The sequence below is a fragment of the Amblyomma mixtum genome, chromosome 8 (genome assembly GCF_055824585.1).
Source record: "Amblyomma mixtum isolate Tamu chromosome 8, ASM5582458v1, whole genome shotgun sequence".
Lineage (NCBI taxonomy): Eukaryota > Metazoa > Arthropoda > Arachnida > Ixodida > Ixodidae > Amblyomma > Amblyomma mixtum.
The window spans coordinates 86984888-87125751 of record NC_143019.1 but is presented as its reverse complement, the minus strand read 5'-3'; the positions used below and the strand labels follow the sequence as shown (position 1 = coordinate 87125751).

The 140864-nt window shown below is 48.8% G+C and overlaps 1 protein-coding gene, 24 non-coding genes and 4 pseudogenes across 25 annotated transcripts; all 29 read right to left on the bottom strand.

The window, feature by feature from the left end:
- Positions 1-58891: 58891 nt before the first annotated feature.
- On the bottom strand, positions 58892-58964 carry TRNAM-CAU (transfer RNA methionine (anticodon CAU)). The gene has a single exon. It is a non-coding gene; the product is annotated as a tRNA-Met (tRNA).
- An 863-nt stretch (positions 58965-59827) lies between these two features.
- Positions 59828-59900, bottom strand: TRNAM-CAU (transfer RNA methionine (anticodon CAU)). Its single transcript has one exon. It is a non-coding gene; the product is annotated as a tRNA-Met (tRNA).
- A 131-nt stretch (positions 59901-60031) lies between these two features.
- On the bottom strand, positions 60032-60104 carry TRNAM-CAU (transfer RNA methionine (anticodon CAU)). Its single transcript has one exon. It is a non-coding gene; the product is annotated as a tRNA-Met (tRNA).
- Positions 60105-60235: 131 nt separating this feature from the next.
- On the bottom strand, positions 60236-60308 carry TRNAM-CAU (transfer RNA methionine (anticodon CAU)). Its single transcript has one exon. It is a non-coding gene; the product is annotated as a tRNA-Met (tRNA).
- Positions 60309-60439: 131 nt separating this feature from the next.
- Positions 60440-60512, bottom strand: TRNAM-CAU (transfer RNA methionine (anticodon CAU)). The gene has a single exon. It is a non-coding gene; the product is annotated as a tRNA-Met (tRNA).
- Positions 60513-65609: 5097 nt separating this feature from the next.
- On the bottom strand, positions 65610-65682 carry TRNAM-CAU (transfer RNA methionine (anticodon CAU)). The gene has a single exon. It is a non-coding gene; the product is annotated as a tRNA-Met (tRNA).
- A 132-nt stretch (positions 65683-65814) lies between these two features.
- Positions 65815-65887, bottom strand: TRNAM-CAU (transfer RNA methionine (anticodon CAU)). Its single transcript has one exon. It is a non-coding gene; the product is annotated as a tRNA-Met (tRNA).
- Positions 65888-66019: 132 nt separating this feature from the next.
- On the bottom strand, positions 66020-66092 carry TRNAM-CAU (transfer RNA methionine (anticodon CAU)). The gene has a single exon. It is a non-coding gene; the product is annotated as a tRNA-Met (tRNA).
- Positions 66093-71130: 5038 nt separating this feature from the next.
- On the bottom strand, positions 71131-71203 carry TRNAM-CAU (transfer RNA methionine (anticodon CAU)). Its single transcript has one exon. It is a non-coding gene; the product is annotated as a tRNA-Met (tRNA).
- Positions 71204-71335: 132 nt separating this feature from the next.
- On the bottom strand, positions 71336-71408 carry TRNAM-CAU (transfer RNA methionine (anticodon CAU)). The gene has a single exon. It is a non-coding gene; the product is annotated as a tRNA-Met (tRNA).
- A 39-nt stretch (positions 71409-71447) lies between these two features.
- LOC149333366 (uncharacterized) lies at positions 71448-72554 on the bottom strand (annotated as a pseudogene).
- Positions 72555-79155: 6601 nt separating this feature from the next.
- Positions 79156-79228, bottom strand: TRNAM-CAU (transfer RNA methionine (anticodon CAU)). Its single transcript has one exon. It is a non-coding gene; the product is annotated as a tRNA-Met (tRNA).
- A 1437-nt stretch (positions 79229-80665) lies between these two features.
- TRNAM-CAU (transfer RNA methionine (anticodon CAU)) lies at positions 80666-80738 on the bottom strand. The gene has a single exon. It is a non-coding gene; the product is annotated as a tRNA-Met (tRNA).
- Positions 80739-82181: 1443 nt separating this feature from the next.
- On the bottom strand, positions 82182-82254 carry TRNAM-CAU (transfer RNA methionine (anticodon CAU)). Its single transcript has one exon. It is a non-coding gene; the product is annotated as a tRNA-Met (tRNA).
- Positions 82255-82387: 133 nt separating this feature from the next.
- On the bottom strand, positions 82388-82460 carry TRNAM-CAU (transfer RNA methionine (anticodon CAU)). Its single transcript has one exon. It is a non-coding gene; the product is annotated as a tRNA-Met (tRNA).
- A 3607-nt stretch (positions 82461-86067) lies between these two features.
- LOC149333361 (uncharacterized) lies at positions 86068-87252 on the bottom strand (annotated as a pseudogene).
- A 188-nt stretch (positions 87253-87440) lies between these two features.
- TRNAM-CAU (transfer RNA methionine (anticodon CAU)) lies at positions 87441-87513 on the bottom strand. Its single transcript has one exon. It is a non-coding gene; the product is annotated as a tRNA-Met (tRNA).
- Positions 87514-89374: 1861 nt separating this feature from the next.
- LOC149333359 (uncharacterized) lies at positions 89375-90076 on the bottom strand (annotated as a pseudogene).
- Positions 90077-91881, bottom strand: LOC149333358 (uncharacterized; annotated as a pseudogene).
- A 6652-nt stretch (positions 91882-98533) lies between these two features.
- TRNAM-CAU (transfer RNA methionine (anticodon CAU)) lies at positions 98534-98606 on the bottom strand. The gene has a single exon. It is a non-coding gene; the product is annotated as a tRNA-Met (tRNA).
- A 5108-nt stretch (positions 98607-103714) lies between these two features.
- TRNAM-CAU (transfer RNA methionine (anticodon CAU)) lies at positions 103715-103787 on the bottom strand. Its single transcript has one exon. It is a non-coding gene; the product is annotated as a tRNA-Met (tRNA).
- Positions 103788-103936: 149 nt separating this feature from the next.
- On the bottom strand, positions 103937-104009 carry TRNAM-CAU (transfer RNA methionine (anticodon CAU)). Its single transcript has one exon. It is a non-coding gene; the product is annotated as a tRNA-Met (tRNA).
- A 149-nt stretch (positions 104010-104158) lies between these two features.
- Positions 104159-104231, bottom strand: TRNAM-CAU (transfer RNA methionine (anticodon CAU)). Its single transcript has one exon. It is a non-coding gene; the product is annotated as a tRNA-Met (tRNA).
- Positions 104232-104380: 149 nt separating this feature from the next.
- On the bottom strand, positions 104381-104453 carry TRNAM-CAU (transfer RNA methionine (anticodon CAU)). The gene has a single exon. It is a non-coding gene; the product is annotated as a tRNA-Met (tRNA).
- A 149-nt stretch (positions 104454-104602) lies between these two features.
- Positions 104603-104675, bottom strand: TRNAM-CAU (transfer RNA methionine (anticodon CAU)). Its single transcript has one exon. It is a non-coding gene; the product is annotated as a tRNA-Met (tRNA).
- Positions 104676-108402: 3727 nt separating this feature from the next.
- LOC149333351 (uncharacterized) lies at positions 108403-109600 on the bottom strand. Its single transcript, XM_089557711.1, has one exon. The coding sequence runs from the start codon at positions 109591-109593 to the stop codon at positions 108403-108405; it is 1191 nt and encodes a 396-aa protein (XP_089413837.1). The 5' UTR covers positions 109594-109600.
- A 197-nt stretch (positions 109601-109797) lies between these two features.
- TRNAM-CAU (transfer RNA methionine (anticodon CAU)) lies at positions 109798-109870 on the bottom strand. Its single transcript has one exon. It is a non-coding gene; the product is annotated as a tRNA-Met (tRNA).
- Positions 109871-110019: 149 nt separating this feature from the next.
- On the bottom strand, positions 110020-110092 carry TRNAM-CAU (transfer RNA methionine (anticodon CAU)). Its single transcript has one exon. It is a non-coding gene; the product is annotated as a tRNA-Met (tRNA).
- Positions 110093-110241: 149 nt separating this feature from the next.
- On the bottom strand, positions 110242-110314 carry TRNAM-CAU (transfer RNA methionine (anticodon CAU)). The gene has a single exon. It is a non-coding gene; the product is annotated as a tRNA-Met (tRNA).
- Between the last annotated feature and the right edge of the window lie 30550 nt (positions 110315-140864).

The window sequence follows — 140864 nt, the reverse complement described above, 5'->3', positions numbered from 1 at the left end:
TGCAACAAAACGACAAGGCCATTCTCGCCCTCGATCTTAAGGGGGCGTTTGACAATGTTAAACATGCCACCATACTCTCTAACTTGAACACCACTAACTGCGGGGCGAAGGTCTTCGCCTATGTCAGAGACTTCCTCTCTGCGCGTCAGGCACTCCTCCGGATCGAGGACGAGGAGTACGGCCCGTACTCTATGGGTACACGAGGTACACCACAGGGGGCGGTGTTATCACCGCTCCTTTTCAACATCGCCATGATGCACCTGCCCGGCCGACTGGCTCAGGTAGATGGCATAAAACACGCACTCTACGCAGACGACATTACAATCTGGACCACCGAGGGGAGCCTTGGGGAGATAGAGGACCGCCTTCAGCAGGCCGCCACCATAGTCGAAGCATATGCTGCCGACTGTGGTCTCCAATGTGCTCCCGCCAAATCAGAGCTTCTACACGTCAGGACAAACCACAAGGACAACACGTCTCTACACATATCTCTGTCAGGCGGTCCCATCAGAGAAGTGGCGGAGCTCCGGATCCTGGGTCTGTTCATCAATAACAAACTTAGGCCGGACTCTACTATAGCGAAACTCAAGAGCATAGGTGAACAGGTAGGGCGCATGATCCGCCGTGTTTCCAACAAGCGGGGTGGTCTGCGGGGCAGGGACGCGCTACGGCTCGCCTATGCCTTCGTGACCAGCCGGATCCTCTACGCCGTGCCGTACCTACGCACCACCAAACAACAAGACGAGCGCATTGACGCCATCATCAGGAAGGCAACAAAGCGAGCACTGGACCTTCCGGTGGCTACCTCCAACGCCAAACTGAAGGCGTTGGGAGTGGTAAACTCCTATCAGGAGTTGCGGGAGGCCCACCTCTTGAACCAATATACGCGGCTATCGCAGACGGTGCCTGGGCGCCGCCTGCTAAACCGCTTACACATCCAACACACATGCATACCAGAGGGGACGGAGAACATCCCGGTGCTGTGGCGCCACATGCTCTTGGTCGCTCCGCTCCCGCGTAACATGGACATGGCTTCACATGAAGGCAGACGACAAGCGCGGGTTCGCACGCTTGAGAGGCAATATGGGTATAAAGAGGGCGTCTATTACGTGGACATCACAGGGCCGTAGCCCGCAGGATTCTTCACGGCTGCCGTAGTCCACCGGGGAATGAATGTCGATGGGCTATCTTTTCGGGCCCCAAATTCAACACGAGCGGAGGAAGTCGCAATAGCTCTCGCTGCCGCCGATCCAAAATCGAAAACGGTTATTACAGACTCTCGCCGGGCCTGTGAACATTATCTTGCAGGCGAAATATCACCTCTGGCCTCGCAAATTCTAAGACGCGCTCTCGCCGATCCAACTCGCACAAAAGTGATCTGGGCTCCTGGCCACCAGGGTCTACGAGGCAATGAGGCCGCTGATGCGGCCGCCCGAGCGCTCACACACCGGGCTCCTCATCCTAGCTCTCATGGCTCAGAAGCTCATAAACCGCTTGTGCGGTTCCACGAAATCCTAATTTATTATTGCGACAGCCACCGTCTCTACCCGGCACCTGCCAAGGGGCTGAGTAAGGCGGAGGAGCGAACTCTGCGGCGCCTGCAGACAGGAACCCTTCTCTGTCCTGCAATAGCAAAACACTTCGATCCGAACACAGATGGGCGCTGCCCGCACTGTGGAGAGATCTGCGATATCTTTCACATGGTGTGGGCATGTACTCAGAATCCTCACCTTCCCCCCTCTCCCACCCCCACCCGAGAGGCATGGGAGACTGCCCTCCTCAACTGCTCCACACTGGAGTCCCAAAGGGCTCTGGTCAAGCGGGCGCGAGACGGGGCCTCGTCATGCGGTGTCCCGGACTAAGGATACCGACCATGCAGCAGGGTTATTTATTATTATTTTTTTTAACCCTCAAGCTCTCTTGATTAAAGTTTTTCACCACCACCACCAGAAACTACGGCTCGTGAGCGAGCAAGTCGCCAGGATGATCGCCAGGATAACGACGCGCAAATCGGGAATGCGAGAAGACGATACTCTGCGACTGGTGCAGGCTTTCGTTGTAAGCCGCGTCGTCTACGTAGCGCCCTACCTCCACCTTAAGAAGCGTGACATCAAAAACCTCGACATCATAATCAGAACTGCCTACAAGAAGGCCCTGGGACTCCCTCTTGCGACATCGACGGACCGGCTCTTGCGACTGGGTGTGCACAACACGATCGATGAGCTGATAAAGGCACACCTTACGGCGCAGGTGGTGCGGCTCTCCACAACTCGAACTGGCCGACAAGTCCTGAGTGATTTAAACATCAATTGCCCCCGACAGCTAGACACCAAAACCGACATCCCAGCCTCATGGAGAGGACAACTCAAGGCAGCTCCACTACCCAGGAATATGCACCCTGATTTTCACCAGTCAAGACGACAAGCACGAGCCGAAGCCATGAAAAGGCACTACGGCGGGCGCGAGGGCGTGTTCTATGTCGATGCTGCGGGACCCGAGCAGGGAATGACAGCCGTCGCGGTAGTGCACCAAAATACAACAGTCGACGGACTAGTACTGGGTAGCCAGGACATACTGGCGGCGGAAGAAGTGGCGATTGCTCTAGCTGCAACACACACTACCTCAATACACATTCTCACAGATTCACAGACAGCGTATCGCAATTACCTCAGGGGCAGGGTCCAACCGCTAGCAGCTAAAATCCTGCTAGAAAGCTACATCCGTGGCTACCAACCCACACACAAACACTTAATATGGGTACCAGGTCACCAGGGCATCCCAGGGAACGAGAGCGCACATGCCTCAGCCCGAGCATTTCTCCCCCGGGCACCCAGTGCGGATGCCGTGGAACCTCCTACCCCACTACTAACTTACAATGACATACTTCAGCACTTAAGATTATCCCGTCGGGTCTACCCTCCGCCGGCTAAGACACTAGACAAAGGGGAGGAACACCACCTCCGAAAGCTACAGACCAACACTTACAACAACGCACGAAGACTACATGCCATAGACCCGGAGTCATTTGACTCACAATGCAAATTCTGCGGGGAGAAGGCGGACATGTACCATATGGTATGGGCCTGCCAACGAAATCAGGATATCACTGTTAATAACCAGCCAACGCAGGAGGGGTGGGAGGCAGCTCTGTCCAGCTCGGACGAAAAGAGTCAAAAGCAACTCATCGAAAGAGCCCGGACAGCAGCCTACGCCAATGGGGTTCCGGACTGAGAGCTCCAACCACCGCTACAACCTCCTAAACCATGTCATTAAAATATTTTCACCACCACTTCGGAGTGCGAGACGAGCATGCTATCCACTCCGCCATGCCAGCTCGATGGTTTGGAATGAACAAAGGCGCGTCTAGTGAATATGGTGTCTTCGCTCACTGCCACCCTCCTCCCTTCCCTTCCGGCGAGGTTTAGGTGTCCACCGAGATATGAGAGACAGATACATTTCCTTTCCTCAAAAACCAATTTACCGACGAGCGAGGCGTAGAACCGAATGGAACCGAATGGGCGATGGCGGTCTATGGACTCCCTGGCAGCGTTGCAAGACGCTGTCGCGTTCCACTCTTAGAGGCGAAGCTTAACATCTTAACCACACATCAGTGACCGCACTTTATGTCAAAAAAGTGCACCCCCCCCCTGAATTTTGACGGGTGTCCACCGAGATATGTGAGACAGTTACTGCGTAATTTCCTTTCCTCAAATACAATTTCCATTTTCTTCATTACGGGCCATCTTTGTCTTTCTTCTTTTACTCCCACTTCCTCCCTTCCTCTACGGTGTGGTTCAGGTGTCCACCGAGATGACAGAGAATTACTGCGCCATTTCCTTTCCTCAAAAAGCATTGCGTTCAAACGGCAAGGCATCGCGCCGAACGGGTGGTGGCGTTCCGTGGACTCCATGCCAGCGCTACAACACGCTGTCGCGTTCCACTCCTACAGGCGAAGCTTAAGCGTCATTAATTAGCATTTAGTTAGTATTCAGACATTAATGAGTAATTAAACATTAATTAGTGATTTGTCATCACTTAGTGATTAGTACTCAATTACATGTGACGCCACCAGTGCCACAGAAGCAGTCAAAGTGGTGCCGAAAACGCTTTCGCCTCTACGCACTTTAGACAGTCAAAGTGCCCCTGAATTTTTTATTGGTTGTCGTGTGCTCCAAAAGGGGGCGTCAGGCATCCATGGATGACCTCATTACTTCAAATCCGCGCACTCTGACGTCATAACCATTTCGACCATCCGAAAAGCGCGGCACCTCTGCTGACAATCTTCTGTCGACAACGATGAGGCATTAAAGGCTTTCGCCTTAAAATGACCGTAGTGTAAACGTTGCTAATGCCAATGAACCCAATGAACGCCGAAGACATATATATGTTTTAAGCGCCGCGTTTCTGGCACAACGTTGTCAATGCCAACGCATGAGGCGCGCATTTGTCACTACCGCCATGCTACATAGATTAAAGCACTATTGAGGCTACCACTGTTCTAAGAGGGCAGTTATTGGCCTTCCCTCTGGTTCAGGTGTCCATCTAGATTTGTGAGACAGATAATGCTCCATTTTCTTTCCTCAAAAACCAAGTCGCCCATTTTGCCCTCTGCTTTGCAAGCTACCGCTCCATTGGTTTCGCAGCTTAAAGCGCGACTACGGTGTCCACTGCTGGTTACAACGGACAACGGCGACGGCGACGCCCCGAAACGGAGCAACGGGCGCCGAAGAACTGCGCTCTATAAAATTAGGTGCGGTTCAACTACTCTTGAGCCTGGTCATAGAGTGAAAGCTATGGCACATCGGGCAACTATATGCGGCATGGCGTCTGTAACGTTGAGTGCGTTCCGGACACTGGATAGTCAGCGCGCCCACCCTGCCACCCTGGCAGGTGGAAGTTAACGGTTGACCTACGAGATGCTCACCCAAAGAACGCAGCAGTAGGACGCAGCGTTGTTTGGGTGAGTGCCGCGTGTCTGCCACAACGTTGTCAGCGCTAACGTATGCAGCTAACATATCTCTCTCTCTCACCATCCAACGTACCTCAAAGCGTTATTTAGGCGTCCACTCACCCAGGGAGGCAGTTATGCACCTAAAACGTCAACGCGAACGCCAATGAACACAATGAACGCAGACGCCCTATGGTTTGGCTTATTGGGGTTTAACGTCCCGAAGCAACTCAGGCTATGAGGGACGCCGTAGTGAAGGACTCCGGAAATTTCGACCACCTGGGTATCTTTAACGTGCACTGACATCGCACAGTACACGGGCCTCTAGAATATCGCCTTCATCGAAGTTCAGCCGCCGCGGCCGGGATCGAACCCGCGTCTTTCGGGTCAGCAGCCGAGCGCTGTAACCACTGAGCCACCGCGGCGGGGCGCAGACGCCCTATGGCTTCAATGCCGCGTTTCTGCCACACCGTTGTCAGTGCTACCTCATGCAGCGCACATCTGTCACTACCGCCACGCAGCTCAAAGCACAACTAAGTTGTCCACTGTTCCAAGAGGCCAGTTATGCGCCTTTGCTTGCGAAGCTGCCGCTCTTCATCAGTTTTCGTAGCTTAAAGCGCGACTAAGGAGTACACCGTCCCAGGGCCCCTATCGACGAAGCCTGACTTCTGCAGTGCCGCCGACTGTCCATATCTGCCAACGAATCGTTGTTGTGACTGGGAGAAGGATGAAAAGGAAATTGCACGGGCCTGCCTACTGGCTCGAGCCGAGCCACCACCGCTGCCGCGTGCAGATAGAGGAGAATTAAAAGGCCAGAGGAAAGAGAAAAAGGAAAGAAAAGACGCGCGTCGCAGCAACAACCGCGTCCGCCGAAGCGGACGCTGCTGAAAAAAAAATGGCTGAGGCTTAGCTAAGGTTAAGCCTAGTCAGATGCGAAGCATATTGATGGCTAGGCTTGGTAATACATGGCTTTCCTTGGTTGAATACTTGGTCATTTTAAGACAACCACTAGAAGTGTAGCAATGATTGCCGTGGCAGCTATATACGGGATCATCGGTGAATTCAATGCAGAGTGTACAACCGCTGCCCCAGCACCGGCTACAACAGCATTCTTGGCACCCATGGAAAGTACATTGGGAAGCTGTTGTTGTTGTTGTTGTGACTGAGAGAAGGATGAAAAGGAAATTGCACGGGCCTTCCTACTGGCTCGATCCGAGCCACCACCGCTGCCACGTGCAGACAGAGGAGAGTTAAAAGATCAAAGGAAAGAGAAAAAAAAAGAAAAGACGCGCGTCGCAGCAACAACTGCGTCCGCCGGAGCGGACGCTGCTCAAAAAACAGATAAGCGGCCGAAGCCGCGCTCGCCGAAGCGAGAACAGATACTCCATACATTGGAAAGCTGAGGCAAGCTCAGCTTTATACCGCTGCTGTAGCGTCACGTGGTCAGCTGCAGCGCCTCTGATGTGGAGCCTCCACCGCCGCGGCCGACCGCGCGAGCCGGCAGCCCATCTCTCTTCTGCTGTGACGTCATGTTGTCACGTGGTCAGCCGCCGCGCCTCTGATGTGGAGCCTCCACCGCCGCGGCCAGCCGCGCGAGCCGGCAGCCCATCATCATCATCATCAAAACGTTTATTTCCACCGAAATGAGACTCCTTTTTGGACCCCCCGGCACGCAGGCCTAAGGGAGCCCTACTTAGGAGCCTCGCAAACTAAGGTCTGGTGAAGACACATTGTCTCTTCACGGCCTCAGCCGCCAGGCGGATGGCTTGTTGCTGCTTAGCGGGGTCCTCGCTCCGCAGCAAGGTCTCCCAGGCTTCTCTATCTTCTATCTTTTGCTCGGCGCCCGGGCTTCCAGCACATTCCCATATGACATGGTCGAGAGTGCCCCTCTCCCCGCACGTTATACAATATTGGTCTTTCTCCTCTTTGGAGATTGTTATGTATACCCAGAAGGGGCTTATATGATTCCCCCCTTGCAATCTTCTCCACGCAATTGCCTCCTCTTTTGCGAGGGAACGGTCGGGCGGCGGATAGACCCTCCTGCTCAGCTTATAATGTTCCGTGATCTCATGGTATGAAATTAGGCTATCTTTCATGTCTATGCGGGAGGGCTGCTCTGCGGCCGCCCGGTGATAGAGAGCTCGGGCAAGCTCGTGTGCAGCCTCATTTCCTGCAATAGACTCATGCGCTGGGATCCATATTATCTCTATGTTACGTTCTATCGGCCTCGCCTCGAGGACGTGTTTGGCCTCTTCCGAGATTCTTCCTTTCGCGAAGTTTCTTACTGCAGTTTTGCTGTCACTTAAAATCGTCGTGGCCTTGGTACCGACGCAAGCGAGCGCTATCGCCAACTCTTCCGCCGCATTGGCATCTCTCGTGCGGCTCGAAGCCGCTACCGTTGGTACTCCTGCCCCGTCGACCACAGCGGATACAGCCGCCCCGTGCTGTCCGCACGCCGCGTCTACGTACGCCACCTGGTCTGCCGGTCGCTCCTTCATCTTCCTCTCGTAGGCCTTAGCCCTATGTTCTCGCCTTTCCTTGTTATACACGGGGTGCATGTTCCGCGGCATAGGTGGGACGCATATCTTGGCCCTGATTCCTACCGGGATGTTTACCATCTTGTGCGTGCTACTTTCTGGCCGGATTCCTACCCATTCGAGTATTGTCCTGCCCGTTTCAGACTGGCCGAGCCGTTCTAATTGGGATATCCTCACCCCCTCTGCCAGCTCAACCCATCTGTTGTGTACCCCCATTTTTTCAAGCCGCTCCGTCGACGTAGATATCGGAAGTCCCAGAGCTCGCTTGGCGCATTTCCTCAATATTCTGTCTACCTTCTCTATTTCTGCCTTGTTCATGTTTAGGTACGGCGTCGCGTAGCAGATTCGACTTATTACGTACGCCTGCGACATTCTCAGGAGATTCCTTTCTTTTAGTCCTCGCCCTTTTACCGCTACCCTCCTGAATATGCCTACCACTTGGTCTGCATATGTGGCTAATTTCTTTATGGTATTGGTGTTGTTGCCTTTCTTGTTGATAAACATGCCTAGGATCCTCATTTCCTCGACCCTGGGCACTTCCAGGCCTCCCACCACCACTTTAATTTCTACGTCTCTCTTGTTCCTGCTGTTGCTATTGTACACGAAGAGCTCCGACTTCTGCGGTGAGCACGCCAGACCTCTTTTGGCCGCGTACTTCACCACTACGTCTGCTGCCCTTTGAAGACTCCACTCAATTTCCGCGTCGCTTCCGTTATTCATCCACATGTTTTTGTCGTCCGCGTACATGCTGAATTTTAGATCAGGGATCTTGTTCAGCATGGCCGGGAGACCTCTCATCGCTATGTTGAATAAGAACGGGGACAGTACGGCGCCTTGCGGGGTACCTTTGCTGCCCAGCCTTATGCCGGGGGACTCTGCGTCGTGGAATTTAATCGCCGCCTTCCTCCCTTGGAGAAAGTCCTTGATGTAGTCGTATGTTCTCTTGCCCACGTTTACCTCCTCCAGACCTCTGAGCACCGCCTCGTGTCGGACGTTGTCGAAGGCCTTCGTGAGGTCAAGACCTAGGACCACCTTGGCATCTAATCCTTTCTTGTCTACAATGTCATGTTTGAGTCTGAGCATTACATCCTGCGTGCTGAGCTTAGGTCTAAAGCCCACCATCTCGTGCGGCCATAGGTTTCCATCTTCCATGTATCTCGTTAACCTCGTTTGCACTACGTGCTCCATGAGTTTCCCCACGCAAGACGTTAGCGAGATCGGTCTTAGGTTTTCCAATTTTGGTTCTTTTCCCGGCTTGGGGATGAGAACAACCTCTGCCTGCTTCCATTCCTCTGGCAATTTACCTTCCGTCCATACTTTGTTCATGTACCGCGCAATTGCATCTATCGAGTCGTTGTCTAGATTCCTGAGCATGACATTGGATATTTTATCCGGGCCAGGGGCCGAGCGATTTTTTAGCTCAGCGATAGCTGCTCTGATCTCCGCTACCGTAATGTCCGCGTCTAGATCTTCATTTTCTGCTCCTCCATATTCTGCCTGTCGTACTTCTGTCGCGTCCCCTATGTAAATGTCCCTGAGTCTGTCCATCAGCTGTTTGTCCGTCCCCTGGAAAGCGTGTCTCGCTTTCACTTGGTTAGCGCTCGCTGCCTGTTTAGATTTTCCCAGGTCGAGGAGATGCCGCAATATATTCCACGTCTTTGCTAGGCTCATGCCCCTTTCCATTTCGTCGCACCTGGCGTACCAATTTTGCTCGTTTAGTTTAATAGCATACGTTTCGATTTCCTTGTTGTGTCTGGCTAACGAACGCCTTAAATTTCGGTTCCATTTTTGAGACTTGAGTCTCTTCTCGAGCCTTTCCTTCTCCTTCCACATGCTCATTAGCTTGCTATCCATTATCTCCGGTGCATCTTCCCCTTCAGCTACTGCTTCCGCGTGCCTGGCATCTTCCCTCAGCTGTTTTGTCCAGTCTCCTATGTCTCCAATTTCATTAGCTTTGTGGCTTCTGCGAATCTCCCGGAATTTGTCCCATTCCACTATTCTCGCCTGTTTGAGTTTCCGTAGCTTGATTCCTTCTCCCAGCTTCGTAGCTACGATGAAGTGGTCACTACCCAGATTTTCTCTGGTGTTTGCCCATTCTACCCTGCCTGCATTTTTACTGAAGGTGAGGTCCGGCGCGGTGTCTCTACTTACACTGCTACCTACTCTAGTGGGCGCACATGGGTCGGTATGCAAGGTAAGTCCGAGATTTTGGGACTCCTCAAGGAGATGTCTGCCCTTCGGATCTTGCCTCGCGTACCCCCATTCTTGGTGTGCCGCGTTAAAGTCCCCCACGATCACCAACGGGCTCTGGCCGGCCAGTTTGATGGCTTTTCTAAATATCGTTCCGAATTTCATTTTCTTCTGCTTCGGGTTGCTGTAGATGTTAAGCAGAAATATGCTTTTTGCTCTCTTGCGTCCCGTAATCATTTCTAGCATTACCGCTTCTATGTCCCCCGTACTCACTTCGTGCTCTAGGGTTGCTATATTCCTTTTCACCAGCGTGGCCACCCTGCATTTTTCACCCCTATCGCTATAGAAACTTTGGTATCCGGCCAGTTTTACCTGATTTCCCCCAGTTTCCTGCAGCGCTATAGCAATTGGTTTGTCTTCTACATGTTGCACGTGGTGCTGTAATAGCGCTCGCTTCCGTCGGTACCCTCGGCAATTCCATTGCCAAATGGTGGCGTTCTCTTTCTTACTTTGATTCCTGTCCATTGTTGGAAAAAACTACACTCTCCGTATTCGCCATCCTCTCAGTGAGGCCGTTTAATGCCGCTAGGATCTTGTCCATTGAACCCTTAATGTCCCCTAGAGCGTTTAACCTTACATTCACTTCCTGCATCTGGGTTTCCAGCCTATCAATGTTGCTTCCAAATTTACTCGTTAGCTTCCTCTCCAGCGTCACAAGGGGGTCGGTCTCGGGCGCCTTTCGCTTTATCGAAGAGGGTCTAACCGCCTCCGTATCCATTTTCTCGTCTGCTTCTTCTATCTCCGGTTTCGCCTCCGGCAATTTTCGCGCTGCCGCTTGCGTGGGAGGCGCCACCGACCTCGGCTTATTGTTCACTAATTCTGCTATCATTTTCCTCAGCTCCGCAATTTCCGTTCCTTGCCTCTTTAATTCTGCCTCTTGTTTCCCTATCTTCGCCTTCAACTCTGCATTTTCCTTCCTCAGCGCTACTGTTTCTGGGTTAGCCTGGGTGACCTTGCTCGCGAAGCTTACCGTTTCCTCGGGCCCCGTCTTGGGTAGTCTCGGGTCCTCCCTGGACGGCAGGCTCGGGAACTCCTTCTTGTCCGTGAGTCTCGCCCCGGGCTCGGATCTCGAGGGCGTCCCGGATCTGGACCTTCCCTTGGGCCCGTCCTTGGCCTGCGCTGCTCCGTCTTTCCCATCTTCTCGTCTAGTTGCGTCTTTCGTCGCCACAACCGGCTTCCTATACATCTTCCTACACTTGCTGTCGCCCAGCATGTGGGCTCCCCCGCACAGCTGGCATACGGGGATGCACGTGTGTCCCTGCTCCGGATTCTCCTTGCCGCAGCCTCGGCACTTCAATTTTTTCGGGTCTGGGCATACATCAGCTCTGTGTCCCAGCAGGCCGCATGTCACGCACACTTCTAGCTTCTTCTTGTACAACCAGCATTTCTTGAAAGATCCCAGACACTTCACCCGCCAAGGCACCTCGCTTCCCTCGAAGAGAATCAGCAGGGAGCCGGAGTCCCCGAGTCTCCGTACGCCCAATATCGGCGGGTTCGCGTCACAGTCCAATGTTTCCCTGATTAGCTCCATACTCATGGTCATAGGAATTCCGTGTATGACTCCCTTGCCCGCGCCGTCCGGCATCGGTGCATGGTTGTTTACTTTCACAGTCTTCCCTCTGATTGTCAGTTTCTTGGCGTCTTGGTACTTCACAGCCCTGTCCTCGCTTGCTGATGCAACGAAGATGGTTTGTTGTGTCATGTTTATCGAGACCACGTCTTCCTTCATAAGCACCTTCGGATCCACCCCTGCTTCTTGCGCTAGCGCGTTCGCAACTTCAAATTCTTCCACGTTCCCCCACGTCGCCGTTATGCCGCCGCTCGGTCTGAGGAGCAGCTTTATAGCGCCTTTTGGTAGGTCTATTATTTTCTTTTCCACCGCTTTCTCCGCCAGCTTCTTCCCTAGTTTGGGCTTGAATTTTCCTAGGCTAGGTTGCTGCTGCGCATTTCTGTTGCCGCCATCTTCATCCGGTATATACCTTTTGCCTTCTCGTTTAAACCAGCCGGTTTGAAAACCTGACTTTTCTGCTTCATCTTCTGGCGCCGTCATCTCGACGCAATCCTCCTCTCGTTCCTTCTCATCAATTGCCACCTCGGCCAGCTCCGGTATCTTGCGTGCGTCGGGGAGTCCCCGACCACGTTGCGATGGTTGGTCGAACGCTAGGCTTAGCGCTCGGCTCCTACGAGGCCGCACAGAAATGGCGATAAAATCATGAAAACGGGCCTACCATCAAAAACTTGTATCCCTTCGAAGCTCCGTTGCTCCGGCAAACGGCTCTTGAAGTCTCAGAGTCCTCCGCCTTCAATATTTTCCGTTCTCGATCAAGTTCGCGGGAGCTCATGCGGAGCACACCCGCCACACCACCAGACGCCGCGTTTTCCCCCCCGGCAGCCCATCTCTCCTCTGCTGTGACGTCATGTTGTCACGTGGTGTCACGTGGTCACGCTAAAGGTCAATGGTAGCTCCACCGCCGCGCTCGACGGGCTGTAGTGTAGCTCTAGTAATATGCTTCGCATAACAACATAAGCAGCCGAAGCCGCGATTGCACCACCACCACCTCCCTCGCCAACGAATTGGTTGGTTGGTTGCGACTCAGAGAAGGATGGAAAGGAAAAGTGCACGGGCCTGCCAACTGGCTCAAGCCGAGCCACCACCGCTGCCACGTGCAGATAGAAGAGAGTTGAAAGATGAGAGGACAGAGTAAAAGAGAGAGTAAAGACGCGCGTCGCAACAACCGCGTCCGCTGGAGCGGACGCTGGCTGATAAAACAGATACACGGCCGCAGCCCGGAGGCTGCAAACCGAATCGTCAGCACATCCCCAACGAATCCCAGCAGGCCGACCCTTCTATATATGCGATGCAACGCCGGCTCCTCCTCTGTTGCTGCAACGCGGTTTCACCGGCTCCTTCTCTGACATCATGCCAGATGGCGCGGTGAACGACGCTGCAAGCTGCGGTGGTTGCTAGGGAAATGCTCAGCTCGCGGTGTGGCCGCCGGCCACAGCGAAACGGCGAGAATGCGGCCAATGTAGCTCTCCCTACAATACCCCCACGTACCAGAAATTAATTTGGAGAGCTCCACTACGGGTGCGTCTTTCGTTCTTTCGTGTTTCACTACCTCCTTTCCCCTACCCTTATGGCGCGGTTGAGATGTCCATCGAGAAGTGAGCTAGGGCGTCTTGTCTCTGCTTGTGGTTAATAATCTCTATTCATATACGCACTCTATGTGGTTTTCGGGAAACTGATGCTGCTCGGATCTATGAGATTCTTATAATAAACTTCGGCGCACCGCCATGTTGAGCTTTCCAGGCTAACGTTAATTATTAGCGATGTTAAACGTGCTCGAAAGCCATCGCGGATGATGAATTCGACGGCCAGGAGATGCTAGACAGTCTTTGTTAGGACAGCGGTTTTAGAAAACTTCTGCCGTGTTTGAGCATTGCCCAGAGAGGAAGGTTCACAGATTTGTGCAATCAGTGGAAAGAAGAGTTGCTTTCCTGTTCAGGCTTTATTTGCTAAATGCAATGCGCCCATTTACCGATACAATCTAGGATTTCCTAATGCGGGTGCGCCTGTTTTAGAAAGTAATAACCCGGTCGTACAACGCGCTCGCTGATATTTTGTTCAACATTGCAGTTCCAGCTGAAAGGAGTTCTGTTTTTTCTCCCAGTGTTTCAATATCAAATTATTGCCTTTTCATTCTTTTGTGAATGGGTATGCTATCCTGTTTTACATCACCCACGAGCAATTCCTGTTAGTTACTTAGAGATGTTTATGGTACCTCTAATTATCTCGCTTTACATGCTTAGTGTCATGCGTTCTTGTAAATGTCAATGTATCTGGCAACCTTGGCATGTGTACATATGTGAATAAAAAAAAAATTCTGAACAGTTTTCCCCGAACTTGTCTGGGTGTATTTTTGGCAGCCGCGCTAACATTGGTTTGGTATGGTTTTATGGGGTTTAACGTCCCAAAGCGACTAAAGCTATGAGAGACGCCGTAGTGGAGGGCTCCGGAAATTTCGACCACCTGGGGTTCTTTAACGTGCACTGACATCGCACAGTACACGGGCCTCTAGAATTTCTTCTCCAAAGAAATTCAACCGCCGCGGCCGGGATTGAACCCGCGTCTTTCCGGTCAGCAGCCGAGCACCATAACCACTGGTGGTGGTGGTGAAAACATTTACTAATCATAGAGAGAGGTGTTGGGGGTCGTGACCTGAAGGGTCACGCCCTTACAACCACTAGGTGGGATGCTATAGTCAGGCACACCATTGGCGTTTGCCGCAGCCCGGGCGCGCTGCGTTAAGGCCCTTTGGGCCTCGAGGGTGCAGCAACCGGACAGGGTCGCCTCCCAGTCCTCTCGGGTGGGGTTCCGGATAGGGGGTAGGTATGGGTTCTGCTGGCAGGCCCACACCATGTGGTAGGTGTCAGACACCTCCCCACAGTGTGAGCACCGCCCGTCGAATTTAGGATCGAAATGCTGTAGAATTGCCGGGCACAACATCGTGTTGGTGAGCAGGCGCAGGAGTACCCGCTCGTTGACCTTCCCCAGCCCTTTGCATGGGGTGGGAAGAGTTTGGTGCGTGGATTTGTAATAATCGCATATTTCCTTAAAAGTGTAAATCGGATTGAAATGGAAGTCCTGGTCGGCGTCGGGTGCCGTGGGAAATGCCCGGAGAGAGAGCGCGCGGGCGGCGGCGTCGGCTGCCTCATTTCCGTGGACGCCTTGGTGACCTGGAGCCCAAACGATAGATCGGTGCGCGGGATCCGAGTCTCGGCTACAATTTTGGTAAATACGATAAGCTAGGGGAGTAACCCACCCTTGCGTGACGTTTCGACAAGCCCCTCGTGAGTCGGTGATTATGTATTTGGAGGAGGTGTCAGAGGCTGCCAAAGCGATGGCAACCTCTTCTGCGTGAATTGCTGACTGGGCCTTGAAAGTAAGGGCGTCTACTGTTTTACCCTCGTGGACGACCGCAGCCGTGTACCATCCCCTGGAGTCCGGGCCGGACGCGTCCACGTAGAAGACTCCTGGTTTGCTCCGAAAATGGCGATCCAAGACTTCCGCCCGCGCCAGGCGCCTGCCATTATGATCCTCTTTGGACATATTGGTGGGGAGAGGCCGCACGTGGAGGGCGCGTCCCAGGATCCAAGTGCGGGCAATCGAGCGGGCCAACGAGGTCGCCGCTAGCCATGGGCTAGCGGCCATCTAGTACGTGCGTCCGCAACCTGCTCTCGACGCAATAAATGTTTTACAATCTAATCCAATCTCCAGTGTACGGGAAGGCGGCATCTCTCCTCTGTGAATTGAGTGTGCTGGATGTGTAGTCGGGCAAAAAGGCGGCGACCCGACCCTGTCGTTGTGAGACGAGTGTATTGCTTGTTGAGGTGGGCCTCCCGAAGCTCCCTAAAAGTGTTCACCATCCCCAGTGCCATAAGGTGGCTGGTAGAGGTAGAAACTGGGAGGTCCAGCGCTCGTTTCATGATTTTGCGGAGGATGACCTCGAGGGAATCCTCCTCCTGTTTCCGCAGGTGGAGGTAGGGAGTCGAATGCAAGATTCGACTTGTCACGAATGCGTTCGCCAGCCGCAAGGCGTCTTTGCATCGTAACCCACCGCGCTTGTTGGAAACCCGGCGGACCATGCGGCCCACCTGGTCCCCCACCTGCCGGAGCTTGGCGAGTGTTGTGTCGCAGCGTCGCTGGTTGTGTATGAAGAGTCCAAGGACTCTGATTTCCTTGGATTCGCGAATGGGACCGCTTTGCAACGAGAGATTGATTTGGGTCGAGCATGTGCGCGAGGGACGTAAATGCACGAATTCCGATTTCTGCGGGGAGCATTGCAGACCACAGTCTCGAGCATAGCGATCCACTATGCTGGCGGCCGTTTGCAGGCTGGTCTCCATATCCCCCAGCCGTCCTTGCGTAGCCCAGATGGTGATGTCGTCGGCGTACAGCGCGTGCTGGACCCCTTCGACCACACCAAGCAGGGCGGGTAGGCGCATCATGGCAATGTTGAATAGCAGAGGGGACAGCACCGCGCCTTGTGGAGTCCCCCTCGTGCCGAGCAGGAAAGGTCCGTGCTCTTCGTCCTGTATTCGGATGTAGGACAGTCTGTCCGTGAGAAATTGTTTAACGTAATTGAAGGTATTGGTGCCGCAGTGAGTTTGACTCAAATGTGTGAGTATGACCTCGTGAGTTACGTTATCGAACGCTCCTTTCAGGTCGAGCGCAAGGACAATTTTATCGTTTTGGGGGTGTGTAATGGGGTTCAAGATTTCGCGGTCGAGTTGGAGCAGGACATCCTGTGCGCATCTATGTGGGCGAAATCCGAACATGGTGTCCGCGAAGGTGTTGTGTTGTTCGAGGTACTCGGACAGCCGATCCCGCACCATCGTCTCCATCAATTTTCCCACACACGAGGTGAGAGAAATGGGGCGGGGGTTGTCCGTGCCGATCGGTTTCCCGGCCTTCGGGATGAAGGTGACAAGAGCCGTCTTCCCGTCAATGGGGAGCGGGGTTTCCCCCGTCCAGATCGCATTGATGTATTCTAGAAGGCACATGGTACGCTGAATCAGGAAGGTTCGCCAAAAGTTTGACGGTGACCTTGTCCCGGCCCGGCGTGGTGCCCCTCTTCATTTTGGCCAGACCCGCCCGCAGATCGTGAAGCTGGAAAGGCTTGTCCAACTCCGAGTTTTCCCTGCCGGCGTAGGAGTAGGCCGATCTGCGGGCGTCCTGCGTTGTGCACATGTAGCGATCCCGGAGCGCCTGTGCCAACTGCGTTGTATTTCCTTGGAATGCGTGCATGGCTTTGTGTAGTTGCTTCTGCGTTTCTGTGCGGGTATGTGTTGGGTTGATGAGGGCTCGGAAGAGCTGCCACGTGTTGCGGCTCGACATCTGCCTCACCGCCGTGTTGCAGCGATCTACCCAGTTGGAGTCAGCGAGTTGGGCCGCGTACTCTGCTGCCTGCCGGGTGAGGTCCGCAATGCGCGCTTTGAGCTTCTTGTTGTGTTTCTGGCGCTTCCAGCGGCGCGTGAGGCCGCGGCGCGCTTCCCAGAGGTGGAGGAGGTGGTTGTCCGCGTTCGTGACCACCTCTGTAAGCTGTATCTGCTTCTCGTGGGAGAGAAGGTGCGATATGACTGACCGGGACCAGTTTGCGTATCCTTGCTCTGTGATATTCGTGTTGGTGTCGGATGGGAAATTTTTGCGAAAGGTGGTCCAATTGGGGATGCGTGCTAGTGTGGTAGGGCGCTTTAGGGGGCGTGTATAAACAGTGGTGTTGATGATGCAGTGGTCGCTGCCGAGGGTATCCTCGGTGTTGATCCAGTCTGCGTGTCTTATGTTACGAGTGAAGGTGAGGTCCGGGCATGTGTCTCGGGTCACCGAGTTGCCTACGCGGTTATGAAATGCCGGGTCGGTGTGGAGGGTGAGGCCCAGTGTGGACGCCAGCTCCGCCAGCATGCGTCCGCGCACTTCCTCCTTACGATAGCCCCATAGCTGACTAGGGGCGTTGAAGTCGTCCACAATCAGTAGGGGGTCGCGACCCGCCTCTTTAAGTGCACGGCTAAAGAGGTCCGCGAAGGTCACTCGCTTCAGTTTCGGGGAGCAGTATACATTAAGTACGTGCAGGGGAGGATCCGATCGGCGAAGGGGAAGGATCCTTACCATAGCGTACGAGTACGGTATGTTGAGATCGAGGTCGATTTCGGTGGCTGTGTACGACTTGTGTACGAGGAGACACGACGAGGGGTCTCGCTGGAACGTCACGTAGTTAGTCAATTTTGCCGCCGCGACCACGGCGGGTAAAGCCTCGAAAGTTTCTAGGTACAGGCGCAGGTTCGCGCGTTTCTGCCGAGCCTTGAAGCCTCTACAATTCCACTGCGTTACGGTTACCAATGTGTGTGTTTTCGGAGGAGGGGAACGCTTGTTAGGCCGTGCCGCCGTCATTAGGATTAGAGGTGAGAGACGGGGGCTGATTGGACTCTGGCCTAAAGCCAGCACTGGGTGGGGGTGCGGCGTTGGAGTCCTGCGATACCGCGTCTCTGGGATTGCAGATAATTTTCTTGTGCGTATTGAAGGCTCGGATCCCCTCGAACCACCGACTGGTCCGGGTGGTTTTTGATTTCATGCAGCGGCTTATGGCTGCAGGGACCGATGCCGAGCATTTGGACTCCATGCAGTTCATAGCCGTTTCCACCATTTTCTCAAGCTGGGAAGTGAGACGCGCCTCCATCGCGGCCATTGCCGACGCGAACGCGGGCGGCAGTTCGGGCTCACTCTCCATGGCGTCGGAACTCGGGATACCCGTCGCGGCAGCTGACTTTTCTTCTAAATTTTGAATTTTGGCGAGCAGTTGCCCGATCTGTGCTCTAAGCTGCTCATTTTGCCGGCGGCTTTTGACATCTACGCCGTAAGCCGAGGAGGGGGAAGTGGACGAGGGGGAGGGAGGGGAGGAAGCGACCCCTGCCCAGCTGCTCACCTGAGTGTGTTGTTGCTGCGCCGGGGCCCAGGCTCCGGCAGCGCCACTTGGTTTGAGGGTGGGAAAGTTCTTGGCGTAGTCTCCGCTAGAGGGCGGTGGCGGTGCCTGCTTTTTCTTCTTGTTTTTTCTTCTTTCTCTTCTTCTCTCCCGTTGACTTCAGTCCAGGAGATGAGGAAGCCGCGTTGACGTTTTCCTCGAGCGAGCCGGTGGCGTTATTGCCACGTACCGCGCCGCCATTGGCTCCGCCGGTGGTGGGATCTTGTCTGTTTCCAGACTCTGGCTTTTCGAATCCTCCATGTCGAGAGGGCTTGACACCGGCAAGATGAAGTCGGCGGAATTTCGCCGTGCAATCTTTCGAGCCCGTGGGGTGGGCTAGTCCACAGATTGCACATGTTGGGTTGCACTCATGTGGCGCAGGGCCATCCTGCGTCACAGTAACATTTTGGCCGCAAAGGCCACACTTAGATGAATTCGGAGTGGGGCAAGTGTCCGTGCGGTGTCCCACAGTACCACACTTTACACAGGCGGGCATGGTTCGCTTGTATTCACGGACGGGGGTAAGTTCCCCGTTGTAGTGGACGTACCGCGGGACCACATTACCCACAAAGGTGATCACCGCGATGGACGATTTTCCAAGGCGGCGAATGCTGGCAATCTGCCCGCCTCGCCAGGCAATTTGGGCTGTGAGCGTTGCGCTGGTGTCCTCGTCGGCGATGCCTCCGATGACGCCGCGGCATACGTCTCCGGTTTGTTTGAAATGCCCGTGTACGGGCCGGGTGCCTTTGCTCGTGGTCAAACTGATATCGCCGATCAGGCGATCGGCGAGGTGCGGATTCCGTACGCCTACAACGAGCAGATTCTGCTCCCAGGCGGGGACGATGTTGAGAATGTTCTCGGCAACAGAGATGCCGAGGTGCGAGTTCAGAGCTTTGCCCAACTCATCACGTCGGAAGGTGTTCCGTAGGTCGGCGGTGACTGTGGGCTTGAGGATGACAACGTAGTCTTCAGGGTGCATCTGTGGCATAGGACGCGGCTTCCACTGACACGACTGGGCTTGTTTTCTAAGTGATGAGGCAGGCCCGTGCTTGAGGCCTTGCTGCGTAGCTTGGGAGGCCATCGATGTGGCAACCTGCTTGTTGGAGCCGGCTCTGCCCCGCCGGTTGACGAGTTGGAAGAGCTCCTCGTGCTCGAAACGGGCAGGTTCCGCAGGAGCTTCAGGTTGGGTAGCTGGAACAGTCGTCCAGGCCATTTCGGAAGGGTCGTAGCCCCTGAGAGGGGCTTGAGAAGCCATCTTGAGAAGTAGCGAGGGTGTCACCGCCGCGGGAGCGACGCAGCCGTTAGGCTTAGCGCCCACTCCTCGCGGCAAAATGGAAATCTCCCCTCACAATGCGAAAATTGGGCCCATCTGGTGAAATTTGGTGGCTCCAGAGTCCTGGTGATGTTAGGAATCCACTCGTTCAAATTTCAAGAGAGGCCGAATTGATGCGCCGCAAGAAATAGCGACACATGACGGAGCCGATATGGCATGCGTCCCTTCGCGTTCTAGCGTCTCTAGCAAGCCCACCATAACCACTGAGCCACCGCGGCGCTAACGTAATATTAGTTTGCAATGCAGTCTCTCAAAGTGCGCTTATTGTGTGTGCGCGGTCATATACAAGAATAATATTAATGCTTCTGATAACAATAATGTCAAGTGGTTCATGCCTGCTTTCTCTGGGCTTCCTCTGTCGGTGTAATTTTGGAGGCAAAGATAGGTATTATTAAAAGCGTTAGCTCTTACTACTTGCGTTTCTCAATGACGCGTCTGTCTACGCAAAGGTCAAATGGACCAAGACATTAACCACGTGACCACACTACATCACATAAAAATGTGGGCGCGTTGCACATCAACTGATTCCTGTACTTTTGGATCCTTAATATAAGCGCCAGTACAGCGGCCATCGAAGTGGGACACCCCCCACCTCCGGGACCACCACTTGCATAAAATTTGGGGGCGACTCGTTTGGCGCAATATGTTCCAAGTAGCTTAAAATGACTTGGCATCTTCCTGAGGATTAAATTACTAATTGCGATGAAGCCCAAAGTATGTGTGGGATCTGCAACGACCACCTTTCGCCCCTCAACCGTGCATTCACCCGACGTTCAGACGACCATTACGGCCGCACCATTGACTCGTTTCTCGAAGGGGTTACCGAACGGTGAGAGCGAGAGAAAAACTTTATTGTAACAGGAATTCGGGGCACGCCCCAGGGTGCCCGCACGACCCCACTGCACTCAAGTGTTTATTCCAAGCGATAAGTCCTTTGCCACCATAAACAAATCCCCATAAAACATCTAACCCATCTTTGGGACAAACCCCCATAAAACATCTAAGCCCCTATAATAAGGGAGTAATTACTCATTGACATCCACCGGAGCGCAGCTTTACGGCTACAAAGGAAAGCTATACAGCTTTCTCAACCCCTCCATTCTAAACCCCTAAACCCCATTCTAAACCTCTTTCTAATCTAAACCCCTCCATTCGCGGCACGCTTCATGCGTGCAGTGCGGTGAGAGCGCACGTTAAATATCCTCAGGTAGCCGAAATGAATTTTGAGAGCTCCACTAGGGGTTCCTCTTTGGTTTTTCCATCTTTCACTCCCTCCTTCCTCCCTTCACTTCTGGCGCGGTTGAGGTGTCCACCGAGAAATGATTTAAGGACTCTTGTCTCCGCTTGCGGCCTGTAACCTCTACGCATACACGCACTCTGTGTGCTTTCGGCAGAGTGATGCGGCGAGGACGTACGTATAAGATTAATAAACTGCGGTGCACCACCATGTCGACCTTTCCAAGCTAATGTTAACGATGTGAAACTTGTGCTCAAAAGCGGTCGCGGCGACAAATTCGACGTTTGCTTTGGTTTAAGGGGGTTTAACGTCCGAGAGCGACTCAGGCTATGAGAGACACCGCAGTGAAGGGCTCGGAAATTTCGAGCACCTGGGGTTCTTCAACCTCCATCGAAATTCGACCGCCGCGGCAGGGACGCGGTAGGTGCATAAACCTTCGACATTTACTTTAACAAAACGCTGATCATTCGAAATAAACCAGGCGGAGCATTTGCTCCATTCACTTTAGGAATTCGTTTCCTTTGGAAATTTTGTTCGTCCTTTCGGATTCAAAGCAAATTTCCGAAGTGTATTTGCACTCGATAACAGACAGAGGACATTCAAAATGCCGCGCGCTCGACGGACGAAATACACTCCAAGCGCGTCACAAACGCGGTTTTTGCCTTGAAATAGCAATTCAAAAGAAATAGGGCACGCATATGAAGTTACAGTCGGTATGTCACGCTGCATACCATCAAAATACTCCAAACGCGACGATTTTCCAATTGTTTCCAGCATGTTTACAGCAGTCAAAAGCTGCACTGCATGCCGCCATCTTCCCACGGACTACGTTGCCAGGTTCCAACTCCGTTCTTTGACTAGATTTAGCAAGTGTCTATACAGCTGGCAACACACGCAAACCGTTGGATCATGGCGGCGTTCGTGCTTTGCCCGCTGGCTTGTATGGGCTCAATGCGCAGCTTTCCCTCTACAGTCAGGAACTAACTCTATTCCGTGGTAGGAAGAATGCTACTAGCGCCATCTCTCCCCCTCGAGGGCAGTTGCGCTCTGTTGTAATTTGCTAAAAGGCTACGGTGAAATAGAGAGGGCGCTACCATAACTACCTTTGTTATTCTCTCTGTCGCGAGGAGTGGTGGGGAAAGGCAAGCATTGTGTTTTGGCCGCTGGGTTTGACGTGCGAACGGCTGACTGCAGCACAATGCTTGGAATATGCACATGGAACTACAGTCACGACAAAGCAGGCAGCCGTAGCCTTCGTGCAACCTCCTCGTAAACCAGCGTTTTAAGCCGAGCAATGAGCATGTCGTAAACGGAAGCGAGCCAACGCTGTTTTATGGCGGTCCATATAAACTGAGCAGAACATGAAATGGAAGAAACTCAAACAGAACGCTGCAAGCGAATACCCGAGAGAGGAGTCATAACGGTGGCAATAACGGCAAGGATGCGCTGTCAACAGTGCCATCAGCGTTGGAGCTTGGAACAAAACAAGCGTCCTTACTTCTGTGCACACAAGAGTGGCTCAGTATTACTAGTCTGATGACAACAGGTGCCAAGACTGCTTTCATTTACTTTATATATAATGGTTCGCCGGAATGTATGGCCAGGTCAGACGGAGGACTTAGAACAGACTGAACGAGGGACAACTGTCGAGCGGCCTTATGCGCAAACCGTTTCAAATAGATCATTAGCGATCTCTTTTAGGTTTATACGTCTAGGCTGCCAAGCACGGTGCCGAGGGCGACAGAGCTCATCGCAGCTCTTGCAGGGGGCTAAATATTTCGAGGTACATCTGAATTCTTTAACTGCAAATGCGTGAAAAGCAGCATACCCCAATCCTTTGAAGACGTTCTTGGTTTCCTCTGCGTCACTAATGAACAAGGCTCTCAGGCTTGCAGAGGCTGGTCAGAAATTTGACGGACATCTCATCGTCAACGTAGCTGGTGAAGATTCCACCATGCCGCTGTGTGGGTACGCCAAGACATTGCTCGGCGCCGGCAGTTGGGTCTTAAAATATCTTCGAAGTTGTCCTTCAATGCAAACAAGACCGTAAAGCCCTGTTCATGATTTTGCACCAGAGGTTCGGAATGTAGGTCAAGTGATACGTCACGTTGCTCAGCTTCATGACACAGCCGTATTGGGTACGAGCCTATATGCGTTCGTAGGAGAAAGTCAGCCAGGAGTCCACATAGTTGTCCTCGCTGCCGCTGAAGATAGCAGGGTCGCTCTGGCAGAACACGACAGGTTAAACAATGAAGACGGTGCAGAGGAGTGGGGGGAGCGTCGCTAGCCATGGATGTTGTGAGGGTCCGGTTTTGAAGCTCTACGATGCTCTCGGAGAAGTACATTTCCTTCCGCCTGAGCCAAGAGAGCAGTTTTATTTGCAGCGAGGGGGAGGGGGTATTGCCGTAGAGGCAAACATAATTGTCAATATTTACGCTACCAGGTAAAATGTGTGAAAACTAGGTCCACACAGCGCTGGCGCGCAGCGCTCCCTGAAGTCTACGCTGCCTTACATTGCTCCTTTTATTTGTATTTTTGTGTCGCAGGGCTTACATCCGCACCGCCATGTTCATGAAGCGTACACCTGCAGAGCTTGTACACGCACCTATGAAAAGTCGTTTGCCTAACGCAAGGAGCTGAGAAAAAATTTAAAAGGATGTCTGGTCGAACGCAGGAGCCCCTATAACTTTGGGGCGGTCCCTCGTAACTTGCTGAGAAAAGGAGTGGTCGGGTTTGTATGACTGACACGTGCAATGATGACATTTGTTAGCCCTGTTGGCACATCTTTGTTATGCATATTCCGTGTGAGTGAAAATATCGTCGTGTTGTGGAGCTCAGGAATATTAGTCGCTGTTCATCGTATTGTTGGGAATCTGATGTATCGCTGCGGGTGTGCTGGTTCGGAACCGTAAGCCCTCTCCGTCAGCATTGAGTAGAAATTACTCCGACATTCTGGAAAAATTGACGACATGCGCTGACGTAATACCCTTGGCGTCGCGCCGGCGAGCGACGGTGGAGACGGTAGCAATACACAGATGGCTAGGCGCTGTCCGTGGTTTCCCTCTCCCCTGTTCTGACGCAGGCTGGTGAGACCGCGTAGGCGCGGCTCTGGTATATATTTTTTTTTCTAAAATGCGCCGATTATTGTGACACTGCCCCTTCCTATAAGAACATTGTGCAACAATATTCACAAAACAAAAAATTCGCCACCACATGCACGCGCTCAAAGACTCAATGGTGAATCCCAAATTACATATATCAATACAATGATGTTTCCACATGTATAACACAATGCAAAGGTCAAAATCCACTTAAAAACACGCCGCAATTCGGCAGTACATTGGCACAACATTACAAACAGGAAGCACACAAGTAGAAGGCATACTTTCGTCTAGACTACTTCTAAGTTTGGCCTACACAGTGGGCTCGGAACAGGAGTGTTCCTCTCAGGCTTTCAGACGCGCTTTTAATTCTATTTCGCAAGCGACTGCTGGTTTTCTTCCTGTCTCGGGTTCAGCTCTTCTTCCGCCTTTTACTGAGGCTTCTCTTTCGAAGGCTGTTCTAGCCCAGATTCCTACTCGTACTCCTGTCTGATTTGGCGCCCAGACTTCGAGCCCCTCTTTCCTGTGGCCAGCGCGTCTGTTGCGAACAAATTCAACGCCAGTTCCCTCATGACGGTTCTCGTGTCTTCTTTATTCTCGGTGTGCACTCTTCTGTTTGCACTTTCGTCTCCAGATTGCGGGCTTACTGAACGCTGGACTCATTCGTCTCAGCTTCTTCCTCACTTTGCTGCGATGTTGGTGAAGCTCGCTTGCACTCGACTCAGCTGTCTTCAACTCAGTTCGCTTTTGTACCAGTTTCTTCCTGACTATTCTCTGAGGCTCGTCCGGTTCGATTCCAGCTTTAACGGCGGTAGAACAGAAAACTGGGCGAGTTGGTGAACATAATGCTGTACATAATGTTTAACGGCGGTGCTGGATTCGCTTCACTCTTTTTTTTTTACTTTCCTTCGAGCTCTACTTCGGGGAGAGCCCGATTCGTTTTCACGTGCATCTTCTGAGATGGGTTCTCGCGATAGAGCCGCTGGTTCAGTAGTCTCTTGTCGTTTTTCGTAGACTGAACTTTCTCCTTGTTCTGACTTTTTCTTCTTTCTCCTCTTCCTGGCCTTGCTTCGTGCACAGTGCTCGAAGCACGGCTGAGGACTCATTGGAGAATCATTCTCCTCAGCTCTGCTCAGTACTACTTCCTCAATTCCTTGCCTTAGTTCATCACTTTCAGTGCAGTCGTAAAAGGACTTTTCATCAGCCTGCTCATTTCCTCCCACTGCACATGCTCCTTCCTCGTAGGTGAAAATTTCCTGGCTTTCACGAGGGTTCACTCGGAACGGCTTCCGTTTTTTCACTGATTGTACTCTCCTCAGCTGCAGTTGCGTCGGAGATTTCGTTCTTTGTTACATTTCACCGCTCTTCCTCACAGTCCCTACTGCAAATCTAAGGCATTCAGCACTGAGATTTGTCGCTAGAGCTCCAACTTCTTCACTCTTCTTCAGACGACTTCTTTAAGGTGCACTCTGACTGACGCGTCAGAATGGCCTTCTCCTCAGTGTGTGCTATCTGAGCAGCGAGGAAGCGACACGAGGAAGCTTCCTGACGAAATAGCTTCCCGAGGAACCGACACTCCGGTCTGGACTTCATTCGTTATAATCTCACTTGTCGAAACGGGCTGTTCCACAACAAAGCTCTGACCTGTGGAGCTAGCTAGAACCTCGTCTGTGGTTGCCGAGGAATTAATTTCTTCTCTCTTCCACCCAGCCTCTCTGGGGGAAACCTCCACTGGCTCCCTGACGTTCCCCAAACGCCGAAATTCAGCAAGCTTCCTCAGAAGGATTTCTTTCTCTATTTCAAAATACCTTTCGGCCTCTTCGCTATTTTTTCGTTCTCTATTTTCTTTTTAACGCTTCCTCTGCTTTTCTTTCTCACCGGCTTCTCTAGCGCGCTGTCTTTCTTCTTGTTTCCTCTGACATTCTCTCTCCCTTTCTTCTCGAGCCCTCTCTCTTTCTTTTTCAGCCCTGTCTCTCTCCTAGTCCACCCATTTACGCAGTTCGGCTTCGGAAACCCCTTTCAGGATGCCAACCTCTACTAACTCCTTTAAGCTCATATTTGGAGACCGAACTCTTACTAACTCCTTACAGCTCATATTTGGAGACCGAACTCTTCAAGGCAAAGGATGCGTCTACGCGGTAAACTTCACTAAGCGCTTCATTGTGACACCTCAGAATATCGCTATGCTGCTCACACTCGTTTACGACCTCTTCGCAAACACCTTCTGACTCATTCTCCGTTCACTGCGCTTACAAAGCACCAAACGTCCTGTCGTGGACGCCAGAATAATGTCACCACTTCGCGCACTTTAGCCTGCGTTCCCGGACACCCTTAGAGCGTGTGGGCATAGCGGTCTCGGTCGCAAAGGAGATGCCCTCTACCCAGCGTGGCAAGCTCAGCCAGAGACCAGCTACCAGGTGAGAAGAGGTTTGGTCGTTTGGTGCCCAGCTTTGGCCTGTCGCGAAACCAAAGAATGGGTCGGAGCCAAAGGTTCACAAACAAAACAAAGTTTATACAGAAAACAGACGATACAGAGGATTTAACAATCACTCGTACGAGCACATACAAAGTGATTAACAATACATCGCAACTCGTGCAATGTTACAATCGCGAGAGATTACAACACAATAAAGATATTGCCCCTAAAGTGCACTAGCACAAGAGAGAGGCAAAGAAACAAAACACAATTGGGTCACCGGGCACTGCGACAGTCCGACAACCAGGGGTTCACGGTGACGCCGTGCTGCCTCCACAGAGGTTTCAAATCTCTGGATCGCCGCCAGACACCGTGGACGACGGATTTGCTAGTTTGCCTTCATGGCAGCTTATCAACGCAACATTGGATGTCCGTGATCTCCGGCCTCGGCAAAAACAGCTACAGCTGCGCTGGTTCTTTTCAGGTAAACCCATGGCCAGTGTCGCTGCACAGGAGACTAAGGTGTAAAGTGACGAGGGCAAAGAGAGGGCCCTGTGACCTTTCACAGCTGATTACAATGTCTGCGCGTCACTCAGTGGGCTTTTCGGCAGGATTTTAAGAGCTTGAGCTCATATTAGAGCGAGAGTTATATCGCTCATAAGGAGGAAAATCCGGCGTTGTCGTAGTTGTGAACGCCAGATGATCCGAAAACCCACGTGACCCCATGACGTTGTCGGCAGTACCTACATCATGAGGAATGAAAGAAAAATAAAATTTATTTAGTAAAATTCCTCCCGAACTGTGTTTTGAATCCAGGCCAGCCCGAAAAGATCAGCTTGGATGGCCACTGGAGCACTCCGCCACCACTGCATTTTTTTCCAACATGGTATTTACTACAGGAGGTTACGTATGTACAGAAAGGCCTATATACGGAATATTTACGAATCAGTCAGTTAGAGGATGCCCTCCACTAAGCTTGACCAAAAACAACAGGACACCACTCTGCGCTCTTAACTGATGATGATGATGTCTTAATGGCACAATTAATGGCACATATAATAATGGCACATGTAATAATGGCACATAATGGCACATGTCTCGGTGGCACATAATGACACACATTAATGCCACTTAATGGCCCATAATGGCTTAATGGCACATACCCACGGCGGGGGATTGGCCAGGGTGCAGAGCGGATACAAACGCACTCATGTACGAGGAGTGGAGTATTTGGCTAATTTTGGGACTTAACTGCTAGTCTCTCGCACTGGGTTTGGATATCTTCGTCTTCATCAACTTCCATCCGGGCGGCGCGAGCAGATCAGCATCGCTGGCCACTGCATTAGAGTGGTACACCATCGCTACAGCCGGACACCCTGCGTGCATGCTTTCGCATTAACAGCTCGTCACTAGTTTCAAGTGCTCTCCGTAATTTTAACTGATTGCTCAATTTTGGGTCATAGTCATGGATGGATGGATGGATGGATGGATGGATGGATGGATGGATGGATGGATAGGAGCGCCCCCTTTGAAACGGGGCGGTGGAAACCGCCACCATGCTCAGCTTTTTTTTTTTTACTGTGTTGGCGATTCTCATTAAGAATCGCCATCATCTTTACCTACGGTTTCCTACAATTCTAACCTTATGCCACATCTCTGCTTGTCAGCCACCAATCCTCCAATCGCTTTTTGCGAACTTCCACTGCAGATTTATTTACATGACCATTGTTATCTTTAAACCCTAGGGCCTCTGGAAGAGTGACTGTGCCTGCATCGACATCCGGATGGATACCATCACATTTGATTATGAGGTATTCAATTGTTTCCACAGATCTACCACACATGCACATGTGTCATCTTCTTCGTTAAATTTCTTTTTGTAGCTGCGCGTTCTAAGACACCCTGACCTATCTTCAAAAAGTAGGGCACTGCTTCTTGAGTTATCATAGAAAAATTCTTTCCTGATCTGCCTTTTCCAGTATCGATATAGTTCTACACTATGTTTCTTTTCCATTGAATTCATCCAATTTTTAACTTCCGCGTTTTTAACCTGTCGTTTAATGCTCTTTCTTTCTCCGTCTTCATGACCTGCATACTTACTAGTTAGTTTTCTAGTTCTTTTCCGCCACTGTTAGTCAACGCTCTTTCTGTATAGTATTTAAATACCTTAGCTGCCCACCTGTTATCGTCCAATTTCCTCAGGCGTTCTTCATATACTATTTTACTCCTAGCTTCCCGTGCTTCATCAGCGTGTCCGCAGCGCCACCTACCGCGTGCCTTGGTTGGCAGGTGGCCCAGTGGAGAGGAGTAGCCCCTCTCTACATTTAGGGCTCAGGGGAACCAAATCTTTCGCTGTCTCTTGTTTAATTACGTGCGTAAATGCGAAATGGCGCAGGATGTTTACAAACATTTTTTTCCTCAAGGAGAAACGGTGTGGATTGCGACTAATTTTGCGTAAAAGACATTTATGGCAAGATGAAATCTCCGACTACAAAATCTGTTCGCAATCTGATCGGAAAGAATCTGTTCTGAAGGTTTCTATTGATTTATATAACTGTGTTGTCGTATTACTAGGGATTCCTGCGACTTTTTCCTTTTCGCAAGCTGTCACTTTACAGACAGCTTCGTGGCACTAAACTGGAATTTCAAGCTTGGAAAAAGATACTTTATTAGGAATAAATATAGAACAACGCCCTCTATGACACGTCGTGCCCATTCTGAAGCACGGTTAGTTTGCTAAAGGCAACTCTGCTGTCGCCGACAGCAAGATCCAGCCGTTAGTCTGAGACCAGAAATGCCACGGATTGGGGGCTTACTGTGTTCCCAAATTCACAAGAGTGTTTCTAATGCTTCAACAGGTAAGGAAAAAAAAAGTTATGTTGAATACTGAAGCGAGCGCCCATGCAATGTCCTTCCAACAATTTGGCACAGGTCTCCGCCGTACACGTACTTAGAGTCTTTCAAGTCGAGCACTTAACCCTTTGAATTTAGAGGAGTGTCTTCGGTCTTATGCAACTTTAAAATTTGCTAGAGGAGTTTTTTTGTTCGGCATGATATGCTTGGAATGATCTTCCGAAGTGATGCCGGTTTTTCAGTTGAAGTGCGCGTTTAGGGCCTCTTCATCTTTTTGAACACAGAAGAATTAGCGACGGTGGCCTTGCATTTTCCTACTCGGTGGGTGCTTTTCGTGCGCGCTGTTTGAAAATCCACCATCTTTAAAGCATTTTTCTTTGTCATTTTGACGAAGTTGCGAGAAATACATGGGCCCCCATGTAACGTAAACCGTCCTATATCAGACTTCAACGTCGACTTCTCGTTTGCAAAACACTATTCTTTTGTAATACCTAATTTCTTCGCCTCTTTAGTAAAGTCACAGGTCCTGAAAATTCGAGTTTCTTTGAACTGATCATTTACACCTTGAAAAACCAAAATCTATTACCCTGATTTTGTAAGTTTATTTTAGTGCCAACACAATTCATACTCGACAAATGTTTTTTGCCACGATGAAGCTAAGTTCTTTCACATCTTTTAAAATTTGCCTCAAGCAAACACCTCCTCAGGAGGAAGGCAACTGCAGCCGAGCCCTAGTATCATTGCTGATGTGAGTCCGGTTTTCGAATATCGCCACCAGGATAGATTGCGCCATACATATAAAGAGATGTTGCCTAAAGAACTGCCGCAGATGCCGTCCAAACATGCTTTCTCGTGCAGCACAATGCACCATTGTTGCGGAAGAAAGACAGACTCCCTAAACTAACTGTATTGAACGAAAAAAAAAAAGCATGGAATATCATGCACTGTGCGTCATCTGCAATCCTTTCCTTAGCTTCCAATATGAGTGTTTAAAACCTTGTACTGGGATCCTGAACAAGTCTTGACGCATGTTTCTTACAATTCAAAGTTACGGCTCTGCTTACCTCAACGGCAAAAATGTGCGCTGCGCGATACTATTGTTCAGCAAAATCTGGATTAGAGGGTTACCTTGCACACGCGCTCAAAAAGACGTTGTTTCCACACAGCGCTACCGACTATGAACACAAAGACCTGGGAGGAGGTATCCTTGGGAAAGTGGCTCCTGCGGCTACGTGGCTGAGGAGAGTGCTGTAGAGTTCACGCTTGAGGACACAGGGGCAGATAGGGGAATGGCGCTGCTGTCTCTATCACTTTGCCGTGAAGGCGGGTAAGAAATTGTGAGATCGCTGCTTCCTCTTGACCCGAAAGCAAGCACTGCGAACCAGCGATTACGATAGCGGGATATCGCGCAAAATAAAAAAAATATTCCAACTAGCGTTCATCTCCTCATGAACCGAATATGAGCTCTTGCTATTCACGTTATTGAATCATTTTGCCCAGCCAGCTCCTTGGAGACCACAGGCACCTCACTGTTAGCTGTGCTTGCTAGCACGAGCTGCGAAATATTGATGAGGTTGCCGTTTCTGATATGCGATGCGTTCCTGCCTTGCGTACTTTTCACGTTGAAGGCAGGACAGCGACAACGAATAGCCTGGTAACTGACCTCCACACGCAGCGGTTTTCTAGACTGGTGCATGTCGCTTGTATCCGCGTTTCGGACACCGGTGTCAGCACGACGCCGCTGCTCTCTTCCATAGCACTGCTTTCAGCGCGGCTGATCATCCGAGTAGGCACGCCGCACAGCAGCCCCTCTTTCTCCGCCAGCGCCTCACGCCTGTGATTTGTCGTCAACTGTGTTACGTTCGAGGTGTGCTGTGGCGTGCGCCCTGTTATTTTTCATTTTGAGCCGGAACTTAGATCTTCGTTTCATCTTGTATTATGAGAAAAGGACGCGTGGGTATCCGGATTCTGATGCGGGTATCGTCGCTTCTGAGCTGATGGCGGCGGCGCTCGCCTCTTTATGTCGTCAATTCTCTTCTGTATGCGCGAAGCGTGACTATGATCCGTTTAGTGTCAGTCAACCGGTCTGTGCGAATTCCTTTCGTTCCTTCATGCAGACACTACGCAACACACACATACCCACACGCGCTCACACACGCTGCTCCTTTGCTGCTCCCCTCTTCTGCTTCGCCAACCATCATTAGCAGTCACACACGCACCTCCTCTGCAGCTCCCCTCTTCTGCTTCACCAGCCATCATTAGCAGGCACAAACCCACCTCCTCTGCTGCTACCTTCTTCTGCTTCGCCAACGATCATTAGCAGGCACAAACGCACCTCCTCTGCTGCTCCCCTCTTCTGCTTCGCCAATCATCATTAGCAGGCACAAACGCACCTCCTCTTCTGCTCCCCTCTTCTGCTTCGCCAACCATCATTAGCAGGCACAAACGCACCTCCTCTGCTGCTCCCCTCTTCTGCTTCGCCAATCATCATGAGCAGGCACAAACGCACCTCCTCTTCTGCTCCCCTCTTCTGCTTCGCCAACCATCATTAGCAGGCACAAACGCACCTCCTCTCCTGCTCCCCTCTTCTGCTTCGCCAATCATCATTAGCAGGCACAAACGCACCTCCTCTGCTGCTCCCCTCTTCTGCTTCGCCAAGCATCATTAGCAGGCACAAACGCACCTCCTCTCCTGCTCCCCTCTTCTGCTTCGCCAACCATCATTATCAGGCACAAACACACCTCCTCTCCTGCTGCCCTCTTCTGCTTCGCCAAGCATCATTAGCAGGCACAAACGCACCTCCTCTCCTGCTCCCCTCTTCTGCTTCGCCAACCATCATTAGCAGGCACAAACGCACCCCCTCTCCCGCTCCCCTCTTCTGCTTCGCCAACCATCATTAGCAGGCACAAACACACCTCCTCTGCTGCTCCCCTCTTCTGCTTCGCCAAGCATCATTAGCAGGCACAAACGCACCTCCTCTCCTGCTCCCCTCTTCTGCTTCGCCAACCATCATTAGCAGGCACAAACGCACCTCCTCTGCTGCTCCCCTCTTCTGCTTCGCCAACCATCATTAGCAGGCACAAACGCACCTCCTCTGCTGCTCCCCTCTTCTGCTTCGCCAAGCATCATTAGCAGGCACAAACGCACCTCCTCTGCTTCTCCCCTCTTCTGCTTCGCCAAGCATCATTAGCAGGCACAAACGCACCTCCTCTCCTGCTCCCCTCTTCTGCTTCGCCAACCATCATTAGCAGGCACAAACGCACCTCCTCTCCTGCTCACCTCTTCTACTTCGCCAATCATTAGCAGGCACAAACGCACCTCCTCTTCTGCTCCCCTCTTCTGCTTCGCCAACCATCATTAGCAGGCACAAACGCACCTCCTCTCCTGCTCCCCTCTTCTGCTTCGCCAAGCATCATTAGCAGTCACGTGATCACAGACACCACGCAATGGTACTGACGCAGGAGCGGGCTTCGCAAAATAAGGTGCAGTTGCGTAGCACCGCAGTGCTCTAAGAACCTTGGAACTGCACAACTAGTATTATCGCTCCCTACAACAACGAAACTTTATTTTAGAGCGACCACATCGCACCTATCGCTTCCTTTTTAATAATGCAGAAACGCAATGATGGCATGGGCACGATGCTTTCAGCGTATGCGCCGTTCCATTCCAATTATTTTTTTGTGACGCCATTACTTTCCGCCTCCTCCATGCCGTCCTGCTCTTCCTAGGCGGGTTTGCTACCAGTGCCCCGAGCCCTTCTCTTACAGCCGGGTTCACACCAGATTGTCTGTCCCTCCGTCCTACCTTATTTCTCTGCTCCCCGACTTAACTGAATTCGAAATAGTCAGCACTCGCTTGCTGCCTGGCTCCTCTCTGCCTCCAGAATATTTTCACCCTCTACTCCTCGAATGTTTGCCTTGCTTAGGCGTTCTTAGCGGCTGGGCTTGGGAGGAATGGCGTCTTTGGTTTGGTGTATCACAGCTCGTTTTTTGCTGCTGTTTTTTTTCTTGGTGTTGTACTGTATGCATTAACACTCTTTGTCGCCCTATCCTTTTCTGTGCCTCTGTATTGAAGGTATATAATTGAGTAGAAAGTCAGCGTTTCTCGGTGTCTCTCGTTTAGCAGCACAGGAACAAAATATACAGAGGTGGCCAAAGAGAAGAATTGCCTCCGTGGAAAAAGATATAGGCACAGAGCGTTACTATGACGCCTAAATCTTTGTGAGGCATGAAATATTCTAAGTTTCACTCACGCACATATGGTGAAGTTAAACTCTGAACGGCTTTAGATTTTGAATGGCATCGCTTTCAAGCCATTCGCACCGTTTTATAATAACAAAAGGAAGTACACATTTGTAACACTGACTTCGGAAAGATAAGTCAAATATGGCATGTATTTGTGAAAACGCCCATGTGACTGAGCGATGCTAGTGCGTGATAAAAACCCAACGTGCTAGAACTGATCCCGAGGTACCAAGTACAGCGTCTATAATAACCAATTATTGCATTTAATGTTGTGGCATTAGGTAAGTCTCATACGGGAACCACACCGATATTGATACTGAATTGCGCGTCTAATGCCTCACTCCCCGTGACTATTTACATTTGGTGGGAACATAAAGGCAACAGTGAACCACATTTCTGCTATTTATCGCTCGTCAATAAGCACTCTGACTCCGTGAATGATCCGTCCAAACAGTTTCACGCGCATCTCGTCCAGAGCCAGCCTGGTTCATCGCACCGCTCAGAAGGCGGTGACTCCGTGCTCCCACCTGAAGAATCAAAGATTCTGCAAGGATTTGCACATTATTTACTACTTTGTAACACCGTATTAAAGTTTTTGTATTGTGCACCTTGCGGTCTTCTAGCCGAACACAATTGTCTTTTTTTAAGTTGCACAAGCATTTTTTAAGGCGAAAGCCTTTAATGGCTCACACTGTCGTCCGTTAAAGGGCAACTCCGGTGATTTTGCGATGTGCATAGATTGAAATGAAATTTTAAGTATGTATTCTTTATGATAGTCTGATGCCCCATGTAAAATTTCGCACCTGAAACCGGCGTACTTTTTCCGCAAGCGAATTTTGAAGACAAGCGCTCCTCGACGCGAGCTGACGCGAGCGGCACCCACTGATCGAGCAACTTCTACAGGCCACCCTGTTCTGTGACGTCACTGGCGGGGCTGCGTGTCAAGCTGGTTGGGCGCGCGCTGGCGCCGGCAGTGCAGGGGAAAACTGAAAATTGGTTTTGAGGAAAGTAAATGACGCAGCAATGGACACCCGAACCGCGACGTACGGGAGGAGTGAAAGAAGAAAGGAAGGAAGAGGTCCGTAGTGGAGCTCTCCGGAATTATTTCGACCACCTGGGCAACTTCGCGCCATCTCAACGTGCCTGATGTTATGTGTACGCCAGAGTGATGGGTCACGGCAACTTCTGTTGTGCTGTGGGGTGCACAAATTCTTGATCTGTGACAACGGGCGTGATGTAGCGTAGGTTTCCTAGCGATAAGAACCTTCGCGACAAGTTTGTGAGAGCTGTCCTCCGTGTAAACTGGCCTCCGAGGAAGCATTCCCGCTTGTGCTCGGAACATTTCGCGCCAGATTGCTATGAAGACAGCGTGTACTTCAAAGAGAGCTTTTGACTCGCTAAGGCTTCGTTCAACTGGCGGTTGAAGGCATATTCTGTGCCAACGTTATTCTAGTGCAACCGTATATCGCAGCTGCCAGCTGAACGAAGTGCGGCCGTCAAGAGGAATGTTGGATTGTAGAACTGTAGCTGGCGTGAACTGAGTTCCAAAAGCTCGCCGTCGAGATAAAGCTTCGCAGAGAGGACTGTTAGTGATGCATGCCCCTCTATGGACGGTTCTGCACCGCGGCAACGTTCCGGCAGCAGATTCTTTCATCAGGCTGGGTGACGCGTGCCGGCTTTCTGCGCGAGCAGCGTGAGACGTGTGCCGGCTTTTCGTGTCTACCGAGTGAGACGCGTGATGACGCGCCAAGTGACGTCAGCAGTGGCTCTACAAAAGCGAGCGCCTGCATGAGCGCCGCGGGAGAACGCATCTCAGCTGTTGCCCAATAAAGTGCTACGCAGCGTTCTTATCGCTTCTTACTTGCCGGGACCCGCGAACACCACACACTGGGTCGGCCGGCATTGGCCACACGAACAGCTGCCGGCGGGAGCATCTCATTAACTTTTGTTCTGACGACTCTGTCACAAATGCACGCACGAGAAATGACTCAAGTAGTCACTTCTCCGAGTTCAGAACGTCTCCGTGCTGCAGGTGACGCGGCCTGTGGCGTGACTCGGCTGGCTCGCGCGGCGGTGGATCATAACTAAAAGGCGACTCGTCCAGTCCAATATCGTCGAATGAGTCGTCTTCTAAAGACTAGCTGGTCTCGGAAAAGCTGTCCTCCGCGCTTTCAGTGATGTCGACAGCGCGGCTCAGGGTAGTTGTGATATCTTCGGGGACTTCACAGCGCGGCGAACCCGATCGTGACGTCACAGTCAATACCGCACGAAGGCACCTCCCCGGTTTCGGTTTTGCGGTTCCGGTTTCGAGTTTTGCGTTTTTTGCTGTTTAAAAATTAATGTACTGCTTTTGAAAACCTTGCATTTTACACATTACAGGAGGTTCTTAGGAACACAAAACAGCCATTAACTTAAAATGGCTGAAAAATCGCCGGAGTTGCCCTTTAACAAAGCGTGTCACAGGGGTTTAACTCGGGAACTAAAAAAGATAGGAGAAAACCAATGGTTGCTTAAAATAGAGGAGGAAAATATTGACCAAGAAGCAAAGTTTGATGACGGAAGATTAATTAATTAATTAATTTTTGGCGAAAAGGTCCAAAATTGCGTCGAAATAGCGCGGACGTCCATATAGCCACGAGAACACTGTGACGTCACATCCACCGGAAGTCGTCCTAGCATAGTGAAAATTATCACAGATTGGTCGGAAAAACGTCGGATTTGTGTCAAATTAGATGGAAAAATGTGTAATTAGGCGTAATTAGCACTTAAGATCCACTCAAGATTTATAACTTAAGTACCGCTATAGCCACGGGAACGATGTGACGTCACATCCACCGGAAGTCGTCATGGCATAGTGTCCTCAGCTTTCGCCTCTAAACACTTTAGTTGCCAAAGTGTCCTCGCAAATTTTTGTGTGATGCCTGCTGAGCTGCAGGGAATGATCCCATCACTGTTTATGTTAAAAACCTGCACCGGACATTTCACTATGGAAAAAGGTGTAAGGATGTAATGCGCAAAAAACACTAGAGCTGGTAAAACGTAGCAAAATTTTTAGTATTTATTTAGGCATCCTCATCTATCATTACATACCGTTTTATACCCTAAGACAATCAACATCGCATTAAAAAAAACCATAGTGCCATCGTGCGGACAGGTGCAAACATAGTGCCATCGTGCGGGCAGGTGCCAGGTGTTTGTAAAACACTACCCGCTTCGCGTACCTATCTCTTGCGGATAAAAGTGGCTCGGCGTGGAAAGGCCTGGCGAATAGAATTGCCACACTTTCACATCGGTTTTGGTTTTCAACGTCAAGCAGACTTCGCCACAAATGTCGGCGAAATCGTTAAGTGGGGGCCTTTGTGCTAGTGAACTAGAATTGGAGGGTACGGCGCGATGACTTTAAGGCGTTAATGCGCATATATGCGTAAATGGTTGTTATCTACTTTACATTCATATGTCCCTTGTAGTCCCCGTACTACTTCTGACGAAATGGTGGAGCGGTTAGGCGATGCGCCATGGCCCTTGGATGGCCGGTGCTGCCACCGCAGCGTAAACGGTGAGTGCGGACCTTAGTGGTAGCCCACTAAAAAGAACATCTTCTACATTCTTCGCGCAAATGATGATAATTTCGCGAAGGAATTCCATATTTATCAGGTCAGTGCCGCGTGCAGCGTGGAGGTCTCCGGAAATTTCGACCACCTGGGGTTCTTTAACGTGCACATACATCGCACAGCACACGGGCGCCTCTAGAATTTCGCCTCCACCGAAATTCGACCACCGCAGCCGGAAACGAACCCGCGTTTTTCAGGTCAGCAGCCGAGCACCACAACCTCCAATCCACCGCAAAGGCCACCTGCCCGGCAGAGATCTCTATTGCAATCGTAGGTTGAACGTCACTAAAGCTTTTTTTTTTTATCGGCCTTACGAAAGCGTATGAATGCATGATGTATATATTATTTTTTATCGTGTTCTTATCTGCTGTGGAAAATTGTAGAGCTCTTTATTTCTCATTGATTTGAAATATTAAAAAAAGTGTGCAACCACAGCAACTAGTTTATTAACGTGTATTAGTAAGAAAATAGAATAGAATGAAGTGCAAGTCGCAGGTACTCTACGATTTCGAATACCACGTTGGCAGCATCAGTATGAACGCATGTGACTGTTGTATATTGCTAATGCCCACCTATATATCTGGTGAGAAGTTCGATGATGGCTAAAAGGCTTGAACGTAAATTTAGCGGGTTGATCTATCTAGCGCGCTGAAATTCACAAAATCTTCAATGTACCAAGGTCTGCAATGTAGTCCAGTTTGAGCCTAAGAAATGCAGCCAGGCACTGTACTGGATGTTTCGCGAATTTAGTACAACGGAGAGTAAGAGGGAGAAAGGGAAATGCGCCTCAGCATTGACTATTCTTGTAACCAGCGTATACAGAAACCCACCTGCAATGGCAACGACGCAGAAGAGAACAACGGTTCCTTTAGCCGGCGTGCCAGCCTGGGAGCATTTGATCAACTGAGTACGTTCCATCCTAAGCTTAAATCTACAAATTGTTTGACTCATGTATGTAAAAAAAAGAAAAAGGCAACCTTGATTATCTAAAGCAATGTTGATTCGAATAAGGGAGTAATTACTCATTGGCATCCACCCAAGCGCAGCCATACGGCTACAAAGGAAAGCTATAAAGCTTTCTCAGAAACGTCGTAGTTAAGAAAAATTCGTCCTGGTCGGGGATTCGAACCCGGGACCACCGCTTCACCGGAGCAGTCGCTCTACCAATTGAGCTAACCGGGACTTTTTTTCTTCTTTATTGCCTTCAAAGGCGTGGGAATACAGTGCATTACAACATATGTGACTATTTACATGGCTATTTACATGGCTACAGCACTCCTCGCTTCCAGCGACCATTCCAACTTCTTCAGTTGGGATAGACTCTGGAAAAGGGATACAATTTCTTCGTCAAAACCTCGGTCTTTTAACACATCGTCAATTTTCAGGACACTCTCAACAAAATATTGATACACGGGACGGCAAGCTTATGGTAGGGCGAGAGCGAATTGATCAGTAACTCGAAGTGGGAAGTGTGTTGGTCAAATGTTTAGGGGAATCCCCCAAGGTGGGGTAGATTTGTAATAAGGCAGTAATTACTCATTGGCATCCACCCAAGCGCAGCCATACGGCTACAAAGGAAAGCTATACAGCTTTCTCAGAAACTTCGTAGTTAAAGAAAAATTCGTCCTGGTCCGGGGTTCGAACCTGGGACCACCGCTTCACCGGAGCAGTCGCTCTACCAATTGAGCTAACCGGGACGGCAAGCTTCCTACGAAGTTTCTGAGAAAGCTTTGTAGCTTTCCTTTGCAGCCGTATGGCTGCGCTTGGGTGGATGCCAATGAGTAATTACTCCCTTATTACAAATCTACTCCACCTTGGGGGATTCCCCTAAACATTTGACCAATGTTGATTCGAGTTGCATCGTACATGAAGTCCGACTTTAGGTACGCCAGCTTTTAAAGTAAGAGAACTTGCTCAACATTACAAGTTCGTTGCGTATGCCAAAGAGTAACGCTCCCCCTCTCCAGTCCCGGTAAGCTTTAGACGTCGCAATCATATCGGAAATTTTTTTGATGAGTTCCGAGATCGCACCCTTCGGGTGTAACTACCGCTCCATTCTGGAAAGTGGCTATAATGTTCAAATGCAATATTCCAGACACAGCCCCTTTAGTGGTCTCATCAGAGCAACGCGAGGTGGATAGCTACCGTGCAAACACTGGATATTTCTTCCTAGTCCTTGTAACCCCCCTCCACCCCCCCCCCAACCCATGTCCATGCGCCTTCCCTAATAAAAGACTTTCAACTCAACTAAAGGCGTCTTAGTCAGTCGATATGTCCTTGTAGTCAGTATGTCTTTGTGTGAGCAAAAAAAAAAAACCACGCAGCTGTGGACGTCACTGCGTGTGCAGACGTTCTCATACCTGTCTAAAGCGCTCTATTGACGCAGCCAGGAGAATAGTGGCGTGATTTACGAGTGGCCAAGGGCTGGAAACAAGGCAGTACCGCGCACGCACATTGTTATGGATCGTGTATAACTCCCTATGCCTTCTAACGCTATACAATGCCCACCAAGGAGCGGCGACTGAGAAAAATGCATAATAGAGTTCGCCGCCGGAGCGCTCTAGACAGACCACTGTACTGCGGCTGAGCAGGTTATACAATGGGTGAACACCATTTTCGTTTAAGCGATGAGTCATCCAGCCTTGTGCGAAATCGTGACCATGTTTTCTGACTTTACTAAAGCTCCTTTGAGAGTACGGAGTTTGAATTATTCGAAAAGGCTTCTTCTTGTACCTTGGCGAAGAGACGGCGGCCCGCTCAGTACTTCGCTCCAGGGGGGAACACCTCTCTGCAAACTATTACCCATTGTATTACTTTTACATGGCGCGACAGCACAGTACCAGACAGCGAATGACTAAAACGGGTATGTCGACAGGCTTCTGTGGAAAAATCCAGAAGGCAGGAAAGTTGAGATCTTAGAGCTAAGTGGCTGGTATATTTATTTTAATGCCGATTACAGCGCACACACTTCCCCGAAACAATTTACTTGAACAGCCATCGCTCATATTCTCATGCTCATTCATGTGCAAGCAAACATTTTGACTATTAACTACTTTTTTTTTAAACTTCTTTTAGCCACATGAACATTGATCAATGAATAACTAGAGTAATGCCTAGTTCCCTAAATGTTACGATTCCGTGCAAAATTTTAGAAACTAAATGTGTCTGTATAAATGACGCGATATGTTTTCAGCTTTCATGGTCATGCGCTGAAAAGCAACGGCTTAGAATAAGCAGTCGCAAATGCAGTTGCAAGGTATTCAGGTATGATGCAAGCACGTTGCCGCTGTGTGCTTTTTATAAACACCACCGAGCAGCCGTACTGCAAAAAGCATCCATAGGAATGGAGAAAGCCGAGGAGCAAGACGACACGACAATAAATTTCTCTCTTTGAACGGCGCGGAATTCCAGCAGCAAATATCGGCAGCACCTCTTTCGTGCACCTGCGAGCCGGACGGTACGTGCGCACAATAAATGAGAGAGTGTCAGCGGTGCGAGCAGCACGCGTACCAGTCAAGGCGCTGGTGACTCAACCCGCACCGCCGGCGACGTGCCCGGACAAAACTGCCGAAATCACCGCCAGGGGGGAAGCGGCGCTGGTGCAGTGGGGGCAGACTTTAAGTGCGCCGACGCCACTTTATTCGGCGATTACGCCACGATTTCAAATGGCAGCGTAAAACGATTGCGTAGGCTTTACCTGCATGTTTCGCACATTCGGCCCTTTTAAACTCATAGAATTCTGAAACCACTCCAGTTGCCCTTTAAGGAGCTCATGTCGCACAAAATCTGGCCGCGACGTCGGTGTCGTTGACCATGAGGGATAAATCCATCAAAAATCCCAGAGAACAAACACAGAAGGCAGGTGGGACACTGAGGTGGCGTAACCTTGTTCTATCATCGCAACATGCCCGCTGCGCCACTGCGCAAAGATTGGTATCACGATTCCCAAGAAGCTATGAATGCTAAATAGAGAATGACAAATTCTGCATGCATGGGTATTAGCCCATTCATTCTATCGCGTCACACCCTTATGGCGGAGCTTATGTGTCCAGTCCATTTTTATATCCGGAAAATCCGGCATTTTTCCGCAATGTAGGCCTATCAGGGGCGCTTTTCTTGACGTCGTTCTTCGTGCATTCTGAATAGAACCATTTATAACTGCTCTAAACAGGGGGAAAATTTTTTTTAACGCGTGCAAAAAACGCTCAACAATACACAATACCTTTTCGCAGTTTGTTCAAGTTCAAAAGTGTTGAGTGTTCTTTTTTGCTGTTGCTGCCATAACTTCTGAATAAAAATCGTCCGTGAGTCTCAGGAATAGGCACATTGAATAAAGTGGGCATCACATTCTCCAACCAAGACTCCAGACATGAGGACCCTACTCGTCGTCCTCGCCTCGCTTCTCGTTCTTGACGTGGCCCTTGCGTCGAGTAAGTAAACTTCCTCTATCGGTGCTTCTTTACTGTGAAGTCCAGAAGCTAAGGGGGCATTTATTGAGGAAAGGCGCTCAGATACCAGTGCGCTAAAGTATGCAGTTAGAGTACATAAACTGCCGGCACTTATTTTTTGCAGCTACAGCTGATAAGCGACTGTTCCTGGGTTTCGCGTCGTCGTAGTAGTAGTAGTAGTAGTGGTTATAGTCGGCGTAACCGGGCAGTGTGATGCCTTTGAAACCTCTCGCAGGGTGGTTACTTTGGAAGGAGGAGGGCACGGCTAGAGCGCGGGAATGCGTAACAAGTTGGTGGTTAAAACCTACACCATCATGAAAGTGATTAGCTTGGCAAGAAGGAAGAAGTGGCGAGAGCAAATTTCCTCCAGCTGGAGAATTTTGTAGCGAAAGCCATACTACGCTAGCAGAAGCGCATTTTGAGGTGCCTGGCGCAGGCCACTACTGCGCATGCGCCGTTACTATGGCAACCAGTACCATGGCAATCATGGCGCCGCTGGGACTGTCAATCATAAGAAAAGAAAAGAAAGTTGGGGTGTGAGCGAGAATCGGCTTCATGCCGAGGAAAATGTTTTTCGAACAAGCTGTCCCATAATGAAACTCGAGCATCTAAATGTCAGCATCCAATCTAACTGAAAACTCGGCATCTAAAATAACCCTATATGGACTAAATAACATTTAGTGGCTACAAGATAGAGTGTTCTCGATTTTAGCGCAAACTAAGCGGCACAAGAGAAGGGTGCATTTGTTACAAGATGGTATAAAAAAAAATTCGAATTACCGACAGCCAAAGAGGGGATGTGTTCAGAATGCGAGCGCGTAGATACGCGCGCAAATAGGGTACTTTTTATTGACGCATAATGCAAGCGTTGAAAATGCGCTGTTGGGTTAGAGAGCTGTGTCGTAAATGCTCGACGTTCATTGTTTTATAAGTGACGCTAATGAAAAGCTAGCTGCCACTATTGCTAGGGCATAATCTCACTCGTAGCTTCCAGCCACAGACCTGTCACTCTGCTTTGGTTCTTGAACATTGCATTCCAAGTGAATGGCTAATCCATAAAGAGCAGCTCTGGCGGAAAGTTCCTGAACTACTCAGGAGAAAACGTCGAGCGTCAGGCTATATATATGTTGGGATTAGCCAGTAGGGTAAGGGTGCGGGCTAGTTGGTGATCCATAACATATAAATACCAGCGCAAAACAGCAGGACACACGACGAAGAACGAGGACACACATACACTGACTTCCAACTGACTTTTAATGGGTGAAAAAGGGCTTAAATACTGGTTACAAACAACAAAAAGAAAGAGACTATATTTGCTTGTCACTTCTTCAAGAAGCGCAACTCCGCATCCGACAAGGCGATTGAAGGCGCGCTGACACAATTGTCTTGCAGCTCGGCTATCTCAGCAGCCTCCTTGATCTCCCGCACTATCTGGTCCGAGTGCCTGCTGATTACCGAACAGCTGGTCAAGTCCGGACTGCACTGGTCTTCTTTCCCTGTAATTCGGTCTTTGATGATGCATTTCCGCCAGTGCAGCGCCAGATTGCCTGTACCTGTCTCCAATGTCCTGTAGCGATGTTCTTTCAGCCGCTCATTCAGGCAACGACCCGTCTGGCCGACGTAAACCCTGCAGCATGAAAGGGGAATGGAGTACACCACACCCTCCACACATTCGACGAAGGGGTTATGACGTGCCGTGTTACACCACCGACGCTCGCCATCTCCCTTGTTGACACGTGCTCATAGATTGCCTAATTTCATAGGGGCCGAAAAGACGACGTCAACCTCACCATGCCGACCAATCTTCTTGAGGCGATGTGACACATTGTGTATAACGGCACAACGACCACTATTCGTTTCCGCGGCGGTTCTGCGACCCCGTTGCTGGCTCGTGCTTCTTGTTTTACTTCCTTCAGAAGGCATTCACTAACGGAAGTCACAATGCCAGGAGTGTACCAAGCGTCAAGAAGACGGGCCACCTGACCGCTGAAAATTTCTTGCATGGAATGAGCGCAAGATTTTTGGATAGCGTTCTTCAGGCACAGGCCGGCGATCCCTCTCTTAGTCAGCTTGGAGTGGGCCGAACGGAACGGTAGCAGCTTCTTGCAGCTCCGAGGCTCATACTTCCAGCAAGTATGACCTACTGAAAACCTGAGCCTTAAATCTAAAAACCGAAACGAGCCTTCCAACGGGACCTCGTGTGTCACTTGCAACGGCTTCAGGCGTTGCTTAAAGATGTCAAAAACATTCGAGATCGCGGTCTCAGCCTCCGTATCCGTCGTATGGTCGAGGAGGACTAGGTAGTCCTCTACGAAACGAAACACCTTGACCACGGAAGACCCTGGTAAGTGTTCCAGCAAGCTTCTGTACTTCCTGGCAAGAAACAGGTCGCTGAGAACTGGGGCGCTGCAGGACCCGATGCAGATCCCCTGCTTTTGCGTATACAGGTTTCCGTCACACTGCACAATAGTTGATTTGAGGTACACAGTGAGCAACTCAAGGAAGCCGCCCACGGATATGCCTGCAGTGTTCTGCAAGCCAACCGCTCCGTAAGTTTCGATGCTTTCTTCCACGCATGTTAGGAATTCCTCCTGTGGAATCGAGTAGTACAGGTCTTTAACGTCTATGGAACATGCCCACCGTCCTTCATGGGGCCCCTTGAGATACTAGATTACGTCACTGGAACCTCGTACCTGAAAAGGGTCGTCGACAGCGAGCAAGTTGAGCTTTTGCTTGAGGAGTTCCTCACTGTGTACCTCAAATCAACTATTGCGCTGTGGGAAGGAAACCTGTATATGCAAAAGCGGGGTATCTGCATCGGGTCCTGCACCGCCCCAGTTCTCAGCGACCTGTTTCTTGCCAGGAAGGACAGAAGCTTGCTGGAACACTTACCAGGGTCTTCCGTGGTCAAGGTGTTTCGTTTCGTAGACGACTACCTAGTCCTCCTCGACCATACGACGGATACTGAGGCTGAGACCGCGATCTCGGATGTTTTTGACATCTTTAAGCAATGCCTGAAGCCGCTGCAAGTTACACACGAGGTCCCGTTGGAAGGCTCGTTTCGGTTTTTAGATTGAAGGCTCAGGTTTTCAATAGGCCATACTTGCTGGAAATATGAGCCTCGGAGCTGCAAGAAGCTGCTACCGTTCCGTTCGGCCCACTCCAAGCTGACTAAGAGAGGGATCGCCGGCCTGTGCCTGAAGAACGCTATCCAAAAATCTTGCGCTCATTCCATGCAAGAAATTTTCAGCGGTCAGGTGCCCTGTCCTCTTTACGCTTGGTACACTCCTGGCATTGTGACTTCCGTTAGTGAACGCCTTCTGAAGGAACTAAAACAAGAAGCACGAGCCAGCAGCGGGGTCGCAGAACCGCCGCGGAAACGAAGAGTGGTCGTTGTGCCGTATATACACAATGTGTCACATCGCCTCAAGAAGATTTGTCGGCATGGTGAGGTTGACGTCGACTTTTCGGTCCCTATGAAATTAGGCACTCTATGCGCACGTGTCCACAAGGGAGATGGCGAGCGTCGGCGGTGTAACACGGCACATCAGAACCCCTTCGTCGAATGTGTGGAGGGTGTGGTGTACTCCATTCCCCTTCCATGCGTCACGGTTTGCGTCGGCCAGACGGGTCGTTGCCTGAATGAGCGGCTGAAAGAACATCGCTACAGGACATTCGACACAGGTACAGGCAATCTGGCGCTGCACTGGCGGAAATGCATCATCAAAGACCGAATTACAGGGAAAGAAGAGCAGTGCACTCCGGACTTGACCAGCTGTTCGGTAATCAGCAGGCACTCGGACCAGATAGTGCGGGAGATCAAGGAGGCTGCTGAGATAGCCGAGCTGCAAGACAATTGTGTCAGCGCGCCTTCAATCGCCTTGTCGGATGCGGAGTTGCGCTTCTTAAAGAAGTGACAAGCAAAGATATTCTCTTTCTTTTTGTTGTTTGTAACCAGTATTTAAGCCCATTTGCATCCATTAAACGTGAGTTGGAAGTGAGCGCTTGTGTGTCCTCGTTCTTCGTCGTGTGTCCTGCTGTTTTGCGCTGGTATTTATATGTAAGGAATTAGCTAGTTTGAACATAGTTCGTAGAGCATGGCTTCACAATTATACCGAATTTAATATGGTTCTGAGTGATAGGTTATCAATAAAACGCTTAGTCAGGTTCCTTTTCCAAGAGCTGTGAATTTAGACAAACTCCGTCATATATGGGAAGGCTTCTTGCTCACTTATGTAGACTTTTTTTTTTCGCTTTGGTAACAGTATACTAATGGTAGTTCATGATGTGCAGAGAAACTATGCGAAACGCAAAAATAAATTTATCTGCATTTGTATTTGCTGGTGCAATTGCAGCAGCTACTCACATGTTTAGATAATTTTTATACATGTGTTGATGCAGTCGCTGGTAAGCGGCAGTCTAACTCAATTCTTCTACCCTCTAGATTAAAATGCCAATTTCTTCATCTTTTCTTCCTCCCCCCTCCCCACTGATGATCGCCACGCAGGTTATACACCAAAGGCTTGTGAACCATACTGGGGTGCCGCAGAAGGTGAGTTTAGTGTATTTTCGGGCGTTCGCAGTTCGGCCGAAACCAAATTCCTTCACTCAAAAAGGCCAATTCGGAAATCGACAGCTGATTTACTTCCGACAAGGTTGCACCTTTTATCTGGAAAATATGCAAAGAATATCTCTCTGCGAAGAATTACTAATCAGTTTGCAGAATAATTTTGTGCAATTAGTAAGGGTAATATTGCCCACGCGTCCAATTTTCTGTGGTTTACATTGCAAATGCTCTAGCGTTTTCTTGTGCCTGATTTATTGTCTTCAAAGACAGACAGATGTTAAGTCAAGCAGTTACGTTCAAGCAGCCTTCAATCAGCACTCGCATTCAGTCAAGATATACCTTGAGGTCTCCCTACTACTCAGTTACTCGTGACGTATAGACCGGTAAAGACGCCGTGATAATTTTTTTAAAGTGAGTAGTGATTTAACCTACAACAGGGGTCCGCGAAAAATTTGCTCTGACGCACCATAGTTTGCCTGCGAAGTTCGCCAATGATGCCGACATTTCAACTTTATTATTTCGGCTCTCCTCGCTCATAAAAGTGCTGTCTGCAGTGAAAGTGGCATCTTTGTTTCTATAATGCGGTAATCTATTGGGCCAAGTGCAGTTTCTCACCAATATTGATTGAGTACAAATATTTTAGCGGCTCATTTTTGTTGTCAAGAAAAATCAAAATTCGACACTGCGGAAGCCTGTTGCCCTATTTGGATTTGTTAGATTACAGCACATAGTCCAACGAAGCGGTAGTCACGGCTGCTCTAGGTTACCAACTTAGTGAGAATGTTCGCTGCATATCGATGACAAAAGAAACAGGCCGCAGCAAGTATCATTCTTGCAGATGAGAAGTATAGCTATAGTTTAGATTAGGAAGCAAGGTTTTATGCATCTCAGTGGTCACACAGCATGCAGTCTAAGTACAAGCGAACACTGCAGCATTATAACGCTCGCCATTTTCTACCGAACCAGCTAAAAAAAATGGAATAGGTACGGATACTACCAGAAAATCAGAGCCGCAATTTCGTTTGTAAAGAATCTGTATTCTGTGTTATTTGCAGTAAACTGTTCTGCGCCAGAGTTGATTGGGATATACGAGTACAAAAATAAATTATTAACTGCAGACACTTTTTAACTTAATGTTTTTTACACAATTTTGAAAAATATGCAGCAATGCTTTTACTTTCTCAGGTTGTTCTCTATTGAATAGTCAGAGGCAGAGGCTTCTTGTCGACCTTTATATCATTCAGTTGAGCGAAGAGCTTTCCTATTTACCGTAATTAGCTTGCCGAAGTCACCAGAGTTCGCATTTTGGAGGCAAGCATAAAGTATGGAATTCCTGAGTAAAACAGCACATACTATATATACAGTGACGTCCAAATGCTGACAACTATTGTATTCAAAGTGGAAATTAATTTGTAAACAAACAAGGCACATTTATGGAGTCTCCTACATCTGCGCACACAAAAGTATTAGACGAAGCTGTGCACAAGCGTTTTGTAGAATTTTACTTTATACGCCAGATACTTAACAAGTCACAATAGAGATTCATTGAGCACCTCCGAACAGAATTCTCACTGTTAGAGAAGAAGGAATATTTATAAGATGAAATCGACAAGAATAGTATATTCCAAGGAATATTCATTAATTTCACAAAAACATACTGTATTGTATTATAAGATATTTCTCCGGAAGCAACAACGCAGAATAAATGCGCTTATTTTACCTGACAATAATAAACAAGCCACTTTGACAAAACACTAATGTTTTAGATTTTGCCCGCTGGAAACTGTGTAGAGATCAAAACACTCCGCGTTTTGATTAATTCGCAAATTTGCGGGGACAATCCTTTGTCTCACATTATTTCTGAGTTGTGCAAATGGCTGGTCACCTTTATCGCAACCGTGAAATCTTGCCGTCCTGTGTTACGATGCTGGTTTATTTCAATTTATTTCATTTTCACTTTAGCTACTGCTTCGGAACTGCTCCGCGGGAAAATGTGACAAAAGTGCTACTACAATTGAAAGCTGCACATATTTTTTTAAATGTAACTACCAAAGCTACATAGCAAAAGAGAAACGTTTTTACAACATATAATTATTAAAGAAACAAAAATCTAGGGCTATCATCTCAGGCGAACATTTTTAACAGATAGCTTACTCTGTTACGCGAAGAAAACTAAGTGACCTTTATTTTAAAGCCTTCCGTTCCAAGAAAAATCAGGTTAAAATATATTGCAATCAATCACAATGATTTCTATTAAACAAGAATTTCTAAGAATATCAGCTTCTTTGAAGTATGGCATAACTTATGTAATTTTATTCGCAACAGGAAATTTTTAGATAATACTTGAAAAATAAAATGCCAAGATGTCATTGTTTGGAAACGTAAATTGCTTTAAATACGTTTCGGATTACGACAAATGTCTGCCTGTTGAACAGAAAAAAAATGTAAAAAGGATAAAAATACTAGCTCTTTTAGTTTTTTGTCTGTATTCCCTGCAGTTGAGCACACCATTAGGCGAAATAGCTGTGTGAACCCTTCGCGGGGCTGTTGCGGTATCGAATCGAGGAAAACGATGGGGACGCCCTACAAATACTACAAATAAAATCGGGAACGTAAAAACCTGTGCAAAACGGTCGCTGAGTGGAACTAAACTGACCCAAATAAGAAAGTAACAAAGGCACCGCCACCGGTGCTTGGGGCTTGCACTTCATGCATTGGTCAACTCCTCTAAACACAGTTGAATAATGAGGCGGCAGCCTGAAATTCGATGCTACCGTAGATAGAGGACAGAGTCAACCATGGACGCCGCTGACCCACAAGACCTGTCGCATTTCAGGGCGCCGACTACGCTGGCAAAGACTGCCATCATCTACGTCTGCAATCCGCTGTTTTCACAAAGCGGTCGATGAATCGTCGTCACGCTAAAAAAAAAACACTAAAAGCAAACTAAACTGTTTTTATAGCATCATATTAAATGGCGCAGCACGTTCACGAACAGCGTGAAAGCATTTGAATCTGGCGTTCGTCGTCTTCATTAATTGGTTAAAACCGGTCAATGAGCTCCATAGAGAAAGAGGTAATTAGGGCCGGGTGGCACAATGGAGGGCGCCTATGGGGTACACGCGTGAAGGCTAACGAAGAAGGTTCAGCTTAAGTTAAGGACAACGCAGCGAGCTCTGGAAAGAAAAATGATAGATGTAACGTTAAGAGATCGGAAGCGGGCGGAGTGAGTGAGGGAACAAACGCGGGTTAATGACATCCTAGTCGAAATCAAGAGGAAGAAATGGGCTTGGTCAGGGCATGTAATGCGAAGGCGCGATAACCGCTGGTCCTTAAGGGTAACGGAGTGGATTCCAAGAGAAGGCAAACGTAGCAGGGGGGCGCCAGAAAGTGAGATGGGCGGATGAGATTAAGAGGTTTGCGGGGATAGTGTGGCCGCAACTGGCAAAGGACAGGGTTAATTGGAGAGACATGGGAGAGGCCTTTTCCCTACAGTGGGCGTAGTCGGGCTGATGATGATGATGAGTGCCGGGCGATTAGCTTAAGAACTGGTGAGGGAGACCTGTTGTCAAGTGCGATTCAAGAAAAGGATAGCATTATAAAAACAACGAAGAAAATTATTTTCTGGATCCTTTAAACACCGGCGCCAGCTATTCCATGTTGCTCAGTCGGCCTCTGAACGAAAGTCTCCAGCTATTTTTCAGCAGGTGCATCAAAACTGCCTCCTTCGCTTATGTGAAGGGAATTTTCTTAATTCGGGAACATGCTTCAATTCTCTCGAGCATTTATCATGTGGCATAATAGAATATCGAGGTGCATGACTTCTATAGAAATTTGTCATGCTGCGACTCCGCTTTCATTTCCTCAAGAGCCTGTCATTTTTTTCTTCACAGGTGACTAAACTGATCCCATTGCATCTTCTGGAGAAAGAAACTTCATTGCATATTTTCGGGCATGTTTTCAGCAGACGAATGTTTTACATGACAAAAGCCAGCAAAAATGTCTTTAACCAAACAAAAACAAACTTCTCGAATGAGCTAGGAACTGCCGCAAACAGGTGCAAAAATTTTTACTCAGAACAAAATATTACAGTTCCTGTATGTTATCTGTGCTGTTGATAAAAGAGTTCGCATTTTTAGCTATCCTGACTAGTCTCGTCACAGAGTGCCTCCGATACCTCCCATGCAATTTCCAGTAATGATGAAGTTGATCCTTATTTAAATGCAGTTTTAATTTAGGGAGCCTGAAGTTGTCACTCATGTAATTATCCCCGAAACTACATTCGCACCAGGTTAGTGAGTTGCAATGAATAACTGAGCGTGGACAGTGAACCCATGCAGGAAATGTAAAATGCAAGAACGATGGAGGCCTAGTGATGCTTAAGGTGAAAGCCTTTAATAGCTCATATTGTCGTCCGTTAACAAAGCGTGTTACACGCATTTAACTCGGGAACTAAAAAAGACAGAAGAAAACCAATGGTTGCTTCAGAGAGAGGAGGAAAGAATGTAGCTAGAAGCCAAGTTTGATGACTGTACAATGATTAATTAACTATAGGCGAAAATGTCGAATTTGCGGCTAAATAGCGCGGTCGTCGATATAACCACGGGGAAGGTATGACGTCACATCCACCGGAAGTCGTCACGGCATAGTGAAAATTGTCACAGAGTGGTCGGAAAAACCTCGGATTTGTGTGAAATTAGATGGGAAAATATGTAGTTAAACGTAATTAACACTTAAGATCCCCGTAATATATACAATTTGGGTATCGATATAGCCACAGGAACGGTGTGACGTCACATCCACCGGAAGTTGTCACGGCATTGTGTCCTTGGCTTTCGCCCCTCAACAATTTAATTGCCAGTGTTCTCGCAATTTTTTTTGCTCCAAGTGAGACCTCTGATTAAAACTTTTGCATGAAATGGGTGTACTTCGCATATTTTGTGAGCACGGTTACATTCTTGCGACCCTTAACCAACACAGACTGTTTTTTGCATCATTTCTAGCACTTTCCGGCTGCAGAAGGTACGAAAAGTGCAAGCGAGGCAGGACAACCTGCGGCGAAAACACGTGTGCATCCATCGGATCTGAGAAGCCACGGATGTGCACGGCTGACTTTGGTTATAGGTGTTTCTGCAGAGACCATCTTTGGAGAAACCGCTTTGGAAGGTGTGTCCGAAAGGACAGATGCTCTTAATGCTAATGGCATTTTCGCATCAGAAGAGGCTATCTACAAGCCTCTCCGTCCTTGGCCATGAAATAAAGCACTAGTAGTGGTCAATGGGTTCTATGCGGACTTTTTCTTTCTGAATTTGTATTAACTTGCTTGAAATATCTATATCAGCTTGTAGAAGTTCTCAGCCTGAAAATTAAGGAAGCGATGCATGCTTACTCATTTTAATCGGTGTAATCGCCCTTCGTCCCTTTCCGCTGTGTTTTCGAAGATAAAAGGAATACCTACAAGGCGTCCTGCGTAATTCAGAAAGTTGCGCGAATTGGCGATCCAATATTTGAAACTTGGCACCAGTGTAGAAAACAAAGACACAGACGAGGCACACGGGAGAACACGTGGAGAACACGTGGACAACACATAAGTTAAGTAAAATTCCAGTTTGGGCGAGTTGGTTCATGTTGAAAAAAAAAAAAAACTGGTAATGGCGCAAGAAACGGGGACCCCCGTTGTGTCCTCGTTTCTTGCGCCATTACCAGTTCTTCTTTCGACAACACCTAGTTCTATGCTACTCGATACCAGTCGGCAAGTAACCATAGAAAGGCAAAATTAACCGCCACTGTCGCTCAGTGGTCATCATGCCCGGCTGCTGATCCGAAACACGCGGGTTCGATCCCGGTCGCGGTGGTCGCATTTCGATGGAGAGGAAATCTTGGTTCGGTACCTTGGTACCCTACCTATTAGGGGATGGTTGATCCTAGACAAGACGTAGGAGAAAGTCGGAAGTAATTCTTTGGTTGTGTAGTTACTGTAGATGCTATGGAAGTGAACAACCGAGCTAGAATTCCGATATATATAGCATATGCACTCCTATAAGGGCCGCTCATCCCCCCCCTCTCTTTCCTGGCACACCAGCAAATGGAGTAAACAAATGGTTTAAGGTGGAATTGACTTCAACGTTTTTACGACCTTTCTCGCGCGGCACATTCCGCGGGGATCTGTCAAACAACAAAATACTGTTACCGTGCATTAAAATAAAGACAAAATTGATTTCCACATAGCCTTCGCTACTAATCGAGCGAAAAAAGTGGCGATACGATGGCGACCTCCCGCCGACAGTCTGTAGGCTAGCGCACAATCCCTCGATCAGCCACCGTCATTCAGAATATTCGGAATAACTTCTGGCGACGAGGCCTCCACAAGTACAATAATAAAAATCAACTACAAACCAATTTTTTAGCGTGAGCTACATTGCCCACAGTCTCGCCGTTTCGCGTGCTCTCTTGCTCGACCATACTGCGCATGCGCGAGGAGCAAGCGGCGTCACTAGGCACAGCTGGCGTGCCTCGCCGCGCGGGCTCGCCGCTGCGGGCTACTGCACATACGCGAGGAGATTGCGCCGCGTGTATAAATGTGGAGGGATACACAGCTACTGCGCCGTGTTCCATGGAGGAAAACCGCCAACGGCAATGAACACAATGAACGCCGACGGCCTATGGCTTCAGTGCCGCGTTTCTGGCACAACCTTGTCAATGCCTGCAGCCCACGTATCTCTCTTATCACATCACCCCACGTACCTATAAGCACGATTCAGGCGTCCACTGACCCAGGGAGCCATTATGCGCACTGCTTTCCTTAAAATTATAGGAGTGTAAACGGTGTCAACGCCAACGCCAATGAACACAACCAACGCCGACGGCATATGGCTTCACCAACGAGAACAGAAGCCATAAGAAATAAATAAACGCTTCACAACTCGTACTGCACATTATCTCGTCTTTAATTTGGTCATAGTTACACGTACCGGCATTTCAAGGTTTAACATGAGGGAAACCAAGCTAATAACAACAAGCTTAACTAAGGTATACCAATACCTCACGCTACGTATATCCTCGGATAGCAGAGCTCAGCCACGGACAATTAATATTTTTTTTTTGGGGGGGGGGGGGGGGGCGGTCTCCGGCGGTAGTCGCTTTCTCCTTGCCTTCAGTGTGTTAGGTCTAGTAAGGAACCACCAGGTCCCCTCATATTAGTCCTAAAAAATCAGAGGGCACTTTGTTGACCTAAAGTGTGGTGAGGCGAAAGCCTTAAGCGTGGTGTTGCTGCTTGTGTCACTGATGTGTGGTTAAGGTGTTAAGCTTCCCCTCTAAGAGCGGAACGCGACAGCGTCTTGCAACGCTGCCAGGGAGTCCATTGAACGCCATCGCCCGTTCGGCTCTATGCCTTGCTCGTCGGTAAATTGGTTTTTGAGGAAAGGAAATGTATCTGTCTCTCATATCTCGGTGGACACCTAAACCTCGTCGTAACGGGAAGGGAGGAAGATGGGAATGAACGAAGACACCGTATTCACTAGACGCGCCTTTGTTCATTCCAAACCATTGAGCTGGCATGGCGGAGTGGTAGCGTGTTCGTCTCGCACTCCGGAGACCGGGGTTCGATTCCCGAACTCGGCCAATTTCCTACTCGGTTTATTTTCTGGTCTGAGTAGAAAGGTTAATTTGGCTAATTGGGTAAATAAGCAATTAACTAAACTCAGTAGACGATATGCGAAATGCGCAGCGCCATCTCTCGTCGCTCCGAGAACGAAGTCCTCCATGTTGGTACGGTACAGAAAACGAAACCGCTGCCCAGCGTTGCGTTAAAACGGCTGCGCTTCGTTTGAAAAGTAAAATGCCGATGCAGTGTTGCGCTACCCTCTCCACTGTGAAAAGACACTACGGTACGTGCCAGAACTAGGTGCGTTCCAGCTTTTCGCTTTTCTATTTTTTTACTACGTCCCAACGTTTTACTAACACAAAACGCCATGCCAGGTATCATGTGTCAGCACGCGGATCAGTGCGCAGCTTTCGCTTTCTGCGCTGATTTCTGACAAATCTCTCGAGGTGATTTGCGTTTAAATTAAGATAAGGACCACAGCCTATGTTGTCTCTTATCAAAATTAGAAGCCGATTTCGTGCATTTATCAACTCTCCGGTCGGGCGCGAATATATATAGACGCATACTTGAACAACGTAATAGAGAAGGTAATTTTTTTGAGCGGGCCAATCGCTCGTGCCGTGGCGAAATAAGTTCACTCGAAGAACCATATGCCGATTACTGCTCAGTTTGCTACGTGTTCAGTTAAGTTTTTCCGGTGTTCAATTAGTTTTAGAAGGGCGAGAAAACTCTCTGGGTCATACGCATATTTTATGCGTGTTAAGGAGTCTTTGTGAAGCAATACACCCTACGTATAAAAACTGAGGTGCGAATGCTTTATTTCTTGAGGATTTTTATACCTTCGATATCTGCGGCGACGAAAATCTAAAAAAAAGAGGCGAATAATATAGCTACTTTATTATGAAGTAGGGACGCATTTCTAAGCTAGAAAGTATACGTGCAACAGTGTTCTGAAAACACTTCAGGCCATCAGATTTTATTATCGTTGTGGCAAGCTCCAACAGCTTGCTTCGCAACAAAGCCATTTGTCCAAGTTTGGGAGTAAGCTAATTAAGTTTCGGAAGCAACCGAACATGCTAATTTCGCCCCTGCACACACAGCTTGACCAGCGTATCGAGTCCGTGCATGCACCTACCGCTGTAGTATCTTTGTCTAATCAAGCCGCCGCGGTGGCTGAGTGCTTATCTGAAAAAATAGCTACGTCTTTGCTTAAAATATTCTGAATTATATGTGCATGCCTACTTTCCTCTTTTTAATGTCGACTGACTGCGTCTTAAGCAGGACGCGGTTTCAACGAATTGTGGCGAAAATCAACCGACGCCGGGCTCTGAAACGGTGACGCTGAAAACCGCGGTGCGCATTGCACATTACAGTAAAGGAATCGAATTACGCAGCTGGTCGAGGGTCTTGTGTGATTATACTGCAATGAACGAAGCTCCTGGCGTCGGCGCGAACGAAAGTTCGCACTGTCACAGAAGTTTGTCAACACACGTGCGCACTCACCGCAAAATAACCGCTCGCTACCCTACCAGTTGAATTCGCGTCCACCTGGGAATAAAATAGCCATGATAATGCGTGATGCTAGAACTGGTGCTTTAATGCGAGCATTAAAACGACAACAGCACACGGTCACGGTTTGACTTTCCAACCCACTTTCGAGTGCCGATTATTGCGATCATCAGCGCCAGACTTCAGGCGAAGCTGAGGACGCGGTAGGGGTAAGCTGGCGCTTATTGAAAGCACCTACGTTTGGTCAAAGATCAGCTGTGAAAAGAACGCAGCAGCTGAAGCTTGCCTGTTGAAATTCCACTCGCAAGAAGAAAGTACGCATAGCAAACGATGCACCAGCTCGACGAGCTCGACCGAGCCAAGATGGAAACCGGAAGTTGTGGGCGCGGTGTTGCCAGACCGCCAAGCAATTTCGCATATCGTTTATTTGACTTCAATACCCAAAACACGGAACCCATGGATGTTACTGTTACGCAAAACACTCAAACAAAGCGGTTCCAGGTAAAGAGCAAAAAGCAGAGGAGACATCGGACAGCCTTGCTTCACGGAAGAGCGGATTGGCACAGGGTTCGAGAGCTGACCATTAGCGATTAATCGTGTTGAACAGTTGCTGTAGCAAAGTTGCACCCCTTTAAGTAAAGTAGAACCCACGTTTGCTCGCTCTAGAAATGAAAAGAGAAATGAATGGCGAACGCAGTCAAATGCTTTCTCAAGGTCAGTCTGAAGCAGAGCAAGCTGCTCATGACAGCTGGAGGAATATTCATGAATGGTACGCGAACATTGCTTTGAATGGAGCGGCCTCTCAAATTGCACGTCTGGTGAGATCCAATGGGTACCAACATTGAAAATTGCAGGCGATTTGAAAAGACTTCAGAAAAATTTTGCAATCCACATTTGCCAATGTAATGGGCCTGTAACCTTCTACGGAGCGCAGTTTTCCTTCATCAGTAGTTTTTAGGATTAGCACTGCGTGGCTTTTTGTAAAAGACTGAGGAAGGGCTCCAATATCGAGCCCCACCGTGAAGACCCGCAGCAGGACAGGAGTGAGAATAGGCGGCCGCAAGGTGCAACGATGCGGCAGTAAATCGCGAAAAAAAACGAGCTATCCGCCTTTTTTCGCTAAAATGCTTGTCGCACTAATCAATTTCAGCAACCAAGCTCTTGTTTACATGTAAAAGAGCAGCTCCAAAAGTTTGGTGCAGTATCCCTTTAAGCTTTCTCTTAAGGGCATGGCACGATAGTGTATTGGGGTAATTCCTATATTTGCAGAAGGTCATTATCTATTTTATAGATTCATAGATCCCTGGGAGTCCTCATACCCTTTCTGGCGCAGTGGTGCAGCGGTTAAGCGATGCGCCACTGCCCTGGGATAGATTTAAAAGCCTTCGCTTTAATTCGCTTCGATTTAAAAAAAAATCGCTTGAATTCCATCAGGACCAGGCGTTTTTGAGACAGGTAACTGATCAATTGCATGTTCCACCTGTTCCTGCGTGAAAGAGCCACTAATAACGGAACAATCGTCTTCTGTAATGGGCTCACTAAGGTGCTGAAATACGCCAAAACTTCCGAATCACGCGCATCAGATGAAGCACCAAACAAGTCTGTGTAATGATCCACAAATACGGTCATCACCTCATTAGTACTGGGCACTAGTTTGGCATTGGGCAACATCGTCGAAATAAACTTTGCAGTCGCATGACGGCGCTCATCAAGCAAAGGCTGTCGTATCGGGTGCTCACATTCCAGATCACGCTTGGCACGAGATCGAACACGGGTTCTCCTGTAGCGTTCTGCATAAAATCTTTGTAACTCACTTTTGATACTAGCAAATTCATGCGTATATAAACCAAGTGGTTCGCATTCTATTCCATACAGGTTGTACAAATTTTTGCCTAGTGCCTGCTCCTGATGTTTCCTGTAAAAGGACCTCACGGAACCAATTCGTGTAGCTGTAGCACGGACGTCCTGCTAAAACATTTCCCAAGCGGCGAACAACGGCATCTTGCCCGAGAGACAGGATTCCAGTTGCGAGCGGACACAAATGACAAACTCTTCATCGTTAATTACTGAAGAGTTCAGCTTCCAAAGTGCCCATTTCGGCCTAAATTTTGAACAAACACTGCCTCCGAGGCGAGCAACCACCATGCAGTGATCAGAGAACGAAATTGGTACAGTCTCACAGACCAATCCGCGGGAGACAAGTGCGAAAGATGCATAAATTCAATCTAGGCGATCGTGAGAATGGCCCTGAATGCGCGTGAATAAGCGGGAACTAGGACATGAACTTCCGGTATCAATGAGCCCTGCATCTTCCGTAACAAATTACAAAATTTCACCGCTCCTATCCCTGGGTGTATCGGAACCGGCACGATCAGCTGGGTCGCACACACAATTAAAGTCACCCATTAGCACAACGTGCCGGTCACAGTCCAGTACGCTGGCTATGCTTTCAAAAAGACTGATGCGCTCCGGTACAGGATTAAATGCAGAGACATTAATTAGTCGCCATGGCTTTCCATATACCCTAGTAGCACAAAATATCGCCAGAACGTTATGGCAATGTCGCCAATGTTTTATAATGTTGTGCAACATACTCCAACGTTACAGCAACATGTCCATAAGTTGGTCAGGATGACACTCTCTGCTAACATTGCAGCCAAATGCTCAGAAATTCGTTAGGACAAAATACCACCTGCCATCTTTGGAACAACATCGAGAAGCAACGTTGTGGCAATACAGCCTGATGAACCTTATTATAATGCTTGAATCATAACAATAAAGCAACATTACAAATATATTTCAACCACAGAGTTCCAGAAGTTTTCTGACTGTTGCTACAGTAAACATTTTTTTCAACTAGCAGTACTTTGCAACTAAACCTCTTCTGTTGCGCCTGCTATAAATTGCATGCACAGCTCGAATAATATGTCGCAAAGCTTTGTTTATTACCTATTCGCCACTGTCACTCTTGGGACACCCTTCAGGATTGGCTATATAAGCTTGACTCTATGTTATTCGCTCGGAGGTGAGTGTATGAGTTACATGTTGTACTGTATTGTGGAGCTCAAGTGTCGGTCGCTCTTGTTGATCCTCGAAAAGCGTTATGATATGTTGTGAAGCTTACCAATTGGCAGGCCTGCATGCTTGTACAGGGTTGCTAAAATTTTCAAGAATGTTACATTGATGTTTTGAAACATTGTGGCAACGTTGCAGCAATGTTGTACATATGTGGACACAACATCGTGGGAAATGTAGCAGCAATGTTTTTCACGTATGTTGTCTTGATATTGCCAAAGGAGGACACTAGACACGTTAATGCAGCCTAAATAGGTAACATTGCTGCAATGTTCCAGCAGCAATCTGTGCTACTAGGGTAGTAGAAAATCGCAGCATATCAACCGGCCCTCATTATCGACAATATAGGCCAAGCCCGAACAGGGAAGCGTCTTGCGCAGAAACGAACAGCAACCCGCCGACAAGCCCACAGCATGCGTCACGAGGACATTATATTGTGATAAAAAGGGCTGCAGGGCCACCTCGGTATCCTCCTCACTTGCAATTGAAAGTGAGGACTGCGCTACCGAGGCGGACAAAGTGCTGTCGCAAACGGTTCAGGCCTAGGATGGGAGCCTACTTCGTAACGCCCAATATAGTACGCGCAGTCCCCAAGCGTTACCAACGGTCGGTGGTGTGCGAAGGAAAAAAACGCACTCCGCCTTGCCCCGGGTGAGGATCGAACTCACGACCTTCAGATTATGAGACTGACGCGCTGCCTACTGCGCTACCGAGGCTTTTTTTTTTCTTTATTACCGACTTGGCCGGAAAAACGAAACACAAAAATACAATGACATGACAATACAAGCACTGGTCAGTTTCTAGCTAGTGCACGATGATAAAATGGGTTAAATGATTTTAGTTGGTCGAGGACAGGCAACCACTCAAGTTGTGGAGCTCGCTGTCCGAAAACTTCCTGTGTGTACATGATGCTTTCAATGAAATACTGATGTGCAGGATGCACAACAGCATGTTCATGCCTGACATCCATTCGCGTGCGCCATAGGCTATGCATGCAGAGCAACATTAGCAGGTCGCAAGACACTTCACCTGGTTCTGCACATGGTAGGAAGCGTATTCCAAAAGGCGTCAAGGGTAACTCTTTTTTCAGGGTGCGCTTCAAGACATCCCAAAGAAAGACAGCCTCATGACAATCGAGAAGGATATGCTCTGTAGTTTCCACTTTTTTGCAAATTAGACATTCCACTGACCAAGGTACAAAAACGCCTTTGCTCTGCAACCATGGCTTCACTGGGAGGGTTCCAGTATGGAATTGAAAAAAGAAAGAACGCACTGAAGGCTTCACCGGCATTCTTTTGACCCTTTTTAGCACATAGCGTTCGCGACCCAAAAGATATGCACTGCGATAAACAGGCACTGGCAGAAACACATCGAGCAGGTCCTTGTACATCTTTTTCCTTGTTACAATGGCTAGATACTCATCGGAAAATTACTGCTCTACCGAGGCGGTTGAAGTGTTGGCGCAAAGGGTTCAGGTCTAGGGTGGGAACCTACTTAGTAACGCCCCAATACACGCGCTCTCCCCAAGCGTTACCAACGGTCGGTGATGTGCGAAGGAAATAAAAAATGCACTCCGCCTTGCCCCGGGTGAGGATCGAACTCACGACCTTCAGATTATGAGACTGACGCGCTGCCTACTGCGCTACCGAGGCGGATGAAGTGCAGCCGGAAAGGGTTCAGGCCTAGGGTGGGAACCTACTTAGTAACGCCCAATACACGCGCTCTCCCCAAGCGTTACCAACGGTCGGTGATGTGCGAAGGAAATAAAAAATGCACTCCGCCTTGCCCCGGGTGAGGATCGAACTCACGACCTTCAGATTATGAGACTGACGCGCTGCCTACTGCGCTACCGAGGCGGATGAAGTGCAGCCGGAAAGGGTTCAGGCCTAGGGTGGGAACCTACTTAGTAACGCCCAATACACGCGCTCTCCCCAAGCGTTACCAACGGTCGGTGATGTGCGAAGGAAATAAAAAATGCACTCCGCCTTGCCCCGGGTGAGGATCGAACTCACGACCTTCAGATTATGAGACTGACGCGCTGCCTACTGCGCTACCGAGGCGGATGAAGTGCAGCCGGAAAGGGTTCAGGCCTAGGGTGGGAACCTACTTAGTAACGCCCAATACACGCGCTCTCCCCAAGCGTTACCAACGGTCGGTGATGTGCGAAGGAAATAAAAAATGCACTCCGCCTTGCCCCGGGTGAGGATCGAACTCACGACCTTCAGATTATGAGACTGACGCGCTGCCTACTGCGCTACCGAGGCTTTTTTTTTTCTTTATTGCCGATTTTGACGTACAAATCAAGAGGTTACAAGAAATAAAACATGGCGGCCACACTTCGGCCGACACGACTTTAAAATTTTTTGAGCGACATTAATCCATCTAGTACAGTTATCCATTGTGGTGGATCAGGCAGTGCGTTGTACACATTTCTTAAGCGCACAACGCTCTCAATGAAATGTTCGCGAACCGGGCGAACAACCAAGTCCGCGTGTTCAAACTGCATTCGTGTTTTCCACACCGCGTGGAGGCCCAGGACCATAATGAGGTCATAAGGTATTTCCTCTGAGGTATTCACAGGCAAGAAACGTATGCCGTACGGATCCAGGGGTAACTGTTTTTTTAAAGTGCTTTGGAGTACATCCCAATGAAAGATCGGGTCCCAGCAGTCTAGGAGTATATGTTTTATTGTTTTGGGTTTCTTGCATAAAAAGCAGTCAGTGTTCCAGGGAATGAAGAGTCCTTTATCCTGAAGCCAGGTCTTAACTGGGAGGGTGTTTGTACGTAACTTGAAAAAGAACGATTTGGCGGAGGGTAGTATAGGCATTTTCTTCACTCTTTTTAGGACGTCCTGTCCTGGGCCACCGCGATGTGGAGAACGGTACAAAGGTACAGGGAGCATGACATCTACAAGGTCACTGTAGAGTTTTTTCTTTGTAACGGTTGACAGGTACTGCTGGTAAAAACGTACATTCAACAGCCTATACGATAAGACAACTTCATGCAGGTATCCAGTCACCCTTCCGCGCATATTTTGAACAGACGAGACTACGAATCCAGGGAGAAGTCTACACAGTCTTACTTGTATAACGGTGCGCAGAAAGATATCATTCTGATCCCGTAAAAAAACAAAGCGTGCCACAATTTGTCGCAGAAACAAGTGAGCCAGGCCAAGACCTCCTTTCTTTACAGGCAAAAACAAATTCGTTCGACTGGACCGCTCCCAAGTCGAGGCCCAAATAAAAATAGCAAAAACCCGGTGCATTTTTTGAATGCCCATCCTCGCCGCACACAACGCGTTCATGACGTACCAGATTTTTGATATCAAAAAAAGGTTGCAGACAGTGGCTCTAGAAAACATCGACAGTTGCTTGCCTTGCCACCCGTTCGCCTTTTCTTTAGCCATCAAGGTTTGATCCCTCCAGTATGGTTCAGGGTCGCGATAATTTCCGAGAGGCACACCAAGGTACTGCGTTGGCACCATTGACCAGGTGAGCCGACAAAAGGCTTCTGGTGTGTCCACCCAATCGCCATGCCAGAAGCCATCACTTTTATCCCAGTTTATCTGGGCTCCAGTCGCCTCACAAAACTTTTCGACGACATTAGTTGCCTCTCTAATACTATCTTTGCTGGCGCAGAACACCGCGATGTCATCCGCGTACGCCAGAATTTTGACTTCCGCAGCCTGTAGTCTGTAACCTGTTATGCGCGCATTATGTTCCATCGCCAGACAGAGTGGCTCAAGATAAGCGGCAAACAGCAGTGGTGAAAGGGGGCATCCCTGTCTCACCGACGAGAGCACGCACAAGTTATCAGTGAGCTCACCGTTAACAATAATACGCGTTGTACATTTTTTGTACGCCATCGTGACGCCTTCTGTAATCACACTGCCCACATTCGTGTGTTCAAGTATGCAGAGCAATGCCTTGTGCGAGACACGGTCGAAGGCTTTTGCCAGGTCAAGCTGCATCATCGCGACGTGATCGCCCAGCGCATCGCAGCACTCGAGCACGCTTCGAGCCACGTGCACATTCGTCGCGATAGTACGGCCTTTAATGCCACAAGTCTGGTGTGGTCCAACCAACTTCTTAATAACGCCTTGCAGTCGCTTTGCTAGAACTTTGGTGAATATTTTGTAGTCGACGTTAGCAAGAGTTATTGGGCGATATGAGCCTGGCAACAAACGTTTCTGAGCATCATCACTCTTCGGGATTAGCACGATATGCGAGGTTGTGAAGGACAAGGGTAGTCTTTTCCGGTCATACGCTTCGCTAACAACGTGATAAAGAACTTGGGCAACCTCAGACCGGAAGGTTTTATAGAAAATGGCCCCTAATCCATCCGGCCCAGGTGCTTTCCCGACTGCCAGCTCATTTATTGCGCATTCTATCTCACTTGGTGTGATTGGTTGTTCTAGCTGTGTCCTTACTTCTTCGTCAAGCTTTGGCATCAACGGAAGGAATTCTTTTTGGAAACAATCTTTAAGGTCCCGTGGATGGCTTAGAATCTCTTTAAAGTGCTCGGCAATCGCTCGCTTAATTTCATTTCTGTTAGACGTGATGTTTTCACCTATAGCTAGTTGGCGGATTTCTTTTTGACATGCGTATCTCTTTTCATCTGAGAGAGCCCGCTTGGTTGGCATTTCTCCCGCCCAAAGCTTCTCGGACCTTGATCTCACTACTGCCGCCTTGTACTTCTCCGAATCTATCCGTTCAAGTTCAGTTTTAACTTCCTTTATTCCTCTAACACACAGACCAGGTTCGACATTCTCCATACTAACAAAGAACTGCAGTTGCTGGCGAAGCTTTGTCTCTGCTTCTTTCTGATTGCGTCGAATGACACTACTTCTTTCAATAGCCATTGTTTTTACTTTCTGCTTAAAATCTTCCCAACGAATGGCGTAACTTTCTGGCTCGCTTGCAGTCAAATTTTTCAGTTCTTTCGTTACAGCGTCGACAAAAGCTTCATCATCCAACAGCTGCGCATTCATTTTCCACAAGTCCCAGCTAAAGATTCGTTTCCTCTGCGTTTTTCCAAAGGCGGCCGTTACCAAGCAATGATCGCTGTATGCGATGGGTTTCACTTCGTACTCGCTACACAAGGGTATCAATTCGGCAGAGACATATAATCTGTCTAACCTTGCATGGCTGTCTTGCTGGAAGTGTGTAAACTGCCGACGAGTACCGCTGGCGAAAACGCTACCAATGTCTTCAAGGTCATATTCGTGCACAAGTGTATTAAGAAATTCTGCACTCTTGTCACGAACACGCGAATGTTTTGCGCGGTCATCAACATTGCAAACACAGTTAAAATCACCTAGCAGTATTATCACTTTCTGACAATTTAGGTACGCCTCAAGGCTTTCAAAGAATGCCCGCCGTTCCATGTCAATATTCGGCGCGTATACACAGATGACGCGACACTCCAATTCGCCAAAGACGATATCAGCGATTAAGAGGCGTCCACTGTCACATGAAAAAACTGACTGCACGCAGATTCCAAAGTTGTTGCATATGAATATGGCGCAACCACCTGATCCACCAATCGCGTGAGAAATACACACATCGAAATGAGCACGAAAATTGGACACCATTCGGTCGGTGAGCTCCTGGCTCTCAATTTTTGTCTCTTGGACTCCCACTATATATAAGTCATTATCTAAGAGAAGGCGACTAAGCTGACAATATCGTCGTCTTGCTCCGAGGCCCCGTACGTTTAACGTCGCTACCCGTAGCGCTCTTTCGATATTAACCGCCATGGCTACACGGTAGAATGGTGCCCATTACAATAGCCCAAGGGTCTGTGCTCATGATACTGTGGCGATAAGCGCGTCGAAGGCCAGGAAAAAAAAATAAAACTCTAACCAACAAAAAAGGACACTCCAAGTAAACTTGGCACCTTTTTCCAAGCCCGAACACGAAAAACGAACCGCTCAGGATGAGGGCCATGGCGTTTACGGAAACCCCTCCCAACCCACCTTAGCTAGACAAACTAAAATTACGGGGGCGGTTTACCCGCCTGCCGCGAATCGACCGGAATGGTCGGTCGCGGCTTCAAGGTAGACCTCCGCATACCTGGGGCTTTGGTGGGTGGCTCGTCTCCGCTCCCGCCGTCCTCCTTCGTCCCAACGCTAAGGGTCTTGTCGAGTGGTCGTTTCCCCGCCAGCAGGCTGGCTGAAGCGCTAAGGATGTCCATAACCTCGGGTTCTGAGGTGCTGGGAGACGCTTCATAATCAACTGAGGTTTTCAGCTCGGCGCTCGGAGCTGTCGAAGAATCCTGCGAAGGCGGTTGTTGCTGCTCTGCAGTAACCGCTTCGGTTCCGGGTTGCTCCTGCTGCGGCAGTGGAATCACCGTATTTTCGGCTACCTCCCTTCTTGCACTTGCCACCGATGCTGCATCCTCCATGTCCGCCTCGTCCATGAGCAGGTTTGAGGCGTCGTCGGTGGTTGTCAGTCCTGTTACGCTGGCATACGTCCGCTCGCACTGGCTGCTCTCATGACCAAAGCGTCGGCACGCACTGCACTTAGGGATGCGGCAGTCGCCACGAATGTGGCCCGTGCCACGGCACCGAAGGCAGAGCGGAGCCCTGCCTGGCACGACCACGAGTGCCAACTCTCCGGCGACGCTCACCTGGGGCGGCAGGTCGTCCAGCTTAACGCCCGGCTTCAACTTCAAGGTGACCAGTCTGGTAATTGAGCCCTTGTCTGCTAGGCCATGCACCCGCCACCGCTCTCGGCCGACGTCTGTTGACCTTCCCGTACGGCTCGAAGGCAAACCGTAAGTCGTCGTCGGGCACGCTGTGCAGCAACCAATGCACTTTCATGCGAACGTCCTGGTTGGCAGGATCAATTACGATACAGCGGCACTTTTTCACCAGCAGCTCACACATGCCGACAATCCTTTTCACCGCATCTTCGTCCTTGAAAGTCACCGCCCACACATGGCTCATGCGGTAGGCTCCGAGGGCAATCACTTCCGGCAGGAGCAATAACTCGGCGAGCGCATCTCCAAAATCTTCTGCCCGATACGGGCGGGCCCTAACATCACAGTGTAGAAAAACGGTGTTCAAAACAAAACGCCCTGTTGGCAAACTAGGCAAAACAACTTGGTAATCATTCTCTGAAGCAATATTCCTGTTACCGCGGCCCTGCTGGGCCGCTGAAGCCGCTCCTACGGAGCCCATGACACACACGTCCGTCACGCTCGGTGGCCGGAAATCTACTGCGCTACCGAGGCGGATGAAGTGCTGTCGCAAATGGTTCAGGCCAAGGGTGGGAGCCTACTTAGTAACGCACGGGCTGTCCCCAAGCGTTGCCAACGGTCGGTGTTTTGCGAAGGAAATAAAAAAATGCACTCCGCCTTGCCCCGGTTGAGGATCGAACTCACGACCTTCAGATTATGAGACTGACGCGCTGCCTACTGCGCTACCGAGGCGGATGAAGTGCTGTCGCAAACGGTTCAGGCCTAGGGTGGGAACCTACTTAGTAACGCCCAATACACGCGCTGTCCTCAAGCGTTGCCAACGGTCGGTGTTTTGCGAAGGAAATAAAAAAATGCACTCCGCCTTGCCCCGGGTGAGGATCGAACTCACGACCTTCAGATTATGAGACTGACGCGCTGCCTACTGCGCTACCGAGGCGGATGAAGTGCTGTCGCAAACGGTTCAGGCCTAGGGTGGGAACCTACTTAGTAACGCCCAATACACGCGCTGTCCTCAAGCGTTGCCAACGGTCGGTGTTTTGCGGAGGAAATAAAAAAATGCACTCCGCCTTGCCCCGGGTGAGGATCGAACTCACGACCTTCAGATTATGAGACTGACGCGCTGCCTACTGCGCTACCGAGGTTTTTTTTTTTTTTTCTTTATTTCCTGGCTTTGGAAAACAACACTTCACAAAAAAAAAGGAACAGACAAATCACAAAAGCAATAGTACAGGACAATGAACACACTGAAAGACATACTCAGCCAGCGTCAGGCTGGCTTCGTCACATTAAAACTCCCGCAAAGACAACAAAGGCTCTACCCTTGAGAGCCAGTCGGGAGGTTCCGCAACCGCTTTTTGTATAGCGACAAACCAGTCCATACACTCTCGGAAATAAATTCGGGCAGGGCGCGCTTCCCTGTCACAGTGATAGCCTGCCATTCTGGAGCGCCATATAGAGTGGAGACCCAGGAGCATAATTAAATCAAATGGAACCCCGTCGTCATTATCAATGCTTAAATATCGAATGCCATGCGAATCTAGGGGGAAATCTTTCTTCATAGTCCGTTGCAAAACATCCCAAAAATAAACCCCTTCCCAACAATGTAAAAAAACATGGTCTATTGTTTCCGGCTGCTTACAGATTAAACAATGCGAACCCCAAGGTAAAAATAAATCCTTTCCCTCGAAAAATTTCTTTACTGACAACGTTCCGGTGTGTAATTTAAAGAAAAAGGTCTTAGCGCCTGGTGGCACCTGCATTTTCTTTACTCTCTTTAAGACGTCCGAGCCTGGGCCTCCACTGTATAAGGCTCTATACAAAGGTTGTGGCAAAACAGTGTCACATAAATCTTGGTACAGCTTTTTCCGTTTTACACAACACAGATATTTATTAGAAAAACGCACTGAAAGAAATCTAACACTTGCGACGACCTCTCTGTAATAGCCGAATATACCACACGTAACTTCTTCGGTGGAGACAACAAACTCCGGCAGTAGGCGCCGCAGCCTAACTTGGCAGACAGTGCGCAAGAAAGGGTCGGAAACGTCGCGAAAAAACAAAAACCGATTGACCACTTGCCGCAAAAAGAGGTGTCCAAGTCCCAAGCCACCGTCTTTCACCCGACGGAAAAAGTTTGTTCTGCTGCAGCGTTCCCATTCTGCAGCCCAAACAAAGACGGCGAAAATCCTGTGGAGCTTCTGTATGTTTACACGCGAACAATGCAAAACTTGCATAACAAACCAAAGTTTACTAATAAAAAAAAGGTTACATACAGTAGCCCTGGCGAAAATCGATAAGTTGGCACCTTTCCACTTCTCCGCTTTCTCCCTTAGCGCTTTCGTCTGCTCTTGCCAATATTGCTCGCTTTGGCGGTAACCATCAAGCTCGACACCTAAGTACTTGGTTGGGGTTTTCGCCCACGTCACATTTGCAAAGTGGTCAGGCTGCGATGGCCACCGTCCATGCCAGAACCCAAGGCACTTGGCCCAGTTCACCCCGCTTCCGGTAACCTGAGAGAACTCACGGACACATTTGACCGCCTCGGTTATACTCTCATGGTCAACCGTACAAAGTGCAACATCGTCCGCGTACGCCAGCAGCTTCACCTCGGCTGCTTGTAACTTAAACCCTTTTACGTTATCATTGTTCAATATTTTAATACACAATGTCTCAATAAATATACAAAACAAAAGAGGGCTGAGAGGGCAGCCCTGTCGCACCGAACGCTGCACGCTAATGGGGGCCCCCAGACTCTTATTTACGATCAATCTCGTCGTGCAGTTTCGGTACGCCAGGGCCACGCCCTTGCGGATAACTGACCCAACATTCGCATGGTCCAAAATAGAAAACAAAATTTCGTGATCGACGCAGTCAAAAGCTTTCTCGAGGTCGACCTGGAGAATGGCCACCCGACCATTCGAGTCATCACAACACTCAAGCACACTTCGCATCTTATGAATATTGGACATTATTGACCTCCCTTTTATCCCACACGTCTGGTGTGGCCCAACTATATCCTTAATCACCGTCTGCAATCTCCGAGCCAAAACCTTCATAAAAATTTTATATTCAACGTTTGTAAGTGCTATGGGTCTGTAAGCTGTAACCAGTCGTAATTTATCTATTTGATCCGTTTTAGGAATAAGCACCGTGTGGGATGACCCATATGACGGAGGGAGTGCATTTACTGTGTAGGCAGCGTTAAAGATAACGTTCAGGATAGGGGCAATTTCGTGCTTGAAATCTTTGTAAAAACGCGCGCTGAGCCCATCTGGTCCCGGCGATTTACCGGGGTTTAAACTGGCGATTGCATGCTCCACTTCTGTTTCAGTGATAGCCACTTCTAATCTCTCTTTTACGTCATCACCAAGACGCGGCATCGCCGCCAGAAACTGATCTTTAAATGTGATAGTGTCTACCGTGTGGGATGCGAAGAGCGCTTGGTAATGCTCGTTGAAAGCTGCTTTTATGTGGTCGTTGTCCGCCGACAAGACACCGCCCCATTCTATTTTGTCGATGTGGTTCCTTTCAGCGTTTGCTTTTTCCAACCCCAGCGCTCGTTTTGATGGCGCCTCCCCTGCAGCTATGTCTTCTGCCCTTGCCCTCACTAACGCTCCCCGATACCGTTCTTCTTCCATCAATTCTAGTTTTTGCTTTGTTTTCCTTACATCTTCAGTCCATTTCCCCGGCGCTAGAGATTCCTGTTGAAGCAGCCCATGGAGCAGCTTCTTTAACTCTGTCTCTTTCTGTTTTTCTTGAAACCGTATACAGGAAGCCCTCTCTATTGCTTTAATTTTTATAGTTTCTTTACACAGCTCCCACTGTTGCCATATGTGCATATTTTTACCGGGGCCTATTTTTGCAATTTCATCTTTTACTATGCTGGTATACAGTTCGTCCTGCAAGAGTTTATTATTTAATTTCCACATTTCCCACGAAAAAGAATTCCCTCTCTTTACCATCCCAAAACAACATTTAACTAAACAATGGTCTGAAAAAGATACTGGCACAACATCGTAACTATGACATTCAGGTAAGACATCGACGGATGCATAAATGCGGTCCAGCCGTGCATGGCTTGAACCCTGGAAGTGTGTGAGCTTTACTGCACGCGTTCCCTCAAGACACTCTGCTACATCTTCCATGTTCCAGTTCTCAACCATTCGCGATAACACTTGTGTGCTTGCATCTCTAAACGGTCGAGGGCTTGTCTTATCTCGCGCACTAAGAACACAGTTAAAATCGCCTAGGACGATCAGCTGTCTGTCACAACGAAGGCGTTCCTCGATGCTGTAAAAAAACTGCGCCCTTTCTTCTGCTTCATTTGGCGCGTACACACAAATAATCCGCCACTCGACGTTATTCAATCGAAAGTCAAGAAAGACACACCGGCCCGACACACAAGAGAAATGAGCTTGCACTTCTAGCCCCGGCAACTTCTTTAGAAAGAGAACACAACCAGCCGATGTGCCTACAGCGTGGCTAACGACAGCAAAAAACGAGGACGTGAAACGTTGCACCATTCTCCCGGTCTCTTCTTCGCCGTCGACTTTCGTCTCCTGCACGGCCAGTACATCTATGCCGTGCTCCGTTAAAAGCCGAAAAAGCTGGCCTTGCTTTCTTTTTCCTGCCAGACCTCTAACATTTAGGGAGGCGACTTTCAGCGGAGATGCAGGAGCCATTTTTACATAAGAAGAAGAGACCGAAAGCATGGTGCTTACCTCTCGCGTCCAGCACATGGCTAGACGCCACCGCCGCCATCGCCGCCGGCGTCATCCTGAGCGTGCACCTGGCCCAGCTCGGGAGGCGCCTTGTCGCCGGCGCGCTTCTCGCTCGCAAGGTTAGGGCGCGGCCGAAAACTGGCCCGCCTTGCTTGAGGCGTCTTTGCTGGTGGTTCCTCTACGCTGGGCGCCGCCTCCTTGTCGCCGTTGGGGCTGGTGTCTCCATGGGGACGCTTCCCAGGCGTAGCCACAGTGGTCGCACGGCCACCGGTGTTCTGCCGATGACCCTCGGTAGGCTCCTTCGCTACAAAGTCCATGGGCACTGGTAGGCTTTTTGCATCCCCCGAAGTCGCCTCCTTTGACTGAGGCGAGTCTCCCGTTGGTGGCTGGAGTCCTGGTGCACTGGCAAGGGGGGCGTCGCCGCTTGAAGTCGCCGACGTGTCCAGCGACACAGGGAGGTTGCCCAACTCGTCGGTACCCCTCGCTGCGTCCTCAGCCTCCGCGACATCCATCAGCTCCGCGCTGTCTCCTTTACCTCCGAGCCCGGTCGCAGACGCGTAGGTACGGACGCAGTCCTCGTCCGCGTGTCCGTAGCGCCTGCACTTGGAGCACCTGGGAACCTTGCAGTCGCGACGAACGTGACCCGCGCCGTGGCAACGCAGGCACTGCATCGGCCGCCCGGGCACCACCACGAGAGCTAACTCGCCGGCGACTCGAACCTGGTGGGGCAGGTCGTCCACCTTCATACCTGGCTTCAACTTGAGCAGCACTGTTCTCGTGGTGGATCCCTTCTCTTTCATTCCTTGAACGCGCCAACGCTCCCGCGTCACCTCGGTCACGTTTCCGAACGCCGCGAAAGCAGTCCGGATGTCGTCATCGGCGACGCCGTGCAGCATCCAATGCAGGCGCAGCTTTACCTGCTGATCCTCCGGGTCGAAAACAATGCACCGGCGTCCCTTTACCTCAAGCTCCTTCAAGGCGGCTAATTTCTTCGCGGCTTCTGGGCTGCTGAAGGTTACCGCCCACACGTGGTTTACCTGGTACGCCCCCAACGCCACGACGTCGGGGAGCGCACCAGTGTTGGCGAGGGCGTCCCTGAAGTCTTCGACCCTGTAAGGTCTCACACGCACATCTCCGTGCAAAAAAACTGTGTTTAGAACAACACGTCCGGTGGGCAGGGTCGGCAAAAAGATCTCATACTCCTTGTCTTCGGCGCTGAACCTGTTTCCGCGGCCATCGATGGCCGCCGTCGCCGCTCCGTGGGAGCTCATGATCCTGCGTCCGTACACGCCAGTGGCCGGAAGTAGAATGACTGCGCTACCGAGGCGGATGAAGTGCTGTCGCAAACGGTTCAGGCCTAGGGTGGGAACCTACTTAGTAACGCCCAATACACGCGCTGTCCCCAAGCGTTGCCAACGGTCGGTGTTTTGCGAAGGAAATAAAAAAATGCACTCCGCCTTGCCCCGGGTGAGGATCGAACTCACGACCTTCAGATTATGAGACTGACGCGCTGCCTACTGCGCTACCGAGGCGGATGAAGTGCTGTCGCAAACGGTTCAGGCCTAGGGTGGGAACCTACTTAGTAACGCCCAATACACGCGCTGTCCCCAAGCGTTGCCAACGGTCGGTGTTTTGCGAAGGAAATAAAAAAATGCACTCCGCCTTGCCCCGGGTGAGGATCGAACTCACGACCTTCAGATTATGAGACTGACGCGCTGCCTACTGCGCTACCGAGTTTTTTTTTCTTTATTGCCGTCTGTGACATGAAAACAAAAATGTACAAATGATAAAAACATCAGCCTAATTCGGCTGACGTATCAGGGCTTAAAATCTTCTCAATGCGACCAGTTCATCAAATACAGTAATCCATTCAGGTGGGTCAGCTTGTGCTCGGTACATTTCTCTCAAGCTCGCAACACTTTCAATAAAGTTTTCGCGCACCGAGCGAACGTTAACATCCGCGTGTCGCACTTGCATCCGTGTCCTCCAGAGACTGTGGAGGCCCAGAAGCATGATTAAATCATATGGTACTCCTGCTTCATTCTGAATTGGCAGGAATCTGATGCCGTAGGGGTCCAGGGGAAAATCTTTTTTGACTGTTCGTTGTAGCACATCCCAATAGAAAATGGGGTCCCAACAGTCCAGAAATACATGTTCTACTGTCTCAGGTTTCTTGCATAAGAGACAGTTTGTGGTCCATGGGACAAAAATCCCCTTTTCGTGCAGCCACGTTTTAACAGGAAGTGTATTCGAGTGCAATTTAAAGAAAAAAGATTTCGTAGATGGGTTCACAGGCATATTTTTAACTCTCTTTAATACATCTGCCCTGGGCCTCCACGATAAGGTAACCGGTAGATTGGGGTCGGTAACATGGTGTCCACCAGATCCTTATACAGCTTTTGCTTTGACACTTTAGAAAAGTACTCAAGGGAAAATCGCACATGGAGCAGCCTAAAAGAGAGTACAACTTCTCGCATGTACCCATTGACAGTGCCACACATATTCGCACAAGATGAGACGACAAATTCAGGAAGAAGTCTCTGCAACCGCACTTGGATAACAGTCATAAGAAAATTATCCCTTTGATTTCGGAGAAAGAAAAAACGCGAAACAACTTGACGCAGAAATAAATGCGCAAGGCCGAGGCCTCCTTTTTTCACTGAAAGAAACAAATTGGTACGGCTGGTTCTCTCCCAGTTTGACGACCAAATAAAAACAGCAAACACTCGATGCATCTTTTGAATACTGGCCCGAGATGCGCACAGCACATTCATCAAATACCATATTTTGGATACAAGGAAAAGATTGCAGACGGAGGCTCGCGCAAACATTGATAACTGCCTCCCTTTCCAGGCATCTGCTTTCTCCCTCGCCCTTGACGTATCTTCATTCCAGTGTTCACTTGCATCGCGATAATGCACTAAGGGGACGCCGAGATATTGTGTCGGCAAAGACGACCATCGCATCCTGGAAAAGTGTTCAGGCATCGCTTCCCAGTCGCCATGCCAAAAGCCAGAGCTTTTGTCCCAGTTTATGAGACACCCCGTTTGTTTGCAGAATTTATCCACCGTGCTGATCACCTCAGTAATGCTGCCTCTGTCTGAACAGAATACCGCAATATCGTCCGCATAAGCAAGGATTTTGACGTGAGTCGACTGCAATCGAAAGCCCGTGATGCTCTCACTTTTGATGATAGCTAAGCACAGTGGCTCCAAGTAGGCCGCAAACAGCAGAGGCGATAGCGGGCATCCCTGCCTTACTGACGAATGAACTGCTATCCTGTCTGTGAGGTCACCATTAACAATGATGCGCGTGGTGCAGTTTGCATATGCCATCTTAACACCTTCTGCAATAAGACGGCCTACATTAGCGTGCTCCAAAATGCTGAAAATGACATCATGGGAAACGCGATCGAAGGCTTTTGCCAGATCTAGCTGCATCATAGCGATGCGGTCCCCGAGCACATCGCAACATTCCAGCACGGTCCGTGCGACGTGCACATTTGTGGCGATACTCGTACCTTTGATTCCGCAAGTCTGGTGCGGCCCAACCAATTTCGTAATTATGCTCTGCAATCTCTTTGCTAAAATCTTCATGTACAATTTATAGTCCACGTTGGTGAGGCTTATCGGGCGATAATTTCCCACCAACAACCTCTTTTCTGGGACATCTGATTTCGGAATCAGCACTATGTACGACGTGGTGAATGAGAGTGGCACTTGTTTTCTTTCGTAAGCTTCATCTAGAACTCGTAGCAGTAACTGAGCGACTGTGGGCTTAAATGCTTTGTAAAATTCGGCCCCTATTCCATCAGGTCCTGGAGCTTTTCCCGCTTGCAGGTCTTCGATTGCAATCTCTATTTCTTTTGCAGTTATGGGCTGCTCAAGACGCTCCTTTACTTCGTCCTGAAGTCTCGGCAGGAGAGGCAAAAAGTCAACCAGGAAGGCCTCATTCATGTCACGCGTATGTCCAAAAAGCTCAATGTACTGCTCTTCAAATAGCTGCTTGATTGTAAAAGCGTCATTCGTGACTTCATCTCCGTTCCTTATCTGCCTGATTTCGTTTTGGCAAGCATAACGCTTTTCGTCACACAAAGCTCGCTTCGTCGGCGTTTCACCAGCCCACAGTTTCTGTGTCCTTGCGCGTATAACGGCAGCTTTATACCTTTCAGTGTCTAAGCGTTCGAGCAGGCTTTTCACCTCCCTTAGGTCCTTAGAAAACTTCCCAGGCTCGGAGCTTTCCATGCCTATTAAAAATTGCAGTTGCTCGCGAGCTGCTTTTTCTTCCCGTTTTTCTTCGTATCGCTTCAAGCAACTTTTTTCAATGGCCCTTCTTTTTATCCACTCCTTGAAATCTTCCCACTGAACCGCAACAACGCTGGGTCGCTCCTCAAGCAGCTTCTGCATTTCATCCGCAATATCAGTTACGAATTCCTCGTCCTCTAAAAGCTTTACATTAAATTTCCAGAGATTCCAGTTAAATTTTGTTTTTCTTTGCTTTATGCCGAAACTTGCGATCACTAGGCAATGATCACTAAAAGCTACAGGTATAACTTTGCAACTCGTGCAAAGAGACACGAGATCAATGGATGCATAAATTCTATCTAACCTGGCATGACTATTACGCTGAAAATGAGTGAACTGAGGTTGATTCCCTTCGGTAAATATACTGCCAATATCCTCTAAGCTATTATCATAAGCCAGAGATTGAAGCAATTGAGCACTCTTGTCACGCACAGGCGTACCCTTCACTCGATCATTAGCGGCACACACACAATTAAAATCTCCCAACAGCAACAACACTCGGTCGCAAACAAGGTAGGGCTCCAAACGGGTAAAGAGATCAAAACGCTCAGATTCAACATTTGGAGCATACACACATATAATGCGCCAACATAAATTGGAAAAAGAAAAATCAACAACAATAAGCCGTCCACTAGGGCAAGAAAAAACCGACTCGACAGTGATGCCTAAATTATTTCGGACAAATAATACGCACCCACCCGAGGTGCCAACGGAATGGCAAACACAAACGTTAAAGGCTGCACGAAAGGTGGACACCATGCGATCAGTGGATTCCTCACTTTCGATCTTAGTCTCTTGGACTGCAACTATGTCAAGCGCGTTTTCAGCAAGCAGGCGGTTAAGCTGGCACTGACGCCGTCGTGCACCAAGGCCTCTCACATTCAAAGTTGCTACATGTAAAGCTGTGTCTAGTTTCATCGCCATGCCCTATGAAAAGGAGACTTGAGTCCCACAGTACCCCTCATAGTCAGCCGAGCAGTCTTCTTAAACTCACTGTGCATGTACGGTGTCGCCTTTCCAGATATCCGCGTGCAGGCGTCGGGAACCCATGGGTAATTCCTTTGCCAGCAGATCCAGATCCGTGCACACAGTCGATGGGTACCACTCCCCACCAAAAAAAAAGACAACAAGGAAAAAAAAGAAAAGCAAGAAAAAAAACAGCACAAATGCACATTGCAGAACTACGGAGGCGGTTTCCCCGCCTGCCTTGTCTCGGCCATGACGTTCGGCCGCGGCTTGAACATCGGACGCCGGATTCCCGGGGCCTTCGACGGCGGTTCGTCGCTGCCACCATCAAGATGCGTCTTTTCGCCGGCGCTTTCCTCGCGGGAGCGTTTTCCAGCCGTTAGGGTGCCAGCCTCCTCAGTGAAGTCCATGCCTTCGGTGTTGGCAGGTTCAGCGCTGTCCAGAGCTTCGGCCGCGGCTTCTGGCGCGCCCTTCGGCGCGCCATCGCCACCCTGTTGAAAGGCACTCTGAACTTGTACTACACTCGCCGGTACCTCACTTGACGACGCCTTCTGCTTCGTCAAAACCGTAAGCGACGGCCCTTCCCTCGCTGCTGGTTGCCCGTCTGCACGGGCTGCCTCTTCCGCATCAGCCTCGTCCATCAGCAACTCAGACTTGTCTACTCCTGTACCGGGGCCGGTAATGCTCGCGTAAGAGCGGGCACACTGTCCGTCTTCATGGCCGAACCGTCGGCAGGTTCCGCAACGCGGGACTCGGCATTCCTTACGGATGTGCCCCGTACTCCGACAGCGTAGGCACAACGGTGGTCTGCCCGGCACAGCAACGAGCGCCAGCTCACCGCTAACATTCAGCTGGTGCGGCAGGTCGTCCAGCTTCACGCCAGCTCTCAACTTCAACGTGACGAGTCTAGTAGTCGAGCCTTTTTCTGACATACCAGTCACGCGCCAGCGCTCGCGGGCAACTTCCGTCACTTTTCCGTACGGCGCAAAGGCAGCCCGAACATCCTCGTCTGGCACGCTGTGTAGCAGCCAGTGAAGTTTCAGTCGCACGTCTTGGTTGGCCGGGTCAATCACCAAGCAGCGGCCTTTTTTCACTACCAGCTCACCGACACTAATAATCTTGGTCACCGCTTCAGCATCCTTGAGAGTGACGGCCCAGACGTGGCTCATCCGATACGCCCCCATTGCGATAACATCTGGGAGCAGCGACTGCTCTGCTAAAGCGTCGCGGAAATCTTCCACCCGGTACGGGCGGGCCCTGATATCGGCGTGCAAAAAAACCGTATTCAAAACGAACCGACCTGTAGGCAGTGCTGGCAAAACAACCTGGTAAGTATTTTCCTGTTGACTAGCCCTGTCACCGCGGCCTGACACGGCCGCTGAAGCCGCTCCATCGGAGCCCTGCATCCTGCGTCCGTTCACTGGCGTGGCCGGAAGCAGAAATCACTGCGCTACCGAGGCGGATGAAGTGCTGTCGCAAACGGTTCAGGCCTAGGGTGGGAACCTACTTAGTAACGCCCAATACACGCGCTGTCCCCAAGCGTTGCCAACGGTCGGTGATGTGCGAAGTAAATAAAAAAGTGTACTCCCCCTTGCCCCGGGTGAGGATCAGACATCTGAAAAAAAACAATACGTCTATACGATAAAGGCATCTATAACGCAATAACTGAAGATCTTAACACCTTTTTTTCGTGAATATGAATCCGCATTTCACACTCGCTCAATTCATGAAAACTGGTTAATCTTCAAGAAAAAATTAAACAATCTCACTGATACGTTTGTCCAGCCGCCGCGGTGGCTCAGTGGCTATGGTGCTCGGCTGCTGGCCCGAAGGACGCGGGTTCGATCCCGGCCGCGGCGGTTGAATTTCTTTGGAGGAGAAATTCGAGGCCCGTGTACTGTGCGATGTCAGTGCTCGTTAAAGAACCCAAGGTGGTCGAACTTTCCGGAGCCCTCCACTACGGCGTCTCTCATAGCCTCAGTCGCTTTGGGACGATAAACCCCATAAACCAAACCAAACTTGATACGTTTGTCCCGATAATTGCTGTTCACACTAACCGCAAAAAACGCTGGTTTACCAGGCCCTTAAAACGCCTAGAAAGAAAAAAAGAAACGATTTTTTCGCTCAGCCAAACGCATCGACACGCCTGCCGCATGGGAAAAATATTACGAAATCGAAAAATTATGCTTACATTCCGTTCGTAATGCCAAACATTCATTTTGTCACCACGACTTACCAAACCTACTAATAAGCAACCCAAAGCACAGCTCCCATATTACGTTAACTAATGACTTGCATGAACCTGTTGCTGATAACGACTGCGCAGATATTTTTAACCATGCATTCGCATCTGTCTTCACCACCGAGTTTGACGCGCCTCCATACTTATCATCCTTTCACTTGGAATCCGTAATGGCGGCTATCACCTTCAGCGAAGAAGGCATCTCATCCATAATTCATAATATCAAACTTTCATCTGCAGCTGGTGCGGACCTAATCAATTCAAAAGTTTTCAATAATGTGAACACTATTTCTGCAGCCTATTTATGTCTACCTTTTTCGCAGTCACTCTATTCAAGATCATTCCAGGTGACTCGAAACAGGGAAAGGTCGTTACAGTCTACAACGCGGGTAACAGAGACTCACCTTTGAATTACCGCCCCATTTCCTTAACTAGCGTACCGTGTAAAATTAGGACACGTCATATACTCACAAATCATCAATTTCCTTGACGCAAACGAATTTTTCCATCCTTAACAACACGGATTTCGCAAGGGCCTCTCATGCGAAACTCAACTAGCACTCTTCCTTCATGACTTTTATGCTAATCTCGACCGTAACATGCATACCGACGCCATTTTTATAGATTCTGCGAAAGCCTTTGACAAGGCCCCTCACCTACGACTATTACTAAAACTTTCGCAGCTCAACCTACACCCTAATATCTTAAAATGGTTTGAAGAATTTCTAACTGATCGGTCGCAGTCAGTCTATGTTAACGGCCACCTTCGTCCCAGTACCATTCGATGTCCCACAAGGATCTGTCCTTGGTCCCCTTCTATTCTTAATATATATTAACGACTTGCCCATGCATGTTTCCTGCAATATTAGAATGTTCGCGGATGATTGCGTAATTTACCGCACCATTAACAATCGTGATGATCAACACACCCTTAAGGCAAATCTTTATCGAAGAGTTTATCAAACTGGTGCAATAATTGGTTGATGTCCCTTAATCCTACAAAATGCAAACTCTTGTCTTTTTCTCGTTATCGTAACCTTTATCGCTTTTATTACTCGGTTTCTAATACACACATTGAGCCAACAGAATCGCACATATGTCTTGGAATCACCGTCTTTCCTGACCTCTCATGGCGCGCTCATATTAGTAACATCATTTCAGCATTAAATAAAACACTAGGTTCCCTTAAGCGTCACCTCCGTCTTGCCCCACCTCAGGTAAAGCTGCTCGCATACAAACCACTGGTAAGACCGAAATTAGAACATGCATCTGCCTTCTGTAACCCACATCAAGCATATCTAATCACTGCGTTAGAATCTGTTCAAAATCGTGCCGTCCGGTCCATTCATTCCTCATACTCGTACGACACCAGTGTTTCAACTTTGAAAGTGAAATCCGGAATGCCACTCCTCTCAATTCGTCGCCGCATCGCTAACTTTGCTCTTTTTCACAAGTTTTTTTTTATTCTTCCCTGTATCAAGCACCGTACATCACAGCTGACGCACGCATATCTCACCGCACCAGTCACCCACTGCAAGTTGCACGCCTATCATCGCACACTGCCGCTTTTTCTGCTTCGCTCTTTTCTCGAACAGCTTCAGACTGGCACGGCCTTCCCTATGACATTGTCGCCATCGCTTCGCCATCTGTTTTTCAAGGGCGTGTAACAGATCATCTTCAATGTTAAATAATCATTGCTGTTTTTTCAGATTTTGAAGTGTATTCTCACTCCTTATGTAACATCCCCTGAAAAGGGGGACTTTAAGGAATAAAACTGAAGTGAACTGAAATTACACCATTCTGATTACGAGACTGACGCGCTGCCTACTGCGCTACCGAGGCGGATGATATGGCGTTGCAAAAGGTTCAGGCCTTGGATGGGATCCTACTTAGTAACGCCCAATATACGCGCTGCCCCAAGCGTTACCAACGGTCGGTGATGTGCGAAGGAAATAAAAAATGCACTCCGCCTTGCCCCGGGTGAGGATCGAACTCACGACCTTCAGATTATGAGACTGACGCGTTGCCTACTGCGCTACCGAGGCGGATGAAGTGCTGTCGCAAACGGTTCAGGCCTCGGATGGGAACCTACTTAGTAACGCCCAGTGTTGTAGGCGTTACCGAAAAAAAGTAACTAAATACGTTACTCGTTACGCTAAAGAAAAAAGAACGCGTTACCACCCTACGTTACCTACAAAAAATGGTAACGCGTTACCGTTACCGAAAAAAAGTATCGCACGATACTTTGCCGTTACTCCATGGCCATAAATTTTAATCAGTGCGTCATCGCTGTAAGAACTCAAGAAAACAATTTTATAAAGCTCATATTTCACATGATTTCAACTCCGCAAAGAAAATATAGCTGAACTAAACAAATTTACAGTAATTCTGGAGTGCTTCTGCTTACGAAATTACGCAGAAATTGTGTAGCAATAAAGAAAGGCTTAAACTGCATAGTTCCGGGAAAATATATTTGCGCACATAAACAATTTTTTTTCACTTGAACCTGCATAATTATCGCAAAAATGCGAATGTTTATGTCAAGGTGTTCAAGGACACCTTCACTCGGTTTAGGAACTCAATAAGCAGAAACGTAGCCCCAGTTGCAGATATAAATAAGAAAAATTTATTGTGCAAACAATGTTGATTAAGGAAGAAAGTTGGAGCGAGAGTGTTGTTGAGCAGAAAATTTTTATAAAGTTTAGTATGAGGCATCTCACTACTGCCGGCACAGGAACAAGGCCCATTTCCTTCTTTTTCCTGTACTTCGGTGCTGCAGCCCGTTGATTGCAATCCCCTTTTCTGTGCTGCTCCATTGCACTCTTTCGACGCCTCTCTTGGGGCCATCTTGAAGTAAAGTGGTGACATTCCTGAGTTTACTCAGAAGAGGGAACTGCTTCCACAAAGAATGCGAGAGTGTCGCCTGGGAAAGAGACCTTTTGGTTGGAAAACAAGCTGACGGAGAAAATGACTTACAGATTTCTGCAAATGGTCCATTGGTGGCTCGGCATGCGTGTCCACTGTTTAGAGAGTTGGGTGTGTGAGTGGTTTGGGGGTGAACAAGTGTGTGAATGCGTGTTCGTGCTTTTTTCTTTAGTTCAGTGCGTCGTCAAGGGCAGGTGTTTTCTGGCATACATGCGAGCCGCAAAAAGGGTCGTCGAGAGCACCTGGAGACTGTTTATTTGCAACGTCATTTTCGGCGTTTTTTTTTTCTGAAAGAGAGGCGGAGGGGGACAATTCAAATAAAAAGTAACTAGTAACGCGACACCTCACGTTACCGAAAAATGTTAACGTAAGTACGTTACCCGTTACAGTTCCGAAATGGTAACGAGTACGTTACTAAGTTACCTAAAAAAGTAACGCGTTACCGGTTAATTGTAACGCGTTACCGACAACACTGGTAACGCCCAATATACGCGCTGCCCCAAGCGTTACCCAACGGTCGGTGATGTGCGAAGAAAACAAAAAAATGCACTCCGCCTTGCCCCGGGTGAGGATCGAACTCACGACCTTCAGATTATGAGACTGACGCGCTGCCTACTGCGCTACCGAGGCGGATGAAGTGCTGTCGCAAACGGTTCAGGCCTAGGGTGGGAACCTACTTAGTAATGCCCAATATACGCGCTGTTTAGAAACGGTCGGTGATGCGCGAAGGAAATAAAAAAAATGGCAGAGGCTCAGCTTGGTTAAGCCCGGAAGGTTGCGAAAGCAAATTACGAGCACCTTTAGCGACTAAAGTAGTGAAAGGCGAAAGGCTGAGTGCTGTACGGAACGCCGGAATTAGCTAAAAGTGCTATTGAGGTGTCCACTAAACCACAGAGTTGGTAAGGCCTTTCCTTTCCTCGAAATCAACGCAGTCTACAACGCTGTCTATCTCAGAGCGCATCAATGAACGCCGGAATTAGCTTAAAGTGCTATTGAGGTGTCCACTAAACCACAGAGTTGGTAAGCAGCCTTTCCTTTCCTCCAAATCAACTCAATCTACAACGCTGTCTATGTCAGAGCGCATCAATGAAAGGCGGAATTAGCTAAAAGTGCTATTGAGGTGTCCACTAAACCACATTGTTGGTAAGGCGTCTTTCCTTTCCTCCAAATCAACGCAGTCTACAACGCTGTCTATGTCAGAGCGCATCAATAAGCGCCGGAATTAGCTTAACGCGCTATTGAGGGGTCCACTAAACCACAGAGTTGGTAAGGCCTTTCCTTTCCTCAAAATCAACGCAGTCTACAACGCTGTCTATGTCAGAGCGCATCAATGAAAGACAGAATTAGCTTAAAGTGTTATTGAGGTGTCCACTAAACCACAGAGTTGGTAAGCAGCCTTTCCTTTCCTCCAAATCAACGCAATCTACAACGCTGTCTATGTCAGAGCGCATCAATGAACGCCGGAATTAGCTTAAAGTGTTATTGAGGTGTCCACTAAACCACAGAGTTGGTAAGCAGCCTTTCCTTTCCTCCAAATCAACGCAGTCTACAACGCTGTCTATGTCAGAGCGCATCAATAAGCGCCGGAATTAGCTTAACGCGCTATTGAGGGGTCCACTAAACCACAGAGTTGGTAAGGCCTTTCCTTTCCTCAAAATCAACGCAGTCTACAACGCTGTCTATGTCAGAGCGCATCAATGAAAGACAGAATTAGCTTAAAGTGTTATTGAGGTGTCCACTAAACCACAGAGTTGGTAAGACGTCTTTCCTTTCCTCCAAATCAATGCAGTCTACAATGCTGTCTATGTCAGAGCACATCTATGAACGCCGGAATTAGCTTAAAGTCTTACTGAGGTGTCCACTAACCAACAGAGTTGGTAAGACGCCTTTCCTTTCCGCGAAATGAACGCAGTCCCCTCTCTTACTGCCTGGGATCTGCGGCGCTCCGTAGCAGCTGGAGGCCGTAATCAAACTGGAGGCCGTCTAAAGGTCAAACGTGACTACCGCCGGGACCACGCTGAAGGCTCAAAACCTAGCGTAGTATTGCTTCCGCAATAAAAATGTACTCCGCCTTACCCCGGGTGAGGATCGAACTCACGACCTTCAGATTATGAGACTGACGCGCTGCCTACTGCGCTACCGAGGCGGATGAAGTGCTGTCGCAAAGGGTTCAGGCCTAGGATGGGAGCCTACTTAGTAACGCCCAATATACGCGCTGTTCCCCAAGCGTTACCAACGGTCGGTGATGTGCGAAGGAAATAAAAAAATGCACTCCGCCTTGCCCCGGGTGAGGATCGAACTCACGACCTTCAGATTATGACACTGACGCGCTGCCTACTGCGCTACCGAGGCGGATGAAGTGCTGTCTATGTAGGGAGCCATTCTGGTGGATCACCTTGGCTTTGCAACACTCGTTTGATGAAAACAACATTTTCAATAAAGTACTCCCGCGCTGGGCGAACATGTTCATCAGCATTTCTCACAGACATGCGTGTCTTCCATATACTGTGCAAGCCCAGCAGAGTAACCATATCGAGGGGTATCCGTCCTTCAGTAACCGGGAGGAAGCGGATGCCGCGAGGTGAAATTGGCAGCTCTTTTTAAGCGTGCGCTGTGGGATATCCCAGAGGAATATCTCGTCCCAACATTCGAGAAAAATGTGTTCTACGGTTTAAGGCTTTCGACAGAGTATACAGTCAACTTACCAGGGGACAAATATTCCCTTTTCCTCCAGCCATGGTTTAACCGGCAGCGTTCCACTATGCAATTTGAAAAAAAAAAAAGGTCTTTGTTGACGAGTGCACTGGTATTTTTTCACCGTTTTCAGGACATTCATTCCTGGGCCTACACCGTATATGGAGCGGTACATTGGAACTGGAAGCATTACATTCAGTAAATCTCTGTACAATTTTTTCTTTGTTATTGAAGACAAGTACTCTTTGGAAAATCTAACATTTAACATTCTAAAACTTAACATCACTTCACGCAAAAAAACCACGAATACTTGTTCACCTTAATCCAGAAGAAGACAATAAATTCTGGTAACTCGTGCCACAGACGCACCTGTATCACAGTTTGCAATAAAGGATGACTCTGCGTTCGCAAAAACATAAAGCGAGGCACAATCTGTCTCAGAAACAAGTGGGCAAGACCGAGCCCCCTTCTCTGACCGGTCGGAAAAGATTGGTTCGACTTGTTCTTTCCCACAATGAACCCCACAAAAAAACAGCAAACACTCTATGTAGCTTTTGAATACTGAGTCGCGACATGCACAGCACTTGAAGAACGTACCAAACTTTAGCGACTATAAATAAATTACATACAGTAGACCGGGCGAACATGGGGAGCTCCCTTCCGCCCCACCCTAGAGTTTTCTCACGAGAACGTTCAATCTCTTGCACCCAATAATCACTTGCGTCTTTGTAGCATTCAAGTGGGACACCTAGGTACTTCACTGGTAACTTCGAGAATTTTATGTTGTCGAAGGATTCAGGGGTGGAATCCCACCTGCCATGCCAAAACCCTATACATTTATCCCAGTTTATTGAACTACCTGCCATTCGACAGAACGTCTTTGCCAAACACACTGTTTGCCTAATAATTTCCTTGTCTTGACAAAAGACAGCAATATCATCGGCTTGCGTCAAAATTTTCACTTCGCTAGCCATTAGTCTAAATCCATGAATATCTTCACAGTGGATGACCTTCTGACAAAAGGGTTCCAGGTAAATCGCAAATAACAAGGGCGATATGGGGCAGCCTTGTCTAACTGAGGACCTAACTTGAAAACTTTCAGTTAGTTGCTTATTGACAACAACACTAGCATAACATTCGTTGTATGACATTCTAATTCCATCCAGTAAAATAGACTTAAGCTTTAACATGTTCTAGTATTCTTAAAAGGACGTCATGAACAACAAGGTCGAAGTCTTCCTCCAGGTCTTGCAACATGGTCGCCCCAAGCGCCACAACACTCCAAAATGCTTCTGGCCACATGAATGTTCTTGGATATTGTTCGGCCCTTAATACCACACGTCTGATGGTGTCCTACAATTTCTTTAATGGCCTTCTGCAGCCTTCTAGCTAGCACCTTCATAAAAATCTTATAGTCAACGTTAGTCAGACTAATTGGACGATATGAGGTTACAGATAAGAGTTTTAAAGGATCTTCCCTTTAAGTATCAGTACAATATGAGTTCGACGAAAGGACGGAGGGGTGCAGTTTTCTTCATAAGCTTGCAAGATCACACGGTGCAAGGCTATTGCCATTTCACTTTTAAATATCTTATACAATGCCGCGCCAATACCGCCTGGACCAGGTGTTTTTCCAGGACTAAGTTCCTCAATAGCTTTTTCGAGCTCATAGATAGTGATTGGCGCTTCCAGTACTGCTGTAACAGTTAAGTCCAATGCTGGGATTAATGAAAGAAATTTAAGTTCAAATCCCTCTTCCACTGACCGTTGACGCCCTATCAAGTTGCGATAGTGTTCAAAAAAAGCTAATTTTATTTGCTCACAGTCACTCGTAACCGTGTCCCTGTATCTTATCTCTCGAGATCTTATTTCGTTTCGCTTCGCGTATCGCTTTTCATCACTTATCGAGCGTTTCGTCGGCGCTTCACCCATCAACAACCTTTCCGCTCTGGCTCGCACTATTGCTCCCATGTATTTTTCTTTATCTGAACATTCTAACTGCGCTTTCAGGTCTCTAATCTGTGAGGTATACTTTCCAGGATGCACATTCTCCAAGCTTAAGGCGAAACCTAACTCGCATTGCAGCTCTTTCTCTTTTTTCCTCTCTTCTTGTCTCAGGAAGGTGCTCCTTTCTATGGCGCTTGTTTTAACTTCTTGCTTGAAAAGTTCCCACGCCAAAATAGATCTCGAAGGCTCACTGTCAAACAACCGCTGTATTTTTGTTTTAACTTCATTGACAAAAACTTCATCAAGGAGCTTAACGTTAAATTTCCACAGGTCCCAGCAAAAGTTAGATTTTTCCTGCTTTTTACCGATAGTAAAAGCCACTAAGCTATGGTCGCTGAAGGAAACATGTTTTACCTTATAATTCGAACACTTTGGTAGCAAAGTCAAAGAAACATAGGCCCGATCCAGTCTGGCGTGACTAGCACGCTGGAAATGCGTAAAGTGCGAAGACGAGCTACCAGCCAAAACATGTCCAACATCTTCCATTTCATACTCTTGCACTAACGTGCTCAGTAGTAGCGCACTTTTGTCACGAACCGACGTCTTGCCTGATCTGTCCTCGGCATAGCAGACACAGTTGAAATCACCGAGCAGAATGACGCTCCTTGAACATTTCAAGAAGACGCCGATTCGCTCAAAAAAAACTACGCCGGTCATCCTCTCTATTAGGCGCATATACGCACAAGACACGCCACTGCACACCCGTCAAAGAGAAATCGCAGACAACGAAACGGCCATTATCACCCGCAGTTACTCCTTCAACTACCATGCCCAAAGAGTTGCGCAAGAACAACGCACAGCCACCCGATGTACCAATTGCATGGCACACGCAAATGTTATAGCGAGCAGAGAAAGGCTGGACCATGCGGCTCGTTTGCTCATCGCTCTCCAGTTTCGTTTCTTGTACAGCCATTATATCTATATCGTTATTCATCAATAGCCGACTGACTTGGTACTGCCTTCGCCTGGCTGACAGCCCTCGTACGTTTAGCGAGGCCACACGTGAAGCTATTTCAGGATTAACTGCCATGCTGAAAATGAATTAAACGAGCCGCACGATCTCACCTGATACCTTGGTGACGGGAATGGTTGAACTTCGCGGTATAGGCTGGTAAGACCGAGAGCAGTGCCCCAAGTTGCCCACGCTGGTTCATGCTGGCGTTGAAAGAGAGTGACGCCGCATCTGCCGCTGCTCCAGGCCTCATCCGGAACCCTTGAGCCCAGATCCGTCCAGAGCAGCCACGAACGCAGGGCTCCTTCATGGCGAAGGCTGCATCCCTGGTGAAATCCGGTCAGGCGGAATAGTGGGCTTCGGCTTGAAGGATGATCGGCGTAGAGGGGCCGCTTTGGGTGGCGGTTCCTCTTGCTCGGCCTTGTCGGGGGCGCCCGCTGCGTCGGTGACGTCGCGCGCGCGTTTCGTGGTCACACTACCACTCGTGTTCTCGCGCGTATCCATCGTTGCCTCTTCATTTGAAGACGCTGACGTTGAGTTACCGCGGGCACCGATAACAGCAACACTTGGCTCAGCGGCCTTGCCCGAGGCGCTGTATTCAGGTTGCAGGGCTTCTTGGTGCTTGCAATTCCCATCGAGTTGAGAGGACTGGTTCGTTGTCTCCTTTGAGTCATTTTCTCTCTGGCTGGTTTCTGTGCCGGCGACTTCCGCGACGTCCACCTCGTCCATGAGGTGTTCGGAGAGGTCGTCGGTTCTTGCAGGCCCTGTTGCACTGGCGTATGTTTTGACACACTGCTCTTCCGTGTGACCAAAGCGACGACAAAGGCTGCATTTCGGCACTTTACAATCGCGCCGGATATGTCCTGTGGCCTTGCACCTCAGACAAAGCGGCGGCCTTCCCGGAACAACAAGTGCGGGCTCGCCTGCTATCTTGAGTTGGTGCGGAATGTCTTCCACTGAAATTCCGTTTTTCAACTTGAGGGCCACTTTTATTGTAATGGATCCTTTGCCTGCAACACCGAAAGCTCACCAACGCTCTTTGGAAACGTCAGTCGCTGTTCCGTACGGCAGCAAGGCAGCCCGGACATCATCATCACTAATGCCGTGCAAAACCCAGTGAGTTTTGAGGCGCACATCCTGGTTGCTCGGGTCAATCAGTAGACAGCGCCGGTTCTTCACCCTGACATCCGTAGCCGCCAGCAGTTTCCTTGTTGCCTCGGCGCTCTTGAGCGTAACGGCCCAGACATGGTTCATCTGATACGCCCCCAAAGCAAGCACTTCAGGGAGCGCACCAAGACGAACCAAAGTATCCTTGAAATCTTCAACGCGATATGGTTTATCCACTGGGTCGGCGTGCATAAAAATCGTGTTCAAAACGATTCGTCTTGTCGGCAATCTTGGCAGTATCACTTGATAATCTTCATCGACGGCAGACAAAAACCTGTTTCCGCGGCTTGATTGGGCCGCTGACACCGCTCCGACGGAGCTCATGATTAACACGTGCGTACGCAACGGCGGCCGGAAGTGGAATCACTGCGCTACCGAGGCGGATGAAGCGCTGTCGCAACGGGTTCAGGCCTAGGATGGGAGCCTACTTATTAACGCCCAATATACGGCTGCCCTCAAGCGTTACCAACGGTCGGTGATGTGCGAAGGAAATAAAAAAATGCACTCCGCCTTGCCCCGGGTGAGGATCGAACTCACGACCTTCAGATTATGAGACTGACGCGCTGCCTACTGCGCTACCGAGGCTTTCTTTTTCTTTATTTCCTTTTTCACAAGTACACACAATATTCACAAGTAAAAAACGCTTGCCAGCTTTCGGCGAACGTGGACATTTAAATCCGTTTCATATTGACAAGGTCATCTAACACCGGCAACCACTCTGGTGGTTCAGCCCGCACTTTGAAAGCCTCACGAAGAAATACAATACTTTCCTTGAAGTATTGCAAGGTTGGGGATTTACGCCTGTGTGGTGCACTGCCATTCTTGTTTTCCATATGCTATGAAGACATAGTACCATAATCATATCGTACGGCACCCCGTCGTGGTTTGAGGTCGGGAGGAAGCGGATGCCATATGGCGTTACCGGCAAATATTTTCTCAAAGTGCGCTGCAGTATGTCCCATAAGAAGGTTGCATCTTCACAATCAAGAAAAATATGGTCAATAGTTTCTGGTTGCCTGCACGGTAAGCAGTCTATCGTCCATGGCACAAAGATACTCTTCTGCTCCAGCCACGGTTTAACGGGGAGAGTTCCGGTGTGCAAATGAAAGAAAAAGTTTTCGCAGTAGGCCGCACTGGCATCCGCTTCACTCTTTTCAGTACGCACCTGAGTAACAGGTGCGATACACTGGTTCTGGCATAGATACATCAACAGCAGCTTTATATAATTTCTTTCCAACCACGGTGCTCAGATACTCTAATGAGAATCGCGCAGCGAGGAACTGGAAAGACCAGACCACTTCTCGCAGGAAGCCTCGCACACTCGGTCCATTGACCTGGGCACAAGACACTATGAACCCTGGCATCGTGTTACAAAGTCGCGTTTGGATCACAGTACAAAGGAAACCGTTGCTTTGGTCTCGCACAAAGAGGAATCTATTAACTACCTGTTTTAAAAACAAGTGTGCCAAGCCCAGTCCGCCACTCCTCACTGAGCGAAATAAATTTGTGCGGCTCGTACGTTCCCATGTTGATCCCCATATATACACTGTAAGCACCCTATGCAGCCTTTGTACTGCGCTAACGAGGCGGATGAAGTGCGGCCGGAAAGGGTTCAGGCCTAGGGTGGACGCCTACTTAGTAACGCCCAATACAGGGGCTGTCCCCAAGCGTAACGGTTGGTTATGTGCGAAGGAAATAAAAAAAATGCACTCTGCTTCGCCCCGGGTGCGGATCAAACATAATAAAAATTGATACATAATTGATACATTTTATTGATACATAAAAATAAATTGCTAATTGTTGATCGGATGATTGGAGACATGGGAGAGGCATTTTCCCTATGGTGGGCGCCGTCAGGCTGATGATGATGATCACCCTCGGCGCTGCGGCCCAATAAACTACGGCCATCCCGCGCCAGAAGACGTGCGCCCCCGAAAAGGTCGCATGCACAGAGACGCCATGGAGACTTCCCTCAGCGCTGGCGCCATGCAACCTTCAGTCCCGCTTGCACTATCTGCGCTGTTCTGTTCGCCGCTGCTCGGTGCTCCAGCCTACACGAGATGGGTGGTCACCTGAGCCACGAAGAGACTCGGCTAAGGGGCACTGCCTTGCTCGCGGGCTTTTCGAAAACAAGAATGTTCGGGCGCTAGATGGCCCCAACCTGCAGGGCCACAGCGCAGAGAGCAATAGATATTTCGGAATTCTAAAAACTTTCATGGCTATTCCTATGCGGTATTATGCAAAAGTTCAGTGTCAGTGTACTGGTTAACATTACTTCCCTGTTTTCTGTTGTCTCCAAAACCTAGCATTACTTTTAAGAATTAGTGGCGGGCTTCCCTGAAACATCTTTTACATATTCCTCCCTGCACTTATCGTGCACCCCGCAACGAACACATCACACAGTATGGGGTCTCACTAATTTACTGAATCAAGACATTATATTTGCTTAAAAACCAAAATATTCAAAGCAATAAAAAGGGATACGCGGGACGGGATGTTCGAACGACGGCCGTTCTGAATAATGATGATTTGGAAAGTCGCATTTTAAGGCCGCCGTGAACTCCGACAACGTCATCACTGGCTCGTTGCGGCGTCGGCTCGTATCTCCGTAACCTTCATCCACACAGCTGCCGCTATAACAGGGAGCCGAACAGGAGGCCACGGAGAAAAGTCAGTCCTGAGAGAGGCTCTACTCCTTCGAAGGAGTGCCGCTCGGGTGTCGCAGGATGTGTAGCCTGTAGCCATTTAAGGCTGCCAAAAGAGCCTTGGCATTCACATGGTACGGGACCACTCCAACGACGAACTGACAGCAGAGCTTACGCCGCGACTGAGCATGGATGGTGGTTGTCGGTGGCGGCTGAGCATGTCCCACAGGGAATCTCAAGACACTTCTGAGAATTTCGTCCGCGATAAAGTGTCCGGTGCCTCCGTAGCTCATAATCGGCGGCAGGCCCTGGTGGGAGAACACAAAGTAGTCGTGAGAGATGGTCAGTGTGCCATGGACGCTCCATCGATGCCTCAGCACGGAGCCTGGCTTGATGACATTTGTCAGGTCGTGCTCCTGTAGTTGCCATCGCATGCTCATCAGGTTCAGCTAGTAGGTGAAAGAGCCAGCTCCTGGCGTCGGTTCACGGAAAACGCTGGCTAATCAGCTCGACATGGTGACGTCGCCTAAGTCTTGAGCTACGCGAAGGCCCAGGCTCAGCGTTAGCGCCTCCCGCATCCCGGACTTGAGACCAAGCAGGTAAACAACTGCCCGGAGAAGGTCAAGATTTTCAAATCGCACGATGGTAATGGACGAAAACCGCCGAGCCCAGACAAAATGTTCACTGAGCAGGACCAGCAGGCGTCCGGCGGAGATCCGGGAGTCATCATTTCGGTCAGGTTTCGGATAGACATCCGCTGAATTCTGTGTTCAGGCTCGGCTGTTGCTGGCCACAGCACTGCCAGCGTCAAACAGTTGATTGCCTCGATGGTAGCGACGAGATCACCCGCCTGCAATTCAGGTAGGTCAAAAACGCGCAGCAGGCTACGGACGAACTGCTGGTACCGCAGTGTCTGTGCCGCCTCCCTTGGCTGACCGCAGAACATCCGCATGGCAGCGATCCAAGTGCGGAAACCGGCACTGTGGCGAGTTTTGAGCACGGGGTCCTCAGTGGCGTTGTCGGAACGTCTCAGGTCAAAGGTCACTTGGAAGCACAAGTGCAGGTTCCAGTTTCCTGAGAGGTCTACCGTAATCTCTAGCAGGTCCCACAGTGATGTTAGAGGCCATGGGAGATGGTGTTCGGCCATGAACCTTTTTAGCCTGTCCAGGCTGCCTGCTGGGAGCTCGATGCACGACCTGGCCAACTCGCAGGTCGAAGGTCGCTTGGAACCACAAGTGCACGATCCAGTTTCCTGAGAGGTCTACCGGAATCTCTAGCTTGTCCCACCGTGATGTTAGAGGCTATGGGAGATGGTGTTCGGCCATGGACATTTTTAGCCTGTCCAGGCTGCCTGCTGGGAGCTCGATGCATGACCTGGCCAACTCGCAGGTCGAAGGTCGCTTGGAACCGCAAGTGCAGGTTCCAGTTTCCTGAGGGCTCTACCGGAATCTCTAGCAGGTCCCACCGTGATGTCAGAGGCCATGGGAGATGGTGTTCGGCCATGAACAATTTCAGCCTGTCCACGCTGCCTGCATGGAGCTCGATGCACCACCTGGCCAACTCGACAACCCTTTGACGACACTCGACGCCGCTGACTGCACGGGATCCGGCTTGAGGATGTTGCAGGGAGCCAGCTCGATGGTGCTGAGGGTGCGGTAAACATCATGTCTTCAGCGACGTCGAGAACGGAAAGCAAACGGTGTTCCTGCTTCCAGCCATCGCAGACAAAGCGGTGAAAATTACTGCAGGGGTCCTGGGGGCGATTCATTGAAGATTCTGTGGCACCCGTGTACATCTGGCAGGCTGTCGTGTCGCATCCAGAAGAGAGTGGCCAGCGGGCGTGGTCGGCGTAGTCGGCTCGGGAGGAGGCGTGGAACGAATGATGGTAGCGGATGCGAATCCACAGCGCCAACACCGAGTAGTTGGACCGGGTGACAGCGCCTAAGATGGCTGTTGCGAGGACGTCCTTGCATGCTGGATTCATGTGCCAGTGTAGCCGGAGAACAGCCACCTTTCCTACCTGCGGCCCCGCTCCCAGTTCTGGCAGCTCCGTCGTCATGGTCACGGCCCTTGCAGCAAACGACCGCTGAACAGGACGCCCCATCTCGCGCAGCTCGCACATCGCGTGGAAGCCGAGCAGTTGAAAACCGGGACGCCTTGGTGGGTAGGCAACGCGCTTTCCGCCGCTGGCACAGTCGGTGTCCGGATGAGAGGACCTACTCGTGGTGCCGCGGCAGGAAGAGCTCACGTCGGCGTCAGCTGCCACTGCGTTCCCGCCTCTTACCGCGCCGTCGGCAGGTACGGCCATCACGTACTGTGGTCCTGTGGTCGCTTTACCCGAGTGAGAGCGCAACTGAACTGCTTCTGAAGCCTCGGCTGTTGCTGCCCCGCCTGTTGACTGGGAGTGCGCGCGCCGTTGCTGCTGCTGCGTCGCGCGCCACGCTCGGCATTCCGCGTGATGATGATGATGTCCTCGGGCTGAATGGCACATACCCACGGCGGGGGATTGGCCAGGGTGCATAGCAGATACAAACGCACTCATGTACAGGGAAGGGAGTATATGTAAGTCTAAAATTTTGGGACGCAGAGCTAGAATTTGTACAAAACAAAAAATACGGAGAAAGAAAAGTTGTGAATTCACATTCTAGCAGAGGAATCTGCCAGATGAAATTATATAATCGTGAATAGAATCGAACACTGATTTCAGGGCATATCCCTTGGCGCTTTCCCCGAAGGATAATAGAATCGGAATAGATAGAGGAAGCCCAAGCCGAGCGAGGGGGATCTCCAAGTAAATTCTACGGAGAGCAGCGAGCCGCCGGCAGGAGAGGAAAAAATGTTCTATAGACTCAATTTCGCCACAAGACTCACAGAGGTTAGATATCGAAAGCCCCGATCGGCATAAATAAAGATTTAGCCGCGGTATCCTGCAGCGCAAAAGGGTCATGGACACCTCACATTGCCTCGAACTGCACATCCGCACACTCCAAGGAAATGCCAGGTGTTGAAAATCCGCTGCAGCGAGGAGAGGCTCATGGCTCATGGTGTGGAAACGCTGGAATCGCTGAAAGCGTGCTAGAGTCAAGTGAGCAGTATTTGGGACGAAAGGGACAATAGGACCATCAAGGGCAGACTTTGCTAAAAATCAGCCCTCTCATTAGAAACAATGCCACAGTGCCCAGGGACCCAGTGAAAGCGAACTTCTGAAATATGTGGAGGAATAAAAAATTGAAGGGAACGGCTCATAGGAGCATCACTCGAGGTTTCGAGCGCTGCCAAAACAGAAAGGTTGTTTGAGAGTATAATAACCCGAGTGATACTGCAGGGAATCCTTATTAAGGCCAACTCAATGGCCAGAAACTCAGCTACAAAAATAGGGGTATAGTCAGGGGCCCGAAATGAGTAGCTCCAATCAAGAGCCCTTGAGGAAATACCAATAGCGGCCTTTTCATTTTGCTGGGAGGCATCTGTATAGACGGCAATATGATTAGGAAAATTGTCTAGGTACTCCTCTATGAGCCCATTTAACATATTGGCGGGCAGGTTCATAGCATTCCTTGGGAGGGTGTTATCAAAGAAGACTGCCGTGTCAGCCCGCCTGTGGTTTACTAGTACTAAAGATCTCATTGAAACTGAAATATTTGACAGCAGGGAGTTAGTGAACACCACCTGAGGGAGCTTATACCGAGGCCAGGGAGTACCAAAGAAGAGAGTTGGGTTCGTTGTAAATATAGGGTTAGCCAATCCAGGAACAGGCTCCAAAGACCTTAAAAATGTTCGCACAGTGATAAGCTCAAACCGGGAATTGAGATCAGGTATTCGCGCCTCCAAGTACAACACAGCATTAGCTACTGATTTAGGGAGACCTAAGCAAAGGCGCAGAGCGCGTCGCTCCATAACAAACAGGGGTTCACGCTTGTACTTTGGGCACCCAGAAAAGAGAACGGAGCCGAATTCAAGGATTGGTCATACATAGGTCTTATAAAGAAGTAGTAGAGTGTCTCGTCGCATACCGAATTTTTTGTTGCTGATCCTCACCAACCGGCCAAGGGCACGCTCACCCTTAAGCGCAATGCTTCTAATGTGTGGCCGCCAGACTAAATGCGGGTCATATATTATACCCAAATATTTTGTTGAATCAACTTGCGGGATGAGGATAGAGTGATACGACAGAGAGATGTAAAGAGGGGTTGCTTGTGGGAAAACAAGGACGGCACACTTGTTCACATTTAAAGTTAACTTTATGCTGTCTAGCCAAACTTCCAGAGCATTTCAATACTCTTGCAGTAATTGGTACAGGATATGAATGTCTTTGGCAGAACTGAAAAAAGCAATATCATCCGCATACACATAAACTTTTACAGCTGGGTGAATAGGGATATCACGCATTAGTATGCTAAACAATAACGGAGAAAGAACGGAGCCTTGTGGGACACCTCTAGACTGGGCGTATGTTGTAGAAGTTAACGTACCCTTAGAACAAAAGAACGCTCTATTCTTTAAGAACTCTCCTATCCACGCAAAGAGGTACAAATGAGGTTGTACATTAGCCAGTTTATGAAGCAAAATGCTGTGTTCAACGCTGTCGTAAGCCTTTGCAATATCTAAAGTAACCAGAGCTGATACCTCATTTTGCCTCATAGCAACCTTAATACGGCTCTCCAAGTCTATGTGCGCGCTCCAAATCGAACACCCCCGGCGGAAGCCAATCTGAGCCTCGCTAAAACCTTGAAGACTAAGAATATGACTCGTGAGGCGGCTGAAGACTACCCGCTCTACAAGCGTGCTGCACCAGCTCTCCTGCTACGTGACCAGCTTCGTTTTCTGCTTGTTATGCGCCTTTCTCTGCTTAATGTGGGGGCTGTGCGGTGGCCCTGAGACTTTGCACGGTCCAAACTCGCTTGCATAATAAAGTTTTCCATGCATCTGCTTTCGAAGCTGCCGCTCTTCATTAGTTTCGTAGCTTAATGCGCGACTAATGTGCCCCCTGTCCCAGGGGGGCCATTTATGCGCCTTTCCTTTGCTTTCGATGCGGCCGCTCTTCATAGGTTTCGTAGCTTAAAACGCGAATAAGGTGTCCACCGTCCCACGGGGCCATTGTTTTCGAAGCTCCCTCTCTTGATGGGTTTCGTAGCCTAAATGCGTCTAAAGTGTCCACTGTCCCATGGGGCCAGTGGACACTTTAGTTAAAAATTGGTAAGTTGGTTCTTGAGAAACGGGAATGGCGCAGTATCTGTCTCACATATCTCGGTGGACGCCTCAACAGCGCCGTAAGTGAAAAGGAGAAGGTGGGAGTGAAAGAGGAAAGAGAGAAAGAGGTGCCGTAGTGGCAGTCTCGGCCAATCTCCCGCCGTGGGTATGTGCCATTAAGCCTGAGGACATCATCATAATCATCATCGCTAAGGGTCTTAGTAAATCAGAAGAGTGTCACCTTCGCAGGCTACAAACTATGCCTTTCAAAAATCGAGCTACGCTTCACGCCATTGAGCCCGAGTCTTTTTCGGCACAGTGCAAATTTTGTGGCCAGAAGGCAAACTTGTGCCATATGGTATGGGCTTGTCAGAAAACTGACAGCATTGACGTCATAAATCAGCCAACGCGGGAGGGCTGGGAGGCGGCCCTGTCCAGCTCGGACCTCGAGGAACAACGAGCCCTCGTCGCCAGAGCACGGGCAGCGGCTCTTGCCAACGGCGTCCCGGACTAGGGACCCGAACAGCCTTCCGTTCAACTAAGGCATTGTGGCTTTCAATAAATGTTTTCATCATCATCATCGGGAATAATTTTGACCACGTGGGGATCTTTAACGTGCACGGACATGGCACAGCACACGGGCGTCTTTTGCGTTCGGCCTCCATCGAAACGCAGCTGCCGCCGTCGGGTTCGAACTCGGGTACTCCGGCTCGGTAGACGAAGCTTCCGCTCTTCGTAGATTTCGTAGCTTAAAGCGTGACTAATGTCCCCACTGTCCCAAGGAGCCAGTTGCGCACCTTTCCTTCGCTTTGCTTTATCTGAAGGAAAAATGAAGGCGAAATCTTCAGACACGGCGACCTTGGCTTTACCTAGCGTAGTTAATCATTCGCTTCAAAAATAGTCTTCAGAATAGGAAAGGCGTCGGCGCACTTGTGGGTTGGCACTTAAATTACGACGTAAGAGAAGGGATGGAGGATTGTTTGTTTGTTTGTTGGGGTTTAACGTCCCAAAGCGACTGAGGCTATGAGAGACGCCGTAGTGAAAGGCTCCGGAAATTTCGACCACCTGGGGTTCTTTAACGTGCACTGACATCGCACAGCACACGGGCCTCTAGAATTTCGCCTTCTAGAAATTCAGCCGCCGCGGCCGGGATCGAACCCGCGTCTTTCGGGTCAGCAGCCGAGCGCCGTAACCACTGAGCCACCGTGGCGGGGCGAAGGGATGGAGGAGGATGTGGAAGAAGCAACAGGAACAGGTGGCATAATAGCAGCCTGCGAATTAAGATCGATATCTTGAAGTTCTTTTAACGTGCACAGAAACCAAACATCATGCCGACGTCTGGTGCATATCACCTGCTCCCCATCCCTGCTTCTGCCTTATGCCCAGAACCCTTCGCCTCTTGCCTCCACATGTTCTCCCTCTGGCTGGCGGACCCGCTCCCCGGAATCTAGAGAGCCTCAAAACCAGGGACGACTGTGAGAGCCTGCTGCGCTCGGAGGACCGAGCACACCATCGCCACCGACCGGACGCCAGTGTTATGGACCTTAGGATTATAAACAAGAGTGCAGTGCGGTTGGTCTGGGACCCAGGGGCGTGCCACGAGTTCCTTTCATACAATAAAGTTTTTCTCTTTCTCTCTCACAGCGCCCACCAATTCGCCACCCTCACTGACTTTATTTTCTAATGCCCTGCGGATCCTCTCCCGCGGAGCATGGTGCACCACACCGGCCAGGCGGAATAGGAGACCATGTTGTGCTTCATGGTCCCGGTCATGTAGACGATCGCGACGGACCGGGCCGGCGAACTCATGAACCATGATGAGGTCATGAACATCTGAATGGTCAGTAGAGTTTCTTCCTTTTTCCCCTCCATAGAAAATTGGCGCCGTGACCGCCCCTCGGCGGACAACGCCTCAGCCACAGAGCCAACGCGAGTAGTGCAGCTTCTCCCTTTTGGAACTCTGAAAGTGGGCGGAAATGCAGGGGGGATAACTGAACGGGACAGGGGCGCTGCGTTTATCAGTCGAGCATTCGGGTTTGAAAAGTCATAGGTGGCTAAGAAAATGCGCTTGCCTAACAATGTTGAATGCCCCTTGCTGATTCAAAAAAATAAAGCTTTTCTGGCACGGCCGCACTGAAAGAGAAAGGGCGTCTCTCTACTTCTGTGGTTTTTCCGTGTTGCCACGCTTTGCCGCCCCATCCAAATCATCTGGGTGCGCGCTCACGCGGTCCACCCTGGCAACAAGACGGCTAATTATATCGCTCGCGATTCGACCGACCGAGCAAGTCCGCCCACGTCGGGAATGGATACGCACAACGCGCTCCTCATGTACCATGATATTATTTTACACTACCGCCTCTCTCGTCTCACTTTACCCCCTCCGCACAAATTCCTTTCCCAGCACCCCCAACGCTTGTGGCGCCACCTTCAGGCTCACATGCCCACCGTCTGTGTCGCCTGGGCGCGGCTTGAAAGCAGCCCTCCGGGCCTGCGCAACTTTCGTTGGAGGCCCCTCTGTACTGGAGGTAGTCTCGTTGGTCCCTTCATTGATAGTGAGATCATGAGGACGCTTGACGGGGGCACTAACGGCGGCCATGCGGCCGTCGCCGTCATCCCGGCCCTCGTCGCTGCAAATAGGTTTGGGCACCTCGGTTTTTGAAACGCCTGCAGATCCGCCGTCCCCCCCTTGGTTGCTGGACGTCTCGGTATCCTCCGCAGAAGCAGGTGAGGAGACGGTGGCTACTGCTGCCTTCTCTGCTTCCCCTGCCCCCTTAGCCGCTTCCTCAGCTTCAGCGGCATCCATTTGCAACTCCGCCTTTTCGTAGTCGAACGCAGCTCCCGTGGCCGATGCGTGAGGGCGAACGCATTCAGCCCCACCATGACCGAAACGCTTACCTTTCGTACAGCGAGGAATTATACACTCCCGCCGTACGTGTCCAGTGCTGCGACAGCGCAGACATTGCATTGGCCTACCAGGCACAACCACAAGCGCCATCTCTCCCGCAACGCTCAGCTGATTAGGGATGTCTTCGACTGTAACACTTGGCTTCATCTTCAATGAAACTCTCCTTGTAGTAGAGGCTTTTTCAGTCGTACCCTGAACTCGCCACCGTTCGCGGGTCACTACGGTGATCTTTCCGAAAGCTGCAAATGCCGTTCTGATGTCCTCGTCCTCGACGCCGGGCAGCATCCAAAGCAGCCGTAGTTTGACGTGCTGGTCCTCAGTGTCTATGATCATGCACCGACCCCCTTTCACTAGCATTTACTTCACGGCGAGCAGCCGCTTGGTTGCCTCGGGAGTGCAAAGGTTCACCGCCCATACGTGGTTAACCTGGTACGCCCCCACCGCTATCACGTCAGGGAGAGTTCTTTTCTTGACCAGGGCATCACGGAAGTCCTCGACTTTGAAATGCCGCAGTCGGAAATCGCCATGAAGAAAAACAGTATTTGACGCCGCCCGTCCGGTAGGCAAAGTTGGCAAAAGAACGTTATACTCGTTATCTCCAGTTTCAGCAATCCTGTCTCCGCGGCCGGCACGGGCCGCTATCGCTGCTCCAGTGGAGCCCATTCTACAAGTGTCCGTCACGCTCGGTGGCCGGAAGTAGAATGCGACGCCTCCTACTGCGCTACTGAGGCGGACGAAGTGCAGCCGGAAAGGGTTCAGGCCTAGGGTGGGAACCTACTTAGTAATGCCAAATACACGCGCTCTCCCCAAGCGTTACCAACGGTCGGTGATGTGCGAAGGAAATAAAAAGAATGCACTTCGCCCTTGCCCCGGGTGAGGATCGAACTCACGACCTTCAGATTATGAGACTGACGCGCTGCCTACTGCGCTACCGAGGCTTTTTTTTTTTTATTGCCAGGATTATAGTCAACATGAAAGGGTACAAGGCGTAAAACATATCAGCCACACTTGGGCTAACATGACACTAAAATTTTTTCAGAGACACCAATGCATCCAGACAAGCAATCCATTCTGGTGGATCAGGGAGCGCTCGATAAACTTCTCTGAGACATACGATACTTTCGATAAAGTGGTCTCTGACAGAACGCACGACAGGTTCGGCATGTTCAAACTGCATTCTCGTTTTCCACAGCGCGTGGAGGCCCAGGACCATGATAAGATCGTACGGTATATCGTCCGAAGCGTCTACCGGCAGGAATCGTATTCCATATGGGTCAAGAGGCAACTGTTTCTTTAATGTGCGCTGGAGAACGTCCCAATGGAAAATCGGGTCCCAGCAATCTAGGAATACGTGCTCTATGGTTTCAGGCTTTTTGCATAAAAAGCAGTTTGTTGACCACGGTATGAAGATGCCTTTTTCCTGAAGCCAGGTCTTAACTGGAAGTGTGTTGGTATGTAGCTTAAAGAAAAAGGATTTAACTGAAGGTAATATTGGCATTTTCTTTACTCTTTTGAGTACGTTTTGTCCAGGGCGTCCACGGTGTGGTAAACGGTATAACGGTACAGGTAGCATGGTGTGAACAAGGTCCTTATACAGTTTCTTCCTACTAACAGTGCACAAGTAGTCTTGTGAAAACCGCACGTTTAACAACCTGAACGCGAGCACTACTTCTCGCAGATAACCAGTCACAGCGCCACATGTGTTCTCACATGACGTCACAATGAATCCTGGCAGAAGTCTACGTAGCCTCACCTGCATCACGGTGCGGAGAAAGGGGTCATTTTGATCCCTTAAGAAAAGAAATCGTGACACGACTTGCCGCAAAAACAAGTGAACCAGACCTAGCCCACCGCACTTGACTGAGATAAACAAATTAGTTCGGCTAGATCTCTCCCAGGTCGAGGACCAAATGAAAATAGCGAGGACCCGATGGATTTTTTGTATGCTCGTTCGCGATGCACACAACACGTTCATCACATACCATATTTTTGAAATTAGGAAGACATTGGAGACAGTCGCACGGGAAAACATTGACAGCTGTCTTCCCTGCCATGCATCAGCCTTTTCTTTTGCCTTCGTTGTTTGATCGGTCCAGTATTGTTCAGGATCATGATAACACTCCAGGGGCGCACCGAGGTATGGTTTAGGAACTGTTGACCAATGAAGGCGACAAAATTGCTCCGGCGTGGCGTCCCAGTCTCCATGCCAAAATCCATAACTTTTGTCCCAATTTATCTGGGCTCCGGTGTATTCGCAAAATTGTTCAACAACAGCTGTGGCTTCTTTAATGCTTTCTTTGTTTGCGCATAATACGGCGATATCATCCGCGTAGGCCAAGATTTTTATTTCTGCCTCACGTACTCTATATCCTGTTATGCGTTCATTGTTTGCAATTGCCAAACATAGCGGCTCTAGGTAAGCCGCGAACAGCAAGGGCGAAAGAGGGCATCCCTGCCTCACCGACGAGCGAACGCTCAGGCTGTCTGTCAGTTCGCCGTTTACGATGATTCGCGTTGAGCAGTCAGTGTACGCCATTCTGACGCCTTCAGTGATAACGCAGCCTACGTTAGAATGCTCTAAAATGCAGAGCAGAGCCTCGTGCGAGACACGGTCGAAGGCTTTGGCCAGATCAAGCTGCATCATCGCAACGCGCTCGTCAAAGGCGTCACAACACTCGAGGACCGTTCGCGCGACATGCACGTTTGTTGCAATGCTTCGGCCTTTGATGCCGCAAGTCTGATGCGGCCCTACCAACTTTGTTATAACGCGTTGAAGTCGTGTCGCTAAAACCTTCATAAATATTTTGTAGTCCACATTGACAAGGGTTATCGGGCGATAAGACCCTGGCAAGAGACGTTTTGCTTCATCGTCAGTCTTTGGTATCAGCACGACGTGCGACGTTGTGAATGATAAAGGAACTCGCTTTTTGTCGTATGCCTCAGTGATGACATTGTGCAAAATCTGAGCAACCGAACAGTTGAAGGCTTTATAAAAGGCAGCTCCTAGGCCGTCAGGCCCGGGTGCTTTACCAAGGGACAGGTCATCTATTGCGCGTTCTATTTCACTGACGGTTATCGGTTCTTCCAGTTGCGTCTGTACTTCTTCGTCCAGCTGTGGCATAAAGGAAAGAAATTCTTTCTGGAAGCTGTCTTTCGTATCACGTGGGTGTCCTATCAAGTTCCGAAAATGCTCGGCCATCACTGTCTTGATAACCTTTTGGTCAGTCGTGATCTCGTTTCCGGTGGCAAGCTGCCGGATTTCTTTCCGACATGCGTATCTTTTTTCGTCGGATAGTGCGCGCTTTGTTGGCGTTTCTCCCGCCCACAGCTTCTCGGATCTTGCTCGTACAATTGCCGCTTTGTATCTTTCTGTGTCTATAGTTTCGAGCTGTGTTTTCACCCGCCTTATTTGTTCAGTACATTTACCGGGCTGAATGTTTTCCATGCTTATCAAGAATTCTAGTTCCTGGCGAAGTTTTGTTTCGTTTTGTTTCTGGTTGAACTTAATAATGCTGCTTCTTTCGATGGCTATTATTTTAACTCTCTGTTTAAACTCTTCCCATTCAACTCCGAACTGGTTTGGCTCCAGTGTGAGCAACTTCTCTAATTCTTCCGTTACTGCGCTAACAAATGCATCATCTTCCAAAAGCTTCACGTTAAACTTCCAGAGGTTCCAGTTGAAGCGACTTTTGTTTTGCCTTCTTCCAAACGTTGCAGTTACCAAGCAGTGGTCACTGAACTGGACTGGTTGCACTTCATATGCTGCACATGAAGAAACCAGTTCGGGTGATGCGTATAGTCTGTCTAATCTCGCGTGGCTGTCACGCTGAAAATGGGTATACTGAGGACGTGTACCATTCGTAAATACGCTACCAATGTCTTCTAAATCATAATCATGCACCAGGGCACTTAATACTTCTGCGCTCTTGTCCCGAACTCGTGTGCGTTTAGCGCGATCATCCATTGTACATACGCAATTAAAGTCGCCCAACAATATCAACACTTTGTGACAGTTAAGGTAGGCTTCAACACGTTCAAAGAAAGATCGACGCTCGGTCTCAACGTTGGGTGCATAGACACAAATGACACGGAAAGATAAATCATAAACAGCAAAATCAACAACTAAAAGGCGACCACTTTGGCTTGACAACACTGACTGTACACAGATCCCCAAGTTATTACGGATGAAAAGGGCGCAACCACCTGATCCACCATTCGCATGACAAACGCATACATCGAAATGCGTACGGAAATTGGACACCATTCGGTCGGTCAGTTCTTGGCTTTCGATTTTCGTCTCCTGTACGGCAACTAAGTGTAATTCTTTATCAAGAAGAAGGCGGCTTAGCTGACACTGTCGCCTTCTTGCACCTAGCCCCCGGACATTTAACGTTGCTACGCGTAGCATTTCCCCGAGATTAAGAGCCATGGTAACACAATGGAATGGTGCCCATCCCCGGAAATAATTCTCGCTCTCCAGGTCTGTGTGCCCATATACACACCGCAAGTCTGCCAACAAAATATACACTGGGGCCTGCAGGAAGAACCTTGATGCCAACAGCACATTGCCTCGACACGAAAAGAAAACGGCACATCGACACAGCCATAGAGCTTAGAAATCCCCCCGTTCCCATTATGACGAAGGCAACACAAAGCTACGGAGGCGGTTTACCCGCCTGCCGAGAGTCGACCGGAATGTTCGGTCGCGGCTTGAACGACGCCCGCCTACCTGGCGTTTTCTGCGGCGGCTCGTCCCCGCCGCTTTCGTCCCGCTGCTGCAGCATGCTGGTGGTGTCTTCATGCGTCCGCTTCCCGGCTGCGGGACTCGCTGATTCACGGGACGTGTCCATGTTCTCTGCCGCGGTGTGGTCGTCGCTCACGTGCGGTTCAGGCTGCTTTTTTTCCACGCCTTTCGGCGTAGCCACGACGTCCTGGGCAGGTGGTTGTTGCTGTTCCGCGGCGCTTGCCACAACGACAGGTTTCTGCGTAGTTTGCAGTTGAGCCTGAGTTGCCGTTGGCAAATGCGCTGCTTGTCTGCCTCCCGCCGACGATAACTCCTCGACGTCCGCTTCATCCATTAGCAAGTCGGACGTATCCTCTTTGCTCCCCAGTCCGGTGACGCTGGCATATGTCCGCTCGCACTGGCTGTCTTCGTGTCCGAAGCGCCGGCAGGCACCACACCGTGGGATGCGGCACTCGCGGCGAATATGACCCGTGCCGCGACAGCGAAGGCAGAGCGGAGCCCTGCCCGGCACAACCACGAGGGCCAGCTCACCTGCAACACTTAGCTGATGGGGCACATCGTCAATTTGCACTCCAGCATTCAGCTTCAGTGTCACGAGCCTGGTGGTAGAGCCCTTGTCGGTCACTCCTTGGACCCGCCAACGCTCGCGGGCAACTTCAGTGACTTTGCCGAACGAGGCGAAGGCGAGGCGTACGTCCTCATCCGGTACACTGTGGAGAAGCCAGTGCACCTTCATGCGGACGTCCCTGTTGGCCGGGTCGATGACGAGGCAGCGCTGCTTCTTCACTTGCAATTCACCAATGCTGGCTAGCTTCTTTGCCGTTTCAGCGTCCTTGAACGTGACAGCCCAAACATGGCTCATGCGGTACGCCCCCAGGGCGATAACCTCGGTGAGCACCGACTGTTGAGCGAGGGCGTCACGGAAATCTTCTACCCGGTACGGGCGAGCACTTACGTCCGCGTGCAAAAAAACTGTATTTACAACAAACGGACCTGTAGGCAAACTGGGCAGAACAACCTGGTACTCACTATCAGTTGACATAAACCTGTTTCCGCGGCCAGACATGGCCGCTGTAGCCGCTCCAACGGAGCCCGTCATCACACGTCCGTTCGCTTCGGCGCCCGGAAGTGGAATCCACTGCGCTACCGAGGCTTTCGTTTTCGAGGCGGACGAAGTGCAGCCGGAAAGGGTTCAGGCCTAGGGTGGGAACCTACTTAGTAATGCCAAATACACGCGCTCTCCCCAAGCGTTACCAACGGTCGGTGATGTGCGAAGGAAATAAAAAGAATGCACTTCGCCCTTGCCCCGGGTGAGGATCGAACTCACGACCTTCAGATTATGAGACTGACGCGCTGCCTACTGCGCTACCGAGGCTTTCGTTTTCGAGGCGGACGAAGTGCAGCCGCAAAGGGTTCAGGCCTAGGGTGGGAACCTACTTAGTAATGCCAAATACACGCGCTCTCCCCAAGCGTTACCAACGGTCGGTGATGTGCGAAGGAAATAAAAAGAATGCACTTCGCCCTTGCCCCGGGTGAGGATCGAACTCACGACCTTCAGATTATGAGACTGACGCGCTGCCTACTGCGCTACCGAGGCTTTCGTTTTCGAGGCGGACGAAGTGCAGCCGCAAAGGGTTCAGGCCTAGGGTGGGAACCTACTTAGTAATGCCAAATACACGCGCTCTCCCCAAGCGTTACCAACGGTCGGTGATGTGCGAAGGAAATAAAAAGAATGCACTCCGCCCTTGCCCCGGGTGAGGATCGAACTCACGGCCTTCAGATTATGAGACTGACGCGCTGCCTACTGCGCTACCGAGGCTTTCGTTTTCGAGGCGGACGAAGTGCAGCCGGAAAGGGTTCAGGCCTAGGGTGGGAACCTACTTAGTAATGCCAAATACACGCGCTCCCCCCAAGCGTTACCAACGGTCGGTGATGTGCGAAGGAAATAAAAAGAATGCACTTCGCCCTTGCCCCGGGTGAGGATCGAACTCACGGCCTTCAGATTATGAGACTGACGCGCTGCCTACTGCGCTACCGAGGCTTTCGTTTTCGAGGCGGACGAAGTGCAGCCGGAAAGGGTTCAGGCCTAGGGTGGGAACCTACTTAGTAATGCCAAATACACGCGCTCTCCCCAAGCGTTACCAACGGTCGGTGATGTGCGAAGGAAATAAAAAGAATGCACTTCGCCCTTGCCCCGGGTGAGGATCGAACTCACGACCTTCAGATTATGAGACTGACGCGCTGCCTACTGCGCTACCGAGGCTTTTTTTTTTTTTTTTTTTAAATACCTTTTTTATTGAAACAAGCACGATACATTGCTGAAACAACCAGGAGGCCTGCTTAGGCCGGTCGCAAGTTAAAATTTCTTGAATTGCACCAGTTCATGAAGCACACTCAACCATGCAGGTGGGTCCGCCTGCGCTTGGTACACATCTCGTAAGTAACACACACTCTCCACAAAGTTCTCCCTGACAGATCGGATAACAACATCTCCATTCCGGACAGCCATTCGAGTTTTCCATAAACTATGCAGGCCCAGGAGCATAATCATGTCATAGGGGACACCTGTGTCATCTTTGTCTACCGGTAAGTAGCGAATGCCAATTGGTGATATGGGTAATTCTTTCTTTAGCGTACGTTGTAAGACATCCCAGTAAAAAATTGGGTCCCAGCATTCAATGAACACATGTTCTATGGTTTCAGGCTTCTTGCAAAGCAAGCAGTTCGTTGTCCATGGCACAAATATACCTTTGTCCGCAAGCCACGTCTTAACCGGCAAAGCACCCGTATGCAGTTTGAAAAAGAATGTTTTTGTGCTTGCCTTAACTGGCATCTTTTTAATTCTTTTGAGAACATCTTGCCCTGGGCCTGCAGAGTTTATTGAACGATACAGAGGCACAGGCATTATGACGTCTATCAGATCTCTGTACAGTTTTTTCCTCTTTACAGTGCTGAGGTACTCCAGTGAAAACCGCACCTTCAGGAATCGCACAGAGTCCACAACTTCTTTCAGGTAACCTCTAGCACCATAAGCTGACAATCTTACAGTAGACACTACAAAATCGGGCAGAGCGCTGCTCAGTCGTACTTGCATCATTGAACGCAAAAAGGGGTCGTTCTGATCCCTTACAAACATAAATCGGGACACAAGCTGGCGGACAAACAAATGCGCGAGACCAAGACCGCCATCTTGAACAGTTCGAAACAAATTAGTTCTTTTTACCCTCTCCCAACTTGAACTCCAGATAAACACAGCAAAAACCCTGTGCATTTTTTGCACATTTACTCGCGACATAGCCAAAAACTGCAAAACATACCATACCTTGGCGATTAAGAAAATGTTGCAAACTGTCGCCCTCGCAAACATCGACAATTCTCGTCCTTGCCATGACCTTGCTTTTTCTTTTACTCTTGGTGTCACCTCATTCCAGAAATCAGCGCTCTTGTCATAGTGCTCTAGAGGCACACCCAAGTAGTTCGATGGCACGGTTGTCCACTGCAGACTCGCGAACGCCGGCGGTGTAATATCCCAATTTCCATGCCAAAAGCCGACACTCTTCTCCCAATTAATCTCAGCACCTGTGAGCTGACAAAACCGTTTGGCGACACCAACAGTTTCCTGGACACTTTCGCGGTCACTGCAGAATACAGCTATGTCATCTGCGTACGCAAGAATTTTAACATTAGATGACTGAAACCTGAAGCCATTAATTCGATCGTTGTTAATAAGATTTAAACAGAAAGGCTCGAGATAAAGCGCGAACAGCAAGGGCGAGAGTGGGCATCCTTGCCTAACGGAGGAACGCAGAGGGACGGCTTCACTCAGGTTCTTATTGACAATTATCTGCACCGTACAGTTGCTGTAGACCATTTTAAGCCCATCTTGTATTACACTGCCTAAATTCACTTGTTCCAGAACCGAGTACAGGACATCGTGCGCCACACGATCAAACGCCTTCGACAGGTCTAGTTGCATCATTGCGACTTGGCCCCCGAAAACATCACAGCATTCAAGGACACTGCGAACAACGTGCACATTCGTGCAAATTGTACGACCTTTCACTCCGCACGTTTGGTGCGGTCCAACGATTTTCGTGATCACACTCTGCAAACGTCGACCTAGGATCTTCATATAAATCTTATAGTCAACATTGGTGAGGGTTATCGGATGATAAGCCCCCACTGACTGCAATTTCTCTCGGTCATCTGTTTTAGGGATCAGTACTATGTGAGCAGTACGAAAGGAAGGTGGCATTTGATTTACTCTATATGCTTCTGTGATCATTTCATATAAAATCGGGCTGACTTCTTTTCTGAATGTTTTATAGAAAGCAGCCCCTAGACCATCCGGCCCTGGTGTTTTCCCCAGCGGTAGTTCATCTATAGCCTTCTGAACCTCCTCCAAACTTATACGCTGTTCTAGGCGAGCTCGTGTATCTTCATCTAATCGAGGCATGAGCTGCAAAAAATCATCGCACAGCCCACTCTTCACGCTTCTTTCATTCCCTATCAGCTCTTTGTAATGCTCGACAAACGCCTGCTCAATTTCTTCTCTATCGGTCGTTATTCTGTTGCGGTAACGAATCTGTCGGATTTCATTCTTTGCTGCATATCTTCTTTCGTCGCACAACGCACGCTTGTTGGGCGTTTCACCCGCCCACAGTTTTTCAGCGCGCGCCCTTATCACAGCCGCTCGGTACTTATCTGTTTCTAGAGCTTCTAGCTGGCTTTTAACTTCTCGGATTTCTTTTATGTACAACCCAGGTGCTGCTGTTTCCATACATGTCAAAAAGTTTAATTGGCACTGCAATTCTTCGGCTGTTTTCCTTTGGTTTTGGTGAAGGATAGTTCCTCTTTCTATCGCTAGCATCTTGACGGCGTTCTTAAAGTTTTCCCAGTTACGTGCGCAGCTTCCTGACTGGGCGGAAGACATTTTAGTCACTTCTTTTTTAACTTGTTCAACGAAGGTTTCGTCTTCTAACAATTTCACATTAAATTTCCAAAGTTTCCAGTTGAACCGAGTCTTAACGGCTTTACTACCAAAGGTTACCATCACAAGGCTGTGATCGCTAAATGAAACGTGTTTAACTTGATATTTACTGCACACGGTCACAAATCCTATGCTTGCATACACTCTATCTAGCCTCGCATTGCTGCCGCGTTGGAAGTGCGTAAAGCATGGGTGCGAGCCTTGGGACAACATCCAACCAAGATCTTCCATTTCATGTTCTTGAATTATTGCATCAAGGTACTGTGCACTCTGATCACGCACCGAAACGTTCGGAACTCGATCCTCTGGCAAGCACACGCAATTGAAGTCGCCCATCAAAACAACACTTTTCTCGCAGCCCAAATACAGCTCGACTTTTTCAAAAAAACTAACACGCTCCTTTTGACTATTAGGAGCATAGACACAAATCACTCGCCAAGCACATCCAGAAAAACTAAAATCAACAACCAGCAACCGTCCTCCTTCGGACGCAACAACAGTTTCATTTGCAATGCCCAGATTATTCTTCAGAAATAACGCACAACCTCCGGATCTGCCAACCGCGTGACATATACAGACACTGTATCGGGACCGAAATTTTTCAACCATGCGCTCTGTGTGTTCTTGGCTCTCAATCTTTGTTTCTTGCAATGCGACTATATCCAATTCATTTTCTAGGAAGAGGCGACTGACCTGGCATTGCCGTTTCCTCGCCGCCAGTCCCCGCACGTTCAGCGTGGCTACGCGCAGTGGCACGTGAAACATTGTTCCTTCATCATTTTTAAAGGCACCCGCAGTTCGAGGAGTGCTCACCTCAGGACACCACGACGCTGCAGAGGGTTCCGTACGCTGGGGCATCGCAGCTAAGCTGTCCATCGCACTTTCACAGTCCATGGCGAAAGTTTGACGGTCGCGCACAAAGTTCCCTTCCATGGTTTATGGTGGGCACCGTTGCATGTTGATCCGGACTCGGCAGTAGCGCGTTACCGCAGTTGCAGCGCTATTTAGGCGCCGCGTCCGCTGGTCTTCTGTCTGGTGGAATAATTGGCTTCGGCTTGAAGGACGCCCGTCGCGTCGGCGCCGCTTTGGGGGGCGGCTCCTCCGAAGGGGCGCCGTCTGTTGATTGGTCACCTTGCACTGTTTCGAGATGAGCGCGCTTCGTGGATAAAACCGCAGCGTTTCCCATTGTGATGTCGTTATTGTCTTGCCCTATGTGCGCCTCCTCTACTGGGCTCGTAGAAGTTCTGACGGCAGGCTGCATCTCTTGGCTCGCCGTTTCCTTAGGGGCGTGTTGTAACTCCTGAGGTGGCTTGACCAGGCTTGTCTCGCTGTGCTCAACGCTTGAATGTTGAGCGCTCTTCTCATCGGCTGCTGCTTTGCCACCAGCTGATCCTGACGCTTCCTCGGCCTCTACCTCATCCATGACATGTTCAGCCACGTCAATATTCCTTGCAGGCCCTGTCATGGTCGCGTACGTGGGTACACATTGGCTTTCGTCATGACCAAACCGGCGACATCGCGAGCACCGAGGCACTCGACAGTCGCGTCGAATGTGGCCCTTCCCTTGGCATCGGAGGCAGAGTGGAGGCCTCCCAGCGACCACCAAAAGCGCAGGTTCACCGGCAATACGAAGCTGGTGAGGTATGTCCTCAACTGTGACGCTTGACTTCAACTTCAGGCTTAGTACTCGGGTTGTTGAACCTTTTTCTGTTACGCCGAACACACGCCAGCGCTCCTTCGAGAGCTCGGTCACTTCGCCATACGGCAGGAAGGCCACACGTACTTCTTCGTCAGTCACGTTGTGGAGAACCCAGTGCACTTTAACACGCACTTCTTGCTTGTTGGGGTCGATCACGAGACACCGGTGCTCCTTGACGCTAACGCTCCCGGCAGCGAGCATTTTCTTTACAGCTTCAGGGTTCTTAAACGTAACCGCCCACACATGATTCATTTGAAATGCTCCCAAGGCCACAACCTCGGGAAGCAGTTCCAAACGGGCAAGGGCGCCCCTGTAGTCCTCGACCCTATACGGCCGCGCTCGAACGTCGCCGTGCAAAAATACGGTATTCAAAACTATACGACCTGTAGGGAGGTGGGGCAGCATAACTTCGTAACCTGCTTCGCTATCTTCAGCAGCAATCCTGTTTCCGCGGCTCGGCTGAGCCGCTAACACCGCTCCGCCGGAGCTCATGATAACACGTCCGTTCACTGCCGTGGCCGGAAATGGAATCCACTGCGCTACCGAGGCTTTCGTTTTCGAGGCGGACGAAGTGCAGCCGGAAAGGGTTCAGGCCTAGGGTGGGAACCTACTTAGTAATGCCAAATACACGCGCTCTCCCCAAGCGTTACCAACGGTCGGTGATGTGCGGAGGAAATAAAAAAATGCACTCCGCCTTGCCCCGGGTGAGGATCGAACTCACGGCCTTCAGATTATGAGACTGACGCGCTGCCTACTGCGCTACCGAGGCTTTCGTTTTCGAGGCGGACGAAGTGCAGCCGGAAAGGGTTCAGGCCTAAGGTGGGAACCTACTTAGTAATGCCAAATACACGCGCTCTCCCCAAGCGTTACCAACGGTCGGTGATGTGCGAAGGAAATAAAAAGAACGCACTTCGCCCTTGCCCCGGGTGAGGATCGAACTCACGACCTTCAGATTATGAGACTGACGCGCTGCCTACTGCGCTACCGAGGCTTTCGTTTTCGAGGCGGACGAAGTGCAGCCGGAAAGGGTTCAGGCCTAGGGTGGGAACCTACTTAGTAATGCCAAATACACGCGCTCTCCCCAAGCGTTACCAACGGTCGGTGATGTGCGAAGGAAATAAAAAGAATGCACTTCGCCCTTGCCCCGGGTGAGGATCGAACTCACGACCTTCAGATTATGAGACTGATGCGCTGCCTACTGCGCTACCGAGGCTTTTTTTCTTTATTGCATGGAAGAACTTCCGTAGAAAGGAGGAAAACTTCAATCAGACTGGTTCGCGTCTCAAGTTACCGGGCTGCTTAATAGGAGCCCGCCATAGCCCTAACTCAACACTGCATCCCCATCAAAACATCAAAATTCAGGGAGGCTCACACATGCATCTAGGCACGGCAGCCAGCTTGGAGGTTCTTCGCGTGCAGCATATACACTCCTCACCAAAGCACACTGTTCACGAAACACAGATTTGGACGATCTTGGTGGCTCGGCATGTCTGTCCATCATACGGCTTTTCCAAAGACTGAATAGTCCCATCAACACAAACAGATCATAAGGCACAACAGAGTTTTTGTCAAGAGGCAGAAGTCTAATAGTGTACGGTGTAATTTCAATGTCCTTCTTAAGAGTTCGTTGTAGTATGTCCCAAAAGAACATGTCATCACGGCACAGGATGAAGCAATGATCAATTGTCTCAGGCACGTTACACAGACGGCAATTCACATTCCAGGGTACCGAAAAGCCAGCGCGCGCGAATAGCGCGCAGTCGCTGCATAGCTGAAATGCTGTGAGTGATGCGCATGACGCTTGTCGCTCGCGCGAGGATCTACCGAGAAATAAAGGGCTTTAAACGAGAGGTAAAAAGCGCAGAAAGTAAGGACCAGATTAAGTCAATAGAAAAAATATCAGGTACAAGACCTCCTATGTATGGATGGGGTGCTGTCCCAAAGGGTTCAGGCCTAGGGTGGAAACCTACTATGTAACGCCCAATACACGCGCTCTCCCCAAGCGTAACCCTGACCTCGCTCAAAAGAGTAGGGCGCTGCCTCTTCAGTTATCATAGACCGATTCCTTCCTGGTATGACCAACGCGTTTTTAGTATGGAGGTCTTGAACCTGACATTTTTTCCATTGACTTATTCTGGTCCTTACTTTCTGCGTTTTTTACCTCTCGTTTAAAGCCCTTTATTTCTCGGTAGATCCTCGCGTGAGCGACAAGCGTCATTCGCATCATTCACAGCATTTGGGCTAGGCAGCGACTGCGCGCTATTCGCGCGCGCTGGCTTTTCGGTTTGTTATTAAGGCGAAAGCCTTTAATGCCTCATACTGTCATTAGCAGCCGTGTCGGCAGCCGTGTCGACGGCAGTGTCGACAGCCGTGTCGGCAGATATGTCCGCCTTTTGACGGGTGTCCACCGTGATATGCGTAATTTCCTTTCCTCAAATACAATTTTCAGTTGCTTCATTGCGGCCCCTCTTTCTCTTTCTTCTTACACTACCACTTTCTCCATTCCTGTACGCTGTGGTTCAGGTGTCCACCGAGATGATAGAGAATTACTGCGCCATCTCCTTTCCTCAAAAACACTGCGTTCAAAGGGCGAGGCATCGCGCCGAACGGGTGGTGGTGTTCCGTGGACTGCCTGGCAGCGCTACAACACGCTGTCGCGTTCCACTCCTAAAGGCGAAGCTTAAGTGCCATTAATTAGCAGTTAATTAGTATTTAGTCATTAAGGAGTAATTAGCCACTAATTAGTAGTTTGTCAATACTTCATCATAAATTATGTTTGACGTCATCCAGTGGTGACGTCACCAGAGTCATACAGGCAAAGTGGTGCGGAAAACGCTTTCGCCTCTACGCACTTGAGACAGTCAAAGTGCCGGCCCCCTGAATTTTCTTGTTTCCCTGGCCGCTGACTTCGGAAATATGGGCTGAGCTCCCTCTCATCGAGCATTTTGGCTTCTCTCTATCTCTCCGCAACAGCTTCCTTCTATTTTCTCCCCATACTTCTTCCCTTCTTTCTCCCATTGCCGCCCTCTCTTCGTTATCTCATCTATTTCTTGTAGCTTCTTCAATCGGTAACTTTGGACGGACTTCATCCACGTGATGGCTTAGTGTGGGCTGTGTACAAGGACCCAAGCTACAAAAGTCGCATTTATTTCGGCGCTATTGATGAACGAGGCCAAAGTTCCAGTCTCCTGCACGTTGTCGGCTCTCAAGCCTGCAGAGCCAGGCGCTGAATCTCGAATTGAGGTCGTGGGCGGAAGGGATGGCCAATGCTATCTTGAAATTCGCATTTTTCTTTGACCTACGTGTCAGCCGTGCCATTATAGATAGGCATTCAAGGCATTCTAGAGGGTGCCCATTAGACTTACAATTCTAATTACAATTCTGAGGCGGTGCTGGATGACATCTTGTTCTCCAATGTCACATATTCTGTATAGATGGTGTGCGTGTCCATCCGCCTTAAAATATGCAGCGCCTTTCCCTTGCTGTCATTGCTGTTGCCTGCGGATACTGTATGGTCAAGGTCTGCTAACTGCTTTCTAGTACTCAACGTAATCAACAGCCAACGTCCATGCAGGTTTTCCCTCTCAACTCTCGTGAGCGGCCCGTTCTCACGCTTGGCTCGCTGAAGGCTTCACTGGGCGGCCACGGAAAGGCACATGCCGGCATTTTTGCCTAATGGCGCTCATACAGCTTAAGCTGTAAACAGTGAGACTGTTCAGCAAATTGACGGGTGACGTCACTGTCTGCAACGCGCAGGTGCTTAAAACATGGATTTTCTTGCGCCAAACACTGCACGAATAACTGACAAGTTTCGGCAGAAGTGGGTCCACACTTGAGGCCATCGCTCAAGTAGGCCATCGCTCGATATCGCTCTGTTTTATTGAATGGGGGGGGGGGGATTCGCGGTGAGGATGCATGACGTATAAGAAAATGGGACGCGGATACTATCACCTCCTTCACCTGTCAGTGACATTTACGTAGAACACCAATGGGTATCGAATGTTTTTCTTTGTCGTGATGGGTGAGCGCTAGTCGACGTTGAAACACGTGGTGTAGCTTTCAAACTTCGAACTCAGTTGTTCTCCCTCACGTTCCCCTTTCTGTGTTCTCAGGAAAAATGAAATCCTAGTGTGGTGATTGTCGTCGTTACTTTTGCGACGGCAAAGGAGCCACGCAAGATTAACTACACTAAGGGAAGTAAACCCAAAACAGTTGTTTCTGTCAGTATGCGCCGAGCCACTGTGAAGAGTACGTGCTTCTCAGTAACCATGTGGTATTTGTTTGAAAGGAATGCTAATTCTTTAATACATAATCGTGTGTGCGCATTTTGCCGTGAACACGAGTCTACAGATAAATTTTGGCTCTTTTGCCGCCCTGGCACCTCTCTGAGCAGAAGGCTGTTTGAGGAGCCCTTGCAGTAGCTTGGTCTTAGCATGAGCTGTTCGCTCTTGCTATCATTTGGCGCCACCACGCTTGGTTACAGCCACAGGTCCGTTTGTTCCATAGTTCATTATATTTTTTAGATTAAATTTCATTCATTGATTTGTTAAGTTTCACAATGCTACCCATTATGCCATCATTATTTCTATTTTAATTACAGCAGAACGCTCTATGTGGCTTCGTCGTTTTCACCTATCTATGCGACTTCGTCCTTCTCACCTGTGCATACTATATATTTATTTGTATTTTATTTATTATTACTTTTAAGCATGAAATGCTTTTAGCTCCCGTTGTCGGCAGTGTGGTGACGTCACGCCGAGACCGAGAGCCATCATCCGGGCACTGAAATCCACTCATCCGGGCACTGAAATCCACTCATCCGGGCACTGAATTCCAGTCATCCGGGCACTGAATTCCAGTCATCCGGGCACTGATTTCCAGTCATCCGGGCACTGAAATCCACTCATCCGGGCACTGAAATCCACTCATCCGGGCTCTGAAACGAGAACATCCGGGCACCGTACGAGACTTAACGAGATTTAACGAGACTGTCTAAGCCCTCCTACGCGACCGGCATGCAAACGCCGGTTGGTCTCCAAACGAGACAAAAAATAACTGCTGCCAGTGCCTTCTCAATGTTTATCAAGATATCAGTGGAGCTGTGGGTTTGATAATGCACGGAATTATAATTTCCGATTTCTAATAACTTGTGCAGAAAGCACATAAGTGCCACGTTACACTTCGTTCTCATACGTGATCTCTTAGGGGCTTCGCGCATCGAAGCAAAGCCGCGCAGGCGCACAGGGGCCCGGGGGAGAAGCGCTGCGTTCAAAGGGCAAGGCATCGCGCCGAACGGGTGGTGGCGTTCCTCCCTTCCTTTACGGTGCGGTTCGGGTGTCCACCGAGATGGCAGAGAATTACTGCGCCATTTCGTTTCCTCAAAAAACCTTGCGTTCAAATGGCAAGGCATCGCGCTGAACGGGTGGTGGCGTTCCTCCCTTCCTGTACGGTGCGGTTCGGGTGTCCACCGAGATGACATTAGGCCCGTAAACATTTCATGCTTACTCTACTCTCGTTTACGGGAGAGGCAGAGATTTTTTTATTTTCAGTACATGCCTTTCATCTATCAGGACCCACCGTGGTTGCCCTCCCATGTTCGTTATCTGCCATTTCTAAGTTTTTCTTTTTTCCCCACGCACACGTACAGCTGAAAACTTTTGTACGCCCGATTGCCTGTCGATCCCCTAGTGTGGGTGTGAGCCACCTGCTGCTTGGTTAACAACAACAACAACAACAACAAATACATGCAAGCGTGTTGTTTAAGCGTTTATATACTGCTGAATTTAAATAGATGGTAAAGGCGTAAGAATACATACATATATCACGAAGAAAAACAAAGCCAGGGTAGGCGGCAGTTTTGGCTGAAGAGGTGAAAATAAAATTATTGCATGTACTGGACCCCGTTCTTTCTTTTTTATTTTGAGGCGAACACTTTTTTTATTCAATACGGTGCTTTTCACAGTTTTCCTTGTTTGAACGAAAGTCTTCCTGTAGAGATGACATTGAAGTTTATTTACCCGACTTTCTATAGGATGACCGGGGCTAGAAGCTGAAATCAAACAGCTTGGCGAAGGCTATGCAACCCTAGCAAAACAGCACAAGCGAGACCTCTGAACAATGGAAACTATATTGCTGCACAACAAAAATAACACAATAGGAAAGTCACAAGCTGCACGGAATAATGAACGGGCATCTCAGCGATACGGCGGTACTTGTCTTTTCCTGGCCGGGTGGGGGGTCCACCCTTGGCATTTCCATAAACCAGCGATCCAATAAAGGCAATGTTGGTTCTTCAATGCATTCTTTTATTGCAAAATGACGCAAAGATAGCCGAGCACCAAATGCAGGACTGGACCTCATAGCAAAAGCCGTCCTCCAATATGTCAGCCGCACAGGGCTGCTACCCACGTGGACGCATTAGAGGTCAAGGGGAAAGAAGAAGAAGCAGAGGAACCTTGCCAGCCTGGTGTATTCTGATGCTGCAAGATGGGTGAGCTAAGCAATTGCTTTTGGGCGTGTTCCCGCTCTGGCATCTGGATTTACCCGATCACTGTTTGATGTCATAAGATAAGTGGACGCCCTACAGTCGAACATTGACGCTCTAAGAACAACGTGAGCCCGTGGCTGAGTGCGGCTAGCAGCATGTAGTGATGCTTGCATGTCGAATGGCCTGGAATACTCCCCAGCATTTCCGAGCAAATATCTGGAGTCGACTGATGCAAGCTGCGCTTTGAATTTCACCTATAAATGCTCCTGCCATTAAAAAAAAAAAAAACCTAAGCTCACCCGGGAGACGTGCTGCAGACGTGCCCCTTAAAGCCCTCGGAAGTCTAACCCACTAGTTGCCATATTAGAATCCAAACTCCTTTCCTAAACGTGGGTAATACTCAGGGGTACCTAACAACACTTCACCCTTCGTGAATCTCGCTCTGGCACAATTGCGTTCAGCGGTTACCATCGGTCTTTGGTAAATGGAGCGTTGGCTGTAGGTCGAAGGGCTGAAGTTGCATGTCTGCTGGCTGAAGACGACTCGATGAGAAGAAATTAATGTTCTCTGATAGCCTGGTTCGCGCAGAGGAGCGTATAACGTCCGCGGCACCCGGTGCAGTGGCCCTACGTCTAATCCCCTATGTGCAGCACCTACGTTGTTTTAATGCCGCAGTCTTCCCCTCCAGCTTCCACCCTTCCATGTACCTACAATGCATATATGTCTCCCACCCCCTTTTGAACGTTGCACCAGGCTCCGCACTTCCGGCACCCCACCAGTGATGTCTGTAACTTAGACATAACTGCAGCGCGAACAAAACAACCACATAGGGAAAGAACACACTCAAGACACGGTCAAACGAGCCTTGAGTGCGTTCTTTCCCTATGTGGTTGGTTTGGTTGGCGCTGCAGTTATATCTAAGCTAAGCAACCACCTTGCCCAAAAGTTCGTTTTACTAAAGATGTCTGCAGGTTCGCTGGAGACACTTGTCTTAGGTTCACGAGAGCTTTGTCCTCCAACCAGGTCCCGGAAAACGAAGCATATTGGCTCTTCGGCATCGTAAAGTGTGTAGTCATGATCAAATTTTGATAGGTGATGGGAGCTTTTTCAGTCTTGCTTCCCGGGACAATATTTACATACACGCGCAGGAATTGACAGGTGCCACTTGTTCTTTCGCAAGGACCGCATTGTTCATCGATATTGTCCCCGCCGCTTGCTGCCGTCATTGCTGCAATGGTATCAACATGCCGTCGCGCAGTAGTGAGAGCAGCTGTTGTAGATGCCAACGGCTCACTACACTGTTGGTCGCCTCGTCTACCACGAAGCGCCCATCCTTCGTATGTTGCAACTTCTCGAGAAATAACCATGAAGCCCGATGTCGCGAGGTCTGGGCTTTGAGCTGAATGAGGCGAAATAGCGGCCGTCATTCTTTTTCAATGACGTGTACAGACTGATGCGCCAGAGGCAGAAATTCGTCACTGCTCGCGGGGAGTGTATAAATCCGGCATGCATTAGGAAGGGAAACTTCCAAGAATTTAGCAAGAACACAAGAGTTTTCGATTCCGCCCGGTAAGAAAAAGTTAAGCCTCGGAATCTGGAAAACACTCAACGCTCTTGCGTATAAGAGGCAAAACAATCAACAGTTTGGTACAACTGTAGTTGAAAACCGATTGTGGGTTGTGCGTTGTCATTAAATCTCATCTCATTATCTGCCGAGGAAGACAAATCTCGGTGCATCAGATAATTTTTAGGCTTCAGATACTTCGTAAGAGCGCAACTCTAGGAGCACGCAAGGCCGGCTAAATCTCTGGAGAGTTAGAACTATCCTCGTCACGACACCGGTGCTTTGAGGCGCCATGGTTAATTCCAGACACTTGTTAGCTGGGGCGGCAGCATCGCTGGCAGCCAGCAAGGATTTCAGACTGATCAATACAGTTTAGTTGAAGACGGTGACGAAATCTTGCAGGGCACATTCTTTTTACGCGGTGCCTGAAATAGTTACGGTGGGATTTCCAGGTGCCTAAAGCAAGAAGTCATAAAGGTAGATAAACACTTCAGTAGGCGCGAGAACAATCTGGAGCAGCCGTCGATTCTCGGCGCGCAAATTCCCCGGCTGACGGCACTCAGCGCCTCGCGCATTGTCACTCAGTGCCTAGAATATATTACCCACACAGTTAGCGTGGCCATGGTGTGGCTAATACGCATACGTAAGGTCCGAAAACAGAGCAGATACCATGAATTCAGAATACTGGGATCATTAGGTCTGTTTTAAAACTCCACGTTGTCGAAAACAAAATCTACGTGCTTCATAGATTGACATGTAAATTAGTTTATTTTTGTGAATGACTAAAGAGACATAAAAACGACTAGTATGCAGAGCGTGGTGCAAGCTAAATGTGAAAAAAAAATCTGTCATTGCACGGAGTATTGCGAAAAGCGGAGAGTGAAAGCTGATAACTGCGACTGGTGGGTGTAGAAACAGTACAATAAGCTCTTAGACGATCCTCGGTTGATCGTTTGAATGCACTAGCATATCCGAGGTTGACAACTGAAGTTCGTTGTATCCGAGGTCAACACACGAAGGTTTGTTATATGCGCGGTGATATATTTAGCTTCGTTATATCTGAGGTAACACGTGAAAGTTTGTTATATTCGATGTTACCGCACGAAAGCTCGTTGTATACGAGGCGGCATACTAAGGTTTGTTATGATTGCGTTAACACACTAAAGCTCGTTATATTTCAGGTAGCATAATTAAGTTCGGTATGCGACGCCTCACGCGTGACGATGGCCGCCATTTTGGTTTGCGCAGGCTCTTCAAACGCTAACGCATAAACAACAGCCATGAAAGCGTCTAATAACTCCTCACGCACTTCCAAGAATTACATATTGAGTTACAGTTTTTGGTGCGGGCTGGGCTTTTTGAAACGAAACGATGAGTTAGAACAAACATTCTCGTAGTAGATTTAGGAGATATAAAGGAGAGAGCTAAGATAAGTGGCACATGTGTGTCTCGATGCATGCACTTTTCACTTAGGGATGCGGGCTTATATAACCCTATAACCCTCCGTACCACTTTTCTTCCTTCTTCTTCAGAGGGCACGTCACCGCTGTTGGCTGCTGGTGCTATTGGCGTTGGCGGTCGCGGTAAGAGCATTTTTTTTAAGTTCTCACCTTTTTTAAGTTCTCACCGCAGTTGTAGCACTGGTGTGTCGCACGGCATTTCCACGCTAGCAGTTCTGGTGACCGTGTTTTTCTTTCAACGGCACAAGGGGAGTTTGTGAACGAGGGACTTAGCTAACGCGTTTTGGTCTTCGTGAGGTGCGGCGAAGACCCATTTCTCGAAACATGTCACCCCGGAGAAGCCGAGCATCAGGTCGAAGGGAAGCTTGTAAAAGCAGCTTCCCATTGCTAAAACGGGCTGTCACCCGGCTTCTTTTGGGAATGAAATCCGTACACCCGAGGAGAATGCTCAACCTACAAGGCCACTGCGGTGTAGGCTGTATTGGCTTGCAACGCTTCTACACGCTTCTATTCGATTCCAAGTGAGTTATTAGCATGCTAAAGGGCTTATAGCATTGTATGCGTCCGTAGTTATGTTAAACCAGGAGAGGCTTCGCAATTCGGATGATCTCCGTTGATGACAGTGGCTTTGTTACCTGAAGCTGCAGCTTTTGTCAAAAGTAACGAGTCTAAGGGGTTTGATTCTAATAAGAACGACAGGTCTTTTTGCATCCTCAGAAGTTCTAAAGTTACGAAGTGCAAGGATAAGACTTCCTTTCACCTTCGACAGACTTGGAACGATGGCGATACATAATGTGCGAAACTGCTTTGCCCAGAAACAAATTCTCTTGACTCTAAACTTGTGGCATTGGGTGTAGTTGTCGGAGCAATGTGAAAGAGGACACTTCTGGCGAATGCATTCGATAATTACGCTACAAGCAGGAATCAAAAGCTTGAGTTTCTCTGCTTTGCGTAGTTTTACTGTGTAGACGCGTCTTATTTAAGGCATTTTGAAATACGATGCAGGTAAACTTAGAGTTTTAATGCGTTGTAGACCGTAATTGTTTCTTTTAAATCCATTCGTTCTGCACTGTCAAAGCGTCTTCTTAGCAAGTTGGCGTTTAAGGAATTGGAAAACACCGCACATCACTCTGTACTTTGTCTGCTGATCCCGAGAGCGTCGGAATGTTTTGAAAAGCGTTTGCCTTACGTCCTGTGTACTGATGTTTGTGCTTTTTCCCTTTTTTCAGGGGTTCCGACGCAAGAGTAAGTAAAAGCCTTACATCCCGGGTCAAGGCAAAAGTGATATTGTGAACGGAGCGGGTGGCTAAGCCAGAAGTTCTCCAATACGAACGTGAAGGGGCTAACTGGTCCTTGCCCGCAGGGCAATTCACAAGGTGTCTTACGGCAACCCTCGAAAGGCGAGAAAGAGGAAGTTCGCACTGAACAGAAATTGCGGCCTAATTTAAAGCTGAGCGAACTCGTATTGTTCACAGATAGCAGGAAATGCCACATTGAGCCTTGATAAACGGTGGACGTCAAATAGAAAGGCACAGGTTTTACGTATAAAGAAAATTCGTGAGTTCAATATGTTCTGTGCTTTTGCGCATACTCCGCGATTCGCACCTGATTCGCCATTCTCTGCACCTGAATAACTTGACGCATGTGTTTTATTCTGCACTGTTGACAACTTTGGCTCGGTAGGATTCCGACATGGTGCGACTTTGACCCATTCTGAGCTTTCTGTGTTCGGCGTTCCTCGCAGACTCGAGGAGCATGCTGCCGAGGACACCCGCATCAAGTGCCGGCTCACCGTGGGCGCCCTCTGTGTCGTCTTTTTAGCGGGAATCTTTTCCTACCTGATTATCAACTCCTTCGGTGAGTTCCCCACTGACCGTGCCGCTCTTCCAAGGGCATAGTCCAGAATTTTCTCCAAGGACTTGGATTTATAGCTACCGCCGTAGCAGGGAAGTGCGCAGTTTACGGGACCTGCTTTCTTTGTTTTTTTTTTCTCAAATAGGTATTCCATCGACACGAGGCTTAGCTCCTTAACGCCGTCATTCGTATGAGCCGAGTAAATAGCGACGATGGACTTTACAAATGTCTTTCTGTGAGGAAAGAAAACTCCGCACGACTGCATAGCTCGCTTGAATGATGAGGACGGTCATGTGAACGGGCTGTTAGTGTTTCGTTAAGATTTATGAAGCTCAAGTAACAAAAGATGACTCTAATGTCGCAATTTAATCGTTTGGAGTGGAGTGTCATGAATTCGCGACACGCCGACATGCTCTCTCGAAACCGAATGGACAACCACGTAGGCTCCATCGACGGCACTGTGGTCATCGTCTCACTGTTGAGTACAGAACAGAAGTGATATCACCAATGCTTTTTTTAACTAAGTGCTACCATCATTCTTGCGCGTGACATGCCACGCAGGACGACGTACTGTCGCCTAAGCGGAAAAAGTGCGACGGAGTGTGTGAAGTTCGCTGAACTTTCTGAGGCGCCATTCAGTCTCCAGCACAGAGTGTACGGCGCGAGGTAGCGACTTTGACATCTGCACCTTCCCCGGTCGAAGGGCTACGAAATTCGTAGAACCGCGGACGCACGACAGAGGCTCGGTGGCTGCTCTATTATTGCCAGCGGCACCGCCGCCAGAACGCTCGTTCCTTCTCCGTCTTGCCTTCCCACCACGCATATCTTTCCAGCGCGGAGCCTTGTGCAGTGTGCAGTGTTTGAATGCCTGCAGTCGTCATTCTGTGGCTGTGGCCAGTTTTTTTTGTAACCTTCTCGTTTCCCTACCTTTCAGTCATTCGCTGTGCTCATATATACAGCTTATTGTGAGGACGCAGGTGTACGGTGGCCGACCGGTACGCGATGCGGCGCCAATGGGTCGTTTGAGCTTTGCGTACTCAGAAGAGGACCCTGGTCAGGCTGTAGCTGCCAGTGGGCGCTTCACTCCTCAGCGAGAGCTTTTCTTTTTTTATAAGGAACCATGAGTGATTGTTCCCGAGGTGTACGTGTGTCCCGTATGCACTTGCGCGGAAAAGGAAACGTAGAGGAAGTCAGAGGTACGGAAGGCAGTGAATTCAGTGCTGCTTGTATGTGTGCTCGCAACCTCTCCTTTCCCAAGTATTTCGTTAGTTGATATCCTTTCCCCAGTCTTTGATTAGCTGACGGAAACTTCATTTTCCTTTCCCTAACCATCGATTGGTGAGAAGTGTCACCTGATTGATTATTGGTTGCATTCCCCGCCAAGGACGGAGACAGAGGGCTTAAAGGCCCATTCACACTTGGTAGTCGCAAAGGGCACGCGACCAGCAGTCGCTTGCGACCAAGCAGCAGCTCGACAACACCGTTGTTCACACTTGCAAGCGCGACCAGCGGGTCGCTTTCTCGTTAGATTCTCGTTTGAAGCGAAAACTCTCGGGAATGACGTTGTTCGCGCGCTTTCGAGAGTTTCATCTGTTTTGGCCGCACCTTCTGTACTCGCGCTCGGTAGTCTGAACTGCTACTCGCAATGTGCTACAACGACCCGAGCGAAGACTTGGTCGTCGTGACGGTTTTGACGTGCACCGCGGTCGTACAAGCGTCATGATGACAGAGGCGCGCTTCTCTGCAGGGCCGGCCTACCAGCCTGCAGTATGCCGGCCGCCGGCGTCAGAAAAATGCGGCAGTATTGCTTGTTCGCATTCATACAAAGCTCTTAGGTACAGGAACGTGATAAATGAATCATTTCTGAAGATCGCTGGCCACTACCGAGTCGCTGGTAGAAGTGATAACTGCGACACAAGCAAATTTCTTCCCATAGCCGCTTTGCTGCTGCTGCTCCATGCGGCTCGACTGTAGCTTGCAAGCCCCGCTGCTGCAGGCGTCGCGGAAGTCGAGCATGTCTTGATATTATTATGATACGCAGTCCACAATAAAGCGGTGACGAAAGCAGCATCCTAATTACTAGCGCTGGCCAGGATCCGAAGCGTCCTCAGTTGTGGCATCGATATGAAATCGGCTAGGCTTAGCGACGACTAGGGCAGCCAGCTGGGAGCAGCGCAGGTCGTCGCCCGGCGCGCCCGCGAGCGGCGTCGTTGCTGGAAGCTTGGCTCGATCGCTGATTGGTTCAGCGGTTTGTGACTCGCAGTCGCGAGGCTGAAAAATCGAGCAGCGAGCGACTGGCCCGCGACTGTCGCTTTTCGACCAGGGCGACCGTTTGCGACTATCGCTTTTCGACCAAAACGGTCGCGCAACCTGCGACTCGCAAGTGTAAGCGGGCCTTAAATCTAAGCGCTCTCGGTTAAGCGGGGGCTGATTTCGTCCAATCAACGGTTCAGTCGTGTTGTAGATAGTTTTGTCCTTGCTCGTTTCTTCTTTTTTATTTATGTGTAAATAAATATTTAACCTTCTTTTCTTGCCGTCGAGTAATGTGAATGTTTGCGACTCCGAACCATCAATTCACCAAGAAACTCGATTTTATCATCAACAATTGTTTCCACACGTCGCCACGTGAAGGGGACCTCAACTGAGTGGCTTGCAAACCTCCAATCGGTCTGCTTAATTTCTGCTCACAAGGCGCGAAATACAAAGTGGCATCCCGACAACACGGAAACGAAAAATTACCACAGTCTATGTGATTTGCACGATGGTAAACACACCGATAGCCGAGGAATGTTCATCAAAAGCGACTTTTCGAGTCAGGTGTGTCGCATATATTAGGACGCCGAAAAGGCACTCTCAGCTTCACTCTTTAAATAAATCCCGGCCGGATGTGTGGGCAGGTTTTCGGCCGCATTTATTCTTGAGCGTCAGAGACGCGTTCGGGCTTCTTTTTTCGATGTATTCTAATCCATGTATGCTAATGTTTAAGGTGATCCAGGTATTCTAATCTCTAAAGCATCATTTTAAAGAAGGAAAGACGCAACTGAAGTTAAGTGCCCACAGTCCTAGAAGGCTGGAAACCTGAACCTTATGGCTTACTGACTGGACATCTTGGCACACTTACACAGCAAGGTAGGAAGGGCCGTTTCCTTCCATTTCCTGCCTACACTTGGCTGCATAGCCACACTGTTGTGCGCGAGTATACCGCATGTCGCGTCCATCTTGTCTTGTAGTCTGAATGCGCTATGCGCTTGTTTGGACGCATCAGATGACTATCCAACTAGGCCATTTAGGAGCACTAGCTCCTTATCGGCAATTTAGCATAGCTTCCAGCTAGCCCCGCGAGCCCAAGCGGCCTGTAGAGCCTAAAGAGTGAAATCACATTTTTTTTTTATAAGTAATAGCGGATTTAACCATCTGCGTTCTTCCGTACAATTTAGATTGGAGATATATACGATTTAGATCCTGCAGACGTCGAAGGCAGCAACGTCTCGACTTCTCGTTTAAGAGTCCTTCCAATACTACTGGAAGTTTCAACCGTAAGATTCTTCGTAAACGGCCAGCCCTCTCGGCTGACAAAAGCGCAACTTTTGTCAAATCTGCAGTTCCAGTAATTGTTTTTCCACGTGATGTAAATAGAACAGGGATTACGATTTCTGTTATTCAATGGCCAAGAAAAGCACTTTATCAAAACGCTTGGTCCACCTCACAGTGTACACTCTAAGTTAAAAAGGTGCCCAGATCGGCATAAAATCACTTGTCCTTCAGCTCTTTCCCTTTCGACCGAATCAACTGGGTGCCCATCGGTGATCGCAAAAGGTTTGTGCTTTTGCAGTGAAAGGTTCACTCGGGACCTCGGAGTGGTTCGATCGCCGGGTGCCTAGTTTTGACCTTCAGCTCAGTTAGAGGTCAAACCTTGAAAAAGAGAAAAAGCATTTGAATGAATATCCATGACTGGGAGTGAAACCCGCGGCTGTGGGAACCGATTTCCTTTAAGGGCCGCTCAGAGAGACTTCTAGGCTATCGCCGAAGCTAACACGCCTCGTGTTAAACTGCACCACACTCTCGCGCTGTGCATTGGAGAGCGTCGTCTTCTCCGTCCCGCGGCACTGCCTGCTCACCGTCGTCTTGTACGTAGCACAAATCCGTGCTTTTGCTCCGATTCGAATGTTGTAAACATTCTCTGTACTTTATTTCTCTTCGTTGTTTTGCGCTGTGACCACTGTGAGGTGGTTTGTATTTGCGTTCAGACGGCCGACTCACATTCCATGGAACAGGAACTGCGAAATGTCTAAGGATTAACGTTTTTTTTTTGGCCAGTTGTGTCCTGGCGCTGGGGCGTTTGTCTTGTTCGTTGATTGACTTGTTCGTTGATTGAATCAGAATTTCGTCTTATCCGCGATGTTCTATAAATTCAGATACGGCAAAACAGCGCTGACGGACGGGACGGAAGAAGACGAGACAGACACATGCGCTGAACTAACAACCAAATTGTTTATTGCGAAAGACGGGGGCAATATAAAGCATAGAAAGGAAGAAAAATGCCCCGCTCTTTCGCAATAAATCATTTGGTCGTTAGTGCAGCGCATGTTTCTGTCTCGTCTTCTTCCGTCCCGTCCGTCAGCGCTGTTTTGCCGTACCATTTAGCATGAGCCAACCCGCCCGACTCAGCCCTCTCCTTGAATTTATAAATTCAGGCAAGGGGGATCAAAGAATAAAACCTTTCTCTGACAGTTCGAGTCTCCCATCCGGAACCGGAGCCCGATGTGTATGAGGGTGATGTGCCACCGTCTTCAGATAGCGGCTACCATGATCGCCGCAGAACTACAACGCCACCTTCACCTACCGATGAGGAAGGCGACCCAGTTTTGAAGAACGATACCGTGCCTTCCACGAGTGAGTCTTTACCATCACTGTCTAGTGCAACGCATGCCAGCGCACAGGATACCACACAAAGAAAAACATCGCGGAAGTCTGCAGATGTGGCCGGGACAGCTGCTACTGGTAGGCTTTTCCAGGGTATGTCTGGTGACTTCATGTACGACCACATAGATTTAGCACGTCCAGTGCGTGCTGGGGTATGACTGGTAACTTCATGTACGACCACATAGATTTAGCACGTCCAGTTCGTGCTGGGGTATGACTGGTGACTTCATGTACGACCACATAGATTTAACACGTCCAGTGCGTGCTGGGGTATGACTGTTGACTTCATGTACGACCCCGTAGATTTTGGTGACTTCATGTACGACCACATAGATTTAGCACGTCCAGTGCGTGCTGGGGTATGACTGGTGACTTCATGTACGACCACATAGATTTAACACGTCCAGTGCGTGCTGGGGTATGACTGGTGACTTCATGTACGACCCCGTAGATTTTGGTGACTTCATGTACGACCACATAGATTTAGCACGTCCAGTGCGTGCTGGGGTATGACTGGTGACTTCATGTACGACCACATAGATTTAACACGTCCAGTGCGTGCTGGGGTATGACTGGTGACTTCATGTACGACCCCGTAGATTTTGGTGACTTCATGTACGACCACATAGATTTAGCACGTCCAGTGCGTGCTGGGGTATGACTGGTGACTTCATGTACGACCACATAGATTTAACACGTCCAGTGCGTGCTGGGGTATGACTGGTGACTTCATGTACGACCCCGTAGATTTTGGTGACTTCATGTACGACCACATAGATTTAGCACGTCCAGTGCGTGCTGGGGTATGACTGGTGACTTCATGTACGACCACATAGATTTATTTAGCACGTCCACTGCGTGCTGGTGCATGGGACGTCCAGAGTCTGTGTTGGCGTGTGGTATCTCCAAACTCAGCGGTGATTCTTCGGGAGAGATGTGCGCTACATATGAGAAGCACTGGGTAGCCAAACTCTGAGACGATCAGTGTGTTGATACAAAGCCTCCTCACATTAAATTAAAAAAAAATCGTTCTTCAGTGCTTAGCCCGCTGGTTGTCTCCAAGAGCAGTGAAATGTTCTGTCTGCAGTTTTATTCTCTAGCCCTGCCTGCGCAAAATGGGCTCATTCATGGAGCATTTGCAAGGTTTGCGAGTGGGCTGCTTGGACCGTAACAATATGGAGCGGCGTCCATGTATGTGGCCACAACCATAACACTATGAAATCCTTGCATACTACGAGCTCCATCCACAGATGTGGACAGTTAAGTGGCTTGGATTTAGTAGCCACAGAAACACATAAGGGACGGCATGCGATATGATCACAAAAAATTTTTTAAAGGAAACCCTCTGTGTTTTACGATAGTTTTGGTATGGTCCAAACAAGTGTGCTTTTTGAAAAATGTTGAATGGAGACATGTTTGCCAAACAAGAAAGCAAAAGGGTTTTTCGTTTTCGTGTACATTCAAGCATTAGCGCTTGAATGTAGCCAAGAAGCGCTAATTGATTGGCATAGCGACTTTATGTAGCAGGATTCCGTGAGTAAAACTAAGACTTTCAAAGGAGTTTTCGGGCATAGCGTTGTCATGCGTTGACCCGACTGAAAGTGGTCAAATAATAATTCGATAACTTAGAACTTTGCTTAGAAATATGCTGATCAGAAAAATTTGAATACTTAAAATAATCCACTTCTTAAGAGGGGATGAATAGCACCTTAAGGTTTAACAGTTCACTTTACCCGTACTAGGGCCGTATGCTCATAATCGTTTGTCCGCACAACCAAGAATGCATGGTATCCTGATTAGTCGGCGCCGTAGCTGCCGTGTCTTGTGCTCTTGTTCGGCAGACGCTAGCCAACTATAGATGGCACGGCCAAGAGCATTGTCAACCGAAGCCAATGCCGCTTACACCAGGTTTCACATCCCATGTGCCTGAAGCTTCAGAGCCGAGTAGAAGCATTCTGTGATGCTTTGCGCAAGGACTCATAACAATCATGTTGGCGCTTATCGCAAAAATAGTCAAAATTCCTTTTTTCACAAAGAGACAAGCACCTTGCGAGGAATAAAGAAGCCAAAAAAAAGGTCACCACCGTCTGGAAGACGAAGTAACGAGCATTAGTTGTTTGATTTACTAGAATTGATATGAATGAGATTGAAGGGAGGTACATCAAATTGAATACGAATTTGTACGTTTATTTCTTAATATTATGAACACACACAGAAACATTTCACTTGTACAGAGGGCGAAACGCATGTCTAGAACAACCGAACTGTGTGTTCCGCAGCTCCCAATGCCACTGCGGCCAGGAAGGCAAAAAATTACGATGAAATCCAACGAGTGAAACTGCACATGCTTACATCCAGATCATTTTTAACCAAATTTTGTCGCTAGGTATCGCGTGTTCAGCCCGAAACACGCCCGGAACGTGTTCTAGGCAAGCGTTTTGTCGTCTCTACATACTGCATCCAACTATCACACAAATCACTGCTTAATATCTTCACTGGCACCACCATCAAATTCTTCACTTGATTGGATAGACGAACTTTCTTCTTTCATAACACTTTAGTCGTCATCCATGCATTCACATTCTTCTTCTCGTATCCACAATATTTGACCGTGACGGCATCATTGGCACGCTGCAGGTGGTTGTTTCTACAATGCTATTGTTGATGGCGCTATAAGTCTCAATGCGAGATGTGCTGTTTTCTAGTTGCTATCACAGATGGCGCTGTGATCTCAGGGGGGTAGCAGACCCCACCAAATCTCGAAACGTGGTGAGTAGTTGCTGCTACAGATGGCGCTGTGATCTCAGGGTGGTAATAGACCGAAATCTCTAAACTTGATCAGTGAGAGCTAGTGCTCTTAAAAGTGGCGTGACAGATGTGATTGTATATTTAGTGAAAAATGGCGTACATGTGCTGAGAACGCTTGGAGTCATGCGTGCGCAAGCCTGAGGGCTTCATTTTGTTTCACAGACATGAAAGTAAAGTTTGGCAATAAAAGAAATGAAGAGCAAGGATTTTTATCTTGTTATTAACTTATAATCTAATTGTTGCCTTGAATTCATTTAACCGGGAATTAGATATCCGATTCGGTGAAATTTCAGACACACTGGTAAACTACTTTCTGAAGTGCACATGACCTTATGCTATATTTAAATCAGTAAGGCTTGAGATACTGGTAGAATATAATGAGTTCTCATGCCGGACGTGAAGGTTTAAATCAGGCCGGGGTGTAGAAAGATAAAAAGTTTTTCAAGAGTAAAACCAACATATTGTGGCTGAGAGACGTTTGGAGTAGTCGCCAGTAATCTCGTCACTATGCCTAGTTAACATGTCGATCAGGAATAATTGGCCAACTTTTGAACACGCGTTTTGGCAAGTTGCCCTAGCAACAGCTTGGCATTAATAAGGCGTTAAGGCTTTTTGAGCAGTTACTTTCGCAATAAAACCTGCCACACTCTCCTAGCTGTTGCAGCTCTTTCGCCTTATTTACTTCCATTGCAGCACTGAAATCAGACGACCAACAGGCGAAACAAGGAACTACCAAGAAAGAAAAGGTTGTCATCCTGCAGAATGAACTACCGAAGCCCAAAGCTGACTGATGAAGTGGGCGAAGTGGTCGGGTTCCGAAGCGATGACAGGGAGTGACGCCTACAACGCAGAATGCGCTTCAATTATTCGTAGCATTGAAATAGAACTTGCCATTTTTGTGTCGCGCGATAAACGCAATTTGCATTGTAAGCAATGCACCAGTGCTGAAATTTCCAATTTCATATATATATATAATAAATAACCACCAGAGCACATATACGATCACTGCCAGATCTGCCTCTTTCAAAACACGTAACGACAAAAGGCTATCCATTTGGAAGGTTCAAGGCCACGATACTGCAATCTGGCTTCCAGACACATTACGACAGGGAAGCGTGTGAATCATATCTAATATTTAAATTTAACACCTTGTCTGCTGGTATTAATGAAAGCCCTGGCAAACTCTCCTGCCTTTCCGGCTAAATCTTCCTGCAATGTTTTTTTGTTTTTTCTTTTCTTTGTGAACTATTTTGCATCCAAAATGTTGTGTCTTAGATCCATTATGATGACAGTTGCGTAACGTTTTGTTCTGTATCTAACACTTTCATTTCTGGTCGAGGTACTGACATTATTCTTGTTGTGGTTAAGCACGAATTTTGTGACGCTCGTCTCTCGTGTATTCATCGCATTATTATCGTTTGGTTGTTGCTGATCACTGCGTTTGGGTAAACTTTGTTTCTTAGGACATTTTTTCTACTCTTGAACTATATTTTTGTGCGCCTGTATTATTTCGCATGGTATTTGTATTTATTCTAATATTGTTGTGTTAAGTGTAAGCGGTGTTCCCTGGGATGAAATTTGTCTTTTTGGTACACTTTCTAACACTCTGCCACTGTCTTTAACTTCATTTTTGGGCTTATGTACATTTCCCCACATATCTCCTCCTGAAAAATGCTACAACAGTGACACAATTTTGTGTGTATTCTGTGTATTCTGTGCATTCAGTCACCTCTGCGTGTGTGTGTGTTATTTTTTGTTTCTTTTGGCCATCGAAGTGCCATTTTCTGTATTTATTTATTCTTTTATTCCTTTTTTTCACTCCTGCAAACGAGGAACCTTTCCATGTGGTCACCATATGCGAACCACACGGGGCTCACGTGCCACTGTGTGGAGACACTTAAGCGCAGCCGCAACCTGTGTGTGCGCGTGCTATCTTCTAAAGTCGCGCGGGCCCACACAGACGCGGCTAGAAGCCATACTGACGCACACAATTGGCAGGCACTTACCTTCTTTTGTTAATCACCCCCACGTTTTTTCCCTCTTCCGAACTAGTCGCGTGCCCGCCCAGGCCCGCCTCCCTCTTCCACCTCTTTCAAGCGGCGCCTTTGCTGGACCATCTTGGCGTTTGGGTTTCCTTTCTCGGCTGTGTTCCTCTTTTCCCTTTGATTTTTTTTCATTTTTTTTTCATTCCTTTAATTATTTATTTCTTTATTTGCTGATATTTTTTCTTTTTCAAACCCTCTGTGTGCCATGTTCACTGCTATAAGAAGATGCGTCCGTGCACTGTATGATCATTCTTGAAAAAGACCAGTCCCTGGTCGAAACGTTGAATAAATCTGTTAAGTTTTTCAATGTGACTTCCCCAACTTATTATATATTTAGTCAGTTGCCTTGAAGATTTTCTTATTCCTTATATATATATATATATATATATATATATATAGATATATATATATATATATATATATATGAAGTCACAAGAAATTGAACAACTTAACAGGATTTAATTAATGATGTGTCAGCAGGAGGACGAGCCGGAACATCGTGAATCAAATAGGACTGTTATGTTTTCAACTTCTGGTGACTTTTCTAATATTGATGAAGCAGTTGACATGAAATATATATATATATATAGTACGAACGTAGACCAACGTTTGAATATATATATATATATATATATATATATATATATATATATATATATATATATATATATATATATATATATATATATATATATATATATATATATATATATATATATATATATATATATATTTCATGTCAACTGCTTCATCAATATTAGAAAAGTCACCAGAAGTTGAAAACATAACAGTCCTATTTGATTCACGATGTTCCGGCTCGTCCTCCTGCTGACACATCATTAATTAAATCCTGTTAAGTTGTTCAATTTCTTGTGACTTCATATATATATATATATATATATATATATAAGGAATAAGAAAATCTTCAAGGCAACTGACTAAATATATAATAAGTTGGGGAAGTCACATTGAAAAACTTAACAGATTTATTCAACGTTTCGACCAGGGACTGGTATTTTTCAAGAATGATCATACAGTGCACGGACGCATCTTCTTATAACATATTTGAATAATATTCCCCATTGATCAACACCACAAAGCGGATAAATATTTTTTTAAAAATCCCCTCTGGTCCCTCGGTTTCTGTGGCTGTTGGCTTCTCTCATATGTATAACGAGCCCCTCATTCCCCTTATATATATATATATATATATATATAAGGGGAATGAGGGGCTCGTTATACATATGAGAGAAGCCAACAGCCACAGAAACAAAGGGACCAGAGGGGATTTTTAAAAAAATATTTATCCACTTTGTGGTGTTGATCAATGGGGAATGTTATTCAAATATGTTATCGTTTAAATATAATTGATTAGAAAAGCAGAAGAAAAAACAACCGCATGCCGCCGGTGGGAACCGAAGCCACTACCCCCGAATTTCGCGTCCGGTGCTCTACCAACCGAGCAACGGTGACGGTTGTCTGATCTTCTACTTTCGGGGGTATTTATGTTTACAAGTTGCTTTAGAGTGTTCATCAGCGCCACCCACGTTCATAAGCGGCGGACGTAGTACATCCTGGGTTAACGCGGGTGTGACGTGAGGGTGATTGTGAGGGTGGCCTTGGGCAAGCCGTAAGTAAATAAAATACTGCCTCGACTAGGATTCAAACCCGCGACAGCACCAACAGATGGGTTTCGCTGGCCACTGCAAGAGAGCACTATGCTATTGCCGCACTCGATCACGCCTCTTATTAAACTACAACACACTCTCGTGTTGCGCATTGTAGAGCGTCTTCTTAGTCAGCTAATACTGCTATCCAATTAATATTCGCGCTTTGAGCTATGTCGCGGTAGCAACAGAGAGATGTGCGGTGCAGGCGTTGGCGTATAAATCGTTGTGGCAGAAACAGGGCACTAGAACAATGCAGGTTGAGGTTGGCAACATTGCTGCAGAAACGCGGCACGGGAGCAAGAGCCCCTGGCGTACATTGGGTAAATTGGCACTGACGATGGAAAGTTGAACACGCGCGTAACTGGGTCCCTGGGTCAGTGGAAACCTCAACCGTGCTTTCAGGTACGTGGCAGTGGTGCCCACCTGCAAAAAACTGTGCTTTCGCATAACATTCCGTGCTTAGCAATGCTAAACCACCAGTAAATTTTTGAAATAATTTAGTGATTTTCGAGCTGTTAAGCCTAACTATAAGCCGTGTACATAGCCAGAATAGCAATGACTACACTACAGTTCACCCGCCGGGGTGGCTCAATGGTTAGGGCGCTCGTCTACCGTGCCGTAGTACTGGGTTTCTAACTCGACCGCGCGGCCGCTTTTCGATGGAGGCGGAACGCAGAAGGCGCCCGTCGGCTGTGCGATGTCAGTGCACGTTAAAGATCCCCACTTGGTCGAAATTTTCACCGGAGACCTCAACTACGGCACCTCTTTCTCTCTCTCTCTTCTGTCACTCCCACCTTCCTCTCTTCCCTTACGGCGCGGTTCAGGTGTCCGCCAATATATGTGAGACAGATACTGGGCCATTTCCTTTCCTCGAAAACTAATTTTGCACTAGAGTTTCTAAGCTCTATGCCGGCTTTGCCATTTTTTTTGCTATTTTTATAATTTTATTCTTTGAAAACAACAATGGTGTACTCACTAAATTCAATAGGAGAAAAAAAAATGCAAGCGGTTTCACTTTTTTACTAGATGGCGACACTGTGTTTACATCTAAAGCCCTCTCTATGGGTGGTGGTAGTGGTAAATTTCGATTCTAATTCTCTCATTGGTCGTTCTCTACCTTACATTCGTAAATCACTGGGAGTCCTCGTGCTACTCATAGCGCTGTGGTCCAGAGGTTAAGCGACGCTTGGGCACATAATTCGCATCTAGACGAACAACGCTAAATCGTCCGTATTTTTTTTGTGTGTGAGGTACTCAGCCTTTGCATCCCCATAAAAAGCGACACAGTAACTGTAGAGGTGCTTCTTTAATTTATTCCGTTACTGCGAAAGTACGCATATATAGTAAGCGCAAAATAAAGTATTGGATCGTACGTTGTTGGGCTAGTCGGTCAATCATGGTGAATACAATTATATTATTATATAGTATTGGACCACACAACACAAGCAAAGATACAATATGTCAGCCGCGCAGGGCTGCTTCTCCCGTGCACGCATGTCAGGTGAAGAAGAAAGAAGAACAAGAACCTTGGAAACCTGGCGCATTGTTATCTTCTAGCATGGGTAAGCTAATCAAATGCTTAATTGTGTGTTTCGGCAGCGCAATCTGGACTTACGAGATAACAATTAGATGCCACATTCCAACGGGGGCCTAGGGCCAACAATTGACATTATCAGAAATTGAGGCCATAGCCCAGTGCGGTTAGCAGCACATAGTGATGGTTGCATGTCGAATGCCTCTAAATACTTTCCATCACTTCAAAACACTTGCCTGAAATGGATTGGAATTACTCGGGCTCCGAACTTCACTTGTAGATTAACATGCCTGTGAAAAAAAAAATGAGATCATACAGAGAAGACGATAGCAGACGTGTCGCTTGCAATCCCAGTGGGCGTTTCGTTTTGCGCGGTTGCAATATGCACTCCATTGTCAACCACCAACTATCCCGCCTTCACCTGTTACATGGGTTAGACTCCTAAGCCGCCTCTTGATATACATAAAAAAACAGAGGATATGCCTAAAAATTCTGCACCGTTTGCGAGTGTCTCTCAGCGCACATAGATGTTGAGCTAATACCTGCACTATTTTGTGTCTGGAAGTTTGGTCGTCGGTCGGAGGCCTGAAGCTGAATATTAGGTGGACAAAGTTCACTCTGTAAAAAGAAAATTTTAAAAAAGTTTTATTGCCTTACAAATCGACAAACTCAGACGAGATACTATCGTCAGGTGCACCTTGCACTCTGGTCTAACGCATGGCCCCTTATATGAAGCACTTGCGCTGTTTTCATGGCGCAGTCCCGCTTCCATCCTTCCCCGTGACTGCTCCGCATATGTCCTCAGCCTCCCGACTTCAACGCTGCACCCTGGCTTCACCTCCCTCACAGCACCAGTGACGTCGGTAGGCTCACCGCAGGCACTTGTTTTTAAGCTCACGAGAGCTGTGTTCAGCTGTAAGGCATTCGGGTCATTCTTCGGCATTGTAGGATTGGGTGTGATACCCAAACTTTTAGAACATGAGAGGTGTCCATTGAAATTTGCTTCTCTGGACGACTTATGCGGATAAGTGGTGGAATTGGCAGCTGTCAGCGGTGCTTCCTTATAGGAGTGTATCGCTTATCAGTACTGTCCCCGCAAGTGGCTTCATCACAGGGGCACTAGTCTTCAAATTGTTTGCCGTATTAATGAGAGCGGCTGTAGTAGACGGCAGCGGCGCATCGTACAGGTGGTCGCCTAATTGGACTCGAAGCGGCCAAACCTTTCCACGTGCCTACGTCTTGAAAAACAATCATGAAGTACGATGGCGTGAAGTCTCGGGCTGTGAGGTGGCTGAGGCCGAAGTGCGGTCGTCGTCCTTATTTGACGGGATATACAGACTGATACATCTGATGAGCTAGTCTGTCACCTCTAACGGGGACTAAATAAAGGGGATGGACGTCTTTGAAAAAGAACATCCGAGAATTGGACAGGAATGCAAGTTCTTGCAATTGCGCAAGCAAATAACAAGTTAGTCTTACAAGATGTAAACCTTAAACATCCTTCGTACAACTGGAGTAGAATGCTGAGGGGGGTTCGCGATGTTATGAAACCACATTATCTGCCTTAGATGAGAACATTCGCCGTAGTTAAAAAAAAACTAAACGTAACATAATGTTTCCGAGTCCTGCAGACGCTAGCAACATCTTAAGCTGGCTAAATCTGTTGAGGGTTACAACTCACTTCGTCATGACAAGAAAACTGATGCGCCACGGTTTCTTCCATACACTTGTTAGCTGTGCTGCAGCATCTGTGGCGGCCGGCAAACATTCGGGAAAGGCGTAAAGTCAGCCGTCACTGCAAAACTTGTTCTGGAAGGTCAGTTCAATTTGGGCACAGCTGTGCCATCCCCCTCCTGTTATTCGCCGGCTGGCGATGACCAGTGTGAGTGGATTATTTTCATCGATATCAACTGTAGAGTGGCACAGAAAATTGATCAGCCCGAAAGAGTAGGGCTCTTGTAATACAACTTCGGGATGCAGAGAGCGGTACATGTCGAATGTGAAAATTGAAAATTCGGTCATCGCACTGAGAGTGGCAAAGCGCGAAGCGAAATTTGGTAACTTTTACTTCTAACAGCAATAAAGGTAAACATAAACTGTGTTAAACCTTTCCGCCTGTATCTATTTCGCTTCTGACGGAATCAAACCTGATTGATAGCGTGTTAATTGTGCCTTTGTGTTCCTTCTCATTCCGTGCTTCTGCGCCGTTTTTCCCTCTTAAGCGAAGATAAAAATCAGGAGTAATTTGGAACAACTCTTCACGCCCTTACAATAATTACGTAATCAGTTCCGCTTCTTGTTGTACGGTTGGCGGTTCGATCGGGAAGACAACAAACAAGAAATTATAATCAGGCACGTTTGCTGTAGAAATAGCAGACGTAAAGGGGAAAGCTAAGCCTATCTGCAAAAGTGGACTCCATGCAGTATTTTTCTAAGGATGAAAGTTTACGTGGCGCCATAACGATCCGCACATTTCCTTTGGCTTTCTTTAGATGACGCATGCATGTTTTTTCTACAACATAAATGCCCCTCAAGAGTCGCATCGGTTTGTTCCTCTAACGCAGCACGGCTTGCCCGCGTTCGCAGATTTCGTGACCATGTTTATCTTTTATTGGTGGAAGGGCAGAGTGGCAAAGAAGCGGCATAGCTAGCGCATTTTGGTCTTCTTGGCATGCGGGGAAAGTTTTATTTTCTAAATATTTCTCCCCAGAGAAGTCGAGCGTTAGGCCAATGTAAAGCGTGTGCGCATTAGGTAAACAGGTGGGCACAGGGCTGCATTGAGGACCGAACCCCGTGCCTCTATCGCACTAGGTGCATGCTTAGATTACGAGACCACCCCTGCGTGGCCTGGAGTAGTTTGCAACGCTCCTACATCTCTATGATCGATCCCAACAGACAGGAGGCAAACGTGGGTTTTAAATGATGACTACAGTTTAAGTGTTTCCTTAAAATATAGTAGTTCTGCATTGCACTTTCAAAGCGTCTTCTCAGGAAATTGCCGCATAAGAAGGTCGAAAGCGTCAGTTAACAGTCTTCAATTTTTCTCTGGTGCACGACACAGTAGGAATGTGTTGACTTTGAGAATCATTCGTCTCAGGTCTTGTGTGATGAATTATCGCTTTTTTTCTTTTTCTTTAGTTTCAACGAAAGAGTAAGTAAAAGCCTAACAACCCGCGTTAAGGCAAGAGCGATATTTTTGACAGAGCAGGTCGCTAAGCCAGCAGTTCTCAGATACCGCTCACAAGGGGCAAGCTGGTCTTTGTCCGCTGAGCAGTGCACAAAGTGTCGTAGGGTCGACGTCGAAAAGACGAGGAAGATGGAGTTCGCAGTCAAAAGATGTTGCCAATCACCTTTAAGACTGAGCGAAGTATTCTCGTTCACAGTTAGCAGGAAAGGCCAGATTTAGCTTTAATGAGCGATGTTCGTTAGACGGAAAGGCATAGGTTTTAAGAACAAAGAAAATTTTTAATTTGCTAAGCTCTGTATTTGTGCGCATATTTCCCAATTCGTGACCTCCATTTTTGGTCGTAGCTGTTCGTTGTATGTGGCTGTCAGTGCAAAGAAGTTGTTTCTACATATACCTTCCTACGGAAAATTGCCAGCTACGGAAAATTGATCCAGTGTATTAGAGAATCATGTGACAGGGTCGGCAGCCGAGGCAGTAGGTTTAGTGCCGCAAGAAAATTTTAACTACTTTTGGAACCTGTAGAATAATTTAGTCGTTATGGCTAGAGACCCGTCGTCTTTCTCCGCTGCAAGAGCGGTCTAAAAGGTGCTACCAACCAGCAAATCATTATTGCGCAAAGTCTTGATCTGTTCCGCAAAGCACAACACTTACTCTCAATAACTGCACAGTAGAGATAGTACCTAGTTTTAAAACGCTAGGCGTATTATTTACAGAAACGTTGTCTTGGGATGCCCATGTGGACCATATAGCTTCTAAGTTGGGAAACATGGTAGTTATTTTTCATCGCCCTAGATGCTACCTTCCACAGAAAATAGCATTAATCCTATACAATTCTCTGTTCATGTAGCACATAAATTATTGCATTCTTATATAGGGTACTACCACAGTAAGCAACAAGTTAAAACTGTCCCGGTCCAAAATAAGGCAATCCGTTTTATAACCCGGTCTGCCTTCGATCATCCGATTGCACCCTTGCTCCATAACCTGAATTTGCTAAGCGTTAATAATATACATAGATACCAGCTTTGTAAATGTTTGATTCGTGGCAAACTACAGCACAATAATTATCTTATTAACGTTGCTGAGTTGGAAATCAAAGAGCCATCGGGTTATAATACGCGAAATCCCTTATGCTGGAAAGTACAGCATTATCGAACTAATTATGCAACACAATCTCTAAACTATCTGATACCAACTCTTCTCAACAATTTTCTTCAAGAAAATATTGACATTCTTAACATTCACCTCAAACATTTAAAAGAATTTTTTTTCCTTCATATTTCACTACACTATTTTTGTAAAGTCCTTTATTAGTTTTATATCTTAAGCGATGTGCAGCTGTACCATACTTTCGTGTCCTTGTCGCTATTTTCAATGCTCAGCGAATAAGAATCTAACCGTTTTTTTCCTTTGTTGTCAAATGATGTGCTAGACACATTTTTTATGTGCCTTCATTGCTTCACGTCATAATATGCTGTGCTACTCATGATCCTTCCGTACCCATAATTTCTTCATTGTGTACTTTGTGACGTGGGCGTAACACTGCATTTTGTCTTTGCTCCTAACCGAAAATTTGTTTTTCTTTTGCGCAGATACTTGAATCTATTATACATTTGAAAATATTGTTTTCATTATTCCTTATTACTTGGTTCTGATTGGTGTTCGGTCTGTGTTCACTGCTGTTTTGCCTTTGAGGGGATATTAGTCAAGCCGCGTACGCAGCTTTTTGCCTTATCTCTTCCATTATATTTGATGGAAAGACAAAAAAAAATAACGCAGCAACTAGCAGACTTCAGCGATGAGATTTCTCCCGTTTTTCCTCGTTTTCACCTGCGGTTCTGAATTCTCATTTTTCTCTATACTGGTAATTTCTGAACGCGCATAGAAAATTTGGAAATCCAGCAAGACACATTTATATCATTTCTTTTGGCGATTGCATCTATATCTGAAGAGTTTCGCGGAAATCGATAAGAGTTTACACTGTGGGCCTGAGGGAACATTTGCCCAACACAGTTCCCACTTCGAGTTATTGATCAATTCGCTCTCGCCCTACCATGAGCTTGCCGTCCCGGTTAGCTCAATGGGTAGAGCGACTGCTCCGGTGAAGCGGTGGTCACGGGTTCGAACCCCGGACCAGGACGAATTTTTCTTTGACTACGAAGTTCCTGAGAAAGCTGTATAGCTTTCTTTTGTAGCCGTATGGCGGCGCTCGAGGTGATGACAATGAGTAAATACTCCCTTATTAGGGAGCATATTTACTACGTCATGTTCAGTAAACTTATTAAATGTGCAAAGCCAACCTCTACCCGCCTCCTGATGGACTTCATTTGTGCACCTCAACATCAGTGTTTTCCTCAACATCAGGATGTGGTAACTACGTTGACACAAAAATTGATTAAGTGATTGACCAAAATGTACACACCTCGACATTCTCTGCGCATTAAAAGGAGGAAGCCACCGCAGTGAAGCTGCTCATGAGATGGAAAGGCAGCCTAAAATGATATAGGTGCTTTCTATACTGCCTGCACGAACAACCGCGAGAGGTCTTGGATATCATCGAATTCTGGAAGTATGAGGGCGACCATGCAGGTACAAGCCAGTGACGTAACGGTAATGATCAATCGAGTGAGTCGTGCAAAGTGGCTGCTATGAACAAAAAAGCGGACTGGCTGAAGACGTAAACGTAAAAAAAGATACTGTAGAAGTAGCATATCTGCAACTAATGGGGGTCATTTGTGATTTATATCGATGGTGCTTATTGCTCTATGCCAAAACGCGGCTCTTTAATCTAATTTGGAAATCCAGCAAGACACATTTGTATCATTTCTTTTGGCGATTACATCTATACCTGAAGAGGTTCGCGGAAATCGATAAGAGCTTACACTGTGGGCCTGGGGGAACATTCGACCAACACAGTTCCTACTTCGAGTTATTGATCAATTCGCTCTCGCCCTACCGTAAGATGCCGCAATTCTCTTCTTCTGAGTAAACTCAAGCACGCGTTTCTTTCTCCAATAGAGACAGCTGTGCCTCAACAGGAATTGTTCTGAGAAATTCCCATCGTTTTGTGCCTCGCAGACTTGAGGAGCACTCAGCCCACGACACCAAGATCAAGCGCCAGCTGATCGTGGGTGCCATCTGCGTCGTCTTTTTAGCGGGAGTCTTTTCCTACCTGATTATCAACTCCTTCGGTGAGTCCCTCACCGATGATGGGGCTTGTCTTTGCGCACACTTCTGATGTTTCGTTACGGACACAAAGTTATAACGACCTCTGTATCATGGAAGCCGTGCAAATTTTACTCGTACTGCGATCTTTGTGTTCTTTAAACGTGGTACTGCGTAGCCACAGAAATTACTGCTTTTAAGCCCTCTGAAGTACGGGCCGAATAAGTAGAAAATATTAAGTTTACCAAAATTCGTCTGTGCGGAAATAAAATGCGCACTGCTGCGCAGCTTGCCTAAAGGATTAGGACAGCCGTTTGAGCGTGCTGTAAATACAGTTTATGGTATATGGGGGTTTAATCTCCCAAGGCTAGTCAGGCTATGAGTGACGCCGTCTTAAGGGTCTCCGGAGACTTCAACGCCTGGGCCTCACCCCTTCCCCAGCCTGCAGCTACTGCAACAACCCCATGGAGTCCCTGGAGCACCTTATTTGTGAGTGCTCTGCCTTCCCTGCGAACAGAAGCAAATTACCGGCAGGCTTCCGCCTCCTGGGTCTACCCTGCTCCTTGCAGCAAGACCTGCTTTTCCCTGGAGGATACCAGTCCATCAAAGCCTTCCGGCTCCTCCTGACCTTCCTAGAGGAGACTGGTCTCCACGGCCGTTTCCAGGCCTAAGAGGACGGCGAGGGTCAAATGACACACTATGCGGCGGCGCGCTCCTTTTCTATCGTCTTTCTCCCCCCTCCCCCCCCCCCCCTACTACTATCGGCACGCTGGAAATGGGCGTGGCGGTCAGCCACCAGTAGATAGGCTCGTACCCTCCCCCTTTTCCTCTTCAAATCATTCACTCATTCACTCACACACTTATCGGTGGGTATGTATAAGGCAAGCCAAGTATGGCGCTTGTCGGGGAGGTGGTGACGAAGCGCGGCTACGGCCGCTTATCTGTTTTTTCAGCCAGCGTCCGCTTCGGCGGACGCGGTTGTTGCTGCGACGCGCGTCTTTTCTTCCCTTTTTCTTTTTTCTCTGATCTTTTAACTCTCCTCTATCTGCAAGTGGCAGCAGTGGTG

Coding starts and splice junctions, on each gene's coding strand:
- LOC149333351 (XM_089557711.1), bottom strand. CDS start 109,593: ATGAGCTCCGGCGGAGCGGTGTTAGCGGCTCAGCCGAGCCGCGGAAAC.